Raw genomic sequence first — 144,179 nt, 5'->3', positions numbered from 1 at the left:
ACCTCATATTTAATACATTGTTGCTAAGGAGTCACAATCTTTGAGTAGAGGTGTACATAACGGATAGTTATCCAATCAGTGTAAATGCCAAGCTAAATGCCCCTCTCTGTAAGGGTGCCAAGATTATTGCTTAAACCATATGGACAAATGTATTATTGTTACCTTTCTGATCTGCTTATTCAGATGGTCCGTGTGCACGTATCTTAATGAACTTGACTCTCATTAAAAACATTACATTTTCTCACTACTTCATTTTAACAGCTACAACAAAAGCTTAAGTCTCAGCCAGACGTATAATAAGAAAAATTCCCTAGCAAAGTACTTAAGGTCCCCATTCTTCAGTTAATTTCTTACCTAAAAAAAAAACCGAGCAGCTCCGGTATTCACTTTGTTTCTCAAGCAGTGGTTGGGATATTCTTTCATTTCTCAATTCCAAAAAAACTTAAGGAAGATAGAAACATTATTCACTTATATCAGCTACATAAAAACCACCAAATTAGACTTTGGCAGAAAAAGCATGACAACATTTTCCTACATTTAATGCATCTAGCATCACACTCTTTCATATGGACCATCTCTGTTCAGCCTGGGAAGTATTTGCATCAGTATATGGACCAACAATCCATACTCTCCAAGACATAACCGTACTCTTCAAGGCATTTTAAAGCACATAACATCTTCACTGTCATTAAATGCTTGAGTGCTGATGACATTAAATACCTCAATCGATACGAGCACTGCTAGTAAAATAAACTTTATAAGGTTAAACAATCTTGCAGCGTAAGCCATCAAACAGAGCATTATATGAGAATAACAAGGAAAAGGTTGTATTATGGAGAGTAGAATGTGATTTAGAATTAACAGGACAGCAGTCACACAAGTTTTCTCCTCTTTGAAGAAGGTGAACAAAAAATTCAAGTTCCAAAGTCCAGGGTCACATCCCTCTTCCATAAGGACTGTTATGACCTTTTATATATGCTCAGGAGACTGGACCACTGTGCAAACTGACCATTTATTTGACTCAGTAGTCATTTAATGTATAGTCCTAAGCAGGGTGCCTGATAACTCCACAACATATGTTTTTGTGTTTATGCTACATGTGAAGAGTATCACAATGGCTACATGGAGCTTTGACAGGAGATCTCCTACCCCAGAGCTGTGGGCCATGTATCAGCTGAATCCCTTTCAGCTATAGTTGTTTCGCATTTGTTTTCAGTGTGGACTTCATTGGTTCATTGATGCAAACTAAAATAAAAGTTTTAAACTAATGATTTGATTAAAATAGAATTAGGACATACATAATCACGTTGAGGATATTTGAAGAGACACTGGATTAGAACAGAACACTTCCTCTGAAGAAATCACCAGGCAGGTGATGAAACGCGTCAAAGGATTAGGAGACCTCACTGAGCCATTGGAATACACTACTCCTTGACCCTGTTATTGTCCAGTAATCCATGGAAGTTGCTATCTTTTAGCCGTCCAATTGTTATCAGCCTGTTATGCCGCAAGTGTTTTAGCCACGATTGATATCATCTATCTGAACCAGCATTTCTAGCTACGGCTTCACCGCGAGCTCCACAGAGTTTTTACATGGTATAAGGCTTATGCGCTTACAGACTTAAGCACGGGACTGAGCTGCGGACCAGGTCTGTATAGCGCTAACTGCTCATGCAGTAAGTGACATTTATCTACCTCATAGAGTGCTTCTATTATCTATACAGACGGCATTTATATACTTTCGGGAGAACATGTAAAACAATGAAGTGGTGTTTGTTGTAATCACGTTATCAACCACCTTTATATCAAAAGTGTGGCCACACTTCTTCACTTTTCAGCTTCGCTCCACTTCGTGTTTTTTACCGGGTCATTGGAAATTGATATTTTTATATTGTGGGACTTTCAGTCGGTCACCCAACATTGAGTGACCTATCAGATTATTCACGATTTGTATTCTACATTTATATAGATCTATCTGATTTCCACATGTTTAGTCCTGTATCCACTGGCCAGTGATGATTTTATATTGGATGGTATGTTTTTATCAATAAAGGTTATATTTCCACTTCACAGATCTAGTAGTGCATTAATTGTGTACACCAGTATATTGCGCTGTTGTGTGTTCAGTTATTATTTCTTTGTTTGAGATCTCATTGATCTCTACAGCTGCAGATACTTTTTTACACTCAGTCTCCGTTCTATATCATCTCTCCTGGCGCCAGGTTAAGGCTTTATTTCTGCCTTGGTCGGAACGGATGTTTTGAAGATGGGTTGCAATAAATGCATATGAAACCACAATTAAAACAAACGTGCCAATACCTACAGATCCAGTGACTATGGTCACCAACCCTTCATTGACATGTGTGTCTGTACATGCCAACTTCAGAAGAGGTTTAATATCACACAAAAAAATGAGTGATTTTGTTTGCGCTGCAGAAAGGCAACCTAGAAGTGAGAATTGTGTGTAACAATGAGTATAAGAAACCAACAAGCCAGGAACAAAATGCCAATTGACTATATATTGTTCTTGCCATGAGAACATGGTATCGTAATGGGTTACAAATAGCAACATATCTGTCATAAGACATTGAGGTAAGAAGCATGGCCTCAGTGCTACCCAAGAAATGAAAGAAATGGAGTTGGACGATGCAGCCTTGGAAAGATATTGTTTTGTCCTCCATAAGTAAACCAGACAACATTTTTGGAACTGTTGTGGTTGAATAGAAAAAGTCCAGGAAGGAAAGATTGCCCAAGAAAAAGTACATGGGAGTATGGAGACCATGGTCAGTAACCACCACCGTCACAATGCTTAAGCTGCCAGCAATGGTAAAGAGGTAGAACAGAAGAAATGTGATGAAGAGAAACGTCTGTAGATGAGGGAGGTTGGTGAGTCCTAGAAGAATGAGTTCTTTTACAGATGTTTCATTTAACTTCTCCATTTCAGTCTGCAGAGAACAATATATGTAAATTAATAAGAATGTATCATTAAGCTTAATCAGATGTAGTCCGTATTATGTAGGCCATTACTTTTATTATTTATTTTGTTTCTTTCTGTCTGTGCTTGCTGTTAGACTGTAAAGTGATGTTTCTCATATTTCATCTGTCTTCCTTGTTACCACTCACCATGTTCCTCTTCCCTACTGCCAACACACACTCTGTTTATCACTAACCTACTGCCTCTTTCTAGACTAGCCTCCACATCAGTCAAGGTTCTGGGAAGAGACACCTGGATACACGCATCTCATTGCAAAAAGACCAAAATAACGATTAAACCTCCGGCAGAAAAATGAGATGTTATATCTTTTTGCGTGTTGCAATAATATACATAAGTCCTACAGCTGAACAGGAAAATGGGTCAATGCAGTTGTACTCAGAGAGATATGAAACACTCAAAAGAGTGGAGATATGTTGGTTATACATGTGTCCCCCCATAGTAGAAGTGAGAAATCAATGCATGAAAGATTGTTGCAGAAATTTATCCATGGTCCCAACATTAACACTCGAGACCGCCCATAGAGTTAAAAGACAAATGCTAAATGAGAGTGTTGAACACCTGCCCCCTATTCCCAAATGCATCTGCGAATATTGTAGAGCGCCTCCAGAGGAAATATGCATCAGGTGGTGTAACTCTCCAAAATGGCATCCAGAGAACTTATTTTTATACATGCACAAGTCAATCAGTAGAATGACAAATCAGTCAGATTGCTGGGTATGCTCTCATTCCCCTGTTTCAGCAAATACAATGGCTTGGATGTTTCTCCCCATGAAATGGGAATAATGGGTCACGTATGATTTCAATGACACTTACAGCCCAGAAGATGCAAACAGATATGTTTTCCAAGCCCCTCCTAGAATAAAAGTTAAAAGTTACTCAATCGGAATACATCCTTTTGTATTACCATTAGATCCCCCCAATACGGTGAAAGCATGGGAGATATAATTCCTATAAAAATATATTTGGGAGGAGCACAGTGTAAAGAAGCTATGATCAGGGTAGGTAAATGGTCACCCCCTGGAAGATACCATAACCACAGTTCCACAAATCCAATGTACAGAGTGCGCTGGAATAATAGAACATTGATATTGGTAGGGCTCTGGGTAGAAGGAGAATTGCCCTACTGGATGAATATGACAGGAAGCAACAAAACAATACTGTATGTAAACACCACCATAGCAAGACAGGGAATACAGAACATTAAAAGGATATGGTTGGCAGCACCCCCTTTGTTGCCAGATGGGCTTTATTTCCTATGCGGTAGCTATGCCTACAAATGGCTGCCCTATGGTGGATATGGTAATTGTACAGTGGGACGAGTAGTGCCAGCAGCATATATAATGTCATATCAGGAATTATTACAGAAATTTAAACCCACTAAAAGTGGCCCTCACACACACCACTCTATTCAAAAAAGGGAAATCAAGATAGTAAGAAAGAAACATGTCCCATTATTGGAAAAATCAAAAGGCCATAAAGTGGCAATTGGTCTTGGCAATATAATAACTTTTGGGACCTGGGGATCTACGTCCAACTATAATATGATAATAAAGTTAGCAAACTTGTTGGACAATATCACTGAGATCTATGATGAAACTTTCAGATATGTGGGTAAAGAACTACAAGCTTTAAAAACGCAGCTTGCGCAACACCAATTGGTCTTAGACTATCTGACAGCACAGTCAGGAGGGTATTGTCTTACATTAGAGACAGAGTTTGGAACACACTGTTGTAATTTCATTCCCAATATCACTGATGAAAATCCCGAAGACACCATATCATACTATATAGACCAGATTGAAAAGTTGAAGGAAGAATTTAGAAAAACTAATTATGACCCTGATGTTGTAAATGATACATGGTGGGAAAAAGCATTTGGGTGGATGAATCCAGCTAATTGGTTCTCTGGTCCGAGTGGTTGGATTGCTGCGATTCTCACTTTCCTGGCAAAAGTAATGAGTATTCTACTGATCTGTTATTTACTTTGTAAACTAGGAGTCTGCTGTGTAGCTAGCTATATGAAAGCAAGCAGAAAAAGGATGTTACAAAGATGGGCGCAGACAAGAAGGAGGACAATGGATAACATTTACGAGAGATGGGGACTAACTAGAGATGGAAGGAGAATACCTGAGGAAAACATTTATGAGACATATGAAGAGGCCCCACTTGATGAAAGAGTCATAGAAGGTCGTGATTAGGTTACAGCGGCGGGGTGTCGAATGGCCATTAGCCTTTGCTCTGACGGTAGGACAAGTCTTTCTTTGTGATATATATTCATCAACAAACTGCTTTAACCTCTTCTCTTATTACCTGTTAGGCAGGAAAGTTTAGCCCTAATTAATATTATTAAGAATAGGGACTGTGGTGTCTAGGTTCATATGAATAATGGAAAAGTTATCTTATTATTTAGGGCCCTTAAGCTATAATCATAAACTAAGCTAATCAGACATAAGTTTTAAGGTATTAACAAATGTAATGCTATGTATGCTTTTAACATATCTAAAGTTTTCTGTCAGATCAAATAAAGATGGTTTGTGTTCTTTAAGTCAAATTCAGATATTTTGTGTGTTAATTTCCTGTCCGGATAAAACAGACGCGGCAAACATCTACTCCAGCGAAATGTCTGCAAAAAACGGGAAGTGCGCTAACCTCAAAAAATTCCAGATTAAAGAAATAATAAGAATCAAAGGATATTGAGAAATATCAGAAATCACCATGCTGACGGCAACAGTATTTTATGCCTATTTTGCCATACTGTAGAAAATTCCATTTTAACCACTACCGTTTTCTACGTATCTGTTATACTTACAATATGTTAAAATAATACACTGATGTAATTAATTAATTAATTATTTTACACTGACGCGATTATGTTTATAAAAATGAGCTATTTTGAATGAGTAAAGTTAGTTCAATTTGGACACCAGACAAGGTTGTGTCATATACATCACACTGCTGATACAGCATTATACATATTAACTTTGGCTTGTCAATTGCAGGTTAAATATACCTCTGTATAGCAATACAGGAGTTTTTGCCCTAACAAGAATTAGGACAAACAACTCTACTTTGCAAAACAAGACATAGGGAGCTTATTTATCTATATCCGCTAGCTTCGGCGCATTTAAATGAATTCATATGGAAATATGCCACAGCCATTTTTATGCTTGTATTTTTATTTCAAATGTAGACCTTCTAAGAACAATTTCCTAAGAGCTCTCTTCACATCCTTGTTCCGCAGGGCGTAAATCATGGGATTTAGAGCAGGGGTAATCACTGTAAACAGGACTGCAATGATTCTGTCCTGCTCCAGGGAATCTTTAGTAGCTGGTCTTAGGTACGTGCAGAATGCAGTTCCATAATATAAAAGGACGACAGTAAAGTGAGAAGTGCAAGTGGAGAAGGCTTTATTTCTGCCTTGGTCGGAACGGATGTTTTGAAGATGGGTTGCAATAAATGCATATGAAACCACAATTAAAACAAACGTGCCAATACCTACAGATCCAGTGACTATGGTCACCAACCCTTCATTGACATGTGTGTCTGTACATGCCAACTTCAGAAGAGGTTTAATATCACACAAAAAATGAGTGATTTTGTTTGCTCTGCAGAAAGGCAGCCTAGAAGTGAGAATTGTGTGTAACAATGAGTATAAGAAGCCAACAAGCCAGGAACAAAATGCCAATTGACTATATATTGTTCTTGCCATGAGAACATGGTATCGTAATGGGTTACAAATGGCAACATATCTGTCATAAGACATTGAGGTAAGAAGCATGGCCTCAGTGCTACCCAAGAAATGAAAGACATGGAGTTGGACGATGCAGCCATGGAAAGATATTGTATTGTCCTCCATAAGTAAACCAGACAACATCTTTGGAACTGTTGTGGTTGAATAGAAAAAGTCCAGGAAGGAAAGATTGCCCAAGAAAAAGTACATGGGAGTATGGAGACCATGGTCAGTAACCACCACCGTCACAATGCTCAAGTTGCCAGCAATGGTAAAGAGGTAGAACAGAAGAAATGTGATGAAGAGAAACGTCTGTAGCTGAGGGAGGTTGGTGAGTCCTAGAAGTATGAATTCTTTTACAGATGTTTCATTTAACTTCTCCATTTCTGTCTGCAAAGAACAATATATGTGAATTAAAAAGAATGTTCATTAAGCTTAATCAGATGTCCATGTTATTTATAAGCCATAGCTTTTTTTAATATTTTTTGCTTCTTTCTTTGCTTGCTACTCGCCATTATATTGTAAATTGACATTTCTCATATTTCATCTGTCTTCCTTGTTACCACTCACCATGTTCCTCTTCCCTACTGTCCCCACACACCCTGCGGCCGACCCACCAACTGCCACCTTCTAGACTAACCTCCTCTTTTATTCCCTTCGCCACTTACCATCCATCCTTCTCTTTCTAATTTGCCTCCTCTTTTACTCCTTCTCATTTCCCCCTAACCCTAACCCCTTCCTCTTTTTGTCCACCACCTTTCTTTTCTCCTACCATGCTTCCCTGCTCACGTCCCTTACCCATACTCTCCCCCTACCCTATTTCGCGTCCTAGACCAAGCACACTCTTGCGCACCTGTAACCCTGTCAATCTTATTCACATTTCCCTACTTCCTACTCTCCCTTTCTCCTGTGCCTTCTGGAACAACAGATCTATCTGCAATAAACTGCCCTCAACCCACAACCTGTTCTTATCCAACTCTATTAACCTCCTTGCCATTACTGAAACCTGACTTTCCACTTCAAATACGTCTTTCCCTGCTGCTATCTCCTATGTGAGTCTCTCTTTTACCCACTCTGCCAGACCTAGTGGCTGTCCAGGAGGTGGGGTGTGAAGGAGTTCTCTGTATGGCGCTGTGGAATTAGTGGCGCTATATAAATAAATGGTGATGATGATGATGCTGATTCACATTACATTCCATCCTTTACGATCAGCCAATAACAACAAGAAAATTACCAAATCACAAAACAAGCCAGACTAAAAGACGTGTCAAAGGTCCTGAGCAGACAGCAGGACAAGCAGATATCCAGCAAAATCAGGAAGCACCAAGGATACACCATAGAAATGTGCATGATCGTTTGCACAAACAAAGTGTACAGGCAAATTAATCTAAACAGTTGGATTTATTAAGAAAGCCAATTACCCTGATTTGCTAAATGAGCAACACAGTTAAGGGCAATGACAGACTCAGAGCAAGCACTCAGCAGAGAACTTGGAGAACCAGTGGCAGAACTGTAAAATGAGGACAGAAAAACAATGACTGAAACCCAGGGAGAGACAAATAGCAACAGGTGGCCAAAATGCTGGTATGTAACAATTCCAAAGATTCCATCTCTTGCATAAAAAGCATGCCCACATTCTGAAGTCTAAAGCGCTGCTGTAAAATCAATTTTTTACCTACATTTGTTGGGTTGTGGGTACAGCTAGAAACAGTAAAAATGACACTACAAAGTTCAGCCTACCTCCACTTTAGCAGCACCCCTTCTGTATTTTCAACTTTTATATCTTTCTCCATAAATTTTGCTCGGTATAGCCAAAGTTATGTCTTCATCCTCACTGGTTATTTATATAGCGCCACTAATTCCGCAGCACTGTACAGAGAACTCACTCACATCAGTCCCTGCCCCATTGGGGCTTACAATCTAAATTCCATACCATTCACACCCACACACAGACAGACTAGAGTCAATTTGTTAGCAGCCAATTAACCTACCAGTATGTTTTTGAAGTGTGGGAGGAAACCAGAGCACCCGGAGGAAACCCACGCAAACAAGAGGAGAACATACAAACTCCACACAGATCACCGGGAATTGAACTCACGACCCCAGTGCTGTGGGACAGAATTGCTAACCACTTAGCCACCGTGCTGCCCATATATTTTTGTCTTCTCTAATCAAACTAGACAACATCTTTGAAACTGTTGTGGTCGCATGAAAATAGTCTAGGAAGGAAAGATTGCCCCCAAAAAAGTACATGGGAGTATGAAGACCCTAATCAGTAACAACCACCGACACAATGCTTCCATTGCCAACAACGGTAAAGAGATAGAACAGAAGAAATGGGATGAAGAGAAAAGTCTGTAGATGAGGGAGGTTGGTGATACCGAGAAGTATGAATTCTTTTACAGATGTTTTATTTAACTCTTCCATTTCAGTCTGCAGACAACAATATATGTAAATTAATAAAAATGTTTCGTTAAGCTTAATAAGATGTACTTCCTGTTATTTAAATAACAAAGTGTTGCTATCATAAACATGTACATAGTTAAGGGTCTTCAATACGATCTCTATGCTGATGACACACAAATCTATTTTTCCTCCCCGACCTCTCTCCTACCTTCTCAATACAAATATCTAGCTGTCTCTCTGCTGTAACTACCTGGATGTACAACACTTCCTCAAGCTCAATATCTCCAAATCCATACTCTTCGTCTTTCCTCCTGCCAATGTTGCTATCCCTCCCAATATCTCCCTTTTTGTTGACAACATAATTCTTTCCTGTCACCCAAGCCCGCTGCCTTGGAGTCATGCTTGACTTTGCCCTCAGCTTTACCCCTAATATCCAATCCCTCACCAGGTAGTACTGGAAAAAGTAAAAACGTCACTACAAAGTCCAGCCTACCTCCACTTTAAGAAACCGCTTCTGTATTTTCAATTCTTATACTTTTCTCCATAAATATTGCTCGGTATAGCCTAAGTTATGTCTTAAATTAATCGTGAGCGGTGTTTATTACGGGTATCACAATGCTATATATGACTGTTTTTACATTCATGGAATAAAATCCTGTATAAAGTGGACCTGGATTGGAAGTAGAAGCTAAAAAGGGGAAAAATGTATTTGGGTCATCCGCAAGCCAAGGAACTCTGTTGTAAATGTACCCTCTCCACCCCATGAGTTTAAATGAAATATCTCATTGGTTTTGCATGTGGGTCTAAAATAAGCCTTTTTATTGTCATCAATGCTCCAAGTCCACCCATTTCCTCCAATCAGAATATGTTACATTTTACACTCCCGTAGAGGCTGCAATTTTGAATAAAAAGTACATAACCGCGTGTTCTCTCAAAATGTAATTTGCGCCACAAATTGCAAATAATTCCTATAATGGTTCGTGGTGGTTACCTCTGTACCTGGAACAGTCAGAGGATGAAGAACATCACTGAGCATAAAGTAACACAATAAGAGAATGTGTGACTTGGAAGAACACTAACAGTTGCATTCAGAAACAAACAACAACTTTGTAGCTGTTTATATACATGCGTGCATTTTCCGTCCGTACTAAGAAAAAAAATGCAAATTGCTTCCACTTTGCCTTCCTGGATGAATCAGGCCCATACTGAGAAATACACACAGATCAAGATTACAGATCAAGTTGTGATGCTATTACCAATCAGGCCTAGCTTTACATCCTTTCCATGCTAGACAAATGTCACTTCATACATCCCGTAGCAACAGTAGGTCCCAACCCCCACTGCATCCCATCTTCATGATATTAAGAAAATGCATCGCAATAATTCAGCTCTCATTGGACAAACAGTTACATTTTACAATATGTAAATAAAGACATATTAATATACAACATAAAAAAATAAAAAAAGTATTATTTGAGAAGTGAGAAAATTGTACCCCCATCCTCCTACACCTCTGCAACCCTGTCTGGTCTTTCAACAAATCCAGGCCATTGTACAATTGTCCTAACAGACTATAAAAATAATAACAGGTGTTATTGAGGTGAGAGACACATACCATTATACAGTGCACAGGATATGCAAATGAACAAGCACACAATAAAATAATATTAGTGATATTGTCAGTGACAAATCACAACATGCTAAAAACAAACAACAAAGCATAGAACAGTTAGAAAGTAACGTAAAAAGATTGACAATATGCACAGGTCCGTCAGGTTTAATCTTTCATAATTTTAATAGCAACTAATTGTTTTTAAGTGAATATTGGCCGATACGTGTTTGCTACTTCAATGATATTGAGTTAATTCATAAGAACTTGTTTGTGTTTAAATGTATCCGTATTAGCTTACCAACAATAATATTTTTCTATAACTGTTTATTATATTTGACAAAGTAAATATCTGTATTATTTTGCTTTATGTGGCATAATTGATTCTAAGGTGACAAAAAAAAATGTTATTTCATTTCTATGAAAAGTCAGTTATAATGTTGTTAATTATTTCCACAGAGAACAACAACTGCAGGAAACAACACATTAGCAAGAGAACAGTAATAGTTGTTCTGCTACCAAATACAAATTACACTGGGAACATACTACTACATAGTTATTAGACACAAATTAACAAATTAGTAAAAAAAAATACATACAATTTATATTTCATGATGTAGATATTTATTTTTTTATTTGCATTCTCAAAAACGGTACATTATTCAAAGACCTACCCAAAGTATTCATGAAAACACAGTACGTCTCACAATTTTATTATTTGTTTATCCAGACGGCTAGTATAACAACAGTGAACATATGGAAGTTTTTGCTATTTTGGGATATTTTATTTCCTAATGCCACTTTTCCCACTTATACCCTGACAAATTCTGAAATTATTTGCAAATATGATTTTGTTTACATCAGTAATATAATGTTTATACTGTAATTAGTTTTACTCGACGGCAGCAAAAAGAGTTTGATTCTTCCAAGTAATATTAAAATATATGAAGATTTTGGCCTGAGTCATTAAGGAAAGTAAGGCAAAAAAAGGAGTAAATGTTCTCTGGGACAAATGTTACAATGTAAGGGATGCAAATTAGTTTATTATTTTGCAGATAAGTTAAATACTGGCTGTTTTTACATCTAAAAGACAAATACTTGCTAGCTTTATTTTTACACTGAAATATAAAGTTGATCTAGGACATGCCCTACCTCAACTATAAATCTGTCCCCGCATTTTAAATTTACCCTCCCCTCAATGCACAGTGCAACATGGTTTTGCCCAAAGTTACTCCTTTTTTATGCTTTGCTCTCCTTAATGACTCAGGCCCAAAGTCTCATTTAGAATTAGAAGATGACATTTTTTACTGAGGCAGATCCACGCTGTGCTAGGGGGCGCTCTCCACAATTTGTGGAGAGATTTAGAGTCGGGGGAGAAAAGTATTCGAGCTCAACTTTAAATCACAGTGTAAAAATACAGCTGCCCAGTTGTTTTGATACAAAAGCAGACAGTACTTCCACTGCAAAAAAAAGCAATTGTACACCTTCTATCACTACATGGTTTGTTCAAGTGGAAGCTTGTATCCTCTAGCTGGATTTAACCCTGTCTCTAAATGAGGCCACATGGTGCATTTGGACTATTTTCTTTGTTTCTAACCACATATGAAGAACGTTTAATATACATCAGATAAAAAAAGATATCATATCTTAAAAGGGTACGGCTCAAGAAAATGTCCAGGGGCCTGATTCATTAAGGATCTTAAATGAAGAGGATTCTTATTTCAGTCTCCTGGACAAAACCATGTTACAATGCAAGGGGTGCAAACTAGTTTTCTGTTTTGCACATAAGTTAAATACTGACTGTTTTCTCATGTAGCACACAAATATCAACTTTAAATTTCAGTGTACAAATAAGCTATCAAGTATTTGTGTGCTACATGAAAAAACAGTCAGTATTTCACTTATGTGCAAAACAGAACACTCATTTGCACCCCTTGCATTGTAACATGGTTTTGTCCAGGAGACTGAAATAAGAATCCTCTTAATTTAAGATCCTTAATGAATCAGGGCCCAGATTACTAGTTCAGTTTGGGGATAAAAAAAATTGACAGATTATTACATGGTGAAGGAAAATTAATTGATAAGATAATAGAAGATAGCATCAGATATTAATAAATAAGGAAAGGTTTATGTCAGTGAAAAGGGAAAAATACTCACCAAGGGGTATGTTCAAAGAAGATGTTGAGAGAAATCTGCAATGTATGAAGTGACTTTTTTGGCCTCCACAAGCACAAAAGAATATTTTCTCTGCAACTCCCAATTTATTGTAAATTATTGAAACACACAGAGGAATAAATACCTTGAAGGACCGGCAATTCCATGTGCTATATGTGTGAGAATTCTCCAGACACTCTAAAATTGTGAAGAGATAATTCTAAGATTAACACACTCTCGCTGAGGCTCAATTAGGTTTTCTAATAGCATGTGTCTGGGTAATCGGCTTTGTTACTGACTCTAACAGCAAGCAAAACCTGAAAATTCTTCTAAAAACAAAAAAATGTCAGGCAGCCTTATATTTACATAAACACATTTTCTAGAAAAATCAGTGGATTAGGCAAAGAATTGCTATTAGGTCATGAATCCATTATAATTATAGCTAGATTTAAGTTTAGACCGTACCACTAATTCAATATGGCATGTGCACTTATTTATTTACTAGCTGAAGTATGTGGCATACACCCATGAGGTGGCTACCCAGCATCACTTTTCTTTTTATATTAAATATTATCCAAATCTATCCTGGGGAAGGCCCAGAACAGGCTTCACGGGTCAAACATCTGGCCATCGTACACCAACAGGAGCTGACTGTGGCCTCAACTCCCTAGTTTGTCTTCTGGAATCCAATGTTACTAGTCTGTGAACTTGTCATCCAAATCCATCCAGTGGAAGGCTCAGAACAGATTCCATGGGTTAAAGTTCTACCCAGTGTACACCAACGGGAGGTCCGATCGTGACTCTAACCCCCCTAAAACCTGGCCAGGATCCAACTGGACCACTTTGCTGTGGTGTCATCCTAATCGGTGTAGGGGGTTTTAAAGATATTCACCAAGAAACAGAAAAGCAAACAAACTTGTTCTTTTATATATATATATATATATATATATATATATATATATATATATATATATATATATATATATATAAATATAGACTAGCTGAAGTACGAGGCATTGCCCGGATTTAAATTTTCAAGTTATTACATTATAAATGAGTCGGAAGTTACTGTAAACATTTGAAAATAATTAGCATTTTAGCAGTTTTTCCTACACACGCATGAGGTGGCTGCCCAATGTCGTTTTTCTTTTTATATTAAATGTCATCCAAATCCATCCAGTGGAAGGCCCAGAACAGGCTCCCTGGGTCAAAGTTCTGGCCAGCATACATAAATGGGAGGTGCACCTGGGACATCATCCTCCTAGTATGTCTTTGGGGGTTCAATGTTACCAGTCTGTGAAGTCTTCATACAAATCCATCTAGTGGAAAGATCATAACAGACTCTCCAGGTCAAAGATCTGCCCAGTGTTGACCAACGGGAGGTGTGACCGGAACCCTAACCCCATAAAACCTGGCTTGGATCCATCTGGAGCACATAACAATGGTTTCATCCCAATGGTTTATGTTCTTTATTTGCCAATACTATTCACAATGCCCTTCATTCCCCTTCCCCTATCCTCCGTTCCTCCTTCTCTCCCTCTCTCCCCCGTGTTTCTCTGTCTGTCTACCCCACCCCTTAGATTGTACGCTCCTTTGAGCGGGGTCACCTCTCCTCCTGTCTTCACCACTGTTAACTCTGCTCTCCAGCTACCTTGCCCTCCTCCTCGAGGGCCCTCTTCCCCCCGTCCCCTCTCGCTCTCTCCTCTCCCCTCTGGCGGTCTCCCTGTCATCCGTGCCCTCCCTCTTGGGCTCGGTTGTATGCGGACCTTCCCCTCTCCCCTCCCCTGTGCTTGAGCTCACGGAGTTACTGTGCTTATTGTTTACTGTACTGTGGTGCTGTCTCTCCTCGTATTGTAATTTTGTTTGTCCCTGTACGGCGCTACGGACACCTAGTGGCGTCCTATACATAAAAATTAATAATAATAATAATAATAATAATAATAATAACATACATAGATAAATATATTTATGCTTTTAAAATCTAGCTTCTGGATATATATATGTATATATATGTAAGGCTTAATTACTGCTACTCTCTGGACCGTGCCACTGTTAGACACACATAGTATAAGGCTTTGTGCAAATATAAGGAACAGTGGACCCTACATAGACTACTGGATTCTATACAGATAAGCCTTGTTTGCTCTATATCTGGTACGCATTTATACACTGGAGTGGGAATGGTGTGCACCTCTTGCTTGTTGAAAAGATAACATACTATCTCTGGTTCTTTTCGCTTTTTTCTGGGTTTTGCATCACAACGATACAAGTTCTGATGACCTTGAATATCTGGGAATGAAGCTCTTATATGCTGGAAGTTTCTGACATTCCAGTGCGCATATATAGTGTACTTGAGGACTTATAAACATATTTCTAAAATACTACACTATTGCGCGCCCTTTCCCTCTGTTTGTATTTTAGATTTTTTCCACCAACATGTGCCACTTTTGTATCATTGTTTTTTGAGATATATATATATATATATATATATATATATATATATATATATATATATATATATAGATATATATTAAGAAACTTTGTGTAAATTTGAGAGATATTTTTTAATGTCATTCCATATAAGTATGTGAGTAACAATTTGCTAAGCTCTAAGATGATATTATAGGGCTCGGTTCTGAGCTTTTCAACATTTTCTGAAAACATTTGTAAAACATCTGACTAGAGATCCCTCGATACTTTAACACAACGGTTCCCAAAGTGTGCGCCGTGGCTCCCTGGGGTGCCTCGGCGCTGTCACAGGGGTGCCGCGATCGCCCTCGGGGTAAAAGAACTTACTAATCCAGCGCCAGATCCTCCTCTTCACTGTTCTCACTGACTGTCGGGTGTGACATCATCACGTCCGACAGTGTCAGTGAGGAGCAGCAGCAGAGAGGACATCAGGAAAAAAAGACAGCAGAACATGAGGAAGAAGGTAAGTAAAGGAACGGAGAGTGAAGGGGGCACAGAGAGAGAGAGATGCTAAAGGAGGGGAGAGGGTCACAGTGTGAGATGGCAACGAGGGGGACACAGTGTGAGATGGCAACGAGGGGGACACAGTGTGTGAGATGGCAAAGAGGGGGACACAGAGTGTGTGATGGCAAAGAGGGGGACACACAGTGTGAGATGGCGAAGGGTATACAGAGTGATATGGTGAAGGGGTGCAGTAATATGATGAAGGGGCACAATGTGATGGTGAAGGGGTCTAAATACATCTTACGTCATTTTGACCCTACTATTTAAAAAACGGGACTACCCGGTAATTATTTTGGCTTAGGGGTGCCTTTGAAAAATTATGGTGACTCTAAGGGCGCCTTGAACTGAGAAAGTTTGGGAACCACTGCTTTAAAAATATATATATTTTCATATATTTTAACGTTGCATTCCTTTCTTATTTGATTCAACATTAATCAGTTGCTGTGTCTGTGAACACTCCAGAATTGAAGTACATATTTACTATGTGATTGGCTTGATATTTGTTTAAATAGAACATGGGTTCCACCCCCTTACTTCATATCCTTCTGATGAAAGTGCACATAGCACTGAAACCGGTCAAGGTTCATATGTCTGTTTATTCATGTGGATAGAAATATTATTTTGGATTGGAGAGGATCACCTGCAAGTAAGCTAATCAGTGCTAATACTCCCGATGTCATCCGGTCACGTATAATAAAGGCTCAAAACAGGCTCCCTGGGTCAAAGTTCTGCCCAGCATATACCAATGGAAGGTCCAAATAAGTTCTAACTCACCCTAAAACCTAGCCCGCATTTAACTGGTCCACCTCGGTCTGGTTTCTGCCAATTGGTGTAGGTCTGAATGCATAATGTAGGGGCAGCACGGTGGCTACGTGGTTAGCACTTCTGCCTTACAGCACTGGGGTCATGAGTTCAATTGCCCATAGATTGTAAGCTTGCAAGCAGGGCCTTCTCACCTCTTTGTCTGTTTTACCCAGTTTGTTTATTAGTTTATTATGTTTGTCCCCAATTCTAAAGCGCTACGGAATATGTTGGCGCTATATAAATAAATGATGATGATGATGATGATGATGATGATGATGAATTGCCGACCATGGCCTTATCTGTGAGGAGATTGTATGTTCTCCCCATGTTTGCGTGGGTTTCCGCCGGGTGCTCTGGTTTCCTCCCACACTCCAAAAACATACTGGTAGGTTAATTGGCTGCTAACAAAATTGACCCTAGTCTGTGTGTGTGTCTGTCTGTCTGTCTCTCTGTCTGTGTGTGTCTGTCTGTCTGTCTCTCTCTGTCTGTGTGTGTATGTTAGGTAATTTAGACTGTAAGCCCCAATGGGGCAGGGACTTATGTGAGTGAGTTCTCTGTACAGCTCTGCGGAATTAATGGCGCTAAATAAATAAATAAATGGTAATTATAATAATAATAATAACTGGACCATCAAACAAATCAATTCCATCTATTGAAAAGCCCAGAACAGACTCCCCGGGTCAAAGTTTGGCCCAGCGCACACCAACGAGAGGTCCATCCGGGACCTCAACTCCCTGGTATGTCTTCTGTGATCCAATGTTACAACGCTGTGAAGCTTTTGTCCAAATCCATCCAGTGGAAGGCTCAGAAGAGGCTCCCTGCGTCAAAGTTCCACCCAGCGTACAGCAACGGGAGGTCTGACAGGGACCCAAACCCCCCTGAAACCTGGCCAGGATTCAACTGGACCACCTTGTTTTGGTTTCATCTCAATCAGTGCAGGGGTGTCCGAATGCATAACTGGAAAGACAAACCAAATCCATCTAGTTGAAGGCCCAGAACAGGCTCCCATGTCAAAGTTCTGCTCAACGTACACCGACAGGAGGTCTGTCCGGAACCTCACCCCTCTTGTAAGTCTTCTGGGATCCAATGCTACCAGTCTGGGAAGTTTTTCGGCCAAATCAATACAGTGGAAGGCACAGAACAGGCTCTCAAGTCAATGTTCTGCCAAGCGTACACCAACGGGAGGACCACAAGGGACCCTAACCCCCCTAAAACCTGGACAGGATCTAACTGGACCATCTTGTATTGGTTTCATCAAAATCGGTGCATGGGTGTACGAATGCATAACCGGACAGACAAACAACCCAAAGCCATCCAGTGGAGGGCTAGAACAGTCTTCTGGGTCAAAGTTCTGCTCAGTGTACAGCAGCAAAAGGTGTGTCTGGGACCTCAACCCTCTAGCATATCTTCTGGGATCCAATGTTACCAGTCTGTGACGTTTTCGTCCAAATCCATCCAGTGGAAGGCTCAGAGCAGGCTCCCCCGGGTCAAATTTCTGCCCATCGTACACCAATGGGAGGTCCGACTGGGAACTGAAACCCCTAAAACCTGGCCAGGGCCCAACTGAACCACATAGCGTTGATTTCATCCTAATCACTGCAGGGATGTCTGAATTAATAAAGGGACAAACAAACAACCAAATCCAACCAGTGGAAGGTCCAGAAAATTCTCCCCGAGTCAAAGTTCTGGCCATCATACACCAAAAGGAGGTCCAATCGGGACCCTAGCTCCCCTAAAACCTGGCCAGGATCCAACTGAAGAACCTCATGTTGGTTTCATCCCAATCGGTACAGTGGTGTCCGAATGCATAAACGACAGACAGACAAACAAAATCCAACCAGTGGAAGGCCCAGAACAGGCTCGCTGGGACAAAGTTCTTGCCAGTGTACAGCAATGGGTGGTTTGACTAGGACATCAACCCTCTAGAGTGGCTTCTGGGATCCAATGTCAGCAGTCTGTGAAGTTTTTGTCCAAATCCATTCATTGGAAGGCGCATAACAGTCTCCAGCATAAACCAACGGGAGATTTAACCGGGGCCCTAACTCCCCTTAAACCTGGCCAATATCCAACTGGACCACCACACATTGGTTTCATCCCAAACGGTACAGAGGTGTCCAAATGCATAAACGGACAGACAGACAAGCCAAGTCCATCCAGTGAAAGGCCCAGAAAAGGCTCCCTGGGACAAAGTTCTTGCCAGCGTACACCAACAGGAGGTCTGACTTGGACCTCAACCCTGTAGTATGTCTCATGGGATCCAATGTTACCAGTCTGTGAAATTTTTGTCCAAATCCATTAAATGCCAAGCTCAGAACAGGCTCCCCGGGTCAAAGTTCTGCCCAGCGTACACCAATGGGAAGTCCAACTGTAACCCACCTAAAACCTGGCCTGGATCCAGCTGGACCACCTTGCGTTGGTTTCATCGCAATCTGTGAGGGGTGTCGAAGATAATCGCCAATAAACAAACAAACAATCAAACTTCTTTTATATATATATATATATATATATATATATATATAAAGAGAGAGAGAGAGAGAGAGAGAGAGAGAGAGAGAGATTTATTTACGTAATTAATGTTTACCTTCAACACCATTTATCTTACTAATTGGCTACTTTACTCTAAAAATTTAATTTACCTTTTCCATTCTACAAGTGCTTATCCTATTCACAATTTCAAGTGTTATACCCCTACTCATTACCATGCTGCTTTAGATATTATCTCAGTATTTATCAGAAAAGATTCCCTTACAAAGTAACCATTCTGTAAAATACTTCTTAAGGAGCGTACAATTATTCCACTCTCAGGCTAAAGTAGAATCATTTTCAGTTTAAGAATTTATCAAGTGTGGATCACGCTTGTGAAAGATTTCCTAGATTATATGTGATGACTGCAGTATGTTGGTAGCATCACACAGAATGCCTAAGAAATAGATTTACAGGTTCACATTTTCATGTGGTGAAACCGCATGAGACAAGATTGGTATCCTGAGCGCTCCTAGTCCAAAGCACAATTATAAAACCAATTTCATTGACATACAAATTAAAATACTGATCAGTTCATTTAATAGATCTATAAAGGCGATAAAATATTTAAAATAAAGTAAGTAGAGAATATAGAAATTAAAATAATGTAGATTAAAAACTTGACCCACAGTGGCAGCCTATGATTTTTGTGTGTAACTTCACCCAAAATAATCTGTACTTCATATCAATTTGCACAGCTATCAATAAAGCAAACATACTTTGTGCCGTACAGTTATTTATCATTGAGTTGGGTTTAACACATGTTTATCTTCTTGCCAACTAGGGAGTATGTGCCTGGTGATTAGATGCATATATTTGGTAATGGGGGCATAGTATGGAGTAGGAGTATAAATATATAGGGCATTAATTGTTCAGTATGCCAACATAGCCACAGATGTCCCATCTTTGCACCAGAGGTTCCTCTTATGTTAATGATTCATCAAAACAATTGACAAGATCCTAGAAGTCAGATGGTTACCCTTACCCCAGTAGTATGTGAAATTTATTAGAGCTTTATAACTGGAGATTTAGTAACCCTGTAACTGGGTGCAATATCAAACTCTTACAATGCTTTTAATTCACAAAGCCATGTATTAGTCTAATTAGGTTAGCAAAGTTGTTGTTATGCAATCAACTAGTTAACATAATTGCATTCTATTGCTTTCCTGCTTAATAATAAGCCTCATCAATAACAGTTCCTAAAATACAATCAGTCCCAATGGCATGAAAACTCCTATATAGTGTGCTATGGCAGTTATACCAAGGATCTTAATATGAAAGATCGTGTCTCAATACTGATGTATGTCAGAGAAATATGCATGCTTAATGGTTGATCCCCTCTCCCAGATACAGCCACTGTATTCCCTGTGCTTCTAATCGTGCAATGTGCCAGACACAAGACGTCTCTAAACGTCTCTAGCCGGCTCCCACAGCTTCCGGGTCTGTGACGTCACAAAGGGCATACACCCTTTGGTGTGCGTCCTTTGTGATGATTAGTAAGTGGATCCATCTCTAAATAGCCATCATTTTCCCATTTAGCATTCTTTTTCGATGGATGAAGCATGTTGTTTTTATTACAGTATGTCCATCAAATAAGACACTCATAAGATTATCCAACATATTGTGTAGTATAACTAAAAGTCCCATAGTCATAAAAATACCATGAAATTGTTGTAGTCTTTAGGGCCATGGGGAGTTAGAGTATTAATAAGGAAATGTTCCTTCAATTCCCTTTTGTAGGAGCTCCTGATGGAGATCTCCTCCCCTCAAACCCATCTTAATCTGTTCCATGGCAATAGCCTATAGAGATTTCAGATTACAATCATGGCATTTCATAAAATGCCTTGCAGCAGTTCTTATTTGTCTTAACTTATCTCTATCCTTTTTGCTCTCTTTATGTTGAGCACATGTTCCAAAATCCTTTGTTTCAATGGTCTACTAGTCATACCAACATAGTATAAATGACAGGGACAGGTTATACAATAGATGACGTTCGGAGAATTACAATTTATGAAGTATTTCATTTTCCAGAGACTAACGTTTAATCATCAGGGATTACAGTAACAGACATTATTTGACATTTTTTGTTTAGCCCTTTTTCTGCAGCTGACTTTTCTGCTTTGTCAGCTTTGTTACTACCTTTGGAGACCCCATCTGTGCTTGACATTTCATGATGCCTATTGCTTTTGGAAGCATTAATGCATTCAACAGTTCTTCTACCACCTTAGCATGTGCAATGTGTGTGCTATTTGACGTGAGGAAGCTTCTAATTTTCCATAACAACCCAAAATTATGGGGTCCACCAAATGCATTGTCCCTGCTAGATAGATGTTGTGGATCAGGATAAAAAAAAGTCTAATTGCAGACAGGACACACAAAGATTAGTACACACACCCTAGCTGAGAAGAGGGGGTGTTACATATATATTTAGCTTCCATTACCTCATTGGCAGTGAGTAGTGCATATCCTGACCATAGAAAACCTTGCTCAGATGTGTTGCAACTCCCATGAACATACAGAGTAGGATCAGGGTTATCCGATCCGGCTGTCAACAGGATCTGGCCTTGGAGAAAATCTTTGTTCAACAATTTGTAAACAATCATGATATATACTCCCCACCATTGCCCACTCAAAGTGGAAAACTCTAATCATATTTAGACTGTAAGCTCCTATGGGGCAGGGACTGATGTGAATGAGTTCTCTGTACAGCGCTGCGGAATCAGTGGCGCTATATAAATAAATGGTGATGATGATGATGATCTCCAGGGATAGACAGGAGTGTAGCAGGATAAGGGCTGTACATCTTTACAAAATGATGTTTGAAGGAACCAACAAACTAATTTTCCACTTTATCAGCCTAGCAGTAGAAATGTTTTGTGTCTGTTAGAAATTAGCAAAGCTTTTACCACATGTGAAACTGAAACATACAAAAACAATTGTTGTCCAAGAACAATTTATGCAGATTTTTCAATTAGCAGTTTAGATGCTGTTACAGCTCTGAGACATGGTGGTAGAGCCCCAGCAACAAGACCTAGGGGGCACTGTAGTATGCTACAGGCCTTTCCTAAATGCTCATGTGTAAAAAGTGAAAATGATCAGGAGTTCTGTGAAGATACCGGGTTTTCTGTCCAAATGCTGCACACTTCACGCTGGCTGGCCACCCACGGGTGCCTCACTATGCAAGGGAAGTCTACCCAGTAACTTCTAGGATTCGTATAGTCACTCAGGCAAATGCAGTTAGAAAGTACAACAATACATTTATTGTAACAAAACCAATCACTAGATTATTATGTACACACAGTAAATAAATGTCAGGCAGGTTTACCACATCATCTGTCCCTTACACCACTACCTTAAGGAGCTACAGTCACCTGGATGTCCTGACTTGACGACCAATGGATCTCCCTTAGCTACATATGTAGACTCTAGTAGAGAACAACTACTCAAAACCAGATCTACCAACTTCTATGAATGAAATCCCAAAATGAACAATGGCACCCTCCTCGAGTGGCTCCTTATATCTAGGGTCTAATTTCCACAGACTTTTCCCCTCCCTGGGCAAACCCCTGGGTATATTCTTCTCAACCATTGGTCAGTGCTGGACTAGGGGGGGGGGGGGGTTGGAAAGGGGAGTGAAGATAAGCTGTCCTTCCACAGAACCTCCCCTGCTAGATGGCATGTCTGGAATAGTCTTCTGAGAACAATAGACACTAATTATTTTAGCCCGACCAGTATCTTTCAACTTGATCCCTACCCATAACCCCCTGGCTTCACTTTAAAGACAATGAATAACAACCTCACTGCCACGTCATCGATATACAATACACAATATACATATTTACACTGAGCTACAATGTCCCCTTAGCCACATGCACTTGTAGTCTGGTGACCTGGGGAACAAAAGCAAGGGCTAAAAAAAGTGCTTGCTATAATCCATATTTTGTGAGAAACGAGAAACAGGCTGGTTACGGTGTTATCGAACTAGTTTCATCACAGGTTCGATTCCTGACCATGGACTTATCTGTGTGTGGAGTTTGTATGTTCTCCCCGTATTTGCGTGGGTTTCCTCCGGGTGCTCCGGTTTCCTCCCACACTCCAAAAACATACTAGTAGGTTAATTGGCTGCTATCAAATTGACCCTAATCTCCCTCTGTCTCTGTATCCGTGTGTGTATGTTAGGGAATTTAGACACGGCTGGGACTGATGTGAGTGAGTTCTCTGTTCAGCGCTAGAAAATTAGTAGCTCTATATAAATAGCTGATGATGATGATACCCAGTGTAGGTGAACTACATAGTGCTTGTTTAGGTGCAGCAAAATATTCCTTTTCTTCTCTAGTGTATATGACTGGATGTGGGACTGTGCACTGTGAGATCATACAGTTGGGCTGCTATCTGTGAACATGGTGACAGACAGTAACCAATGTATGTAACTTTATTAAGCATTTAGTCTTTAGAGACCTTGTGACTATTGGGTGACTATTGTGTGTAAGGTATTTGAGCAGTTCTTGAGTATTTGTAAAAGTAGTTTGAAAATTAGGTGAACAAACAAGAAGGTTATCAACATACAGAATCAAGATTGAACCACCTTTGGGAGACAGAGTAGCTATCTTTTACATTTTGATTAAAAGGCTGAACTATTGATGAATCCAGTGATCCGAGTTTGGCTTAAACAAATTGCACACGCCTGTAAAGGAAAGCATGTAAGTCTTGACTCCATTTATTTATGGGAATAGGGAAGAATGCATAAATTAACAAAAGACGATTATGCATCATCAAGTGGTATTTGCAATATATAGCGGCTTGGAACTACAGTATACTGTGATTGGGATACAGAAGCAATATTTTTAAAAAAATGAAATTAAATACTGTTCAGCTATAATGTGTTGTTATTACCAGGGACACATTTTAATTACTCTTGAATTATTGAAGCATTCTCAAGAAAACTCAACCATATTTGCATTGTCAGATAAACAAAACAAAGTTTTTTCCAAGATTTCTCTTACAGTTTACGGAGAAAATTTGCAATAAGAGGGAACATTTAGCACACTGTGTAGCATTTTCTCTCATATACATATATCTGAGGCACATAATTTACTTGCTTACATCTACAATCCACAGACTATATGACTTTCATTCACCAAACTGTTTACTTAGAACACTTTTTCCCATTTTCTAAAATTTCAACATCAAAAGTAACTGTTATAGTGAAGGTCAATTTGTCAAAAGTCTGCTCATGCCAGTGCTCAAGGTACTTAACAACAATTAAACCATTGTTTCCTATACTTGTAACTAGTCTCTGATCCCCCTGAGATATCCAGAAGCAAAGATTGTCCTATCCCCATTTAAATGACAGATTCACAACACAACAAAATGCTAGTTACAAGATATATTTCTGTCTGGGTCCTGTACACAGCAGTAATGCAGGCAGGACAAGTTACCATTGACTTAGCAAGACTTTGCCACTGCGTCCGGTGATAGGGTCACAACATAAAACCAGGAAACACAAATAAACCTCAGAAGTTAGTACAATGACAAAAATCAAGAACCAATGAGCGCAATTATGACAATGACAAAGAAACCTTCACCTTGTTATTAAATCAACACACATATATAAGAAATGAGAGAGAAAAAAAATATATCAGATCATGTGACTCACCAAGCAGCATGGAACATCCATCAGAGCTCACCTCCAAGAGTCCAGGACAACACAAAGAAACAGTTTCCAATGGAAGCACACGGGCAAAAAGTTCTTACCTCAAGGTGGCCGCCAGTACTATAATTGGTATTAAGTTTCTCACTGAAAGCTCCTGCAGCCCCAGAAGATGGAGCCTGATGTCCGCATTCTCCACCAAAACTGTTGTAGCTGTTAAAATGAAGTAGTCAGAGGATCTGATATTTTTAAATAGAATCAAGTTTATTGAGTCATGTGAACACGGACCATCTGACTAAAACAGATCAGAATGGTAACAATAATACATTTGTCCATATGTTTTAAGCAATAATCTTGGCACCCTTACACAAAGGAGCATTTATCTTGGCATTTAAACTGTTTGGATAACTGTTAGGTACGTACACCTCTAGAATGTGCCTCCTTAACCACAATGTGTTAAAATATGAGGCCTTGTCGCAGAAGTTTGGAAACTTTAATTCTCTTATTATTATTTTTGCATCAAGCATGAAAATTATAAACATTTTTATTTGTTGCAAAACTTAGTTTCATTAAAGCTGTGGCAAAAAAATACAATTATAGCTGCTAGACTCCAGTTTGTAACTGAAATGTCAAACAAATCTACGTCAATCCACCCTCTGATACATCCGGTATCATCTAATTTGCCTGCCCTACTATGTCACTTCTTCCAAAATTCTCATTAAATGCTGGATATTCAGGCCTAGTTTTTCTTACCTGGATTTTAATCTTATTCCTTCCTTGCTTGCATAAGGCATTAAGTAGTATAGGAAGGTATATATAGGAAGATATAAATGGTTAATAGGAACACAAGACCTATTACTATATTATACAAAACATATATTTCATGAAGCATGAAAGTTATATAAAGATTTTCATTTCTTGGAAAACTTAATTTCATTAAAGCTGTAGCATATGAATACAATCATGGCTGCTAGACTCCATTTTGTAATCCAGACTAAATATTCAACAATTCTTCATCAATTTTTAAATAGAACTTTCATTTCTCATACTATGTAATGTAGCTGTAGGTGTACAGCTCACATTAAATACCTTCCTCAATGTTTTATAAAAAAAAAAAAACGAGTTGCACGAGCAGTATTGGTCAGGATCCCAACCCCTTTAAAAAACAGTAGTGCCTATAGGATTTCATATTATTACTGATGACCACTGTCACAAAGCCAAAATATAGAGAAAAGCAGCGCATTCCCACTTTTTCCTCCATATTTGCCATTGGACAGCTTTATTATTATTATTATTATTTTTTGCTGTTGTTTATAAAGCACCAACATATTAAATAGTGCTGTATATTGAGAGATGTAGACACAAATAAGTAAGATACACTAACATGAAACAGTAAAGATGGCCCTGTCCAAATGAGCTTAAAATCTAAGAGGTGCTGTTAACAATTGATACATTAGATACTGGATTAACAAATATAGCTGGTGGTGGGGAAAGTGAATGGCTATTGTAAGGCAGGAGCCTGATCAGCACCCTGAAGCGGTTGAGGGCGCTAATAATTATCAAGAGGTTAATGATGTTGAAAGTATGAGGTTGATGATTATGAGGAGGGGTTAATTAATGATGATGGGGATCATCATCATCATCATCAGCTATTTATATAGCACTACTAATTGTACAGCGCTGTACAGAAAACTCACTCACATCAGTCCCTGCCCCATAGGGGCTTAAAATCTAAATTCTCTAATACACACACACACACACACACACACACACACACACAGAGACTAGGATCAATTTGATAGCAGTCAATTAACCAACTAGTATGTTTTTGGAGTGTGGGAGGAAACCGGAGAACTCAGAGGAAACCCACGGATAACATACAAACTCCACACAGATAAGGCTATGGTCGGGAATCAAACTCATGACCCCACTGCTGTGAGGCAGAAGTGCCAGCTACTTAGCCACCGTGCTGAGGGAGTTAATGAATATAACGTGGTCAACTATAATGTTTACATTTAATTGGGGAGATTTATGTAGATGAAAAGTTGGGAATGATTGAGCTGAGAGATTTGATGATTATGTGGATCAGGGAATTAATTGGTGTTAAGTATGATGAGAGGTTGATTATGAATATTTGGTAGTTACTTATAATAAAGATAAGTGGAGAAATGACAAGAGTGGAAACAAATCTGTTGAAGACGGGGTAACTGTGGCCTCTTTATAAAAGAGAAAAACCCCTATCTCAGAAAACAGATTTCCTGGAGCTCTCCAGTGAAAGTTTCTACATGCAAAGCAGGGGGAATCTCAGGATGACAATAGCAGAAGATAATAAATGAAAAAAAATATTGCTTTATTATTTAAATAAATAGAACTTTTTGCAAAATGTGTATAATATATATATATATATATATATATATATATATATATATATATATATAAATATATATGCTATTTATTTTTTTATTATTTGTTCAATTTTATTTTTTACTTCCAACAAGTGGAGTGCAATTCTGGGTTTTTATTTCAATTGAACATGCTTGAAACATCTAGCCTGGTCACATATATGCAAATTTCTGGAGACTGGCTTGGCAAAATATTAAGTTAAGCCTTACTTTGGCTTTGAAAACTGCATTCACAGTGTGACAGTTTACATACTGCTTTCTAAACCGCACCTAAGTATTCAACTATTGGTAGATTTAGTCATATCCTTTAAACCTTCTGCTGTCAAGAACCTTAATTTAGTTTTCCTGAGAGATTCTTTATTTATGAGTTATTGTAGCAGATTCCAACAATCAGCTTCCTAAAATTCAATGGATGTTAGAAAAAAAAAATCTGTATTTTGTCATTCTCTAATGGATAATTGTTGGATATTGTATGGAATATATACTATATGGACAAACGTATTTGGCCACACTAGTTAATTATTGAATTGAGGTGTTTCAATAAGACCCTTTGCCAGAAGTGTATAAAATCAAGCACGTAGCCATGCAGTCTACATTTGAAAACATTTGTGATACAAAATCGGTCGTTCTGACTTCAAGCAGAATACTGTGGTACATTGCAATAATGAAATTTCATCTCTATTGGATAGTCCACGGTCAACTGTAAGTGATGTTATTAGAAAGTGGAAGCATTTAGGAACAACAGCAACTTAGCCACGAAGCGGAAGTCAACGTAAAATCACAGAGCAGGGTCAACGGCTGCTAAAGCGCATGGTGCGTAAAAGTCACCAACTCTCTGCTGATTCCATAGCTGAAGAGTTCTGAACTTCCACTGGCATTAATGTAAGCACAAAAACTGTGCGGCGGGAGCTTAATGGAATGGATTTCTATGGCCTAGCAGCTGCAAGCAAACCTCACATCACCAAGACAAATGCCAAGCGTTGGATGAAGTGGTGTAAAGCACACCGATACTGGACTGTGGAGCAGTGAAAATGTGTGATGAATCACGCTTCTCTGTTTGGCAGTCAGATGGGCAAGTCTGGGTTTGGTGGATGGCGGGAGAACGTTATCTGACTGACTGCATTATGCATTATGCATTATGTCAACTGTGAAGTTTGCTGGAGGACGGATAATGGTATGGGACTGTGTCAGGCACCGTCTCCCCACTGACACTTGGTGCAGGAGACGGACGCCTGCACCTTCTCAGCAACCACGTCCTGTTGCCTAGCAGCGGGACGCTATCTCTGCTCACCTGTCTGCAGCCAGCATGTCTTAGCGCCAAAATCTCCCTTACCCTATTAGGAGGAACCTTAGGGTATATTAAGCAGCCTCTGACAAATGTCTAGTGCCAGAGTATTTGGTCTTCAGCGTTGCTCCAGCATTTGTTCCTATGTTGCGGTTATTTGGATTCTGACCCCGGCTTGTTCCTAACTTCTCCTTTGGTTCCTGATTCTGGCTTAGAGTGATTTGGTATTGACCATTCTCCTGCTTCTGATTTGGCTAAATCCGTTCCTTTGGTTTTGACCCGGCTTGCTGACTACTCTTCCATCCTGCCTCCTGGTGGGCTGTCACGGCTGCCTCAATTGTTACCTCGCCAGCTGACTGATACTGAAGGCCACGACCTGCACGTCCCTTGCAGCGAAGTCAATACCTCCTTGCGGGGATTCCTGGTGAAAACCAGGGGCGTGTTAGACTCCGCGCCTCAGTACTCAGTAGCGCCAACTGCTGGCAGGTATCATCAATTCCACCTAGTGATTCTGACAGACTGTTTTTTCAGGGTTTGGGATAGGCCCCTTATCTCCAGTGAAGGACAATCTTAATGCTTCTGCATACCATGTCATTTTGGACAATGCTATTCTTACAACTATCTGGCAGAAGTTTGGGGAAGGCCCTTTTCTATTCCAACATGACTGCTCCCAAGTGCACAAAGCACGGACTACAAAGACATGGTTTGATGAGTTTAGTGTGAAAGAACTTGACTGGCCCGTACAAAGTCCTGACCTCAACCCAATTGAACACCTTTGGGGCATAAATTCCAACAGAAACACTCCAACATCTTGTGGAAAGCCTTCCAAGAATTGTGGAAGCTGTTATCGCTGCAAAAGGGAGACCAGCTCCTTATTAAAGTATATGTATTTGAATACAATGTCATTACAGTCCCTGTTTCTGTAATGGTCAAGCGTCCGAATACTTTTATCCATATAGTGTACATTGGCTCACTACTTTATAGCAGACTTATCTAAATCACTTTCTTACACATTCGGTGTGATATTACCAATATACTGCAATCATTGTATGCAATCATTGAAAAATTTTGCATACTTTATCCACAATTGATAAATCCTTAAATTCAAAAGTATTCTCCAGTAACCTGAGATTGGAACAATTATACATCCTTTTACAGAACGGTTACTTTATAAAGGAATCCTTACCTTCAGATCTGAAAATGATATACCGTCTAGTCAGAATCATAAAAGACTATAGTTAAGCTCACAACCAATTGAGGGCTACACAAAATTCTAAGGGTGATAATAATGTAACCAATCGTCATTTCCTTGACAAAACAGACATTTATTAATTTTTAAGCACTAGGTGCTTTACATGCACATTAAAATTAAACTTAATACAGGAAACTCATAGATCTGAACAATTAGATGAAAAACTCTTGTCTGGTGTAGTAAGTTTTGCCTCTGATAATGAGCAGCATCATTAGTTAAATGATAAGCAACCTCATAAATGTCAAGGGCCACATGGGCGACTCTTAGAAGTATCTCTCCACAATTGTAGAGTGTCTGGAGAATTCTCACACTTATAGCACATGGAATTGATGGTCCTTCAAGGTATTTATTCCTTTGTGTGTTTCAATAATTTACAATAAATTGGGAGTTGCAGAGAAAATATTCTTTTGTGCTTGTGGATGCCAAAACGAAATCACTTTATACATACAGTATAACAAGTAGATAGAAGATTTCTCTTGACCTCCTCTTGGTAAGTATTTTTTTCCCCTGTCACAGAACTAAACCCTTCCTTATTTCTTAATATCTGCTCCTATCTTATCATCATCATCATCATCATCACCATTTATTTATATGTCGCCACTAATTCCGCAGCACTGTACAGAGAACTCACTCACATCAGTCCCTGTCCCATTGGAGCTTACAGTCTAAATTCCCTAACATACACACACAGACAGAGAGAGACTAGGGTCAATTTTGATTATATTATCTAATCAAATATGTTTACTTCAATATGTAACAATATGTACATTTTTCCATCCCCAAACTGAACTAGTAATCTGTACTTTTTCTTGAGCTGTACCCTTTTAAGATATGATAACTTTTTTATCTGATGTATATTATAGGGGTATTTTTGAGACTTCAGGGTAAATTTAGTTAAAGGCTGCAACCTTCCACCCAAACAAACCATGTAGTGATGAAACGGGTGCAAATGCATTTTTTAATGCAAGGGAAATTCTGGTTGCTTTTGTATCAAATGTACAACTGCTGGGCTTTATTTTTACATTGTGATTTAAAGTTGAACCAGGATACTTTCTCCTCCCAACTCTAAATCCCTACACCTATTGTAAAATGTGCCCCGTAGTGCAGCAAGATTTTGCCAAAGTAAAAAATGACACCTTCCCACTCTAAATGAGACTTTGGATTTTCATATACTTTAATATTATTGGGAATGAATCTGTTTTTTATGCAGTTGAGTAAAACTAATGACACTATAAACATTATGCTGCTAATGCAAACAAAATCATATTTGCAAATAATTTCAGAGTTTGTAAACTTGTCCGACTAATACCCTGGCAAAGTGGCATTAAGAAATAAAATATCCCCAAATAGCAAACAATGCCATATGTTCACTGCTTTACTAGCTTTGTGGATAAACAAATAATAAAGTAATGAGAAGTACTATGCTTTCATTAATACTTTGGCTTTTGAATAATTTACTGCTTTTGAACTTGCAAATAAATGTGTCTATATTATGAAATATGAATTGTATGCAATTTTTTTCACTAATTTGTTAATTTGTGTCTAATAATTATGTAGCGGTAAATTCACAGTGGGATTTGTCTTTGGTAGTAAAACAAGTATTACTTTTCTCTTGTTTTGTTTTCCTGCTGCTGTTGTTCTCAGTGGAATTAATTAACAATATTCTAACAGCCTTGTCATAGCAATGAATGAACGCTTTTGTTGTCAACTTAGAATCAACGATGCCACAAAGAGCAAAATAATACAGACATTTATTTTGCCAAATATTTAAACACTTTGAACATTATTTATAGAAATAGTATTTTTGTTGGAAAGCTATTTCCACAGAAATAAAGATAAATTTAAACACAAACATGTTCTTTTGTATTAACTCAATGTCATTGAAGTAGCAAACACACATCGGCCAACATTCACTGAAAAACAATTAGTTGCTATTAGCATTTATGAAAGATTGAATTTGATGGACCTGTGTATATTCTCAATTGTATTAAATTACTATCTAACTGTTCTGTGATTTATTGTGTGTTTTTGCATCTTGTGATTTGTCACTGACAACATCACTAATATTAGTTTACTGTGTGCTTGTTCATTTGCATATCCTGTGCATTGTATAATGGTATGTGTTTCTTACCTCAATGACACCTGTTCTTATTTTTACAGTCTGTTTGGACAATTGTACAACGGCCTGAAATTGTTGAAAGACCAGACATGGTTGCAGATGTTTAGGGGGATGGGGGTACATTCTACTCACTTCTCAAATAATAGTTTTTATTTTTATTTTTTAATTTGAATACGAATACGTCTTTATTTACATATTGTAAAATGTAACTGTTGGCTCAATGAGAGCTGAATTATTGCTATGTATTTTCTTAGTATCATAGATGGGATGCAGCAGAGGTTGAGACCTAGTGTTGCTGAGACCATAGGGGAAGGATGGAGGAACACTTGTCTAGCATAGAAAAGATGTAAAGCTAGGCCTGATTGGTAATAGCATCACAACTTGATCTGTAATCTTGATCTGTGTGTAATTCTGAGCATGAGCCTGATTCATCAAGGAAGGCAAAGTGACAGCAATTTGTGTTTTTTTTTTCAAAGGACATAAATTGCATGCACGTATGCCCGTGCTCAAGTACAAGCAGATATGAAGAAATGTTCCAGCTGAGTACATGTATAAGTACGCTCTGTATATAAGGCACTTGCCGTAAGCAATCAGTCACAACACAACGCAGAGAAAAAAATATTGAATACATTAACACCTGCTAATAATGTAATTATTAATAAATTACATTAAATATATTTATCAGGATGTTATTAATGCCTAATGTATATAAAGTGCATGTTTACAGTTGCTCTTAATTGCAAACACATGTTCTTGCATTCATACACTTCAATCATCCCTATCAATCGGCGCTTACACATGCCCAATAGCTGGTGCAAATGATACCCCCTTCCTGTTCATTGCGTACGTGCGTATGCCGCTTCCTTTCCCCATTCCGCCCTTCAAATCGTAGGCTGTCGGAAGTGTCTTTTGAGTTCAAAGATGATTTGCATGCACTTGCGTTCACTGGAATATAGTCCCTTTCTGGGCAATTTTATGCAAAATACAGAAAACAACAGAACTTACGTTACTTAATGAATTGAAGCCCTATATGTTCAGTTTCAGCAATTAAACAACTGAAAAGCTGTTGTTTGTTTCTGAATGTAATTGTCAGTGTTCTTCCAAGTCATCCATTCTCTTATTGTACTACTGGATGCTGAGTGATGCTCTTCATCCTCTGATTGTTCCAGGTCCAGAGGTAACCACAATGTACTATTATAGGAATAGTTTACAAATTGCGGTGCAAATCAAATGTTGTGAGATCATGCGGTTATGGATTAGCCTCTACGAGAGTGCAAAATGGAGCATTTTCTGATTGGCGGAAATGGGTGGACTTGGAGCATTGATGACAAAACAAAGGCTCATGTTATACCCACATGCAAAAACAATGAGATATTTAGTTATGGGTTGTGATGGAGAAGGTACATTTACAGCGGAATTCTTTAGCTTGCGGGTGGCCCCAAATAAATTTTCCCCTTTTTTATCTTCTACTTTCAATCCAGGCGCACTTTATACATGATTTTTTTTCTATCAATGTAAGAAACATTAATTTATACAATAGTGATACCTTTAAAAAACACTGCTCTGATGTCCTCTCATGATTAATTTAGGATATAACTTAGGCTATACCTAGCAATATTTATGAAGAAAAGTATAAGAATTGAATATACAGAAGCTGTGCTCTTACAGTGGAGTTAGGCTGGACTCTGTAGTGACGTTTTTACTATTTCAAGTTCTACCCACAAGTCTGCAAATGTTGGTCCAAACTGATTTTATGGTGGCAGCTTCAAACTCCAGAATACATACCAGCAATTTGGCCACCTGTTGCTATTTTATTCTCCTTGGGTTCCAGTTTTTATTATTCATTTATTTATTTATTTCTAAGGCGCCGGTAGCACCGGACACAGAAGCAAGTAACAAATAGATGATATAATACACATAACTAGCACAGATGAGTGTGGGGAATGCTACGGGAACTCACACAGAGTGCAGCAAAATACCTTACAAGACGTATGAGGAAGTTAGACAGTAGACAGACATGGGACAATAGGTAGAGAGGTCCCTGCCCATGACAGCTTACATTCTATAGGGAGGGGTAGGACCGACTGGGATAAGATGGAGATGGCAGGCGAGGAAGAGATGTATAGAATGGTTAGGAGATGGAAGGATATGCAAGCTTGAAAAGGTGAGTATTGAGTGAGCTTTTGAAGGATTGAAGGTTGGAGAAGAGTCGAGTGAGGCGGGAAAGGGAGTTCCAAAGATTGGGGGCAGCACGGCAGAAATCTTGGAAGTGGGCATGGGAGGAGATAATGAGAAGAGAATTAAGGCGGAGGTCAGACATAGAGCAGAGTGTCCGGGTGGGTGTGTACCTCGAGACAAGGTAAAAGTTGCAAGAGCAAGAAGTGTTGGTAAGGGCTTTGTAAGTGAGGGTATGAAGCTTGAACTGAATTCTGAAATGGATAGGGAGCCAGTGAAGGGAGTAGCAGAAGAGGAGCAACAGGAGAGGAAGATGTACCTAGCCATAACATTCATGATGGGTTGAAGGACAGAAATGTGATAGACAGGAAGACCAGTGAGACGGAGGTTGCAGTAGCCGAGATGAGTAATGAGTAAAAGAACCAGGATTTTGGTTGCTTCCTGAGAGAGGAAGAAACAAATTTTCGTGATGTTACATTGGAGGAAGTGCCAAGATTTGGTGACGGATTGGATATAAGGGGTAAAGCTGAGAGCAAAGTCGAGCATGACTCCAAGGCAGCGGGCTTGGGTGACAGGAAAGAATTATGCTGTCAACCAAAAGGGAGATATTGGGAGGTATAGCAACATTGGCAGGAGGAAATATGATGAGCTTGGATTTGGAGATGTTGAGTTTGAGGAAGCGCTGTGCATTCAGGTACTTACAGCAGAGAGATAGCTAGATACTTTGGTTAAGAAGGGGAGGAAAGATAGATTTGTGTGTCATCGGCATAAAGCTGGCATTCAAGACCAAATGATTCACAAAGAGAGGTGGTGTAGAGAGAGAAGAGCAGAGGACCAAGAACAGAGTTTTGAGCGACTCCAATAGAAAAAGGAAGAGGGGGAGGAAGATTTGGAAGCAGAGATGCTAAAAGAGCGGCCTTAGAGGTAAATGGCAAACCAGGAGAGCGCTGTTGTGGTTTCTCTTTACGCAGGTTATTGATCTTACAGTTCAGCCACTAGTTCCCCAAGTTCTTTGCTGAGTACTTAGCTTCCTTCATAAATATATCTGTTTAATTAACTTGCCTGTACACTTTTATGTGTAAAAAATCATGCACATACGCATGGCGTATCCTAGATTCTTCCTGATTTTGCTTGATATCTGCTTGTCCTGATTTCAGCCTGTTCTCTACTTCACTGCTGTCTGCTCCTGACTGTTGATTTAAAAAGGCAAACTAACTAATTATGTTTAATATCTTGATGAAGATCTACTTTATTTAAATGTGCCTATTCAGTTGAATGCTTGTGCTAACTATTGAAAAACTCCATTAGTAGCCAAACAGGTTAGTTCTAGAATATAAAAAAAAACATTTTATTGTAGGACCCTAAACTATGTACAGTTTTAAGATAGTGTCACTCTGTTATATAATGTTATTTAAATAACAGCTAGTATATCTTATTAAGTTTAACAATACATTGTTATTAATGCATATATATTCTTCTCTGCAGACTGAAATGGAAGAGTTAAATGAAACATCTGTGAAAGAATTCATACTTCTCGGAATCACCAACCTCCCTCAGGTACAGACTTTTCTCTTCATCACATTTCTTCTGTTCTATCTCTTTTGTTTTGTCGGCAACTTAAGCATCGTGACGGTGGTTATTACTGACCATGGTCTCCATACTCCCATGTACTTTTTCTTGAGCAATCTTTCCTTCCTGGACTTTTTCTATGCAACCACAACAGTTCCAAAGATGTTGTCTGGTTTACTTATGGAGGACAAAACAATATCTTTTCAAGGCTGCATCATCCAACTCCATTTCTTTCATTTCCTGGGTAGCACTGAGGCCACGCTTCTTAGCTCAATGTCTTATGACAGATATGTTGCCATTTGTAACCCATTACGTTACCATGTTCTCATGTCAAGAACAATATGTATTGAATTGGCGTTCATTTCCTGGCTTGTTGGTTTCTTATACTCATTGTTACACACAATTCTCACTTCTAGGCTGCCTTTCTGCAGCGCAAACAAAATCACTCATTTTTATTGTGATATTAAACCTCTTCTGAAGTTGGCATGTACGGATACACATGTCAATGAAGGTTTAGTGAGCATAATCACTGGATCTGTAGCTCTTGGTACATTTGTTTTAATTGTGATTTCATATGCATTTATTGCAACCCATCTTCAAAACATCCGTTCCGACCAAGGCAGAAATAAAGCCATCTCCACTTGCACTTCTCACCTTATTGTCGTCCTTTTATATTATGGAACTGCATTCTGCACGTACCTAAGACCAGCTACTAAAGATTCGCTGGAGCAGGACAGAATCACTGCGGTCCTGTTTACAGTGATTACCCCTGCTCTAAATCCCCTGATTTACGCCCTGCGGAACAAGGAAGTGAAGAGAGCTCTTAGGAAATTGTTCTTAGAAGGTCAACATTTGAAACAAAAGTACTAGCATTAAAATTCATTTAAATGTGCCACAGCTAGTGGATATAGATAAATGAGCTCCCTATGTCTTGTTTTTTTGTAAATTAGAGTTGTTAGTCCTTTTTCTATTTTAATTAAATTATTAGTTTATTATTTTTATTACAGTTTGAATCAATAAACCAATGAAGTCCACGTTGAGACCAAATGGGGAACTACTGTAGCTGAAAGTATGCTGCTGCTACAGGGCCCACAGCTTGGGGGTAGGAGTAGTCCTAAGTCCCATATAACCATTAGAATACTCTTCAGGTGTAGCCTTAAAGACTAAACCATATGTTGTGGAGTTATCAGGCACCCTGCTTGGGGCTATACATTAAATGACTCCTGAGTCAAAAAAATGATCAGGATGCAGAGTGGTCTGGTCTCCTGAGTTATAGAATAGCTGTGAGGTTCTGAGGGCATACAGAAAGGATCATATAAGTCCCCATGGAAGAGGGATGTGACCCCGGACTGTGGAGCTTACATTTTTTGATCACCTTCTTCAAAGAGGAGAATACTTGTGTGGCTGCTGTCCTGTTAGTCCTGAATCACGTTCCACTCTCCATAATAATGGTAATATGGAAAGAGGTATTCAATGTCATCAGCACTAAAATTTAATGATAGTGAAGATGTTTTGTGCCATAATATGCCATGGAGAGTACTTTTTGGAGTATGGTTATGTTTTGTAGAGTATGGTTTGTTGCTCCATATATTGATGCAAATACTTCTTAGGCTGAACATAGATGGTCCATATGTAACGATGTGAGGGAGAATGAACTAAACGGGTGTGGTACAGCATATTGATGCTGACTACCCCGACAAGACTCACCCCGACGTGACTATTCCGAAGGAGCTGGTTCCCGATCCTGCCCGATGACGACTCCTCTTCACCCCGACATGACGATGAAGCAAGAAGGCGGCTGCAGCTGAAGACGTCATTGAGCATGCCGACGGCATTATCGCTGTTGTTAAGGGGGTGATGTAAGTATGCACCCATGTACAATGTATTTTAGAAAGGATTTGACATTGTACATGGGTGCATACTTACGTCACCCCCTTAACAACAGCGATAATGCCATCGGCATGCTCAATGACGTCATCACGATATGCTGACTACCACCGAACTAAACATGGGAAAATGTTGTCATGCTTTTTCTGCCAATGTCTAATTTGGTGGTTTCGAAGTCATTGATATAAATTAATAATGTTACTATCTTCCTTAAAGTTTTTTTCAATTGAGAAATGAATTGAAAAATGTGGAACTTAAATCCTTTGCTATGGAGTTTTTCTTATTATACCTCTGGCTGAGAATTCAGCTTTTCTCATACTATGTAATGTATCTGTAGCCATCCAGCCCACATTATTACCTTCTTCAATGTTTTATAAAAAATGAGTTGGTCAAGATCTCAAACCCTATAAAACAGGTGTGCAGCATGGTGTCTAAGTGGTTAGCACTTCTGCCCCACAATGCTGGGGTCATGAGTTCAATTCCCGACCATGGCCTTATCTGTGTGGAGTTTGTATGTTCCCCCCGTGTTTGCGTGGGTTTCTTCTGGGTGCTCCGGTTTCCTTCCACACTCCCAAAAAACATACTCGTAGGTTAATTGGCTATCAAAATTGACCCTAGTCTGTCTGTCTGTGTGTGTATGTTAGGGAATTTAGACTGTAAGCTCCAATGGGTCAGGGACTGATGTGAATGAGTTCTCTGTACAGCACTGCGGAATCAGTGGCGCTATATAAATGAGGAGGATGACTATAGGATTTCATATTTTTACCGATGACCACTGTGAGCAAAATGTATCATTTAATTCCATTAAATAATTTGAGTGCAGTTATTTATCTGCATATAATCACTATAGCACCTAGGTTCCCAAACTGTGCGCCGCGGCTCCCAGGGGTGCCGCGGCGCTGACACAGAGGTGCCGTGGACAGGAAGAAAAGGAAGGAAAAAGAAAAACAACTACTTACCAATCCGGCGGCGCCCGGGTCCCAGCATCCTCCTCCTTCCTTGTTTCTCACTGAATGCTGGGCGTGACGTCACTCCCGGCATTCAGTGAGAAACGAGGAAGGAGGAGGATGCTGGGTCCCGGGCGCCGCCGGATTGGTAAGTAGTTGTTTTTTTCTTCCTGTCCACGGCGGGGGCACAGCGAGGGGCAGATGCTGAGGGGACAGAGCAGGCAGAGCGGGGAGAGGCTGAGGGGACAGAGCGGGCAGAGGCTGAGGGCACAGCAAGGGGCAGAGTATGAGGGGGCAGAGCGGGCAGAGTGGGCAGAGCGGGCAGAGCGGGCAGAGGCTGAGGGGACAGAGCAGGCAGAGTGGGCAGAGGCTGAGGGGACAGAGCGGGCAGAGGCTGAGGGCATAGCAAGGGGCAGAGGCTGAGGGCACAGAGCGGGCAGAGGCTGAGGGGACAGAGCGGGCAGAGGCTGAGGGGACAGAGTGGGCAGAGGCTGAGGGCACAGCAAGGGGCAGAGGCTGAGGGGACAGAGCGGGCAGAGGCTGAGGGGACAGAGCGGGCAGAGGCTGGGGGGACAGAGCCGGCAGATGCTAAGGGGACAGAGCGGGCAGAGGCTGGGGGGACAGAGGCTGAGGGGACAGAGGCTGAGGGGACAGAGGCTGAGGGGGCAGAGCGGGCAGAGGCTGAGGGGGCACAGTGTGTGTGTGGATGTAGGGGCACTGAGTGTGTGGATGAGTGTGTGGATGCAGGTGACACTGAGTGTGTGGATGCAGGGGGCACGGTGTGTGTGTGGATGCAGGGGGCACGGTGTGTGTGGATGCAGAGGGCACTGAGTGTGTGGATGCAGGGGGCACTGAGTGTGTGGATGCAGGGGGCACGGTGTGTGTGTGGATGCAGAGGGCACTGAGTGTGTGGATGCAGAGGGCACTGAGTGTGTGGATGCAGGGGGCACTGAGTGTGTGGATGCAGGGGGCACTGAGTGTGTGGATGCAGGGGACACTGAGTGTGTGGATGCAGGGGACACTGAGTGTGTGGATGCAGAGGACACTGAGTGTGTGGATGCAGGGGGCACTGAGTGTGTGGATGCAGGGGGCACTGAGTGTGTGGATGCAGGGGGCATGGTGTGTGTGGATGCAGGGGGCACTGAGTGTGTGGATGCAGGGGGCACTGAGTGTGTGGATGCAGGGTGCAGAGTGTGTGGATGCAGGGGGCACTGAGTGTGTGGATGCAGGGGGCATGGTGTGTGTGGATGCAGGGGGCACTGAGTGTGTGGATGCAGGGGGCACGGTGTGTGTGGATGTAGGGGGCACGGTGTGTGTGGATGCGGGGGGCACTGAGTGTGTGGATGCAGGGGGCACTGAGTGTGTGGATGCAGGGGTCACTGAGTGTGTGGATGCAGGGGGCACTGAGTGTGTGGATGCAGGGGGCACATAAGTATTTCTGTTCTGACCTAAATATTTATTACGTCTTTTTGACTACTTATAAAACGGGACTGCTCAGCAATTATTTTGGAGGGGTGCCTTGAAATATTTTTGGAGACTCTAAGGGTGCCGCGAACTGCAAAAGTTTGGGAACCACTGCTATAGCAAATAACATGTTAACCAGATAATCGAGCACTGAGGAGTCCTAACAAGGATGAAACAGGTTGTTAGTAGATGGATATTCTGGGTCACCACAAATCTGTGTAATATTCTTAAAAGCCAGTTAATAAAGCATTGACACAAAAGGCTGTCATGTAATTAGTATTCCACAGAAATCTAAAACTGTTCTACTGACTATCATGGTATCACACTCTTCTAAAACTTTGTGAAGCTAAAATAGTTTTTTCAAATCTATTCCATAGCAATACAAGTAAAACAGTAAAAATGGTAATGCACAATAGTAACTGCACACATAATAAAATACAGAAGGGGTCAATTGTCACAAAGTATCAGATTGCACAGTAACATGTCTGACTTTCCCATATTCTGAAAATAGTGGTTCAAATGAATCACCAATCTGGTATTAAAACAAGGGGCTCCTTATATAAAGTCAAAATATAGAGAAAAGCAGCACATTCCCACTTTTTCCTCTATATCTGCCATCGAAAAGCTGCATTATTATTATTATTATAATTATTATCTTTTGTTTATAAAGCACCAACATATTACATAGCGCTGTATATTGAGAGATCTAGACACAAATAAATAAGATACACTAAAAACAGTAGGTAAAGATGGCCCTGCCCAAATGAACTTACAATCTTAGAGGTGCTGTGAGCAATTGATATATTAGATACCGGAATAACAAATGTAGCTGTTGGTGGGGAAAGTCAATGGATATTGTAAGGCAGAAGCATTCAGTATTATTATTATTATTATTATTATTATAATTTATTTGTTAGGCGCCACAAGGTTTTCGCAGCGCCGTACACTGTACAAACAGTAGACCATACAGCAGTGGCGGATCCAGTGGGAGGGGGGCGATCAGGGCAATCGCTCCCCCTAGCAGGGGCTTGCTGCCGGTGGCTGCACATTGTGCAGGTCCGTTCGGCAGTGATAATGTGCTGCCCGGCTGCTCCGATTGTGTTTTAAACACAATCAGAGCAGCGGGACAGCACATTATCACTGCCGAACGGACCTGCACATACTGTGCAGCCGCCGGCAGCCTTAGAAGTTAGAAAGGGGACGGGGCCTAAATCACTCCTCCCCTATATTGCCCGGGGTAGAAAAAAATTCTAGATCCGCCCCTGCCATACAGGGTGACATAGTACAGAACAATAAACACAAAGTACCAATACTTCAGAAACTCCGGGCAGACATACGGGTAAAGACGGAGCAGAAGAACAGGTATGGAGACAGGAGGGGAGAGGGGCCCTGCTCATACGAGCTCACATCCTAAGGGAGGGTGAACAAACAGGCACAAAAGGGAGCCATCGAAGTAAGGGAGAGAAAGGCGGGGCTAGGGGAGAGAGGGGAGAAGGAGAGGAGGAGTTTAGCAAAGGAGCACGAAGGTTAGGGGTTAAGTGAATGATTGGTAGGCTTTGAGGAACAGGTGAGTTTTAAGTGCCCGTTTGAAGGAACACAGACTGGGAGAGAGACGGATGGAGCGAGGGAGGGAGGTCGTTCCAGTGCAGGGGAGCTGCTCGGGAGAAGTCTTGGATTCTTGATTCAGTAAACAAGAGTAAAGCATCCATTGTTGACCTGTATTTCTGTGCAACAGAAAGTGGTACTTTTGAGGAAACAATGAATGTAGAGACATGAAAGATTGATATGCCACTGCAGAAATGGCAAGACAGCTGCTCAACCATGACTGTCCTTCACCATTTATCTCAACTGACTCTCCTACCTGCTTTGCACAGACATCATTCTGGGTGTGGCAGGAGGAGGAGTAGGGGTAAACCAGCCCACACCCTTCCCTCCTCCCTGCACAGAAATCCTCCATCACCTCTGAGCAAGGACGGATTAACACAAGGTCTAACTGGGCTAGAGCCCAGGGGCCTCGGGCAGCTGGGGGACTCTTGAAAGAGCTTTTTCTTTTCTTTAGAGCTTTGTCATTATTCATCGTCCCTGCCCCTGGCTCCGCCTGTCAGCTGGTCACGGAGAATGGCAGGCAGCTTACAGCAAATGTTATGCTGTTAGCTACCTGCTGTCACTGTAGTCCTTCCGCGGCATGCAGTAATCTCCTTACTGAAGAGATCTCGGGAGTTTGAGACTATGAGTCATAGTCTCACTCTCACGAGATCTCCTCAGTGGAGAAGATTACTGCGTGCCATGGAAGCACTACAGGGAGTGGAAGAACGCCTGCAGCCAGGACAGATCAGGAAGACGAGGTCAGGGGGTGGGTGACCTCATGGGGGGCTCACATGGGGGGGCCTCATCAGTACCCATAGCCCGGGGCCTCCATTCCCTTAATCCAGCCCTGGCTATAAGCCGGCGGATGTCAGCTCTGTTCTGTTTTAGAGCAGGGCTGCTTTATATGTAATACCTCAATATTATGTATGATTTACTCTGCTCTGAGATGGAGCAGTAGTGCTCTATGTATGTAAGTGGACATAGAGACCAAAGTCTGCAGTCTGCAAAGCTTTGTACTCAAGTGGCAATCAGATGTTTAAGTTTGTCCATTCTGAACCTCTTATCCGCACTCATTTAAATATCAGGGAATCTCAAATTAAACCTTAACTTTATGCTGCTGCATTGGTGTGCAGTTCCATATAAGACCATTAGGTGATTCAATCCCGTATGCTTCCTTCAAATCCACTTTCAAAGTAAATGCAGTCCAAAAAATAAATAAATAAACTTTTGCACTCTTCTCGGTTATATATGACCACCATTATGTACTAGTAAACAGATAGCAGTGTAATATGTAATATAAGAGACAATTGACAATAAAACCGTGCAATGACATATACACTGTCTAACTACTAATGAGAGCTACCTGGTGCTATACTCTCAGTCATCCCTGCTAGGTGTCCAATGACTGCCAAGTGTGTTTTATTAATATACAGGGTGGTCCATAAGTGTGGAAACACCTTTTTAAAAAATATTCTAAATTAGAGTTGCATCCAAGATTGACAACTTCAAGATAGCCACCATACTGCCTTAAAAAGTTTTCCACCACTCACAAAGGTGTTTCCACACTTATGGACCAACCTATATATACCGGGCTCCCTTACAAAAGAGAAACCAAAAAACTATATTATGGAGGAGATGTTCTATAATCTGTACAGTTTATACACTTATGTGTAGTGATAGAGCTCGCACCATTACCAGATGAGAGGATTCTGGGAAATGGAACTTCAGTAATTGTAATGCCACAGCGGAACGTAGTTACCGATTCATGGGTGGAGAAACTTGGACATAAAAGGTAAACAAAGACTCCCAAAGAGATGTAGCGATTGTTTACATGGCATATGTAATACATTTAAAGATGTTCCAATCGATCATAAGTTCATAAAAGACACCACCAAAAATAGACATGTCCTAAAAATACCTACACTGTGTGCTCGTGTTGGATAGTAGATAACAACATATTCAAAACTGTTCAACAGAATATTCACGTATTGTAACATTTCATCATCATCATCATCATCAGTTATTTACCCTATTTGCTGGCGTATAAGACTACTTTTTTGCACTGAAAAACATGCCTCCAAGTGGGGGGGTGGTCTTATACACCGGGTCCAGTATCGCGCGGTATCCAGTGCGGCCGCGGCAGGTCATCAGCGTGGCTGCGGCGAGCATCAGCAGCGATACAGGGGTGCCAGCCTTTTTGGCGTGACCGGCCCGTTCTGCTGACAGGGAGGGCAGACAGGGAGCAGGGACCAATCCAATCAGGCTTTGTATACAGCCAACAGCCAACCACAGTACTGCACCATTGTACAGTACAATACAGCATAGAAAATGTCCAGCAATCAAACCCCTATCAACCCTATCATGGCACCAGCAAAAAGAAAGAAATATGATGCAAGTTTTAAACTTAAAGTTGTAAACTTTGCCATGGAACATAATAATTGTGCTGCTGCAAGACAATATGGAGAAACAGAAAAGATGGTTCGGGACTAGAAATCAAATGAAAAAGCATTAAAGATTATGCCAAGGGGTAAGTGTGCACTTGCTCTCTCCCTCTATTTGTTATCTTCCTTCTATCATTGACTAGTGAATTACATTTAATAAACTTGCACTGTTTTATGTTTACTGTACATGTTTGATAACATACAGCCTTGTGACAGTTTTCCTGCATGTCATAGGCATTTGAATATAAATTAACATGTTGAAATCAAATCTGATGTTCCTTTACGTTTTATTTGGTGTGTGGAAGGTGTGCGGAAGAGGGGGTAGTCTTATACGGCGAGTATATAACAAACTCTATATTTTGAGTGGAAATGTTGGGGGTCGTCTTATACGCCGGCAAATACGGTATATAGTGCCAGTAATTCTGCAGCGCTGTACAGTGAACTCACTCACATCAGTCCCTGCCCCATTGGGGCTTACAGTCTAAATTCCCTAACATAGACACACACACACACACACACACACAGAGAGACACTAGGGTCAATTTTGAAAGCAACCAATTAACCTACCAGTATGTTTTTGGAGTGTGGGAGGAAACCGAAGCACCCAGAGGAAACCCACGCAAACACTGGGGAGAACATACAAACTCCATACAGATAAGGCCATGGTCGAGAATCAAACTCATGACCCCAGTGGTGTGAGGCAGAAGTGCTAACCACTGTGCCAATCCGGCTAGGGTGGGGGATGGTCTTGGACTACCAACTTTTACAAGTTGTAGTCCATATGCTAATATAAATTAGTAAAAATTATTTTTACATGTTTTAAATTCAAACTGCAAAACACTACTGTGTTCAAAATTTGCTGTTTGTGTTTGAGGTTCCCTGTTTGCAATGACATGTATAAGTTTAAGCTTGGATGTTTTTGAGCTTCAATACGTATGCAAAACTGTTTGACCTTGTTTGAGGTTCAAAGTCAAACAGGTTTGAACATGGTTGAACTGGCTAAAATATTCTTGAACCTGTTTGATTTTCTTAAAGTTAGCTTGATTGTTTTCAAGTCATCAAAAATTTAAGAAAGTCCAGCAAGTTTTTACATTTCTGTACCGATTCGAAGCACAAGTTTGAGAAACAATATGCAGCTGGTTCCGGTATCTTTAAATACAGGATTCGTCAGAAAGGTGAGAAAGTGTAACAATAAATGTAAAAATCATACAAATAATATTTATAATTTCACTTTTCTTTCAAGCCCTTTAGGTGCAATAAATTAACTGTTGTCAGTTATAAAAGACAATTACAAACTGGTGTAAGAATAACTAAAGCAAGATTTACATTGGCCTCAATAGTAGCTACAAAAAACATTGGGTCTGATGAGAGTAAAGCATAAACAAGGAGTAACTTTGCAGCTTGTTAAAACCATGTTGCTTTGGAGGGGAGGTAAATTTAAAATGTGGGGACAGATTTATAGTTGGCATAGGGCATGTCCTAGATCGACTTTAAATTTCAGTGTAAAAATAAAGCTGCCAAGTATTTGTGTGCTAGATGAAAATGCAGCCAGGATTTTCCTTATGCGCAAAATAATAAAATAATTTGCACCCCTTGCATTGGAACAAATTTACTCTTTTTGTTGCCTTGCTCTTCTTAATGGCTCAGGCCCATTGTATCCAATATATGAATAAGGGTGCATTTAGGAAATCATTTCCACAGTATGGTAACTTTTGATTTGCATTTTAATAAAACCTTATGTTAGGGTGCTATGAAAATCATGCATTTTAGAAAGATCAGTGTTACCCAGTTAAGGCAGCTTATTGATTGAGATAATGTTTTTCCACGGAAAGCACAAAGACCAAACTGGACACTTTCAAAAAGATTAGGAAATTGTTCTAATAAAATGTGGCTAAATGAGGCTAAATAATTAAAGGTGATAGAGGAAAATAAAAGCAATTAAAGGATTCATTCAGATCTCTATTTAAATACTACAAATACAAGAAAATGTGTACAGTATGTGCGTGGGCAGATGACTGGCTGACTGCTTGGAAGTAAAGTGTTGTTTTAAATGTAGCATATTTAGATTTGGGCTAATGTTTTTAGCCTCAGTGGTCAGTTGAGTAGCACTGCTTTTAAATTGATTTATTAATGATCCTGTAGAATATCGAAGGCTGGTTACGCAATACAATGTTTTCAGTCGATAAACGACTGATTGACCCAACGTCACAGTAGTGTGTACCCTGGAACGATGAACGATCATCATTCCGAATCACAGCCCATCGTTTGAGATGATTGGTCATAGTGTTTAAAAATTGTCTTTCAGTTATAAACAATGTCTGTCCAATTCTGCAGTGTGTATGCACTCTGCAGAAATGGAACGATAATCTAGCTATTTACGTGACATTTGACAGCTGGTGTCCGGGGTACGGATACTGTCCATAATTTGTGAGGTGTAGGTAGGGTTAATGCTGGCTTGTGTGCTGGCCCTGTGCTGTGTGGGTAGCACCACTTTTCAGAGGGGGGTCTAAGCTTGATTTTACTGCAGCACAATGGTTCAGGCCGTCAACAGAGAGAGAGGAGGGAACAGGGAGAGACATGTGCAGGGAAACCTCTCACTCAAATATTACCTGTCAGCCTTAAAGGACAATTCATGACAGGAAAGGTGCACTAAAGTTAAAACAAGTAATTACCCTGCCTGGATAACATGAATGCAGGAGCTTCCCTCCGCTGTACCTCTCCTCCTCTTCCCTCTCCCGTGTGCAGCCTGTTTTACAACCTGTCATTCAAGACAGGAATTGCTGTCACCATTCAGACGATTGTTATGACAGAGGAAGAGCAGACATCTGGAGGTAATAGTGTACAATGTATAAACATAATTCGGCAAGCTGATCTGGATTTTTTTTTTGTTCATGTCGTTGGAAAATCCCTCATCGCTTATTTTTGCTGTAGTGTGTACCTAGCTTAAGTAAGGTTATTTCATAGAACAATGGGTCAATAATTACTGTTTATGTAAAAAAAAATCTAAGGTAATGCATGGTAACAATTATGCTAGCTACACCTTAACTGGGGGATACATGGAGAAATCTGATATGGAAATCAGTTATTAATACGAACAGACAATAAGTTGCGTAGCAGCACTTAATGCCATGCAACTGCTACAAGAGTTAATAAAATTCTGGCATGCATAAAGCAAGGCATATATGCATTAAAAGGAAATGTAATTGTCATGGATCATCCCAGATGTGGACCCACTATGTCACTAGTGATTGGTGCTGGCTTTCCAAGAACACAAAGTCTAATGGAAGACCTGTACATCATTTGCAAGCCCCCAGGCACCTGCTTACAGAAAGAAGAATATTAGATTTCATTGAGGCCAGGGCAGGCAGCTCATGTGTCTGGTTATTTCATCCACACCAGTATATTCTTGGTTATTCCATCCACATCAGTATAATCCTGGTTATTCCATCCACACCAGTGTGTTCTTGGCTATTCCATCCACAACAGTGTATTCTTGGTTATTTCATCCACACCAGTGTATACCTGGTTATTCCATTCACACCATTGTGTTCTTGGCTATTCCATCCACAACAGTGTATTCCTGGTTATTCCATCCACAACAGTGTATACCTGGTTATTCCATCCACACCATTGTGTTCTTGGCTATTCCATCCACACCAGTGTAATCCTGGTTATTCCATCCACACCAGTGTGTTCTTGACTATTCCATCCACACCAGTGTATTCCTGGTTATTCCATCCACACCAGTGTATACCTGGTTATTCCATTCACGCCAGTGAGTTCCGGATTATTCACTAGGGATGTGCACCGGCCACTTTTGGTGTCTCGTGTTTTGTGTTTTGGATTCGGATTTGCTTGAGGTCTTGGGTTCGGATTTGTTTTCGCAAAACACCTGACGAAAGGTTTTGGTTCGGATTTAAGGTTTTGGATTTGGATTTATTTTTGCAAAAAAACATAAAAAGTGTTAAAATCAAGTTTTTTTGGTTTATTTTCACTCCTACGCTATTATTAACCTCAATAACATTCATTAACAATCATTTAGACTAATTCCCAGTCTATTCTGAACACCTCACACCTCACACAATTGTTTTTAGTCCAAAACGTTTCACCGAGGTAGCTTTCTGGACTGTATAGTGCAGTGGTCCCGGTACACAATTTGGTACCGGGGCCACAATATATCACCCTCAACTGGTCTGAATTCCACCAAAAAAGTATCTGGACTGCGTAGTGGAGTGGTCCCCACAATATAATAAAAAAAACCTCAACTGGTCTGAATTCCACCAAACAAGTATCTGGACTGCGTAGTGGAGTGGTCCCCACAATATAATAAAAAAACCCTCAACTGGTCTGAATTCCACCAAACAAGTATCTGGACTGCGTAGTGGAGTGGCCCCGGTACCCAATTTAATACCGGGGCCACAATATAATAAAAAAGACCTCAACTGGTCTGAATTCCACCAAAAAAGTATCTGGACTGCGTAGTGGAGTGGTCCCCACAATATAATAAAAAAAAACCTCAACTCGTCTGAATACCACCAGACAAGTATCTGGACTGCGTAGTGGAGTGGCCCCGGTACCCAATTTGATACCGGGGCCACAATATAATAAAAAAACCCTCAACTGGTCTGAATTCCACCAAAAAAGTATCTGGACTGCGTAGTGGAGTGGTCCCCACAATATAATAAAAAAAACCTCAACTGGTCTGAATTCCACCAAACAAGTATCTGGACTGCGTAGTGGAGTGGCCCCGGTACCCAATTTGATACTGGGGCCACAATATAATAAAAAAAACCTCAACTGGTCTGAATTCCACCAAAAAAGTATCTGGACTGCGTAGTGGAGTGGTCCCCTCAATATAATAAAAAACCCTCAACTGGTCTGAATTCCACCAAACAAGTATCTGGACTGCGTAGTGGAGTGGCCCCGGTACCCAATTTGATACCGGGGCCACAATATAATAAAAAAATACCTCAACTGGTCTGAATTCCACCAAACAAGTATCTGGACTGTGTAGTGGAGTGGCCCCGGTACCCAATTTGATACCGGGGCCATAATATAATAATAAAACCCTCAACTGGTCTGAATTCCAGGGAACAGATGGCGGACACCAGATGGACGTCTAAAACCAACATAGCAGTTAAGGGCGCAGTTCCTCTTTTTTGTGACTGCACAAACAATTAACGTAGTAATAGAAATGACAGTTTTTTTTTGTTTTAAATATAGAAAGAAAGATGGTAGTACTAGAAATGGCAGTTATTTAGTTTTTTTTAAAATAGAGAAAGAAAGAAGGTAGTACTAGAAATGACAGTTATTTAGTTTTTTTTTAAATAGAGAAAGAAAGAAGGTAGTAATAGAAATGGCAGTTATTCGAATCCCCAGGAGAGTATAAGTGGGGTGAGCCACAGAGAGATTATTTCCCTCAGTTTCTCTAACAGGTTGTCAGTGTTGTGCCTCTTCTTAAAACCTGTTATACATAACTACACACACTCGGCAAAGCTTTTACAAATTATCTGCGGCACAGGAGAGTACCACTGGACTGTACTTTAATAGTAGTACCTATTATTTTTGGGTACAGCAACAGTGAATGATCGTAGTTAGACTTTTAAATAGCAGTACAAGCTAGATTTTTTAAAATTTTGTAATATTTTTTTCCAATTATTTTTGGAATTTTTTTTTTTTTTTTTTTTTTAATTAATTTTTTATCATTTTTTTTATAAAAATATTTTTTTTTTTTTTGAACTTTTGGATAACTTGGAAATAACAATGCCCTTAGCAGAACAGACCACTGGACACAGGAAATACAGAGAGAAAGAAGGTAGCAATAGAAATGGCAGTTCCTCTTTTTTGGAACTGCACAAACAGTGATGAAAATGAAGGTGGAGCTGGTGGCACGTCACGGTCCTCTTCAGAGGACAATCTCCTGACCAGCAGGTCTTTGCACCGCTGTAGACTTGTGTCCGCCGGAAACAGAGACACAACATACGCTTTAAACCGAGGATCGAGAACGGTGGACAGAATGTATTCCTCTGACTTTAAAAGACTGACCACCCTTGGGTCCTGGCAAAGCGTAGAAAGGGCTTCATCCACAAAAGCTACATGCTTAGTGGAATCGCAATGGTGTACCAGCTCCTCCCTCACTTTCTCCAGCTGCTTCTGCAAAAGCCTGATCAGGGAATTCACCTGACTCAAGCTGGCAGTGTCGGAACGGACTTCTCTTGTGGCAAGTTCAAATGGCTGCAGAACCTTGCACAACACGGAAATCATTCTCCAGTGCGCTTGACTCAGGCGCATTCCCACTCCTTTTCCTATGTCGTAGGTGGCTGTGTAGGCTTGATTGGCCTTTTGATGCTCCTCCATCCTCTGCAGCATATAGAGGGTGGAGTTCTAGCACGTCACTACCTCTTGTTAATTTAGATTGCAAGGCTTGTAAATACTTTGAAGATAAAAAAAGCAGGCTGCACAGACTGTGGAGCTAGAAAGTGAAATTAAATGGACCACGTTACTTTGGTGGCTATCTATGCCACCCCCCCCGCCCTACACTTGTTGTTGAATATAAAAAAAAGCAGCCTGCATAGACTGTAGAACTAGAAATTCAAATATACAAAGAAATGGACAAAGGCAGTTTGGTATCTGTCTGCATCAGATCCCCTCTCCACTAGGAGTAAAATAGAAAACTATTCAGACGTTATATAATCTAGAATATAAATAGAAATTGAGAAAGGCAATTTGGTATCTGTCTGCATCATAATCATTAACATCCTCCTCAGCGCCAGCTACATCAATATCCTCCTCCCGGTGTACAACATTCACACCTTCATTAGCCAAATCTGTAACTGGACTGTGGGTGATCCTTCCAGCATATGCAGAGGGCGTGCTGCAAATGGTGGAAGGAGCCACCTCTTCCTGTACAGTGATGGGAAGGTCAGGCTTCGCAACCACCAACACCCTTGACTCGCCTTGGGGATTTGTGATAATTTCTCTTTAGAAGGCAGAGTTGTTTGCTGTGTTGTTGCTGACAGCATAACACTCTTAAATTTTTTGTAGAGGGGGGGAGGGCTTAGTTCCTTGGGTGAAGCTGAACCACTAGTCATGAACACGGGCCAGGGCCTAATCCGTTCCTTGCCACTGCGTGTCGTAAATGACATATTGGCAACTTTACATTTCTCCTCAGATGATTTAAAGTTTCTCTTTTTGCTACTTTTACTGAACTCGGGCTTTTTGGATTTTACATGCCCTGTACTAGGAGATTGGGCATCGGGCTTGCCAGATGACGTTGATGGCATTTCATCGTCTATGTCATGACTAGTGGCAGCAGCTTCAGCATTAGGAGGAAGTGGGTCTTGATCTTTCCCTACTTTATCCTCCAAATTTTTGTTCTGCATTATATGTAGCACAAGAGAGTGTACCCCGAAGCCACACATACTCGGCGAAGCCTTTAAAAATTATATGCGGCACAGGAGAGTACCACTGGACTTATACTGCTGAATCAGTGAACTTTGTAATATAGCAGTACCACTGGACTTATACTGCTGAATCAGTGAACTTTGTAATATAGCAGTACCACTGGACTTATACTGCTGAATCAGTGAACTTTGTAATATAGCAGTACCACTGGACTTATACTGCTGAATCAGTGAACTTTATAATATAGCAGTACCACTGAACTTATACTGCTGAATAAGTGTACTTTGTAATATTGCAGTACCAATGGACTTATACTGCAGGATTGTTTTTGGCTATTTTTTTTTTTATAATTACTTTTTTTTTCAATTTTTTTTTAACTTGGGAATAATGGGGAAATTACAATGCCCTTAGAAGGACAGAGCACAGGACAAAGCACCACTGAACTGAACAGGACAAAGCACAGGACCCAGCAGCACCACTGAACTCAGAAGGACAGAGCACAGGACACAGCACCACTGGACTGAGCAGAACACAGCACAGCACAGCACAGCACAGAACTGAACAGCACAGCACAGAACTGCACGAGATATAGCAGGACAGAGGACCACCTAACACAACCTCCCTCTACCCTGATCAATGCCCGAGTGAAGATGGCGGCGACTAGCAGGGAATTTATAGGATCCGAGTATCGCGAGATCCGACAGCGGGATTATGACTCAGAGCCTCGGTTTCAGTTTTTCAATTGGCGGGAATACCCGGATCTGTCTCGGATCCGGCTCAGATCGGCAACGTTCGGGTGGGCTCAGATTTCAGCTATCCGAGCCCGCTCATCTCTACTATTCACAATCTTGTATTCTACATCATTCATGTTTGATTCCTTCCACCTGCCAGTCACATCCAATACCTGTTCAGAAGGCCATGACCTATACTTGTGGGATCCCTGGGGAATACCTACACTTCTTTAGATTCCGCACTTCCACTGCAGTTAGTGTCAAACTGGTTAGTCTGTATGAATTCAGAAGGTTCCTGTGTGCTTCCCGACAAACCCGTAGTCAAACAAATCAGATTGATTCACAGTAATTCAGTAACAAATAAGAAGCTACAGACAACTAAGGTACAGAACTTGACAATAAAGAACAGAATCTGCACCAATAAAAAAGCATAGGCAAGAGAATGTGGATCATCTCAGACATGTGGACAGGTAAGTGAAATAAATTTAGTCATTTTATAAACCACTTAGCAGACTACAGCTTGAATATGGGCCCCTGTGTTTAAAATAAGATGAGGAGAACTTGACAGGGCTTAGAGATGGACTTATTAAGAAGGACTGGAGGGGTCCAATTATAATGAAAGATATATATTGTGACTGTGTGAGGGGAATACGTACCATATACTGGATAGATGGTGATGAACAGCAGCAATAAGTTGCTGGAATGCAGGGTTTTCGGTTTAACTGGCCTCAACCAGTTTTATTAGCATAATCAAAGTGAACAAAACATAAATAAAAACCTTGCCTGTCCAGCACTTACTTAAACATTTGTGGAGACCCTCTCTCCTGTGCAGGACCTTATGTCCCACACATAAATCAAACTCGTATTATTGCTCACCACAGCAGAGTCTGTCAGGATCCAACCTATCTCCTCCCCAGGTCTGAGAGACTGACTGAGGCAGAGCTGCAGCCTTTTATAGACATCACTCAGGTGCAGCTGCTAATTAGTCTGCAGTGAGGCTGCAGACCAGAAGACCCAGACAGGGCATTTTGCATGGAGCCCACCCTGCTCTCTCCATACAAAATATCAGGGACTCTTAGCAACCTTTCCTGAAGCTGAACACACTCTTTTGGATGCTGCTTCCAATGCAGAGCAATCTCCCTAAATTTAAAAGCATGGAAGTCAGACAGCCTGGGGCATGAATAACTGCCATTCAAACCAATGACTCTGTCACAATTTTTATATATATAAGGTTTGGAGGCAAGGTCTTGTTGTGCAAGTAAGGGTATTCCACAGAGTGTGTGCAGCCTGAAAAAAGTCCTGTAATTCAGAATGGAAGCAGGCTGACAGTTATGTATCCAGTCGTGTGACCCGTTTGTGACCAGCTGAAGGATATCTACGTACACAAAGCTCAAAAGTTTTGTTATCTGGTACGCATACATCTGCACAAGTGTGTCCTGGGTGTTTAATATATATCATATGGAAATACTGCGAGTTCAGCCACTGTGACTTTGTTTGAGAATAAGCTGTAACTTGTATTCTAAACCTACACATTGGATGTTATATTACAGTTTTTGTTTCCTGGTTTCTTCTCTACTGGTGTTTCCGGTCCTACTGTGGGTTCTTGTGTGATCCCAATATTATACCAATATACTACACTATTGTGCGCCTCCTCCTCCATTTTTCTTATATATATATATATATATATATATATATATATATATATATATTTTTTTTTATATACACACACACACACAACAATCCAACACAGCATTAAAACCCTTGACTAGTGAAGTTAATATAATTGATTATCTAGTTACAATGGCACCCGTCAAGGGGTGGGATATATTACTCAGCAAGTGAACAGTCAGTTTTTGAAGTTTTTTCCTGCTTCCAACAAATTAACTTATTGGAAGCAGGAAAAATGGGCAAGCATAAGGATCTGAGCGACTTTGACATGGGCCAAATTGTGATGGTGACTGGGTCAGAGTATCTCCAAAACGGCAGATCTTGTGGGGTGTTCCCAGTATGCAGTGATTAGTACCTACCAAAAGCGGTCCAAGATGGACAACCGATAAACCAGTGACAAGGTCATGGGCGCCCAAAGCTCACTGATGCACGTGGGGAGCAAAAGCTAACTCATCTGGTCTAATTCCACAGAAGAGCTACTGTAGCACAAATTGCTGAAAAAGGTAATTCTGGCTATGATAGAACGGTGTTAGAACTAGAGATGGGCGGGTCCGGTTCCCCGAGAACCGAACCCACCCGAACTTTGGGTTTCCGAGTACCGAGCTGAGGAGCTCGGTACTCTCCCGCCCGTTCCGAATCCAAATCGAGGCCAAACGTCATCGTGACGTCGTCGGATCTCGGGGCTCGGTTCTCGCGATACTTCAACATTATAAATACACGCCTCCACAGCAATCCATCGCCATTTGACAGAGGGAGAGAGCAGGGTGTAGTCACAGGCTGATTAGAGCAGGGACAGAGAATCCAATATTCTTCTTGCAATTGCTCTAACAAAAATCGCTAGAGAAGAGAGGAGGATAGAGGTTTATTATTTTTTGTTAATATTTGGCACTTCCCAGTGCTTTTGGGGTGTCCCCCATAATTGTACATAAATATTTCTGGCTGACAAAAGTCATATCTGTCAGCAGTATCTACTAACTAATTGTTAGCACTCCTCAGTGCTTTTGGGGTGTCCCCCATAATTGTGCATAAATATTTCTGGCTGTCAAAAGTCATATCTGTCAGCAGTATCTACCAACTAATTGTTAGCACTCCTCAGTGCCTTTGGGGTGTCCCCCATAATTGTGCATAAATATTTCTGGCTGTCAAAAGTCATATCTGTCAGCAGTATCTACCAAATAATTTTTAGCACTCCTCAGTGCTTTTGGGGTGTCCCCCATAATTGTGCATAAATATTTCTGGCTGTCAAAAGTCATATCTGTCAGCAGTATCTACCAAATAATTTTTAGCACTCCTCAGTGCTTTTGGGGTGTCCCCCATAATTGTGCATAAATATTTCTGGCTGTCAAAAGTCATATCTGTCAGCAGTATCTACCAAATAATTTTTAGCACTCCTCGGTGCTTTTGGGGTGTCCCCCATAATTGTGCATAAATATTTCTGGCTGTCAAAAGTCATATCTGTCAGCAGTATCTACCAAATAATTTTTAGCACTCCTCAGTGCTTTTGGGGTGTCCCCCATAATTGTGCATAAATATTTCTGGCTGTCAAAAGTCATATCTGTCAGCAGTATCTACCAAATAATTTTTAGCACTCCCCAGTGCTTTGCGCTCAGAATGGATTCAAAGCAGTCTACATATGATCAGAATGATTCATTTCTTCATTTGGGGCAAATACATACAAATTTCTTGGTGATCCAACTCTTGAGCACACAACGTAAAACTGTCCATGAGAAAAACAAGGTGATTCCAAGTTGACTCCAGCTACATGTAAAGATTGTCCTTGGGCCTTATTGATAGACATGGCAAAAGCTAAACGAACTGGAAATTGTAGACGCTTAAATTGAAATGGCATATCAGATGGAATGAGAGGTATGCGTTGAATGAAAGCATTGTCACCTTTTGCACAGCCTGTCAAAATAGTTGCTTCAATGACATGAGAATGGAGCTTTTGGACTACTAATCTTGTACCGTTACAAAGTCTTGGAGGATTTAAATTTCGGAGAAGCATAATGGGTGATCCAATCTTCAGTACCAGGTTATGCGGTGGCATTCCGGGAGGTTCTAAAGAGTTTAAAAATTCAGTAGGATAGTGCACAGCCTCCTTTTCTTCAACAACGGTATCTATTGATTTGTATAATATGGCTTCTCCAGGCAACTCTTCTTGAATCTTTAAGTTGATGTTGTTTACACAATTATTTTTTGGTGCAAGAATCGCACGTTTGCAAAGCCACTTATGCTCTGTAAAATGTTGTTGAATATTTGGAAATACTTTTGCCTTGAGTTCTTCAACAGACACAACTGTGTTACAAAGTGTTTCTCTGAGTTTGAAGAGACCAGTTACTGGATGAAGCGGCATTAAACCATTCCCAATATTTAACAAATGATCAGCAAACTGACCGTCCATTGTGTTGCCATGCAGAGAAACTCTCATATTTGTGGTTAGTCGCAAAGTGCGAACATGCCTCCAAAGATATGATGATTTAAGGCATGCATTAATTTCATCCGCCATTGTTCCTTTTGGAATGACCGGCAATGTTTGTCGAAAATCTCCAGCCAATACAACAGTGACTCCACCCATTAGTAAATCATTGCCTCTTAAAAATTGAAGTGTTTGGTTGAGGGCCTGTAAAGCATTTTTGTGTGACATGGTGCATTCATCCCATACAATGACCTGACATTCCTGCAGAATCTGAGCTTTTTCTGTTCGTTTAGTGATATTGCAGACGGGAGTTTCACTTCGGGCCAGATTAAGCGGTAACTTGAAAGCTGAATGTGCTGTTCTTCCACCAGGGAGCAAAGTTGCAGCAATTCCAGAAGAGGCCACAGCAATAGCTATCTTGGAATGTACTCGAATTTTAGCAAGTAACAACTTGATGAGAAACGTCTTACCTGTTCCTCCGGGTGCATCCAGAAAAAATATATTTCCCCTTTTTTTTGGAACTTCTTCCAAGATGGTAGTGTAAGCAGCTCCTTGATCATCCGTCAGAAGCGGTTCATTCTGTGATATGTAACTTCTCAGTTCTTCAGTGTTGTATGATGTCTCTCTAATCATCTCTGTAGTGATTGTATTAGATATTCTGTTGGGAGGAGAAAGGCCGATGTCCTGGATTGTTTTGCCTATCATTTCTAAAACCTTGTCTTCAATAAGGATGAGAGTTTGATTGAATATTGCAGGGGTAAATTCAACATTGGCACCAGAATTCATCATTTGAGCTTGGAGACGTATGTCTTCAGAAAGACTCTCTTTGTGTGTATTCCATAGTTTCATGGGATCTGCAACTCCACAATTAACGATGATGATTGCAAATAGAATCCTCAGGTTTTTTGGTGATTTAGTCTCAGCAGCCTCCAACATAGTTATATCCCAATGTGCATCATCTTCCAACAAACCTCTCCTTAGGCAGTCCTCACGAAAAGTGTGACAAACTTCCCCATCAACAGTCCTAAGGTCTTCGAAGGAAGTAGGACCTGTAACGGTGAAAAGCAAATTTCGGAGATAGAAGCATTCAAAATTTGTGGGATGTACCGTGCAAACACGGCCAAGGGCTTCTGTTGCTCTGATACCAGGTTGACTATCTATATTGACCCCCTGTTTTCTGCGTATAAAAACCTTTTGAGATGCATTCCACGTGTAATATTTGGGCAGCTCACAGTACAGCAGGGTTCTTGCAAAGTCATTATTTTGACACAGTTCGAAGAAAGAAGTCAATGTTGTTTTTGGTGGAAGCAGAATCCTCTGTTGTACATTTTCTTCAGTGAAATAAACACGCTGGCCATTTTCCAGGTGTACATTGAGGTGAAGAACTGAAGGGAACCTATCATGAATTGGAAAACTAAAAATTCTCTAAACTGCTTCATTGCTACTAATGTAGCTGCCCATTTGGTAGTTTTCTATCTCGTTGATAACAGATCCGTCTTGTTGAAAAGAAAAAACTTCTTGATCGCTGCCCTTATTGACATATTTGCAGATGTATTTGATGGACTTCACGGAGCTGCAGTATTCAACATTAATGTGGGCCTGAAATAACCTTGACAGTAAAGGACAGTAAGGGACAACCCACTTGTTATCGATTTCAACTTCTCTGTAGGAATTTCCAATTTTTACTTTGATCTTCGTAACTCTTCCACCATCTTCAGGACTTCTCCTTCTGTATAGTGGATAGCCATCCATTCCAGTCAGAGTTTCCTTAATAAGATTCCTTGGGTAATTCTTTGTACACTTGCTTTCTTTCATGCATGGAGAAATAGGATTTATAGTTCCGCAAGGTCCATGTATCATATTTTTTACGATGACTTCAAATAGGACGGGATCTTCTTGAGGATTTGGAATTTCAGCTGATATAATCGTATCAACGTCACTCGATACAATCTTGTTTTTGAGCCACACCAAAACATGTGCATGAGGCAAACCTCTCTTCTGCCACTCAATAGTGTACATTCAACATCGGACTTGACCGAAGATATTTAATTTTGTAATGAAGTTCAGGAACTGTATGAGCTTCTGGCGAAACACTCTTGCGGTCAAATCATGCCGATCAAATTGTTTCTGGCCTTCCATCAATTCTGCTTGAATTTCATGCCAACTGGGATTGCAAGTAAAAGTTATAAAGAGGTCAGGTCTCCCATAATTCCTAACATACGTCATAGCATCTTGTGTATATTCGTGCATGTGACGTGGACTTCCAGTGAAAGTTGAGGGCAAAATAACCAATTGACCTACTTCTGTAGAGTAAGCATCGTTGTTCATAGCATCTCGGAGATGGATGTACTTATCTGCACGGAGCTTCTTCTGGTTGAGTTTGACATACAAAAGTCGTTCACTTTCTATTTTGGCGAACATGTCTACAACAAATTGAAGGAAAAGTCGGCGGCATCGTACAATAAGGTTGAAATCATTTTCTCGCACCATCAACCTAGAAGAATAAAAATTCCTAGCAGATACTTTTTTAGCTGAAGGTGCTCCTGTTGTTGGATCAACTTGCTTGATTTCAAAATGGTATCCATCTTCTCCCTGCCAAAAAATAAGCAGATATTGCAAGGCATCATATGATCTATGTGTTTCACATACACGTTGAAGGCGATTGTCTTTTTTCTGCAAAAGAATGTCCCTCTGATTAAATTCATTCCCTGCAATAACAACTGCCACCTCATTTATAACTGGGGCATTGAAACGTCGCTCGTGCTCTCCAGCGGGTGTCCTGTCAGCTCGAATAACTAACCTGTAATCTTCTGTCGGCATATGATCCAGTGCAATTTTGAAGCTTTGTACATAATTGTTATATGTATCAAAAAATGACTGTAACTGTAAGATAATATCCACACGTGTTCCCGGAATAGTGGTGCAACGATGTTGTGCCTCTTCCCGTTCATCTCCCATAAAATATATTTGAAGGTATATATATTTGGTGCTCTTCATTTTCAAGGGGTAACATGGCTCCAATTCTATGATAAACTTGCCCTTGAACTTTAAATGTCGGCATAAATCCCCGTTCAGCAACAATGCTCGTTGAGCCAAATTAAGTCATTTGAAAAGCAGAGTTGTACTGTCTGATGTTCTGAAGAAAATGTTTTGATGCATCCGTTTCATTGGCCATAAGTGACTTTAGTGGTTCTGGAGGTGTTTGAAGTACAGGCAACCTTACTTTTCCATTACAGCAACACATTCCTTTACTTTCGCCACTCCACTTCAGAGCACCACAATGAGGGCAGGCATGTTCCATCCTTCCAATGACAAAGCTTTCTGAAATAGCCGCTGCACTTACTGGATTGTAAACAAAAGCTGCACCTTGTAATTCTAAACTGGTAGATCTCATAGCAACTTGTCTTGTTCTTTCAGCTTCTAGCCTTGCATTTCTTTCTTGCTCAGATTCTTCATCTCTGGCAACAGCATGAGATGTACGATTACGTTCTCGCCTTGCATTTCTCTCATGCTCAGATTCTGTAGCACTGGCAACAGCATGAGCTGTGCGATCAGCTTCCAGCCTAGCAGATCTTTCTTCTGGAGATTCCTTATCTCTGGCAACAGCATGAGATGTACGATTACGTTCCCGCCTTGTATTTCTCGCTTGCTCAGATTCTGCAGCACTGGCAACAGCATGAGCTGTGCGATCCGCTTTCAGCCTAGCAAATCGTTCTTCCGGAGATTCCTTAGCTCTGGCAACAGCATGAGCTGTGCGATCACGTTCAAGTCTTCTAAATCTTTGTTCTTGAGATTCCACTGTCCGAGAAGATTGTTTATTTGCCACTAACATTTTATTCCTTGTGGAATTGTTTTTATTTCCACCATATCTAGCTCTTTTCTTTCGTGGCATTTTATTATTTCAAGTTCATGCGTACCCGGAAAGAACAATAAAATATTAAGGAAGATAATATGTGCACAACTGCTAACACATTTGTAAAAGAAAAGAAAAATACATAGGAAGACAGAAGGACAGCAGTCTCCAGGCCTCAGCTAGAGCCACTGTTGCCATGGTGACGTGGCATCAACTTCCTGTATGCCATGAGGTTAGATAGTTATATGTGTAATGTGCAGTGATGAGCAGCAGGGGCCTCAGCTTTTGTTGGGGCTGCTGTTCTCATGGTGACGCTGTCACAGCCGCTTCCTCTTATTTTTCCGCCGTGGCCCGAATTACCCGAGATCCTCCGAGGTGTTGAAAACTGTGGATTTGTATAGAAAGATAGAAGGACAGCAGTATATAGGCCTTACCTTGTTTTTGGGGCCACCGTTGCCTGGGATTTTAAGAATGAACCTGTAGAGATTTAAGTAATATGCCCCCACAATATTTGTTGTCAGATTAAAAGTCATATGTGTACCAAGTTTGGTGTAATTTGTTCCAGACATTCCAGAGTTATGGTTGTTTTCGATGATTTTTAGGTGTTACCCCCCTCCCACCCCCACCCTTAGGAGTGCTAGGGGTGTCTTGCCCCCACAATATTTGTTGTCAGACTGTAAGTCATATGTGTACCAGGTTTGGTGTAAATTGTTCCAGACATTCCAGAGTTATGGTCATTTTCGATGATTTTTAGGTGTTACCCCCCTCGCCACCCCCACCCCGTAATGAATTTCAATTTTAAATTTTTTTAGTTGCCTCCATCATATTTTAATACACTCGTATGCAAAATTTCATGATCTTCGCTTGAAAAATGTGGATTTGTAAAGAAAGACAGACAGAAGGACAGAAGGACAGAAGGACAAATTTTCTCTTTTATATATTAGATTGTAACCGATTCCAACAATCAGCTTTATGAAGTTCAATGGATTGTAAACAAAGACAATCTGTATTTTGTCATTCACTAAAGAATAATTGTTGAATATTCTATGCCAGAAATATATAAAATCAAGCACGTAGCCATGTAGTCTCCATTTGCAAACATTTCTGATACAAAATGGGTCGTTCTGAAGAGCTCAGTGACTGCAAGTGTGGTACTGTGATAGGATGCCACCTTTGCACCTTTGCATAAAGACGGTTCGTGAAATTTCATCCCTGCTGGATATTCCACCGTCAATTGTAAGTGATATTATTAGAGAGTGGATGCGTTTAAGAACAACAGCAACTCAGCAGAACATCATGTAAAATCCCAGAGCGGTGTCAAGGACTGCTAAGGTGTATGGTGCGCAAAAGTCGCCAATGCTCTGCTGATTACATAGCTAAAGAGTAGCCATGTAGTCTCCATTTGCAAACATTTCTGATACAAAATGGGTCCTTCTGAAGAGCTCAATGACTTCAAGCATGGTACTGTGATAGGATGCCACCTTTGCAATAAGGCGGTTTGTAAAATTTCATTCCTACTGGATAGTCTACGGTCAACTATAAGTGATATTATTAGAAAGTGGAAGCATTTAGTAACAACAACAACAACTCAGCCATGAAGCGGAAGACCAGGTAAAATCACAGAGCAGGGTCAACAGCTGCTAAGGCGCATGTTGCGTAAAAGTCAACAACGCTCTGCTGATTCCATAGCTGAAGAGTTCTGAACTTCCACTGGCATTAATGTAATCACAAAAACTGCGCGCTGAGAGCTTAATGGAATGGAATTCCATGGCCGAGCAGCTGCATGCAAGCCTCTCATCACCAAGACCAATGCCAAGCATTGGATGAAGTAGTGTAAAGCACACCGACACTGTACTGTGGAGCAGTGGAAATGTGTGATGAATCACGCTTCTCTGTTTGGCAGTCAGGTGGGCAAGTCTGGGTTTGGCAGATGTCGAGAGAACGTTACCTGCCTGAGAGCATTTTGCCAACTGTGAAGTTTGGTGGAGGAGGGATAATAGTATGGGGCTGTTTTTTCAGGGTTTGGGCTAGGCCCCTTATCTCCAGTGAAGAGCAATCTTAATGCTTCAGCATACCAAGTCATTTTAGACAATACTATGCTTCCAACTTTCTGGCAACAGTTTGGGGAAGGCCCTTTTCTGTTCCAACATGACTGTGCCCGAGTGCACAAAGCAAGGCCTACAAAGACATGGTTTGATGAGTTTGGTGTGAAAGAACTTGACTGGCCCACACAGAGCCCTGATCTCAACCCCATCAAAAACCTTTGGTATGAACTGGAACAGAGATTGCGAGCCAGGCCTTCTCGTCCAACATCAGTGCCTGACCTCATAAATGTTCTGCAAAATGAATGGGCACAAATTCCCACAGAAACACTCCAACATTTTGTGGAAAGCCTTCCAAGAACTGTGGAAGCTGTTATCGCTGCAAAAGTTACAGTCCCTGATGGTGTAATGGTCAAGCGTCTGAATACTTTTATCCATATAGGGCATATTGGCTAATTACTTTATAGGAGACTTAACTAAATCACTTTCTAACACATTCGGTGTGATACTACCAATATACTGCTAGTGTAGTAAGCTTTGCCTCTGATAATGAGCAGCATCGTTAGTTAATAAGCAACCTGATAAACTTCAGCGGCCACATGAGCGACTCTTAGAAGTAACTCTCCACAATTGTAGAGTGTCTGGAGAATTCTCACACATATAGCAAGTAGAATTAATGATCCTTCAAGGTATTTATTCCTTTGTGTGTTTCAATAATTTACAATAAATTGGGAGTTGCAGAGAAAATATTCTTTTGTGCTTGTGGATGCCAAAACAAAATCACTTTATACATAAAGTATAACCAGTAGATAGAAGATTTCTCTTGACCTCCTCTTGGTGAGTAATGTTTCCCCTGTCACTGAACTAAACCCTTCCTTATTTCTTATTATCTGCTGCTATGTTCTACTATCTAATCAAATATGTTTAATTTAATATGTAACAATCTGTAAATTTTTCCATCCCCAAACTGAACTTGTAGGGCCTGAGTCATTAAGGGGAGCAAAGCATAAAAAAGGAGTAACATTTGCACTTGGGCAAAACCATGTTGCATTGGAGGGGGAGGTAAATTTAAAATGTTGGGACAGATTTATACTTGGGGTAGGACATGTCCTAGATCAACTTTAAATTTCAGTGTAATAATAAAGCTAACAAGTATTTGTGTGCTAGATGAAAAAACAGCCAGTATTTAACTTATGTGAAAAATAATAAACTAATTTGCACCCCTTAAGTTGTAACATGGTTTGTCCCAGAGAACATTTACTCCTTTTTTGCCTTAATGACTCAGGCCCGTAATCTGTACTTTTTCTTGAGCTTATTTTTACACTGTGATTTAAAGTTGAACCAGAATATGTTCCCCTCCCAACTCTTAATCTCTCCACCTATTGTAAAATGTGCCCCATAGTGCAGCAAGATTTTGCCAAGGTAAAAAATGACACCTTCTCACTTTAAATGAGACTTTGGATTTTCATATATTTTAGTATTATTGGGAATGAATCTAACTGTTTTTGCTGCCGTTGAGTAAAAGTAATGACACTATAAACATTATCCTGCTAATGCAAACAAAATCATATTTGCATAATAATTTCAGAGTTTGTCAGGGTATTAGTCGGACAAGTTTACAAAGTTTCATTAGGAAATAAAATATCCCCAAATAGCAAACAATGCCATATGTTCACTGTTATACTAGCTTTGTGGATAAACAAATAATAAAGTAATGGGAAGTACTATGCTTTCATTAATACTATGGTTTTTGAATAATTTCCTGCTTTTGAACTTGCAAATAAAAAAAATGTGTCTACATTATGAAATATAATTGTTATGCAATTTTTTTTCACTAATTTGTTAATTTGTGTCTAATAATTATGTAGCAGTAAATTCACGGTGGAATTTGTCTTTGGTAGAAAACCAACTATTACTTTTCTCTTGTTAATTTGTTTTTTTTCCCTGCTGCTGTTGTTCTCAGTGGAATTAAATAACAATATTCTAACAGCCTTATTATAGCAATGAATTTACGCTTTTGTTGTCAACTTAGAATCAACGATGCCACAGAGAGCAAAATAATACAGACATTTACATTGCCAAATATTGTGAACACTTTGAACATTATTTATAGAAAGAGTATTATTGTTGGAAAGTTAATTCCACAGAAATAAAGATAAATTTAAACACAAACATGTTCTTTTGTATTAACTCAATGTCATTGAAGTAGCAAACACACATCGGCCAACATTCACTGAAAAACAATTAGTTGCTATTAGAATTTATGAAAGATTGAAGGGCCTGTTTATATTCTCAATGTTATTACATTACTATCTAACTGTTCTGTGATTTATTGTGTGTTTTTGCATCTTGTGATTTGTCACTGACAACATCACTAATATTAGTTTACTGTGTGCTTGTTTATTTGCGTATCCTGTGCACTGTATAATGGTATGTGTTTCTTAGCTCAATAACACCTGTTATTATTTTTACAGTCTGTTGGGACAATTGTACAAGGGCCTAGAGTTGTTGAAAGACCAGACAGGATTGCAGATGTGTAGGAGGATGGGGCTACCTTCTATTTTTTGAATTTGAATACTAATATGTTTTTATTTACATATTGTAAAATGTAACTGTTGGCTCAATGAGGGCTGAATTATTGCTATGCATTTTCTTATTATCATAGATGGGATGCAGCGGAGGTTGAGACCTAGTGTTGCTAAGACCATAGGGGAAGGATGGAGGGACACTTGTCTAGCGTAAAAAAGATGTAAAGCTAGGCCTGATTGGTAATAGCATCACAACTTGATCTGTAGTCTTGATCTGTGTGTACTTCTCAGTATGAGCCTGTGTCATCAAGGAAGGCAAAGTGAACGCAATTTGCGTTTTTTTTTTAAACGGACATAAATTGTATGCACGGAAAAAGAGGGGGGAGGAAGGTTGCACTTGACAAATAACAATGTAGTATGAGCTGCAATCGGGACGGGGGTAACCAATCCCCTATAATAATGTAGAACGGATAGTCCAGATGCGCTCAAATACTGATGTAAGTTGTGGGGTGTACTGCAGCCCAAAGGCAGGTGGAATATATCTGGTAATGCAGGTAAGAGGTAGAGTGGAGGTGGATAAAATCTAAATGATCTGGTGGGTATAAGATGCTAGTAAATGGACGTGTGGGAGTTGCTGAAAACCAAAATTTGTGAAGAGCGGTGGAAGAACGTATGAAAGATTTTGACACAATATGTAGTTCTGTAGAGTTTCTTAGCTTGCGGGTGGCCCCAAATAAATTTTCCCCTTTTTTAGCTTCTACTTTCAATCCAGGCGTACTTTATACATGATTTTTTTTTCTATCAATGGAAAAAAAGCATTCATTTATACAATAGTGATACCTTTAAAAAACATTGCTCTGATGTCCTCTCATGATCAATTTAAGACCTAACTTAGGCTATACCGAGCAATATTTATGGAGAAAAGTATAAGAATTGAATATACAGAAGCTGTGCTCTTAAAGTAGAGTTAGGTTGGACTTTGTAGTGACGTTTTTACTTTTTCAAGTTCTACCCACAAGTCTGCAAATGTTGATCCAAATTGATTTTATGGTGGCAGCTTTAAACTCCAGAATATGGGCATGCTTCTTATGTAAGAGATGGAAACTTTTGGCCACCTGTTGCTATTTCATTCTCCTTGGGTTCCAGTTTGTACTAGTCATTTATTTAATTATTTCTAAGGCGCACACAGACTCCGTTGACCGTATACAGAAGCAAGTAACAAAGAGATGAGATAGTACACATAAGTTGCACAGATGAGTGTGAGGAATGCTATGGGAACTCACACAGAGTGCAGCAAAAAACATTACAAGATGTACGAGGGAGTTAGACCCTAGTAGGACCGACTGGGAAAAGATGGAGATGACAGGCGAGGAAGAGGAAGAGATGTATAGAATAGTTAGGAGGTGGAAGGATATGCAAGCTTGAAAAGGTGAGTATTGAGTGAGCGTTTGAAAGATTGAAGGCTGGAGGCAGTGTCGGACTGGGACATAAAGGGCCCACCGGGGGAATGCGGTGATAGGGGCCCATTACATTGGGGTGTGGCCAACTGCAAGAGGGGGTGTGGCCAGTCATTAAAGGGGTGTGGTCTGTCCACAGAGGACAACGTATAGCACCAAGTGTAGTCTATAAAGAAAAAGCGGACCTTGCAAATAAGGTCAATTTCACATGTATCATGTAAAGAAAATAGAGATGAAATGTGTATCAATCAATAAATAACCTTTATTTATACTGATAAACAAATGTATGATTAAATACAAAACTATACATTAGAAATAGAAAATTAAACAGCAGCTTTTAAATGAAAGCATATAAATTAACCATCAATGGTTGTAACATACAGGTATGGACATTTTTTAATTTAGTTTAACAGCCTCCCCATTAACAGTATAATTTTATGTTTACAAGTAGTGCTTTTATATTGTCCAAAACTAACCCCCCTACCCTATCCTCTTTTTCAGTTCAAGGCACCCTTAGGTCCTCCATAATTTTTTCAAGGCACCATTAAGCCAAAATAATTACCAAGTAGTCCCCCGCCTTGCTTAATACTGGCCACGAGGCACCCCTGTGAGATTGCCGAGGCACCCCAGGGAGCCACGGCACATGCCTTGGGAACCACTGAGCTATATATATATATATATATATATATATATATAAATAAATAAATTTCTACATCTATACAAATACACAATACCAGATGTTTGCTTGGATACTTGTGAGAAACAACAATATGGAGTGACTGCTCTCCACACCTCAATTATTCTGTCAGCAATACAACAAAACAACCTGTCCTTGGTGACATGTTATTATTAGATTAGTTCTTAAAGAATCACTTGTTAACATATACTCATATATATATGATAGTGTTTTATCCATTTTCCCCTACTGGAATAACTGGCATTCTCTAAAACAAGTATGTCATCAATATGTAGGTGAGCACTGCACACACACTGAATAATATTCAGGTGCCAGTATTTTCATGATATATCCTCTACTTCCACTTCCATAAAGTAGGACAAATAATTATGAAAAAGAGAAATAGGGATCAGGCACAAAAAGGGAGATGGAAAAAGGATAACAAGCGGGTAACAAGTGCCTGTGCTAAATGGTATCACAAGATGTAAATAAATAGTAATAGCAGCATGAATATGAGGTATGCATGTAAACAGGACAAATAATTGGAAGATGAGAGAAATAGAAATACTTACACAGCCTCTAACAGTAGAGCCTCCTTCTTACAACAACAGCAGCAGGAAGTTGATGAACTAGGAAGCAGAGTCATGATCACATGATCACGAGTCATTCCCATGCAGTTCACCTCGATCTCATCTCACAGCTGCTGCCCGTCACTGAGAGGCTCACAGCAGCAGCTGGGAGGCTGGGGGAGCAGACAGCAGCGGTGGACAGCTATTATAGTAGTTAGTCTGAGCTCTCTGTTTTTATGAAAATCGATCAGGACCATCTTTACTTTGCTCCGCCCCCCCAAGGAAGTGGGTGGGGCTATCAGGTGTCAGGGCCTACCGGTGGATAGTCCTGCTGACCTGCAGGCCAGTCCGAGGCTGGCTGGAGGAGAGTTGAGTGAGGCGGGAAAGGGAGTCTCAAAGATTGGGGGCAGCACAGAAGAAATCTTGGAAGTGGGCATGTAAGGAGGTAATGAAAAGTGAATTGAGGTAGAGCAGAGTGGCTGGGTGGGTATGTACCTCGACACAAGGTAAGAAATGTCAGAGACTGGAAGACCAGTGAGACGGAGGTTGCAGTAGCCGAGATGAGTAATGAGTGAAAGAACCAGGATTTTGGTTGCTTAATGAGAAAGGAAGGAACAAATTTTCATGATGTTACACGGGAGAAAAGTGGCAGTATTTGGTGAGGGATTGGATATAAGGGGTAAAGCTGAGGGCAAAGTCAAGTCCCACTATACTGAAGCTCTCTCTTGACCAGTGTCATGACTCCAAGGCGGCGGGCTTGGTTGACAGGAAAGAATTATGTTGTCAACCAAAAGGGAGATATTGGGAAATATAGCTACATTGGCAGGAAGAAAGATGATGAGCTCGGATTTGGAGATGTTGAATTTGAGGAAGCGCTGTGCATCCAGGTAGCTACAGCAGAGAGACAGCTAGATACTTGTGTTAGGAAGGTTGGAGAGAGATCAGGGGAGGAAAGATAGATTTGTGTTGAGAGAGAAGGACAGAGTCTCGAGGAACACCAATAGAAAAAGGAATAGGGGGAGGAAGATTTGGAAGCAGAGATGCTAAAAGAGCAGCCTTAGAGGTATGTGGCAAACCAGGAGAGCGCTGTTGTGGTTTCTCTTTACGCAGGTTATTGATCTTACAGTTCAGTCACTAGTTCCCCAAGTTCTCTGCTGAGTACTTGCTCTCAGCCTATCATTGCCCTCACCTATGTTGCTCCTTAGCAAATCAGGGCAATTAGCTTCCTTCATAACTATATCTGTTTTATTAACTTGCCTGTGCACTTTTCTGTGTAAAAAAATCATGCACATACGTATGGCGTATCCTAGATTCTTCCTGATTTTGCTTGATATCTGCTTGTCCTGATCTCAGACTGTTCTCTACTTCACTGCTGTCTGCTCCTGACTGTTGATTTAAAAAGGCAAACTAACTAATTATGTTTAAATATCTTGATGAAGAGCTACTTTATTTAAATGTGCCTATTCAGTTGAATGCTTGTGCTAACTATTGAAACTACATTACTAGCAAAACAGGTTAGTTCTAGAATATAAAAAAAATATTTTATTGTAGGACCCTAAACTATGTACATTTTTAAGATAGTGTCACTCTGTTATTTAAATAACAGGTAGTATATCTTATTAAGCTTAATGATACATTTTTATTAATTCATATATATTCTTCTCTGCAGACTGAATGGAAGAGTTAAATGAAACATCTGTGAAAGAATTCATACTTCTCGGAATCACCAACCTCCCTCATCTACAGACTTTTCTCTTCATCACATTTCTTCTGTTCTATCTCTTTTGTTTTGTTGGCAACTTAAGCATTGTGACGGTGGTTGTTGCTGATAATGGTCTCCATACTCCCATGTACTTTTTCTTGGGCAATCTTTCATTTCTGGACTTTGTCTATGCAACCACAACAGTTCCAAAGATGTTGTCTGGTTTACTTATGGAGGACAAAACAATATCTTTTCAAGGCTGCATCATCCAACTCCATGTCTTTCATTTCTTGGGTAGCACTGAGGCCACGCTTCTTAGCTCAATGTCTTATGACAGATATGTTGCCATTTGTAACCCATTACGATACCATGTTCTCATGTCAAGAACAATATGTATTGAATTGGCGTTCATTTCCTGGCTTGTTGGTTTCTTATACTCATTGTTACACACAATTCTCACTTCTAGGTTGCCTTTCTGCAGCGCAAACAAAATCACTCATTTTTATTGTGATATTAAACCTCTTCTGAAGTTGGCATGTACGGATACACATGTCAATGAGGGTTTAGTGAGCATAATCACTGGATCTGTAGGTATTGGTACATTTGTTCTAATTATGATTTCATATGCATTTATTGCAACCCATCTTCAAAACATCCGTTCCGACCAAGGCAGAAATAAAGCCTTCTCCACTTGCACTTCTCACCTTATTGTCGTCCTTTTATATTATGGAACTGCATTCTGCATGTACCTAAGACCAGCTACTAAAGATTCGCTGGAGCAGGACAGAATCACTGCAGTCCTGGTTACAGTGATTACCCCTGCTCTAAATCCCCTGATTTATGCCCTGCGGAACAAGGAAGTGAAGAGAGCTCTTAGGAAATTACTCTTGAAGGTCAACATTTGAAACAAAAATACAAGCATTAAAATTCATTTAACTGTGCCACAGCTAGTGGATTTAGATAAATAAGCTTCCTATGTCTTGTTTTGTAAATTAGTTGTTGGTCCTATTTCTATTTTATTAAAATTATTAGTTTATAGCTTTTATTTTAGCTTGAATCAATAAACCATTGAAGTCTATGTTGAGACCAAATGTGGAACGACTGTAGCTGAAAGGTATGCAGCTGTTACAAGGCCCACAGCTCTGGGGTAGGAGTACTCCTGTTAAAGTCCCATATAGCTATTGTGATACTCTTCACGTGTAGCATAAAGACTAAACCATATGTTGTGTAGTTATCAGGCACCCTGCTTGGGACTATACATTAAATGGCTCAGGAGTCATTTAATGGTCAGGATGCACAGTGGTCCAGGCTCCTGAGTTATAGAAGAATAGCTGTGAGGTTCTGAGGGCTTACAGAAAGGATCATATAAGTACCCATGGAAGAGGGATGTGACCCCGGACTGTGGAACTTAAATTTTTTAATCACCTTCTTCAAAGAGTAGAATACTTGTCTGTCTGCTGTCCTGTTAGTCCTGAATCACGTTCCACTCTTCATAATACAACCTTTTCCTTGTTATTCTTAGTTAATGTTCTGTTTGATGGCTTACCCTGCAAGATTGATTAACCTTATAAACTTTATTTTGCAAGCAGTGGCAATATGGAAAGAGGTATTTAATGTCATCAGCACTAAAGTTCAATGATAGTGAAGATGTTATGTGCCAAATATGCCTTGGCGTGTACATTTTAGAGTATGATTATGTCTTGGAGAGGATGGTTTGTTGCTCCATATACTGATGCAAATACTTCGTAGGCTGAACATAGATGGTCCATATGTTACGGTGTGAGGGAGAATGAACTAAACGGATGTGGTACGGCATATCGATGCCGAGAAGAACGACAAGACTCACCCCGACTTCACTATTCCGAAGGAGCTGGTTCCCAAACCTACCCGATGACGACTCCTCTTCACCCCGACAGCAGCCAATGACGATGAAGGAAGGAGGCGGCTGCAGCTGATGATGTCATTGAGCATGCCGACGGCATTATCGCTGTTGTTAAGGAGGTGACGTAAGTATGCACCCATGTACGATGTATTTTAGAAAGGATTATACATTGTACATAGGTGCATACTTACCTCACCCCCTTAACAACAGCGATAATGCCCTAACAAATTCCCTAACATAACAACACACACACAGAGATGTTTTTGGAGTGTTTGAGGAAACCAGAGCACCTGGAGGAAACCCACGCAAACTCCACACAGATAAAGCCATGGTCGGGAATCGAACTCATGACCCCAGTGCTGTGAGGCAAAAGTGCTAAATACTTAGGCACCGTGCTGCCCTGGTCACATACCTTAAAAAGTTTTCCATCTCTCACAGATTATATGTGTAGACAATGAGTTAATATCTCCTTGCTCATTTCTTTCTTAAAAACACTTATGGACCACCCTGTATATACCGTGCTCCCTTACAAAAGAGAAACTAAAAAACTATATTATTGAGGAGATGTTCTGTAATCTGTACAGTGTATACACTTATGTGTAGTGATATAGCTCACATCACTACCAGCTGAGAGGATTCTGGGAAATGGAACCTCCATAATTGAAATGCCACAGGGGAATGTAGTCACCGATTCATCGTTGGAGAAAGTTGGGCATAAAAGGTAAACAAAGACTCCCAAATAGATGTAGTGATTGTTTACATGGCATATGTAATACATTTAAAGATGTTCCAATCGATCATAAGGTCATAAAAGGCACCACCAAAAATAGACATGTCCTAAAAATACCTACACTGCGTGCTCGTGTTGGATAGTAGATAACAACATATTCAAAACTGTTCAACAGAATATTAACGTATTGTAACATTTGGGTGCCAACCCAGGCTAGGGTGGGGATGGTCTTGTACTACCAACTTTTACTAGTTGTAGTCCATATTTTCAGCAGTTACAGGGCCCACAGCCTAAATGAAATAAATAAAATCCCAATAAACATAGCAACAAAAGCCATGAAGATTGTTTTGCCAAATACTGGAAAACAATCCGCTGCATCTGCGCAATATCTCCCGCATTCGGCCCTTTCTCTCTCAAGATGCCACCAAAACAATCATCCACGCACTCATCATCTCCCGCCTAGACTACTGCAACCTCCTCCTTACTGGCCTCCCCCTCTCCCATCTTGTCCCCCTCTGCTCTGTATTCAATGCGGCTGCAAGACTCATCTACCTTTCACGACACTCCTCCTATGCCTCCCCTCTCTGCCATGCCTTACACTAGCTCCCCTTCACCTACAGAATCCTTTTCAAACTCCTTACCACAACTTACAAAGCTCTCTCCCAGTCTACTGCCCCCTATATCTCTATCCTCCTCACCATTTACACTCCTGCCTGTCCCCTGCGCTCGGCCAATGACCGTCGCCTCTCCTCCACTCTGATCACCTCTTCCCACTCCAGAATCCAAGACTTCTCCTGTGCCACCTCCCTTCACTTGAATGACCTCCCTTGCTCCATCCGTCTCTCACTCAATCTGCTCCTTCAAACGGGCACTTAAAACTCACTGTTCCTCAACGCCTACCAACCATCCACTTAACCCCTCATCATCTCCACTCCTTCTCCCCTCTCTCCTCTCTCCTCCTGGCCCCTCTTTTCTCTCCCCTTTGCTTCACTGGCTCCCCTTTGTGCCTGATTTTGTTTATCCTCCCGTAGGATGTAAGCTCGTATGAGCAGGGCCCTCTTCCCTCCTGTCTCCATACCTGTTCTTACGCTCTGTCTTTACTGCATTTGCTTGCCTGGAGTTTCTGAAGTACTGGTACTTTGTGTTTATTGTTCTGTAATGTTTCACTCTGTATAGTCTACTGTTTGTACTGTGTACGGCACTGCGGAAATCTTGTGGGGCCTAACAAATAAATGTTAATAATAATAAATAAAACAGTTAAACCTACAAAACTTTGAGAGCATCAGAGTCTAGTAGGATGCCTGTATTGATTGCTGGTTGGATGACCATGAATATTGTTTGAATTTATGTTCAAGTTTCACAATTTGCATTCGATATTCACAGTTTGCAATCACTGCAGTTCACATCTGCGGTTCACCATTTGGTATTCCAGGTTTACCCATTCGTTTGAAGGCTCACTGTTTGCATTTACTCTTCGTGTTAAAATTAGTGTTCTTGAATTTTTTTTTAAAGTTCTATTCAAACACTAATATAAATTAGTAAAAAGTATTTTAACATTTTTTTAAATTCAAACTGCAAAACACTACTGTGTTCAAAATTTGCTGTTTGTGTTTGAGGTTCACTGTTTGACATGTTTAAGCTTGGATGCTTTTGAGTTTCAATACTTATGCAAACCTGTTTGACCTTGTTTAAGGTTCAAACAGGTTTGAACATAATTGAACTGGCTAAAATTTTCATGAACCTTGAACTGGCTGACTGCTTGGAAGGAAAGTGTTGTTTTAAATGTAGCATATTCAGATATGGGCATTACAAGCCGCGGCGGTGCCCAGCCGCCGCGACTCACTCACCTGCGTCCCGGCCGTTGCTATGGCGACCGGGACATCACTTCCGTCTATGACCCGGCCGTTGCCGGGGCAACGGTTGGACGCTTCAGCGCTGCGTCCCGGCAATGAGAGGCCGGGCACATGCGCTCACCGGAGTTACTAGCCTGCGGGCTAATTAATATAGATGCAGGGGGCTGTGTACTATCAGAGCCAGGCTCTGATTGGCTGTGGTCAGTATTTAAGGCAATGAGGTCTGCTACCTCATTGCCGGTTATAGCTTCTGCTCCGCAGTCTGCTGACCTGCTTTGTTCCTGTTCCTGTCTATTAAACTTCTACTGATCTCTCGTGTATGACCCTTGGCTTGGATTTGGACTTTGCTTGTGTATCCCGTGACCCTGACCTCTGGCCTGTTTACCGTTTCTCCTGTTTGCTTGTGACCCTTGACCCCGGCTTGTTAACTGGAACTGCAACCTGCTGCCGGCCCTTGACCTCTGCGTGGACCTCACTCCGCTGGCCTGGGTTCTCCCCAGCCGGTACACACCTCACGGCCCTCTGTCAGTCTGCAGCCCAGTCTGTCCCCACCACCAGGGGCTCCAGTGAACACCTGATTGGCAAAGTAGACTCCGGGTTGTGTTGTGCCGGCTGGAGGGGTTCCTAACAATGGGCTAATGTTTTTAGCCTCAGTGGTCAGTTGAGTACCACTGCTTTTAAATTGATTTATTAATGATCTTGTAGAATATCTAAGGCTGGTTACGCAATACAATGTTTTCAGTCGATAAACGACTGATTGAGCCAATATCACAGTAGTGTGTACCCTGGAACGATGAACAATCATTGTTCCGAATCGCAGCTCATAGTTTGAGATGATTGGTCGTAGTGTTTAAAAATTGTCTTTCAGTTATAAACAATGTGTGCCAATTCTGCAGTGTGTATGCACTCTGTAGAAATGGAATGATAATCTAGCTATTTACGTGACATTTGACAGCTGGTGTCCGGGGTCCGGATGTTGTCCATAATTTGTGAAGTGCAGGTAGGGTTAATGCTGCTTGTGTGCTGGCCCCGTGCTGTGTGGGTAGCACCACTTTTCAGAGGGGGGGGTCTAAGCTTGATTTTACTGCAGCACAATGGTTCAGGTCATCAACAGATAGAGAGGAGGGAGTGGGGAGAGACATGTGTAAGGAAACCTCTCACTCAAATATTGCCTTAATTCATATAATAATAATTCATAACAGGAAAGGTGCACTAAAGTTAAAACAAGTAATTACCCTGCCTGGATAACGTGAATGCGGGAGCTTCCCTCCCCTGTACCTCTCCTCCTCCTCCCTCTCCCGTGTGCAACCTGTTTTACAACCTGTCATTCAAGACAGGAATTGCTGTCACCATTCAGACGATTGTTATGACAGAGGAAGAGCAGACATCTAGAGGTAATAGTGTACAGTTTATAAACATAATTCGGCAAGCTGATCTGGATTTTTTTTTGTTCATGTCGTTGGAAAATACCTCATCGCTTATTTTTGCTGTAGTGTGTACCTAGCTTAAATATGGTTATTTCATAGAACAATGGGTAAATAATTACTGTTTATGTAAAAAAATTTAAGGTAATGCATGGTAACAATTATGCTAGCTACACCTTAACTGGGGGATACATGGAGAAATCTGATATGGAAATCAGTTATTAATACGAACAGACAATAAGTTGCGTAGCAGCACTTAATGCCATGCAACTGCTACAAGAGTTAATACAATTCTGGCATGCATAAAGCAAGGCATTTATGCATTAAAAGGAAATGTAATTGTCATGGAACATCCCAGATGTGGACCCACTAAGCCACTAGTGATTGGTGCTGGCTTTCCAAGAACACAAAGTCTAATGGAAGACCTGTACATCATTTGCAAGCCCCCAGGTGTCTTCTTACAGAAAGAAGAATAGTAGATTTTATTGAGGTCAGGGCAGGCAGCTCATGTGTCTGGTTATTTCGTCCACACCAGTGTTTTCCTTATTATCAATCCATACCAGTGTAATCCTGGTTATTCCATTGTGTTCTTGGCTATTCCATCCACAACAGTGTATTCCTGGTTATTCCATTCACAACAGTGTATACCTGGTTATTCCATCCACACCATTGTGTTCTTGGCTATTCCATCCACACCAGTGTAATCCTGGTTATTCCATCCACACCAGTGTGTTCTTGGCTATTCCATCCACAACAGTGTATACCTGGTTATTCCATCCACACCATTGGGTTTTTGGCTATTCCATCCATACCAGTGTAATCCTGGTTATTCCATCCACACCATTGTGTTCTTGGCTATTCCATCCACACCAGTGTAATCCTGGTTATTCCATCCACACCAGTGTGTTCTTGGCTATTCCATCCACAACAGTGTATTCCTGGTTATTCCATCCACAACAGTGTATACCTGGTTATTCCATCCACACCAGTGTGTTCTTGGCTATTCCATCCACAACAGTGTATTCCTGGTTATTCCATCCACAACAGTGTATACCTGGTTATTCCATCCACACCATTGGGTTTTTGGCTATTCCATCCATACCAGTGTAATCCTGGTTATTCCATCCACACCAGTGTATACCTGGTTATTCCATTCATACCAGTGAGTTCCAGACTATTCACTATCTTGTATTCTACATTATTCATGTGTGATTCCTTCCACCTGCCAGTCACATCCAATACCTGTTCAGAAGGCCATGACCTATACTTGTGGGATCCCTGGGGAATACCTACACTTCTTTAGATTTCGCACTTCCACTGCAGTTAGTGTCAAACTGGTTAGTCTGTATGAATTCAGAAGTTTCCTGTGTGATTCCCGACAAACACATAGTCAAACAAATCAGATTGATTCACAGTAATTCAGTAACAATTAAGAGGCTTCAGACAACTAAGGTACAGAACTTGACAATAAAGAACAGAATCTGCTGATCAGGCACTGATAAAAAAAAGCATAGGCAAGAGAATGTGGATCATCTCAGACATGTGGACAGGTAAGTGAAATTAATTTAGTCATTTTATAAACCACTTAGCAGACAACAGCTTGAATATGGGCCCCTGTGTTTAAAATAAGATGAGGAGAACTTGACAGGGCTTAGAGATGGACTTATTAAGAAGGACTGGAGGGGTTCAATTATAATGAAGGATATATATTGTGACTGTGTGAGGGGAATACGTACCATCTCCTGGGATAGATGGTGATGAACAGCAGCAATAAGTTACTGAAATTCAGGGTTTTCGGTTTGACTGGCCTCAACCAGTTTTATTAGCATATTCAAAGTGAACAAAACATAAGGCTTAAGGCTTACCTGCACACAGCTTTTAAAGGCAAGTCTTTCCCTAGCACTAGCAGCCATGGGAGACCTGGGACTCACCTGACACAAGTTGGAATTAATTAATGTAAAAAGCTGTGTGCAGGTAAGCCTTAAGCCCAGATAAAATAGCATAGCATTTGATCATGTTAGGAATGACAAGAATGGGAAGATTTTGGCGTGAGTTGGTCAGCTTAAACATATATTGCAATATGTGGAACTAACATTCCCTGTTTTTAATATAGAACAGTACTTGATATAGCATTGATTATGTGTTTGGATAGTGCAGAGTATCCTTGTTTTCCTTTATATATATATATATATATATATATATATATATATATATATGTGTGTGTGTGGTGTATATAATATATATACACACACACACACACACACACACACAACAATCCAACACAGCATTAAAACCCCTGACTAGTGAAGTGAATACAATTGATTAGCTAGTTACAATGGCACCCATCAAGGGGTGGGATATATTACTCAGCAACTGTAACACACTTACCTGTCCCCTTTTCAGTGCCGCGGTCTCCGCTACTTCCGGGTCTTGGCAGCGCTGTCACATGACCCTGCAGGGCAGGGAATTCAAAACTGCACTACTAAAACCCTGCTCTGACGCTTGGGCAGCATCAAAGCATTTTCGTTCTTGACTTAGCGATTTTCTGTGATTTCCAGTGTACCAGACCAGGCTTGCTGACCTTTCAGATTCTGCTTTCCATTGTACCAGACCCAGGCTTGTTGACCACGTTATATCTCTGCTACAGTATACCAGACCCAGGCTTGCTGACCATGTTATCTCTCTGCTCTAGTGTACCAGACCCAGGCTTGCTGACCACGTTTATATCTTTGCTCCAGTGTACCAGACCCAGGCTTGTTGTACCACGTATTTATCTGTATCCAGTGTACCAGACCTCGGCTATCCTGACCACGGAGTGGTTCATATTTAACTTCCAGTTCCAGTGTGATTGCGAGCTATCTCCCGCATCCTTACCTCTAGAGGCAGACCAGTGGAACGCGACCTGCGTTTCTCCGCAGCGAAGCCCATCCCTCCTTGCGGCGGTTCTTGGTGAACACCAGGGGGTTCGTTAGACTACACACCACCGGCCAGCAAGCGCTGATCTAGAGTAAGGCAAGAACTCTATATTTTATTACCTATATTACTGCACGGTACACGACTGTTACAGCAAGTGAACAGTCAGTTCTTGAAGTTTTTTCCTGCTTTCAACAAATTAACTTGTTGGAAGCAGGAAAAATGGGCAAGCATAAGGATCTGAGCGCCTTTGGCATGTGCCAAATTGTTTTGGTGACTGGGTCAGAGTATCTCCAAAACGGCAGATCTTGTGGGGTGTTCCCAGTATGCAGTGGTTAGTACCTACCAAAAGTGGTCCAAGGATGGGCAACCGATAAACCGGCGACAAGGTCATGGGCGCCCAAAGCTCACTGATACACGGGAGAAAAAGCTAGTTCATCTGGTCCAATCCCACAGAAGAGCTACTGTAGCACAAATTGCTGAAAAAGGTAATGCTGGCTATGATAGAAAGGTGTTAGAACACTCAGTGCATTGAAGCTTGCTGAGTATGGTAGATGTGAAGCCGCATACCGGTCAGAGTGCCCATGTTGACCCCTGTCCACCACAAAAAGCGCCTAAAATAGGCACGTGGGCGCCAGAACTGCACCATGCAGCAATGGATAAAGGTGGCCTGGTCTGATTTAAGACATTTTATTTTACATTATGTGTACGGCTGGGTGCATGTGCGTTGCTTACCTGGGGAAGAGATGGCACAAGGATGCAATGGGAAGAATGCAAGCCGGCGGATGCAGTTTGATGCTCTGGACAATGTTTTGCTCGGAAACCTTGGATCCTGGCATTCATGTGGATGTTTCTTTGACACGTACCACCTACCTAAACATTGTTGCAGACCAAGTACAGGGCAACGGTATTCCCTGATGGCAGTGTCCTCTTTCAGCATCATAATGCACCCTGCCACATTGCAAATATCACTAAGGAATCCTTGACAAAGTCATTTACGGATGAAATACTTTGGATACACACCACATCAGGGGTGTTTTGGCTCTTCTAGGCTACCGTACACCAGGAAGTTCTTTGCGGCCCACATGCATTCCAAGAGGCGGGCGCATCGCGCTGCTGCAGAAAGAAACATCTCTTCCAGGGGACTTCACTATCAGGCTCATTGAACCAGAAGGACCCCAGAAGATAGTCCAGAACTATGAGACAGGAAGAGATTAGGGTAAGAACAAAAATGTACTTCTACGGGTGTTGACAGCCATTCAACTTCCTCAAAAAAAAGCATAAACTGGCTTTTACTTGTATGTGATTTTAATCAATGTGACATACACATTTAGTTTTTTATTTTAGCAATTATCATATTCACTCACTTAGTGTCCTATGCTCTTGTACCTATATCTATATTTTATGTATGTGTAAAAGTACACAATTATTACCTGCAGCAGGGATCACTTTAGGAAGAGCAGATATTATTAACTTTCTATCACTCAGGAATGGTCTGTGGAACATGACAAAGAGATCAAGGTGTTGACTTGGCCTCCAATTTCCGCAGATATCAATCTTTTGGAGTCTACTTGAAAAACAAGAGGTCCCACCTTGCAACTTACTGGACTTAAAGGATCTACTGCTAATATCTTGATGGCCAATACCACAGGACACCTTCAGAGGTCTTGATGAGTCCATGCCTCGATGGGTCAGAGCTGTTTTGGCAGCACAAGGGGAACATGCACAATATTAGGCAGGTAGGCAGGTAGTTTTAATGTTGTGACTGATCAGTATATATATATATATATATATATATATATATATATATATATATACACACCCCCAGAACTTAAGCTCGTGAAGTAGTAGTTGTTGATTATCAATTGCCTGAAGGAGTGGAGTAGGAGGTAGTGAGCATCCAAATGGTGTAATGTTGCAATCAGGCAAATCATCCGGCTTACTAGAGTGATTGCCATGTTTCTTAACATTACCCCCCTCCACTCCCCCTTAAGGAGGGGTCGAAGGACCCCAATAACGAGGTTTTCGGTGCGTTTCCTTATGGAAATCATCCACCAATTTCTTAGCATGAAGGTGTCTGGCTGGGACCCATGATCTTTTTTTGGGCCATATCCTTTCCAGTGGACTAAATAATGGAACTCTATCGGGACCTTCTTCATATCCAAGATTATTGCAAACTCAGCTTGTCCATCTACTAATACTGGAGGGGATTGGGAATATATGAGGATGTCGTCCAGGTAGACCACCACGTGCCTTCAAAATTTTTTTCAGAGAATCATTTATCAGTTCTTGAAATACTGCAGGGGCATTAATTAGCCTGCAGGGCATGACTAGATATTTGTAGTGCCCAGTACTGAGCGCTGTTGTCCACTCATCACCCTGGCAAGTTTGTATGAGGTTATATGCTCCTCTAAGATCTCTCTAGGTGAAGGACAATGCTCCCTTTAATTGGTTTAATAGTTCAGGGATGAGGGGGAGTGGATACTTGTTCTTAATGATTATCTGATCAGTGGCGGATCCCTAGCAGACACTTGCTGCCAACGGCTGCACAGTATGTGCAGGTCCGTCCAGCCGTGACAGGCATGGACAGTGTGCTGCCCGGCTGCTCTGACTGTGTATAAAACACACACTGTTTCTGCCTGTCACGCTGCTGGACGGACCTGCACATAGTGTTCAGCCGTCGGCAGCCTAAGATGTTAGAAAGGGGCGGGGCCTAAATCGCCCCCCCTAAATCGCCCCAGGTACAGCATTTTTCTAGATCCGCCCCTGTATCTGATTCACACCACCATATGGCCTATGGGGTAGAAGTGAGTCTGCTGCTACGTTACAGAATACATCGCAAATTCAAGATATGCAGCAGGAACAGAACCAAGTAAGGATGAAGTGAGTCTCACAAGAAGTGAGAGACAGGATAGTGAACAGGATTCACCCCAGTGAATGATCTGTCCATGTGGCCAACTAATCTGTAGATTATGTTGAAAGAGCCAAGCAAATCCCAAAATTCCAGGATATCTAGGAGACCTATCAATATAGAGGGAGATAGCCTCAGAATGCAGATATCCTATCGGTAAAGAAAGAGGGGTGGTTTTCAGTCTTATGGATCCTACAGAGAGTATGGTAGCATCCAAACCTGAAATGACTGGGGTTTCCAGAGATATAGTGGATACCTTAAGCCTCTGCGCAAATCCCTGGTCAATGAAATCTCCTGCTGCTTCGCTGTCCACCAGAGCAGTGGTAGGAAAATGAACCGGGTCAAATGATATTTCCACAGCAATCTATAGGGAGGTAGGATCCAGAGAGTTGCTTTGGCCTAGGAAAAGCTCATCATCTTTGCCTAGGCCCTGAAGGTTTCCTGGCTTCTTTGGTCATTCTCATACTGAATTTCCCTCACTGCCACAATAAAGACATAACCCTTGAGGTCATCTCCTGATTCTTTGTTCTGCGGAGATGTGGCAGGTACCCACTCACATAGGTTCAGGATTATTATTATTATTAATTTTTATTTATAATGCGCCACAAGGTGTCCGTAGCGCTGTACAGGGACAAAAGAATTACAATACAATGGGAGACAGCACAGTACAGTAAACAGCAAGCACAGTAACTCAGTAAGCTCAATGCACAGTTAGAGAGGGCGGGGAAGGGGGAGGGAGGATCCGCAAATGACGGGGCCCAAGAAGGAGGGCACGGAAGACAGGGAGACCCCCAGAGGGGGGAGGAGAGAGCAAGAGGGGACGGGGGGTGGAGGACCCTCGAGGAGGAGGGCTAAGTAGCTGGAGAGCAGAGTTAGAAGTGGTGGAAACAGGAGGAGAGATGGCCCTGCTCAGAGGAGCGTACAATCTAAGGGGAGGGGTGGACAGACAGAGAGATGCAGGGGAGAGAGGGAGAGTAGGGAGACGGAGGCAAAAGATAAGGTAGGAAGTTAAGTGGGAGGCTGAAAGGCTTTAAGAAAAAGGTGGGTTTTTAGGGCCCGTTTAAAACTGGACAGATTAGGGGAAGTTCTGATGGAGCGAGGGAGCTTGTTCCAGTGGAGGGGGGCAGCGCAGGCAAAGTCTTGGATATGCGCATGGGAGGAGGTTATAAGGGGGGAACAGAGGCGACGGTTAGAGGCAGAACGGAGAGGGCAGGATGGAGCATGAATAGAGAGGAGGGTGGAGATGTAGGGTGTAGTGGAGTTGGCGAGGGCCTTGTAGGTGAGTGTGAGGTGCTTAAAGAGAATTCTGAAGGGGAATGGGAGCCAGTGAAGGGCTAGGTAGAAGGGGGAGACAGAAGAGGAGCGGCGAGAGAGGAAAATAAGCCTAGCGGCAGCATTATGGACCGATCGAAGGGGAGCAAGATGTGAGTGGGGGAGGCCAGTGAGGAGGAGGTTGCAGTAGTACAGGCGGGAGATGATCAGAGAGTGGATAAGGCATTTGGTGGCATCTTGGGAGAGGAAGGGCCGGATGCGAGCGATGTTACGCAGCTGGAAGCGGCAGGATTCAGCAAGAGAGAGGATGTGGGGGCCAAAGGAGAGAGAGGAGTCGAGGATGATACCAAGGCAGTGAAGTTGGGGGACAGGGGAGATAGAGGTGTTGTTGACAGTGATGGAGAGGTCAGAAGGGGATGAGGTATGAGAGGGAGGAAAAACTATGAGCTCAGTTTTGGCGAGGTTAAGTTTGAGGAATCGAGAGGACATCCAGGAGGAGATGGCAGAGAGGCAGGCGGACACCCTAGAGAGGAGGGAGGGAGAGAGATCAGGAGAGGAGAGGTATAGTTGAGTGTCGTCAGCGTAAAGGTGGTAGCTGAAGCCGAAGGAGCTGATGAGTTCACCCAGGGAGGAGGTGTATAGAGAGAAGAGTAAGGGTCCCAGAACACAGCCCTGAGGGTCCCAGACTGGAAGGGTGGATAGGGGGGGATTGTTTAGCGAGTGAGAGGGCAGAGCTGTAGGATGAAAGGATGAATTTAAAGTGGAGGAAGTCAGCCAGGGAGTGGGATTTTCTCCAGTGACGTTCGGCGGTACGTGAGCATTTTTGGAGGAACGGGTAAATTTGGAGTGCCAGGGTTGGGGTTTGGAGCAGCGGGGGTGGACGGAGTGGGCAGAGGCGACCGTGTCCAGAGCAGAGGTGAGGGTGTGATTGTAGAGGGAGACCGCCTGGTTGGGGCAGTCCTGGGAGGAAAGGGGAGAAAGGGGGGTATCGAGAGAGGAGGACAGAGAGGCAGGGTCAAGAGCGTTGAGGTTGCGTATGGACAGAGTAGGTTTGGGCAGGGGGAGGGGAGCAGGAGAAGAGGAGAGAGAGAAGGAGAGGAGATGGTGATAATAGGATGGTCCCTATTAGAGGGTGGAGAAAGAGTATGAGTGACAACAGAAGATCTTTTGCCTGGCGGCATTCCTTGTATCTTCTGTCTATTCAAATACACAAACTCATAAGAGATTCCAGGGTATCCGGAAATGGAAACTGAACTAAAGCTTTCTTAATGTGGTTGGACAGTCCGACTCTGAATTTGCTATGGAGCGCTGGTTCGTTCCAACCAGTCAATGGACCACCTACGGAACTTTATGCAGTGTTCCTCTGCTGATTTACGCACTTGTCTAAGGACATGAAGACTGGATTCTGAAGTATCTACCCTATCAGGGTCATCATACAGGAGCCCCAGGGTGCTGAAAAAAACATCAAACAATAATAATGAAGCACTGTTAGCACGAAGCCCGAAAGCCCAGGTCTGTGGGTCTTTCTGTAATAGGGAATCACAATACTCACACGCTGTTCTTCTGAAATTTCAAAGTGATTTGCAGTCGCCAGAAAATCTGTCATGTAAATTAAACTTTGGCTCCTTCGCTGAAGAAGAGGCGACTTGTACAGTATCAGCTGCATTATTGTCACTCACCGGACTGTGAGTGCCATTTCTCCTGTGTTCAGGAACCGTGGCCGTCCGCCATCCTGAGGGTCTGCGCATGTGCAGCCCTTATGAAACCTTCAGTACCTGTTGCTTTTAATTAATTGGATGATCAGGCAACACTCCCTATTTAAACAACCTGTGATCATTACCTAGTTGCCTGATCTTGGAGTCTCATTCCCCATGAGCCTCTGAAGGTGTTCCTGTGTTTCCTCATGTATTCAGCTCCAGCTGATTCCTGTCTACTACGATTGTGGTTTCCAGACCACTTCAACTCTCCTGTGTTCATCGTGTCTGCACTCAGCTGATTCCTATCTGCTACTGCTGCCGGATTCCAGACCACCTCAACTCTCTTGTGTTCAGCGTGTCTGCTCTCCGCTGCCTCCGTTACTACTGCGGGGTTCCAGACCGTCTCAACTCTCCTGTGTTCATCGTGTCAGCTCTCCACTGATTCCTATCTGCTACTGCTGCCGGATTCCAGACCGCCTCTACTCTCCTGTGTTCAGCGTGTCTCCCCTCCGCTGCCTTCGCTACTACTGCCGGATTCCAGACCGCCTCTACTCTCCTGTGTTCAGCGTGTCTCCCCTCCGCTGCCTCCGCTACTACTGCCGGATACCAGACAGCCTCAACTCTCCCGTGTTCATCATGTTTCCAGTTTTACTTACTACTGCTTCCTGAGTATTGCTCCTTTGATTACCGGTTCCCTTTCGTGCGCTGCACCAACCTGATTACCGCTTCCATCCTCCAGTGGTCTCTCCTCCTGCCGGCGTTCAGCCGTTCAGGTATCCCTGCACTTCTCCTTGACAGCCTGCTCTCTTGAACCGCGGTATGCATACTTTCCATTGACTTTGCTATTGTGTTGCATATCCGTCTGGACTGTGTTGTGTTCATCTCCGGAGTCTTCCATCTACTGAAGCTATTGTTACTATTGACTTTGTTTCCTATTACCTGGATCTCTATAGTGACTTTGTATACTTCAAGCAGCGCTTGTCAGTTATTATTGCATTTTGGTTATCATTGTGGGATCAAGTTCCGTGTGCCGCCCGTGTATCCTCTGTATTCCATTCATCTCCTCGTGGCCCTCCTCACATATATATAGCAGTGGTACAACTTGCTGAACGCAGACCACTGACTCCTGTTTCCCATTGGCACCAGTTTCAAGTATCCTCTCACATAAGCAGTGCTACAACTTGCTGTACGCAGACCACTGACTTCCCCATTACCTACTTGCACCTGGAACCCATTCCTTCACTTTAGACAGTGGTACAACTTGCTATACGCAGACCACTGACTTTCACTACCTCCTCTCTACTCCTGGACATTCCTCCTCACTATAGCAGTGGTACAACTTGCTGTACACAAAACTATTTTCACTAACTTCCTCCTTTGGTCTCTCAATGGACCTCATCTCCCACCCACTGTGATGGGCACTCCCTTGACCTTGTCTTCTCCCGCTACTGCTCCATCTCTATTTTCTCCATTTTAGCCTTCCCACTCTCCGACCACAATCTCCCTTTCTTCAGCCTCACCCTACCTCATGCCCTTCCTCCTGCAACCAAATACACACCTACACAACAAAACCTATGTACTCTTAACCCAATCGACTTCTAATTTTCACTAAAACTACTATGTTTTCCAATGACTGCATTGACCTGTCCTGGTCAGGCTGCCTCTTTCTATAACAAAACACTTCAGCCCTAGACAATGAAGTTTCAGTTACTACATATAGTCTCTGACAATCCAAACCCCAGCCATGGCACAACAAACAGACCCATTACCTGCACAAGTGCACCCACACTGCAGATCGCCACTGGAGGAAATCTTGTTTCTTTCCCGATTTCCTCCATTATAAATTCATCCTTTCCTCTTACAGCACTGTCCTTTCAATTGCCACCTTCAACTCACTTATCTGCCCATCTGCACCTCCTCCTCCTTCACTGCCGATGATTTTGCCACCTATTTCAAAGACAAAATTGACCTCATTTGACAAGATATTTCCTCATGCCAAATTCCACTCACTCCACTCACTCTACCCAACTTTACCTACACTCCCCAATCCACCCTTAATTCATTCTTCATCTTCAGTAACTGAAGACGAAGTCTCTGCACTCATTTTATCATCTCACCTTGCAATGTGTCCACTCGACCCTATTCTCTCCCAACTTCTCCGCTCCCTCTCTTCCGCTGCATGCCCAACTCAAACTCAAAACTTCAACCTGTCTCTCTCCACTGGCACATTTTCATCTTCCTTTAAACATGCCTTCATCTCACCTATTCTAAAGAAACCATCTTTCAATCCAGCCTCTCTCTCGAACTATCGCCCTATTTCTCTCCTCCCTTTTGCCTCCAAACTACTTGAGCGATTAGTGTACAAACGTCTGTCTAACTTTCTCTCCTCTCATTCCATTCTCAACTCTCAGAAATTAGTCTTCCACCAAACATTACACTGAAAATCCCCTCACAAAAGGGATCAATGATCTATCCCAGTTCTGTCAACTTCACCTTAATAACATCTACCATCTTGACTATTGTAATCTTCTGCTATCTGGCATTACCAACACACATATAGCCACACTTCAATCCATCCTAAATCATGCTGTTCTTCCTCTCTCACCACTCCACATCTACTGTACCACAACACTGACTCCCTGTGTCCTCCTGATTCCAATTCAAATTACTCACTGTTACCTACAAAGCCCTAAACAATACTAGCCATGCATACATCTCAAATCTCATATCAAAACACTCTCCCTCCTGCCCATCTTTGACTTGTGCCTTGTCTCTGGTAACCACCTCCCACGCCAAGATACAAGACTTCTCCAATGCACCCAATTATGGAATTCCCTACCACGCCCAATCAGGGGCTTTCCAGCAGCCTTCAAATCTGTAGCTGCTCTCTGAAAACCCATTTTTTGTTCAGTGCTTATCTTATCCCCAACGATACTGTTCACAGTAATGCACCATCACAACTATCCCAATCTCCACTCTCAACCACACTTGATCCTTTTGTTAATATTATTTTTCAAAAACAACTGTTGCATGGGATAATTGCCAGTTTTGTAATAAGTTCATGAACGAGAAATGAATCTTGCATGTGTGCTGTGGTTGAAGTGGAAGTTTAAAAATGGTGGAATGTAAAAGTTACATTATAAATGTAATTTGATAGTTTTACAATGAAAGCAGTAGAAGTGGTGGAATGGCAAACCACCGTATACCAGCCCAGTTCCATCACTGTATATGTTATTATCGGTGTGTATAATCTAAATTATTACATTTTTTTCATGAAAGAGACATCTAATTGTGTGCTTATGTTTTCTGCACTCGCACTTGGAAAGTTCTACAGACAAATATATCTGGTACTCTTATTTATGTCTGACAGAAATGATTAATACTAGTGAGATAAACAAATCTTTACAATAGAATAACTATGGTGCTCCCAAAATGTAAAAAATGTGACCAAATAATAATATAGTAAAAATATTTGATTCAAAATTCATAATTGCACAATCTTCTCTTCTCCTATATCCCAAATATGAAAAATTACCCTAAAGTTCCCTTTCTAGCTTGAAAATGTGCTTATGACAAAAAAAAAATCAGTGTGTAGGGTGATCAGCGCTTCAAAGCAAAACAATAGGAGAAGAAAAAGATAGCATAGTGTGGTACTGTATGTATACAAAAAATAAAATACGTGTTAGTGAGTTGCACTCTCATTTTCTTTCTTTTAAGGTGTAGCCTGAGTTCTCCTGCCTCCAACATGCTGCAGCACCTCAGTGGATATACATTATACCTTTATTTTATCTATATCATACTTTAAAAAAAATAAAAAATAGCATGTATAGTTTACCATGCTAGGATGTCCAATTTGGGCATGTCACTGACATATTGGGGCAGATCATCTGCTTGGAAGGCAGACAATGCAACAACCTCAACCTACATATTGTATTTCGCCAGCCAGGAGGAGTGGAGGATCCTTTAGGGAAACAATGTACATGCCTTTAGGAAGTCATCTGTGCAGGGACCTAACCACAGTTACCAGGGGTATGAACAGCATCTAAGTTGCTGACTATAGGTAGCTGAAGTGAAGTGTCATTCATTTATAGGCTTTTCTTTATGGGGTAAATTACCTCCTAGTGTCCTCTGAGTGTCACTTTTTCTGCTTGTGTTAACTGTTAACGAATAATTGTCCCTTGAAAACAATAGTTGGAGTGACCTCTCCTGGCTGAGTGGTGCAACTACAATGAAAATAAGATGTTTAGATTTATGCATGTTTTTTAAATTGAATGCATTGCTATTGTCTTATCTATGGGGATTGCAGACAGAACAGACAACTCATTGCACAAGATACGGACAAAACATATTTTTTTATTTCTTTTAATGTCCATTTATTCAGTAATGCTAAATTTGGCACACTGGAAAACAAAAAGGAAAATAGAAACAGTTAGTAAAGGATAATAATCAGCGATTACTTATTTAAATATGAATCAATTCTTTCACTTGCTCCCAGATTGGTGGCTGGTGTGTTATACAGAACAAATCTCCTCACATTTTTCAGATAATTAAATAATGTTTGACTACAGAGACATATGTCTCTTAGTTTAGTATCGTACAGATTTGTTTTGGTGATGTTGGTCACAAAATCCATGGACGCTTTTACTGGGTCCATGAAATATAAATAGCGTGCAACATTTTCCACCTGTGTATACAGAGAGGGGGAGATGTGAGTTCTAGAAAATAGTCTGCTGACTTATTTAGTTGAGAATTACTTGCAACAATGCTACGAGACGGAGCTTTGTAAAATGAGAGATACAATGCAAGGCATATATAACTTGAAGAAAGGACATGTCATAACATTCTGTTATCATCATCATCATCATTTATTTATATAGCGCCAACATATTCCGTAGTGCTTTTCAATTGGGGACAAACATAATAAACTAATAAACAAACTGGGTAAAACAGACAAAGAGGTGAGAAGGTATCCCCTCTTACATAGATTAATTAGTTAAACCTATTCATTATCTCATGTCCTCTGACTTTGAAGACATCAGGGCTACTAATTGTGGGCACCAATATTGACAACATAAATGACAAAAGAATGTTTAAGCTTGAAAGACTGAAGAGTGAAAATGAGAAAGAAACAGAAAATAATGAAAATTTATGTACGCCTACTATCTCAAGCAGGTCCAATTGGAAATGTAAATAACATGCACAAATACATAAAATAAGCCATTACCTCTTGTTTATTGTTCCATACCACTAAAGTCTGGGACAAATAGTCCCTGAAGCCCCTGAGCAAGGTGTCCTCAAGGAATGCTGGGCATACATTCCAGCTTTCTGCATCCTCTGGTGACCATCACAGTCCATATCGGCCTGCTGAAAAAAAAATACTATAGGAAGGGGGGGGGGGGGGCATACAGTGGATTAGGCACATTATCTGGTACAGTCACTTTTCACACTTACTATTTCTAACATGAATATCTCTGGCCATTAATAAGGAACACTATCATAACTCATCTGTTTCTAGTTAATGTTATTATGTTATACAGCATATATGTAATCTTATATATATCAATGATAGGAATGTACTTCTCACACCTATAAACTTGGATCTCTTTCCACCCATTCTGTTTGGCATTATTATCCATAAACCTTCCATCACCCCTGCCGTTATTCCATCTGCTACAGAGTATTGTCTCCTAAATAGTAGAAATAGCTATAAACAGTGTATCTGCTTACATGGACAATGTACTTACATAGACGACTCTTAGACAGTGATTCCTCCTCATCACCTTCCACTGCCTGTTCTTCTGTTGCTATATCATTCGATTCCAGAGATCTTCTTCCTTTGTCACTGGCGACTGCAGCTACTTGCAAAGTCACTACGTCTGTATGGAAAATGGTGGATGAAGACCTGAATACACATAAAGAAGGTTTAAAGAATAAAATAATTAAGTATAATAAACCCATAATTGCACCTATAAAAAAATTAATGTATAAATCATGCTTACCTTGCCGTTAGGACGGGCATATTTTTCACTATGTAGCCCTTTGCCTCCAAGTAGACTACAAAACTGTCAGTGCCCTGTAGTCTATCCTGTTCTTCATGATCTAGAATCTTTCTTTCTTAAGGAAGGAAATCGTTCTACAACGGGCTTTATCAGAAATGTCTATAATTTCTTCAGTTGAATCAGCTCTTTTGCATGTCCTCCGGAGATGTGTGAAGGGCTCTGTATATGTTTTGTGGCAAAACTCACAGACAAGAGGTATTCTTTTTGCACTGTGAAAGGAAATGAATGTTAGTAAAGATATGACCATGCTCTACAATACATAGCAACACAACTGCTTAAGCTGGGTACACACTGAAGACTTTTTCCAACCAACATGCTATCTCAAACGATTGTACCTACGACTGAAGGTCCGATCAGTCTGGCGGCTCATGCATACACACTGACACGATTTACCTTCATATCTGTGCTCATCTGGTCCTCTAGTCTTCAGAAAATAACAACGCAATATTCATTCATTCATTATTGTCATATTGTCACACTAATTAAAACCACTTTGTTGTAGCTATCCACATGTCCTAACAAATTTCCTTAGCTTATGTGACTCTGAAACAAAGTATTCTGTCTCAGAACGAACAAATGAATTATTCCTTCTACAGCACTCTCTACATTTATTCACCGGGACATTCATTGCTAGCATCGGCTGAAAAGAGCCCGACTCTGTAAACTCTATGAGGATCGTTAGCATGAGTGCATACACACTACATGATCGGTCCTGATTGGTCGCAAAATATTAAACAGTACGACCAACCAAATGAAACGATGATCGGTACATTGGGACGACTTTAGATCATCGTGTCACTATACAAACTCACACGAGAGAATTTTTTTCTACAATCGTAAATGATTATTTTACACTAGAAGTATTTAGTAATTTCTCCCAAAAGGAATTTTCTGTTATCTGCAGACAGTGTTTTTACTGTCTGGGGCTGTTCAATATATTAATCCTTTGACCAACAGATACACCTCTGTCAACTCTTACGTTTCAAAAGAGACTATTAATACACAGAAGTATGTAGTAATGTTCTTTTTTGTAAAATGTATATTTTTGTCAATTTATTTATAAACACTGTTCCAGTAAATGTAATTTGTTTGAATTCATATCAATGTCTGGTTGTCGTCATTCTTAGAACCCAATTGAATGCATTTGCGTTTTAAATATTTATATATATTTCTCTGTCCACTCTCCCAGCTTTGAAGTAGTGGACTCTCTAAGCTTCAGATAGGTATCTGTAAATATATGCAGTTAGATTGCTAACATGGCTTGTATTATCTCACACCCATCAAAGTACAGGGGGGATGTGTTTGCATTTAAGACCTGCTTTTGTAGGGAATACACATAGGAATATATTTACTAAACTGAGGGTTTGATAAAGTGGAGACCTTGCAGTGATAAGTAAATATATACAGTTCCTATATACACCCATACTTGCCAACTCTCCCGGAATATCCGGGAGACTCCCGAAATCTGGGTCAGTCTCCCGGGCTCCCGGGAGAGAGGGCAATTCTCCCGATTCCCGGGCAGCGGTGGTAAGTGAATGGAGGAGGCGGGGCTTAACGGCATCACGGCCCCGCCCCCTTGTTTTATTGGACGAAACAGGTTGCGACAGCTTTTGGGGCAGGGCTAATGGTGTGATTATTCGAGCCCCGCCCCCACACACCCACCTGACCCCCGGACCTCCCGGAACTTAACCTGCCAATGTTGGCAACTATGTATACACCTCCTGTCCCCTCCTGCACAGTGCATAAAGGTCATATGGACAGAATATTAATAAGGAGGTCACATGTAACCTGGTGACATGTTTGCTCCTATATCTGTACATATAAGTTTGCCTGTGAAAAGCTGAGTGTTCTTGCAATATGGGTGGAATATCTTAGCTTCTCACAGATATCTGTACATTTCAAAGATTTTTTTTATAAATATATATATATATATATATATATAATATATATAGTGTGTATATATATATATATATATATATATATATATATATATATATATATATATCAGTATCACTAATTCCGTTGTTCCTTAAAATGTAGTATGTATTCTTATTTACCATGTTTGACACTCATCTTTCAAGTTGGCTAAAAGCACATTGCAAGTTTGTGCCCTTGCCCTGGTGTGGAGCAGAAATAAGGGGGAAGCATTTTTGCCTTGGTAACCGTGTTTAAGCCATAGTAATTAGAAGTGGAGATGTGTGAGGGGTACAGATAAGCAGGCTAGCTATGAGTAGTCTCTCATTTGATATGTAAGTTTCAGGGGCGCACGCAGGATTGTCAGGATGGGGTTTCCGCCCCCCCTGACCCAAAAAAAAAAACACGAGAGAGAGCTGCTGTGCATGCGCCCGCGCTCCGTTTCGGCAGCGCTGTCCTATACAGCAGCTGCGGCGCTGTCAAAGATGTGTCCGCGGCGGTTCTGTATAAATACAGCACCGCCGCGGACGCTTCTTTGATAGCGCCGCGGCTGCTGTATAGGACAGTGCCGCTATGGTGGCCACTTAGTTAGCGCAGGGGGGGTTTCTGGAGACTCAGAAACCCCCCCTGCATGCGCCACTGAGTTTGTTAGTACTGATTGACTGTCTTGGTTTAAAATATGGAGATGTATATAGAACTATATATATTTACTTATCACTGCAACAGTTTAAGATATATCTTTAATGGAAAACTGTTGATATTAATAAATAATAAACTATTAATAATTAATGATAAAGGAGCAACTCTTTATCAACATATTTAAACATATTTACACCTCACACATCTCCACCTCTAACTACTAAGGCTTAAACACGGTTACCAAGGCAAAATTAAGGGCGCACACTTGTAATGCGCTTTCATATGGACAGAGTATTAATGGGGAGGTCACATGTAACCTGGAGGCTTTTTAATTTCCATATCTCTCTCTCCTATTAGAGGCACATCATCATATAATTATATACTGCCACTAATTCCGCAGCGCTGTACAGATAAATCAGTCTCACTTGGCATCTGACCAATGAACACTCTCCCAGGGTGATGACACTCTTAGTGACTATATACAAGGCTCTCTCCATCTGAGCTTCTCACAGATAACTGTACATATATGGTTGCCTGTGAAAAGCTGAGTGTTTTAGAAAAATGGATGGAATATCTTATTTATATCTTAGCTTTTCACAGATATCTGAACATTTCCGACAGCTTCACAGGGCGCTTTGGAAGCTCACTGTCTGGGGGGATGTGTTTGCAGGTAACAATCTAGGCCTGCACTTGTTTGAATACACATAGGGGAATATTTACTAAACTGCTGGATTGAAAAAGGGGAGATGTTGCCTATAGCAACCAATCAGATTATAGTTAAGATTTTCAGCAGTGTCACGATAGCTGCAGGGAGATGCAGAACTACTGCTCAGTTATCAGGTGGGAAGACCAGTAAGGAGGGAATTGCAATAGTCCATGCGGGAGATGATGAGTGCATGAACGAAGGTTCTTGCAGTATTTATATCATATTAAATATTTGTCCAGCTAGAATGCAAATAAATGAACTTTCAAATGACCATTCAGTATGACCATAAGTCTGGCTAGTTAATCAGTCATTTGCTGTGGAATTTATTGACAATTAAGTTGTAAACTTGTTAGATGTGAGATGTAGTATAGTAAATTTCCTGTCTGTGGGGAGCTTTAAATTAGATGGATCATAAAGGTGTCACAGTCCCTTCCCCCTTCCATTCACATCAGTCAGTCTCTCCCTGCATATCAGTGACCCTTGTAGATTGACATTTGAGCAGTTACAGAAGTGCAAATACAATAGTTTGATGAAAGGTCCATTAAATGAGAATTTTAAAGTGCAGTAAGTGATCACATGAATTTGGCTTAATGCACAACCATTTTTGTAACTGCTATGAATATCCATTTTATCTATTTTTAGCTGCATTGTATTGCTAAATATTTATTGTAATGTGAATACCAAAAAGCCATTATTAAGGCAGCAAGAAACTGATATGAGCTGCAACAATAAGCAAGTATCAGATGAGTAACAGTATATCAGGGCAAACGCGGGATTTTTAAGGGGAGAATTGTACATCGTTGAATTCGGAACAAATATAAAATAAAGTGTCACAAAAAGCCTCCAACATAAACTTTTTAAGCATTGGTACCACACATCAAAACTAGCATTGATAACGCGCACATTAAAACTAGCAATGACACCGCACATTATATCTAACATTCATAACGCACATTTGAAAAAATAAAAGCAAAAAAAAACCATTGCTACCAGTTTTGACTATACTGCATACATATATGCATTATATATAATACAGCAAAAATGTTATAGGATGCTCTATTTAACAATTATTATTGAAGTAATTTTCAAAGCCTGCCTCTTTTATTTCAGTGCTTTCCTTCCAAATCCTAAACATAAATAAACAGAGGTGATTATGCAAAACGAATTAGAAAATTCACAATTTGCAAGTCAAAATGTCATCCATTCTAGTGTTAATGAGTTAGATGTGTTTCAGGAATTTCTTGTTTGGGTAGACTGTCTTCAAAGCAGGAAACTGTGCAAAAGGTGTCACAATTTGTAAAGAACTCCACACATTTAGCTCTGTCTGATTGGTTCATCTCTGATTGGTTCATTTTGCAACTCAGCACTATAAAGTGCTCCACATTCCACAAATAAACTCCACTCTGTATTGACATTCTGCTAAGATCTCTTTCCATTTTGCTAAACTACATCCCTGCTATTCATATCATAATGGAGAACACTCTCAAAAAGTAAGTGTTGTTTATCTGTTTCTGTTTCAACTCAACTATTTTGTATAGTACTCTATGTTTGCTATTATCTCCTGTTCTGCTGCACAAACATGTTCACTTTAATGTGTGTGTTGTTTTATATTTTATATATATATATATATATATATATATATATATATTACACCTAAGTGTATATACAATATAAAAACAAAAAGCACATGTAATTGTTTCCATGCCAGGGGGATGTGTTTGCATTTAAGACCTGCTTTTGTTGGGAAAACACATAGGGGTATATTTACTAAACTGTGGGTTTGAAAAAGTGGAGATGTTGCCTATAGCAACTAGATTCTAGTTATCATTTATTTAGTATATTTTATTATTATCAACAGTTGTCCAATAAATATATATTTCTATTGAATATCAATGTAGTTTTTAAAATATCATCATCATCATTTATATAGCACCACTAATTACGCAGCGCTGTACAGAGAATTCATTCACATCAGTTCCTGCTCCATTGGAGCTTACAGTCTAAATTCCCTAATATAGACACACACACAGACAGAGAGGGAGAGACTAGTGTCAATTTTGATAGCAGCCAATTAACCTACCAGTATGTTTTTTGAAGTGTGGGAGGAAACTGGAGCACCTGGAGGAAACCCATGCAAACACAGGGAGAACATACAAACTCCACACAGATAAGGCCATGGTCGGGAATTGAACTCATGACCCCAGTGCTGGGAGGCAGAAGTGCTAACCACTAAGCCACCGTGCTGCCCATAATAAAATATAATTTTATTTTATTTACAGAGATCTGTAAATATAAGGTTGTCTTTGAAAACCTTAAGTATTTTGCTTCTTTTTGGCAGGTCTCACAGAACTCCACTTGTCTGCAAGTTCTGTGAAAAACTAGACACAAATTTAGCTGTCCATCTGCAACGAGTGTGTCAGAAGAAGGCAGATCCTTCACAGATTCCTATTTTGGTTGAGGAAGCTCGTTCCAACATGAGGAAAATGTTGGAGAAGCTGAGCATAGTGAGCTATGCTGACGCCAGATTCAGAACCTTCAGTCCGGTGCAAATGGATGAGCTGGTGGTCTTCTTTGAGCAGTCTGGAGTTTACGTCAAAGGAAAACCCTCACCAACCCCAGCACGGTATGTAAAGATTGCATTGGTTATCTCTAATGACAAACTATGTTTCAATAGCTTTACATAACTTCCAATTTCCAGTAAAGCAACAATTTAATAATTAATAATAGTATTGCTATTATTTATAATATAACTGGTGATAGTATATCTTGCACCTGTCAATTCTTCCCTCCCCCACCCATTTTTATAAGCAATTTAAAGAATTATCACTGCACTGTATTATACATGTTCATTTCTTATTTGTTACATTCTTCATTAATAAACCAAAATAATGTGTCCTTAGGCCTCTGGAAACACACAGCAAAAATACGGAAAGACGTCCTTCATCAGTTGATGTTGATGCAGATGGGGAAGATGAAGATCAAGTTGATAATAAATGTCAAGAAATGTAAGTAAAGGGGAGCATAGATTGTTTCCATGTTCTAGCTTTTCCCATACTAGTCATTGTTTCTCCCTCTCCACTCACTCAAACCCTCAATTTCTCACTATCATTTGGCTTCATTTTTACCAATATTTGTACTCAATGATAATATAACTGGGTTTTATTGTTTGTCTTTTTAATTCTAGTGATAACGCACCAAACTGGAATGTTCCACCAAGGAAAAAGGTGGCTGAAGCTGGTTTGTATGAGAAACACAGCAAGGAACACCCCATCCTTGAAGACTTCCAATTGCACTTGTCAAAAACCTTGGAGGTACCAAATTGCCAGCAGGAGGTATGAATTTGAGTAGTAATAAACAATTAAATTATCTTGTATTTCCTATCATCATCATCAGCTATTTATATGTTGCATAGACTGAAATGTTCAGTGATGGGTCCTTTATATGGAGCAGACTCGCGCTCCATACCTTCTTATAAACACTGCTATTTTACTCTTAATATCCTGTACAGTGTATACAACATTAGTTTCCTATATGGAACCAATAGTATTGGTTGCTTTTATTAGAATGTATTTTATATCCGATTTATTTTATTTCAGCGTGGTATTTAATCTTATTCTTCTCTCTTTTTAATGTTAGGTGGACAACGTTGCAAGGTATTTACTCTACAAGGACATAATAAAAGTAGATGAGATACAGGTAAGCCCACCGGCCGGTAAGGGCCTGCTGGGCTCGCAGGGCGTCGCAACCCCCAGTATGGATCAGCCACAGGACCTGGTGATGTGTTCAGAGTTTGACTCTGTGGGAGCAGCCCTTTCCCATGTTCCCAGGTTTAATGGAACGAACCTGATGTTATCAGACTGGGAGGAGCGTCTGAGAGGGGCAGCACGGCTATACGGCGTGCGAGAGGACATGCTGGCGGATATGGCGGCCATCTCGCTGGAGGGTGACGCCTGGCATACTGTGCTCCTCTGCCCCCCGGAGCAGCGGAAGACGTTACCGGACATCTTGAAGATTCTAGGTGACATATATGGGGATCCGTCCTCCGCTATGACGCTGCGCAGACGGTTCTTTACGCGGTTCCAACAGGAAGACGAGACTATCCTTCAGTTTGCTATCGCCCTTCAGGAAGTGCTAGTGAAACTTCGGAAGAAGGATGAAGAGGGATTGGGGCATCCCGACCAGCTCCTGCGGGACCAGTTTATCACAGGACTCCGGAATGTCCAACTCCAGAAGGATCTGTGGGATCGCGTGCGGATTGTTAAGGAAATGTCCTTTCATCAGGCACAGACAGACGCGATCGCTTTGGACATGGATGAGAGCTTCGGCTCCACTGCTGTCACGTCCCAGCGGGTCCATGCCCCAACACAAGCACCTGTACAGGCCGTGTCTTTCAAAGGGTGCATCAGAGATCTGACCGACATGATTCGGCAGATGAGAGAAGAGATGGGGCAACTGAATAAAGAGATTGGAGAACTTAAGAATGCCCGAGGAGAGGAGAGTGCCAGAAGTGGAAGCAGGGATGGGCCGCGGCGGCGGCCTCTGGACGGACCTCGATGTTGGCAGTGCGGACGCCTGGGACACTTGGCCAGGAGTTGTCCCGAAGTGGAGCCCCGATCGGCTTTAAACTAGAAACCCTTGCGGTACAGGCCCCTACTGAAGGGGTAGCTGACAAAGAAAAGCGTATTTGTCAATTTGGTAGAATTGGTGGGAATAAGCATTATTAAGCACTGTGCAGGAGGAGACAGGAGATGTATATAGGAACTGTATATATTTACTTATCACTGCAACAGTTTCAGAATATATCTGTATTGGATAACTGTTGATAATAATGAATAATAAACTATTACTCATTAATGATAAAGGAGCAAATCTTTATAAACATATTTTAAAAAAACAATTTGCAAAAAAAAAAAACAACATTTTTTTTTTAAACCAAGACAGTCAATCAGTACTGAGAAAGTAACATATCAAATGAAAGACTACTCATAGCTAGACTGCCTATCTATACCCCTCACACATCTCCACCTCTAACTACTAAGGCTTAAACACGGTTACCAAGGCAAAATTAAGGGCACAGACTTGTAATGTGCTTTCATATGGACAGAATATTAATAATATTAATCACATGTGACCTGGAGGCTTTTTAATTTCCATATCTCTCTCTCCTGTTAGAGGTACATCATCATATATTTATATACCACCACTAATTCCACAGCGCTGTACAGATAAATCAGTCTCATTTGGTATCTGACCATGAACCCTCTCTCAGGGTGATGACACTCTTAGTGACTATATACAGGGCTCTCTCCATCTGAGCTTCTCACAGATAACTCTACATATAAGGTTGCCTGTGAAAAGCTGAGTGTTTTAGCAAAATGGATGGAATATCTTATATATCTTAGCTTTTAACAGAAATCTGAACATTTGTCCTTTCCGACAGCTTGGCAGGGCGCTATGGAAGCTCGCTGCCCGGGCGATGCACGTCCCAACCGGACACCCAGGATGTTCCCACGTAGGCCTTTCGACCGGGGCTACCAACCCTCCAAAGGGCGCATCACTGGGTCGAACGGCCACCGGGCGGCGTCCAATATGAATTGTTTTAAATAATTAATCTGTGTAAGAGTGGATGACAGGATGTTATGACATGTCCTTTCTTCATTTTACAAAGCTCAGTCTCGTAGCATTGCTACAAGTATTTCTCAACTAAATACGTCAGCAGACTATTTTATAAAACTCATATCTCCCCCATTTGCATTCTAAATATTTATATTTCTCTCCTTCAAAGTAGGGGACTTTCTCAGCTGCTCACAGGTATCTGTAAATATATGCAGTTAGATTGCTAACATTACTTGTATTATCTTGCACTCATTTGAGCAGTTACAGAAGTGCAAATCAAATAGTTTGATGAAAGCTCAATTAAAAGAGAATTTTAAAGTGCAGTAAGTGATCACATGAATTTGGCCTCATGCACAACCATTTTTGTAACTGCTATGAATATCCATTTTATCTATATTTAGCTGCATTGTATTGCTAAATATTTATTGGAATGTGAATACCAAAAAGCCATTATTAAGGCAGCAAGAAACTGATATGAGCTGCCACAATAAGCAAATATCAGGTGAGTAACAGTATATCAGGGCAAACGCGGGAATTTTTAAGGGGAGGTTTCCAAATAGTTGAATTCGGAACAAATATTAAATAAAGTGTCACAATAAGCCTCCAACATAAACATTTTTAAGCATTGGTACCACACATCAAAACTAGCATTGACAGCGCGCACATTAAAACTAGCAATGACACTGCACATTATATCTAACATTCATAACGATCATCATCATCTATTTATATAGCGCTACTAATTCCACAGCGCTGTACAGAGAACGCACTCACATCAGTCCCTGCCCCATAGGAGCTTACAATCTAAATTCCCTAACACACACACACACACAGAGACTAGGGTCAATTTGATAGTAGCCAATTAACCCACTAGTATGTTTTTGGAATGTGGGCGGAAACCGGAGCACCCGAGGGAAACCCACGCAAACACGGGGATAACATACAAACTCAATACAGATAAGGTCATGGTCGGGAATCGAACTAATAACCCCAGTGCTGTGAGGCAGAAATGCTAGCCACTAAGCCACCGTGCTGCCCATTAAAAAAATTAAAGCAAAAAAACCATTGCTATCAGTTTTGACTATGCTGCATACATTTATTCATTATATATAATACAGCAAAGATGTTATAGGATCCTCTATTTTAGCCATCATTATTGAAGTAATTTTTAAAGGGCATGGTTGGGAATTGAAGTCATGACCTTAGTGGTGTAATGCAGAAGTGCTAGCCACTAAGCTACCATGGTGCTGGATTATGGTGTGCATAGTATTTTTTGTACAGCTGAGTACATAATATAACATACAAGCCGTAGATGAAGAAAAACAAGGTTTCAAGCCAAAGTAAAAATAGTTACATTTACCTCAAAGGAGCCTGTCCCCTCCAAATCAGCCCACCACCCTCCGAGTCGTAGGCCATTCTGGTGGTAGTCATATTAATGACTACCACCATAACGATATCGGAAACATCTTAAAAAAAAAGCGAATGAAACAAACTACAAAAGTAAAATAGTGACTTACAATAAACATGACAGTGGAGATCCTCGGCATGCTTACGCTGCACACCGATTTGTCTGAATGTCGGCACTTTGAAATGACCTCACTCTCCATAGCCACACACATATCTCTGTATTTAAAGTGGCAATGCCTAACCCCAACGTGTAAACAAACTCTTTGCACCTCCCACATTTGCCGTTACGTAATACCGTCTTATCTTTAAATAAGAAGCCGATCTTAAGATGGGGATCTTAAAATGGACTGACCGCTTAAGATCCGTTGCATCTTATATTCCATTGCTTAAAACCCTTAACATAGGCGTGTCTTTGAACATCCGTTCCTTGTTGAACTGAGAATTTCTTTTCTTCCCGTTTGTTCTTAAAATACTCATCGCAACTTACGCACAAGATAAGATCAGTAATGAATCAGACTCATTGTTACTGTCAACATATTAACCATGGATGTTTTAACATTTACCCTGTCGACATTTTAATGTCAACAGGTTAAGTGCCGGCACGTCCACCGCCAGAAAAATGACTACCACCAATATGTAGTATACCGATCTGCCTGAACATGAAAATCACTGACAAGTGAAGTGAATAACATTGATTATCTGGTTACAATGTCACCTGTCAGCGGGTGGGCTATATTAGACAGCAAGTGAACAGTCAGTTCTTGAAATTGATGTGTTGGAAGCAGGAAAAAAGGGCAAACGTAAGGATCTGGGTGACTCTGACAAGGGCCAAATTGTGATGGCTAGATGACTGAGTCAGAGCATCTCCAAAATGACAGGTCTTGTGGGTTGTTCCTGGTATCCAGTGGTTTATACCAACCAAAAGTTGTCCAAGGAAGAACAACCATTGAACAACAGGGTCATGGGCATCCAACACTAGCCTTCTGGTCCAATCCCACAGAAGAGCTACTGTAGTACACATTGCTGAAAAAAGTTAATGCTGGCTATGAGAGAAAGGTTAAAACAGAGGACAGCCTGAGTTTTTCTCTCCCATAGTGCTCCCCACACACACACATAGCACAACAGGTAAAACTGATTCAGATACACCCTCACACACACAATACAAGCTGGCATGTACACATCCTTAGACACAACAGCTGACCCACACACTCATCACACACACACACACACACACAATAATTTATATATTTATAAAATATAAATAAATGGTAATAATAATAATAATAATAATAATAATAATAATAATAGGCAATGGATGTAATTTAATGTATTGATATGCATTCTATACCATCTATGCTAATAGAGTAAACTAATTTCACTCTTTTAAATTATATATAAAAGTGTTACAAATTAGAAATTAGAATAATAATTACAAAAAAAAAACACATTTTAAATGGAGCTACTTCTTGCGTGCAGTTTTTGTGATGAAATAAGCATAAGCTTATGATATAAATATTGGTTATGTGTATTGAGAGCAGAATTATATTCCTTGGGTTACACCTAAACTACCTCTGTGAGGTGTTTGCTCGGCATAAGTTAGAAATAAGTTATTAAATGGTCATTAGCATATTTGCCAGAATTAGGAACGTAAGGCCTGATTCATTACTGATCTTATCTGCCATTTTTTGCCGATCTTATGAAAATCTTTTCTGCGCATGCCCAGAATAGGGAGATAAGAAGGAAAATCTGTTGCATAAGTTAAGAATTTCTTAAGTTAAGATGAAAATCCTTCTTAACTGCACTTAAGAAATTCTCCAAACACTTAAGAAAAAAAGGTTGGGAATGGGAGGGGAATGGGCGGAGATCGTACTGACTTAGGAAGAGTAGGCGTTATTTGTATTGACTTAAGAAGAGTAGGCGTTTACCTCCGGATCTGTCGGATAGTTAAGAAGAAATGCTCAGAGTTTTATCTTAACTTCTTACTTAATCTTAAGGAAACTCAAGGTCATGTTTAAGATCAAAGCAGCTATAGCAGCAGCGCTGAATAACAACACTAAACTGTTCAAAAAGCATAATTCGTTTAAAACACTTCATTTTTTTATTTTATATTAATTTCAAACATTAAACAAGTACTCTTTTTTTAAAACAACCATGGTGGATGCACAGTTGTGTAATGAATTGCAATGTAAATTGGTTGATGTGTAATATCTAATAGTTAGTCTATACCTTTTTGATTTTTTTAAAAAACAGCTAATAATACGCTAATAATAATATGAAAGACATAATAGGTTAATTTGTTAAAACTGAACAGATAAATTGTGCAAACTTAAACCAAGCGTACTCTTGTATAAGAGACACACAGGAAATCAGCAAAAACATGCAAAGTATATATAAACCCCACAGACATAAGGCCGTGTGTGAGGATGAAAACTCAGGTCCCCACTGTTGAAAGGTGGATTGTCTAACCACTAAGCCAACATGCAAATGGAAACAATATGTGAATGATATAGACTAGAATGAAAAGCTGAACATGAACTTCTCTCATAACAAGCTTTTTTTCTTTTATAATTTTTATTAATGACAATAATTAAACAATTAAATATTATAGCCTTAAATCCTTGGTACATACAAAGTTTACATATTTGGCTATGGGAATTCATTCATGTATTATAATAATAATAATAATAATAATAATAATAATAATAATTATAAAACTTAATATTGTTTGTAATTTTTTTCCTTCTTTTTTTTGGCAATCAGGTTTTTTTGCTTTTTTCTGTGGATATTTTCTATTTGTTTGGACTTAAATTATTTGGAACAGCAGCTTGTCTGTGTTGTACCTCCACACAAATTTCAACATGTAATATAGGCATATTCCACAAAATGGATCAGGAATCTAACTCATGACCTCACTGATGAAAAGTGGATTGTCTAACCACTAGGCCAACATGCAGAGTGAGCATTACCTACATTATATAGACTTTGAATGTCATTGTTTGAAAATGTTCTTAGGTAAACAATCAATGTGAGTACATTAACCATCAACTTAGCTTATAGTGCTCCAAAAAACATACAACTCAACACAGGTACTACTACCAACATGAAGACTTAAGGTTAAACAATAAAGAACTGCACACATATTCTCTTGTTCTCCGACATGAAAAATGTGTCATGTGTAATTATTAATTGCAAATAACCGTGGATGCGAATTTAACGGCTAATAATTCGCAAACATAAATATCCATGCACGATACAATGCAAATGAAAAAAAAACATATGCCAGTGTACTCTTCTATAAGTTACACATTGGAGTAAGCCCACAGAAACATGGGGATATACAAACTCCACACAGATAAGGCCATGAATGGGAATTAAACTCATGACCCCAGCGCTGTGAGGCAGAAGTGCTAACCACTAAGCCACCATGCTGCCCACCCTCCATAGTTCTCCTTCAACCAGGATCCTATTTCTAGCCCCCTTCACCTGCACACTATTGACATACCCACCTCTACCACATTATAAAACTACACCAAGTAGCACTGCAGTCTCATTCCTGAGAAAGTTCATTGTCGGAAATCCTGCATTTAGATGCAGGACTTAATATCTATCTCTCACTTCATAGTGTGGGAAGCATAGCTGATGCAAGTTCACTGAGATGCAATCAGGTGATTGCTGACATCACAGAGGCCAGGAGTTGTACTTCCAAACAGTATTTAAATGTGCTCAGTCTGCCGTTCCCTGCAGAAGGATCAGTTTTCCTGTTCTGAGCGCCAGAGTGTGTCATCCTGATTACTACGTGATTCCTTATTATTGACCCAGCTTGTTCACGTTTTCGTGAGACTTGGATCCTGACTATATTGCATTGACAGATTAGTTTTCACTTTTGGCTTTTCCTGACAATTCATCTGCTTGCTGATTTTGTTTTGTTTTACCTGAGGTTAGCAGGATGCTAACCTCAGCTAGTCTGACCATTCTTCCATCTGAGCTATAAACTTGTAGTGCTCGGCCCACCACACTAAGGGGCATATTCGATTAGCTTTCCGGTTCGCGGTAACGCGCGTTACCGCGAATCCTGCGCACTATTGCCGTTAATACGGTACCGCATTAACGCGGATTTTCGTACGCAACCCTATGGGCTGCGAATGAAAATCCACGTTATTGCGGTACCGTGTATTGACTACGCGGCCCGTTCCGGCGCGATCCCGTGGACCGGAAAGCTAATTGAATATGCCCCTAAGGGTCAATTCGGTGGACCGCGACCTGGTTACTACACGCAGAGAAATCCATCCTTCCTTGCAGCAGGCTCGAGTGAAGACTAGTAGTAATTAGACTCCGCACCACTGCTCACTATCTGATGTTGTGTTCACAAAACCTGTCCTTATATGCACCATATCCTAGCTGAAACATGTTGGATTTGAAAAAAACACAACTGAGTACCCCTGCCCACACCAGCTTGCTCAACTCTGCACCACTACTATCTCACCACATTAAAGAAACAGTAACCAGTGAAACACATCCTGTGTTCCACTGGTGGCTCCAAAGCATCAAACAAAGGGCTCCCGACAAGTCAGACAATTAGTCACAAAAAAGAAAGCATTTTAAACCAACTGTTTTTATAAGAACATTATCACCAAACCATTTGCCACTTATGTTCACCTCATACACATAAGACCACCAGCACTTTAAAGACTCCTCCATCCAATTGACCACTGCTGTGCTGAGCACTGCAACATCTACATTTAACATTAAAAGTTTAACCAGAAACACTGCCATATACACTATGGACCTGACTCATTAAGGAAAGCAAGGCAAAAAAGTGAGTATTTTTTCTCCTGGACAAGCGGTGCAAATTTAAAGTTGATCTAGGACATGCCTTAACCCAATTATAAATCTGTCCTCACGTTTTAAATTTACATCCTCCTCCAATGCAACATGGTTTTGCCAAGATTCATAGTTACTCATTTTTTTTTCCTTTCCTTAATGAATCAGGCCCTATATGGACAAAGGTATTTGACCACACCTGTTATTGAATTGAGGTGTTTCAATCAGACCCATTGCCAGAGATGTATAAACTCAAGCACCTAGCTATACAGTCTTCATTTGCAAACATTTGTGATACAAAATGGGTCGTTCTGAAGAGCTCAGTGACTTCAAATGTGCTACTGTGATAGGATGCCACCTTTGCAATAAGACGGTTGGTGAAATTCCATCCCTGCTGGATATTCCAGTGATATTATTAGAAAGTGGATGTGTTTAAGAACAACAGCAACTCAGCAGAATATCACGTAATATCACAGAGTGGGGTCAATGACTGCTAAGGCGCATGGTGTACAAAAGTCACCAACGCTCTGCTGATTCTATAGCTGAAGAGTTCCAAACTTCCACTGCCACTGCCACTGGACTGTGGAGCAGTGGAACATGTTGTGTGGAGTCATTAATCATGCTTCTCTGTTTGGCAGTCAGATGGGTAAGACTGGGATTGGCAGATGCCGGGAGAACGGTACCAGCCTGACTGCATTATGCCAACTGTGAAGTTTGGTGGAGGAGGGATAATGGTATGGGGCTGTTTTACATGGTTTGGGCTAGACCCCTTATCTCCAGTGAAGGATAATCTTAATGTTTCAGCATACCAAGTCATTTTGGGCATTGCTATGGTTCCAACTTTGTGCCAACAGTTTGGGAAAGGGTCTTTTCTATTCAACCATGACTGTGCTGCAGTGCACAAAGCAAGGACTACAAAGACATGGCTTGAGTTTGGTGTGGAAGAACTTGACTGGCCCGCACAGGGCCTTGACCTCAACCCCATTGAACACCTTTGGGATGAAAGTGGAATGGAGATTGCATGCTAGGCCTTTTTCATCCAACATTAGTGTCAGACCTCATAAATGCTCTAATAAACGAATGGGCACAAAGGTATAGATTTCTTTTTCCTACACAAGGGTGGATAATTGGCTTTGTAGGTCATAAGAATTAGTTATGTTGACACACAGGCATTTGATAGAGTCTAGTCTCCACTGAGATCCAAAACAAAGCTTGAGGAGTTTTTTTTGATCTAGTAGGTAGGAGGTTAGATTTCTGATTTGTGTTTATTAATCTTGTAACCAGGTGCAAGGTCAAACTTAAACAATTACTTATAAAAGGAAGTGAATGGTTTGGTAAGGGTAAATAGGACATCATCAGCAAAGAGGACAATGTTATACTGGGATTTGCTAATGGCGATACCTCATATCCTGCTTTGATCTTATTCTACTAGCTAGAGGTTTGATGGCTTAATCAAAAACTAAGGGTGAAAGAGCAAACACTTACCTAGTCCCATTGCTAGGAAAAACTCATTGGTGAGAACTGTTGTGGGTGGATTGTAGTATAATGGGCTGATTGTCTGTTGAAATATAGTAATTTGTCTTTAAAGCCATATTGTATGGTTGATAAGTGGCCACAAGACTCGTTTGAAGACTTTCTTTTCATCCAGGCAAAGCACCAGAGTGTATTTTGCTTTTGTTGATTTACTGGATTATATCAATTGCTCATCTAGAATTATTATGTGCCCACTAATTTAGAGATTACATTAAGATGAGAAACAAGAGATTCAGCCTCAGGATAAGATTTTAGCAAAGATCAATATTTAGTAGGAAAAATTAGAGTAATTAGATTGGTCCAAAGGGTCATTCCCCAATTTCAGAAAAGACATGTTAAGGTCAATGACATCATCAACTGCAGCCACCTTCTTACTTCATCGTCATTGGCTGAAGTCGGTGTGAAGAGCAGTCATCATTGGTGAAGGCCTAGAAGCACCCAATCGGAATCCTGATGTCGGGGTAAGACTTGTCGGGTTAGTCAGCATCGATATGCTGACTACCACCGGCATGGACTACATGCTACTTTAACAACTTTTACAATGGTGGGTGTGTTTACAAAATGATGTCATCACAGAGGTTTACAATGGTTTACAATGAATCAGCATTCACTTCACAGATCTACTTTCTTAGAATAGATCTTTACACAAGATATAGTTCCTAGCCTTTAACCAGTTCCTTACCAGCAATTCCTCAAACAATGTTTATAATAACGATAATATATAATAATATTTCAAATCAGGTTGCACACAATAAATTATATTATTATTATAAATACAACTACTGGTCCAATCTTTTGATAATATTTTCCAAATTTAACCTTAACAACATCCTCTCTGAAAAAACTGAAAAATCTCTCTGCTAGCACTTTTATGAGGAAAGTAATAAATTAGACAACACATTAGCAAACTGTTAAAGTTGTATTTTACAACGCTGACTGTTTGGGAGCAGAATATCATGGCTTTGGGTCGGTGGAGGTCAAAGTGTTTTAGATGGTATGCTAGGCCATCTTTTGCGCTCTAGGATTAACGATGCATTGTGGTAAGGCTGCACATGACATGAGTTGCTTGTCTTATTAAAAGGAGCCGCGGAGGAATTTTCCATCACTTTTCCTCGGGGGTCTGATTGGCTGGTGGCACCCTGGTGTTTCCAGTTTTACCTCCGCATGGGCCACCCTGCATTGCGCGTAACTGTAGTAGTGTTTTTTTCCTTAATTACTATGTATTATGTCTTGACATTTGTTTTATGTACATTTTACTCCATGTTGCATGTTCACGGCAGGATGGGAAGAATATTTGGCTGGTCGGCCATTCATTTGTTTTTTGGGCTGGTAAACGTGGCCCTGCTCATGATTTGAACAAATTTTACCCGGGCTAATTCGGTTAGATGGTTAGGTTTTAAGGGTTTGCATTGGGCGCCGCTATTGAAGATTTTGAGGGATAGTGAGATAAAGTTTGGGCGCCCTTCTGTGCTTACTATTTACCTCGGGGGCATGATTTGGGAAAGTGGAAGGATTTAGAACTCATTGATAGCAGATGTTGGAGCAATTAAATTACATTGACCAGCAGTTCACCTCATTTGGTCCGACATCATCCCTAGAATTAATTGGAGGGGAGCGGATAGACCAGCTCTTATTGAAAAGGCAGTAAGGAAAATATTCATGGAAGTAGCAGGGGTGTTTATTAGCTATCCGTCAATCAAAGCTTGTTTCACACAGTTTTATAGATCAGATGGGGTGCACTTGTCAGAGTTTGGTATGGCTTATTTTGTCGAGCACATTTCTAGTTAACCTGGCTATCCCCTGAGGACACTACCTCTCCAGCTGCTCTATCTTTCGGGGGCTTGTCCTTCTCCCACACACCCAGACCTGGGGAACGGCAAGGTGGTGGCGTCGGCATACTTCTATCCTCCTGCTGTCCTTTTCGGGTTCTTCCCCCTGAACCCTCCCTCTCTTTTTCCTCTTTTGAGGTACACTCTATCTGCCTATTCCACCCAGTCCACCTTCGTGTTGCTGTTATCTACCGTCCTCCTGGTCCTGTCTCCCAATTTCTTGATCACTTTACCACCTATTCCACCCAGTCCACCTTCGTGTTGCTGTTATCTACCGTCCTCCTGGTCCTTTCTCCCAATTTCTTGATCACTTTGCCACCTGGCTCCCTCACTTTCTCTCCTCTGACATTCCCTCCCTGATCTTGGAGGATTTTAATATCCCTATAGACAATCCCTCAGACCCTGCTGCCTCCAAACTTCTCTCCCACTTCTCCTCCCTTGGTCTCTCTCAATTGACCTCCTCTCCCTCCCACCGCAGTGGCCACTCCCTAGATCTGTTTTTTTCACACCTCGGTACTGTCTCTGACCTCATTAATTCACCTTTTCCTCTCTCGGACCACCATCTCCTCTCTTTTAGCATCTCTCCACCCCTCTCATCGTCCCCGGCCCACAAGGTTACTCTCACCAGGCGTAATCTTGACACAGTTGATCCTACCAGTTTCTCCTCCTCCCTGGGCTTGCTTCTCTCCCCCATCACCACTCTTTCTTGCCCCGATAAGGCTGTCTCTTTCTACAATCGCACTCTTACCACTGCACTTGACTCTGTCTCCCCAGCTGTCACCGTCAAGCTTCGTCGGTCCCCGCCACAACCGTGGAACACTAAGCTTACCCGTTATCTTCAAAAATGCTCACGCAGTGCAGAACGGCTTTGGAGAAAGTCACGCACTAATGCTGACTTCCTCCACTTCAAGTTCATGCTTGCCTCTTATAGTTCGGCCCTTTCCCTCTCTATACAATCTTTCTTCAAAGCTCTCATTTCTTCCCAATCCTCCAACCACCATCGACTTTTTGCCATCTTCAACTCCCTCCTCTCTCCCCCCTCCCCCACACCACGCTCTCTGCTGTCAACTTTGCTACCCACTTCACCTCCAAGATTGAGTCTATACGTCATGACATCTCTGAGCAGTCCCTTCTTACCACACCCTCTCCCCCTTCCATGCCCATTCTGTCCTCCTTCTCACCCTCCTCTTCTGCTGCTATCTCCTTTCTCCCCTCCCCTTCAGCTAGCTCACCCTCCTTCTCTTCCTTCACTCCGGTATCTGCAGATGAATTCCATACCCTTCTCTCTTCCTCTCCCCCCTCCACTTGCACAAAGGACCCAATCCCCTCCCACCTCCTCCGCTCCTTCTCTCCCGAAGCCTGCTCCCACCTGACACACCTCCTCAACCTCTCCCTCTCCTCTGGAATCTTCCCCTCCCCTTTTAAACATGCTCTTGTCTCCCCATACTCAAGAAACCGTCCCTTGATCCCGCCTCTCTGTCTAATTACCGCCCTATTTCGCTTCTTCCTTTTGCCTCCAAACTCCTTTAACTGGTTGTCTACAACCGTCTCACCTCCTTTCTTTCCTCTCACTCACTACTTGACCCGTTCCAATCTGGTTTTCGCCCCCTCCACTCCACTGAAACTGCCCTCACTATGGTCACTAATGAGCTTCTCCTCGCTAAATCCAATAGACACTACTCCCTTCTTATCCTTCTTGACCTCTCTGCTGCCTTCGGTACCGTTGACCACGCACTCCTTTTGCAAACTCTCAAATCTTTAGGCCTATGTAACACTGTCCACTCCTGGTTTTCCTCTTACCTCACCAACCGCTCCTTCTCAGTCTCTACTCATGATTGTACATCACCCCCTCTTCCCCTACCCGTTGGCGTTCCTCAAGGCTCCGTTCTTGGCCCCCTGCTTTTCTCCCTCTACACCTCCTCCCTTGGTGTCCTCATCCACTCCTTTGGCCTCCAGCACCACCTCTATGCTGATGATACCCAAATCTATCTTTCATCCCCTGACCTCTCCCCTTCCCTTCTGTCTCGTGTCTCCTACTGTCTCTCGGCCATCTCATCTTGGATGTCCCAACGCTTCCTTAAACTCAATATTTCCAAGACCGAGCTTATAGTCTTGCCCCTTGCCAGGACTCTCCCACCTCCCCCCTCTCTATTTCTGTTAACTACACTACCCTCGTTTCTGTCCCCCAAGTCTGATGCCTTGGGGTCATCCTTGATTCCTCCCTCTCATTTAAGCCTCACATTCTGTCCCTCTCAAAATCCTGTTACTTCCACCTTCGGAATATATCTAAGATATGTCCCTTTCTCACCACGGAAGCCACGAAAACCCTTGTTCACTCGCTTATTATCTCTTGCCTTGACTACTGTAACCTTCTTCTCTCTGGCCTACCTGATTCTCCCCTTGACCCTCTTAAGTCTATCCTCAATGCTGCTGCCCACCTCATTTTTCTCTCCCGCCGCTCTATCTCTGCGGTCTCCCTCCAACAGTCACTACATTGGCTCCCCATACCCTACAGAATTAAATTTAAACTCCTCACCCTCACCTTAAAAGCTCTTAGTCAATCTTCCCCTCCCTACATCTCCAATCTCATCTCTACCTACACTCCTACCCGCCCCCTCCGCTCTGCCTCTGACCGCCGTCTCACTACTTCACTGATCACCTCCTCTCACTCTCATCTTCAGGACTTTGCCCGTGCTGCTCCCCTGCTGTGGAACGATCTTCCACATTCCATCAGGTTAGCATCTACTCTCAAAGGCTTCAAGCGTGCCCTTAAGACTCATTTCTTTATTCAAGTCTATCAATCCTCCTAACTTTCTTGTCCTGGCTCTCTCCCCTAGTTAGTACCACCCTTTATGTGTCTCCCCCTTCCCTTTAGGTTGTTAGCTCTCATGAGCAGGGCCCTCTTTCCTTGTGTGCTCCTTCTACTGTTCCTTCACCCTCTGTACCTCTTGGCCTGCTTCGATAGCCCTGTTTTCCCTGTTTTATTAATCTTTGGCCTTCTTCTTGCTGATTTCTACCATCCTTTTCACTATCTGTCAAATATAATCTGATTTGCTTTACCCTGTCACCTGTGTTTGTATATATTTGTGTATCATGTTGTGTCTTGGTTCTGTTTTTTATATATGTAATGTACAGCGATGCGGACCCTTTGTGGTGCCTTCTAAGTCAAAGATAATAATAATAATAATAATAGTTCTCTTGTTTGGCTATGAGAGGTCAGTTGGTGGAGGGCTTAACTTCCTAGCTTCAGGAACCAAGCTGTGGCGGTTAATAGCCCAATCAGCGGCCAATTTCGTTACATTCAAGGAGTGGTAGGCAATTAGTCAGAATAACCCTTCAGGGTTATGGGGCTCTGCTTAGGCGGGCGGGCCTCAGCTAATGTGCTAAATGGGGAAGATTGCCATTTAACGCCTAGACTTGTCCAAATAAGTTTGGACAGAGATTACAATTTACAGGTGTGGCCTGGGGGCTGATTGGTCTGCTTATATTTGCCAGCTCTTTTCAGCATATTTATCTTTCAATAAATTTCTGACCTTTCATTTCGCCAAAACAAGTCTCTGTGTCTTTATTTTATGTTGGTCAGTTAACTCTTGTAGAGGTAACCATGGTAAAAGTTGTCAACCAATAAGCGGTTTATAACTTTGCTATAAAATTATTATTTCTTGCTACAAGTAACGTGTACACTTATCTTTTCACCCTACTTTGTACTCTTTACATACCCCACTAACATGTACATTATAAGATCTGTGCACTTTATTTGCTATATTTATATGTTTCCATTATATTAAAGTTGCAAGGTCTTTTTTTAGGCGTGCAGACTTATTATTGTATTTTTTAATGTAAATCTGTATCATTATATTGGCCAGTTAGGAAAATGACCGGAAAATAAATTGTTTTATGAATATTTATCTCTACATAATAGGAAAGGAGGTAAAATAAATGATCAGTTCAGTTCTACTTTCTTGTGCTAATCTCTTATTTAAAATCACTGCTTTCAGCATCCACTGCTGCGCTCTTTCCCATTATTTTGATATTTGTGATTCCATAAGAGCAGCAGAACTTTATTTAGTGAGGGCGCTCTACACCAATTACTTATCAGTTTTACTGGTTAATTCGGTGTTGCGTTCTCAGATTCAAGCTGATAATGACTTTTTAGGAAGATATTGCATTAGTGTGTACACACCCACAATCATGTTTTATCGTACAAAAGCACATTGTATCGTTTGGTTTAATAACCTTCCTAAAGTCATTTAAGTAAATTTCTGCAGTGTGTACCCAGCTTTTCTGTTAGATATTTAGGGTTTGATTTATAGCAAGCTATTTATTCAGTTGTCTGCAATACTACAGTAATTAGTAATAAGCACTAAGCTGATTTTACAGTGTAGAGGAAAATATGAAGCCAACAAGGACCTTATTAGGACTATTTTAAGTAATTACCAAAATTAATGGATAATGAGAACTATTTAAAAGATCAGTGGAAACAATTGTCCCCTGAGTAAGATGTTTTATTTGCACACATTATAACACAGGGGTATATAAGGTTAAGTAACATTACTTGGCTCTAACACTGCCAAGGCTGAATCCACAGCAGAATCTTCCTTTTGATAACTCATTTTCCAATCCTCTCTTCTGATATAAACAACAGAATCTGCACCTCAAATGCATATTAACTTCTAGTTTATTCTAGAATATTTTGTTCAACTACATTTTTCCATTTGAAATAAATGACAAATTAAAAAACAACAGCTCATAACTCATTTGATTATGTATGTAATACTATAACATGTTTTATCCTGAAAAATAATCTGCTTTTCTTTAAAGGTAATTTCCCTTAAATGCTACAGATATTAAGAAACTATGGATTAATAATAAATCTGGATTTAGGTCTCAATATTTGCAAATATGTAAGACGGTCTTATAGTTACATGTGCCTAAGATGATACAGTTTGCAAGTTTATATTTTCCGCACCCAGAGTCATTTGAAATATATTCTGGGAATATACATAAGAATGTATGACAACTATTGTGTACTTTAGACGTGTTTTAGTGATGCGTCTTTGATATATTTTTCCACAAGCTTTTCATACGGTTGTTCTGTTAACACATGAGAAATAGGGTGAGCTGCTTTTTAGAACACAGTGGTGCGAACAAGCCTAAAAGAACCCATTTATACTGTTGTAATGCACTTTTCAGACTTTAGTCAGCAGATGAAAATCAAATTACCAGCACATAGATGTGAACAAGCCATCAACGAGGTATGTACTTATATCTACTTGAAGCTGTGTACACATTTGTTTGCAATTAAATTAAAGTGTATGAAACTAATAGAGCAATTACACATTGTATAACTAATCTCTAACCTCCCTCTGCGATACTGTACATAATATATCAATATCTATTTACTTATTGCAAAAAACAATACTTTTATATTTCAAATATAATAATAAGCAAACTTGTATTTTCAGAGCTAGACACATTAATACAACTGTATTTAAAAAACTTACATTATCATCATCAACAACAACATCATTTATTTATATAGTGCCACCAAATTCCGTAGCGCTTTACAATTTGGAACAAACAGCAATAAAACAATATTGGGTAATACATACGGATAGAGGTAAGAGGGCCCTGCTCCCAAGCTTACAATCTATAGAGTACTATGGAGTAGTAAGCCTGACAAACCTTACTTAACTATGAAATACTTATTTTGGATTGCTAAAAATACATTTAACCAGTAAGAGTGACCATTATATCAAGTAAAGTAAAATACAACATTACCTGAAGTAATGCTATGTAATAGTCTAGGTTTTATGTACCACATATATTACAAAACTGAGTGTTTGAACAAGATGGACATACATCACTTTTTCCAATTTGCCACTAGACTCATTAAATATGTAAAGATGTTTAGGGGCTGTCAGGATAAAGCATAGATCTGATATGCTGAAATAGAATATTGGATGTCAGGACCCAAATAAATCTTTGCATGAATACCTAAATTAACCTGATGGTCAATTCGGATAAAGGTGTGACCAAATGAGGTCAAGAACATGTAATTGAGTTAGGTAAACCCTTTGTGCAGAGACCAGCTTTAGATATGCAGATCACAGACATCCATTGTATTTGATCATGTATTTCCCTAGCTAATTTACTTCCCTTCAATAGGTAGTATAAACACAAACTAACCCCTAGGTGTAAATTAGAGAGCTTGCAGTTATTTACAAGGGATAATTCATAACTGCAGGGTAAATGGGTTGTATCAAATGAATCCATTGATAAGCTAGTGTAACAGTTAAAGACGCAGCGTCTGATGTAATGGTGTTTGGAGGTTTTTACATCCCAGTGTGAGGAGATAAGTCTGCCACTTTTAGCAGCTTCCAGGACATAGCACTGTTTGCTTGTGACACTTGAATAGACTTGTAGGTACCGCTCAGCATGTAGCCTGGCTCAATGAGGCCAGGGGATAACATAGCCTATATGTAATACTGTATAGACAGAAAGAATTCAGTTTTAAAATATGCCACTTAAAATCAATAAAAGCAGAGATCAACCACCTATTCCTCAATAGCATGATGAAGGGCAGCTCATATGGTAAATTAAGAATTCTGCCCCACAGAGAAATGAAGAAAAGGAGTGGAAGCTCTGCGAATGCCCTGTACTTAGGCATGTTTGATATGAAAAGATGAACAAAGTCATAGGGAATTTGTTATTGATAAAATTGGATCGATGTAACGCTGTCCAGGATAAATATATCACATTGTAGAATTGGTTAATAAATCAGGCAACAGGTAAATTTGGATTGAAAAGGTGTCCCAGGACACAACCCCGATTAGCATTAACCCTGCCCCTGTGAATGCCGCACCCATTTGAGGTTGCTTAAAAATCTGTGTTCTGAGGGAACAAATTGTCAGACTTTTGGGGATCAATCTAATTTGAAGGACTGTCCATCATTTCTGCCTGCCCCAGGCATACAGATTATTATATGTAAGTAATGCTCTGTACGTTATCTCTTTTATTTTAAACTGTTTTGCTTGTTATGTCAAATTTATTATTTGTTTATTCATTATTTTTCTTTATATCTGTATGCCCTGTACCTTTTGTATATTAAATCTAAAATTTAATAAGTTGCGTCCTTGATACTCTAAAGAATCCATAGCCTGTGTAGAAGAGAGATTGCTTATCCAGGTTACCCTGTGTGTGACTGGTTGATACATTTGATTAACAAGCTGTGTGTGCTTGTATGTACATTTGTGTAACAGTCTGGAGGTGTGAAGAGTTAACCCTGTGGGTGCTGGTGTGAGTCTTGCTAGTTTGTGGAACTAGGAGCCTGTGTGCCAGCGTGGGACAGTATATTGGGGTCCTATTGCCCATAACCAATAGGTGGTGGCTGTACCTGAAGTGTCTGGGGGTGTGAGCGCTGTGTTTGGGGGCGATTCCGTAGGTCTAAGAACCTGTGTGATAGGTGAGAGAGACTGCGGGCTGAAATCGTGTGTGACCTCATACAGCAAACACCCCAACGTCACGGCAGCTGGGAGCGCGTTCGTGACAGGGGCATATTCAATTAGTTTTCCGGTTCGCGGTAACGCGCGTTACCGCAAATCCTGCGCACTATTGCCGTTAATACGGTACCGCATTAACGCGGATTTTCGTACGCAACCCTATGGGCTGCGAACGAAAATCCACGTTATTGCGGTAACGTGGATTAAGTTTTGCGGCTGTTCCGGCGCGATCCCGCGGACCGGAAAGCTAATTGAATATGCCCCTTAGAGTTATCCTTATTAACAGATCCCAAGATAGTTCCAATTAATATATGTAATAATTATCTTACTAATCTCATATATTCTGTGATTGTTGTCATTGCACTACTTTACTCATAGTTTAATAAAAAATTTATTTGGTAGTTATAATTACCAATTAGCTTTATTGTATATTTGTCAATTGTACATCATAAAACGTTGTAACTTACAATCATCTAGTCATATTGCTTTCCAATAATTTGTCTTGTACAAAACTAATTAAAGACCATATCAGATGTTTGCTATGGAATATATCATGTGTGATATGTGCTTCATTTTATGATATAATCAGATTAAATTATCTACACCACTTATCCTATAATTTTATATAAAAGTGCCACTAGTAAAGTTTTATGTTTTCAACAAGCAAAAAAATGACTTCTGGAAAAAAGGTATAGCACAAAACGTTTCCATTTAGTTAAATAACAAAGATACATAAGTGATGAATACTTAATTCTTCACATATTAATTTTGCAACCTAATCTTTTTTCTCATAGGTACCTTTTTCTCACCAAAATGGTGGAAACAAACAAAACTGTGGTGAAAGAATTTATTTTATTAGCTTTTGCTGACTTACACCAATTTCAGAATTTACTTTTCTTATTTTTCTGCTGACCTACATTACATGTGTCATGGGGAACGTTACTATAATTGTTCTTGTCAGAATAGAACCTTCTCTTCATACTACAATGTATTTTTTTATTAGTGTATTCTCAATTTTAGAAATTATGTTTGTGTCTGTCACTGTCCCCAGACTTTTATCCAATCTAATTGCAGCTAATAATATTATATCTTTCAATGGATGTTTTGCCCAAATGTACGTCTTCGTCTCCTTAGGTGTTACAGAATGTTATCTTCTCCTAGTAATGGTCTTTGACCGACACCTGGCTATTAACAATCTTTTACACTATCCAGCTATAATGACACATGCTTTATGTATTGAGTTGGCTGTTTTACCATGGATCATGGGATTTGCTCTTAGTTTAATCCCCACCATCATCACAGCAGGTTTGGAATTCTGTGGTCCTAATATGATCGACCACTTCTTCTGTGACTTTGCTCCTCTGCAGAGCTTGGCATGTTCAGATCCCTTCATTAGCATTATATGTACAAGCACAGGTGCAAAATTCAATGTTGTTTTGCCTTTAATTATAATCATAGGATTCTACATTCATATCATAATGATTGTTTCAAAGATTAAGACTGAAGAGGGAAAACAGAAAGCCTTTTCTACATGTACATCTCATCTCATTGTAACCAGCCTATTTTATGTAACAGCCATCATTGTGTACGTCAAACCTAAAGGAAGTCATTATGACAAGTATCTTGCTTTTATGTACACGGCATTCACACCTATGATTAACCCTTTTATTTATACCTTTAGAAACAGGGATGTCAAGAAGGTTTTCAGGAATTCAGTAAACCATCTTATAAAACAAGGGTCACTTTAAAACGATGTTCATATTAAAAAAAGCTTTATACTTTTCTTTATGGACAGTTTGATTTTTCTATAGACTAATTTGTCACATAAAATTATTGTCGTTATCGTTTTTGTCATTTTTAGTCAGTTGACATTTGCATAATAATTAACTGTGAAAGAAGGGCGCTCTGGGGTAAGCAGCAATAAATCTGTCTGCTTGATAAAACCCAAGAAAAATGAGGGTTGTCCTCCCTTTTTAAAATATACAGTAATGGAAAATGGGTTCTGGCACTGCTCAGAAATCTTGCCTGTATATAATGTAAACTTAGTGCTTTGAGCAGTACAATTAGCTGCCAATTCAACATAAAAAATGCCATTATATGTAAACAACTAGAAAATATCAAATATTTAAATGTAAATAATCAATAAGTACAGAATATTTTTTAAAACAAACAGAGATTCCTATAATCCTTGATGTCCTTGTATTGGCCGTTGTTCCATATATGATGTTTCTCCAATGTTTTCCATGAATCCAAAGGAAGGAAAGGTTCTTAGTATTTCTTGCTGGTATGGTAACACCATTCACCACTGATGTCATACGGCAGTGCCATCTTCTTCAATCTAAAAATGCTTCTCCTTTACATCATCATATAGTCGTGACTCAGTTCAACATAGTTTTAATGTGTTTGAGGATGGAAGGGTATTTAGCTAGGTATAGGCTTTCCACCTTCTTGGCAAGCATAATCCATAGGTAACATTTATTTTATAGTGTAAGGTTGTGGTAAAGAGCTGAGACACCAGTAAGGAACCTCTCCTGGAAGCCAAAGGTGAGAGCTGTCATCCATAAGGGGCACCCAATGCAGTCCAAGTCCTTCTTATCATCCAAGGAGAGGAAAGAAGATGGCAACCCACACTCATTTACAGGTCAATAATCTAACTGTTGGACTGTGACTAATCCCAATTTATCTGGGTGGATGAAAAACATTAAGACAATGTTGAGGACTTTAATAAAAAACGATGTACATGTTTAACAGGGAAAAGGGGCAGTAGTTGCTTCTTTAGGGATGACCCAGATCTTGGCCCTCATTCTGCAGGGATCAAACATTCTACCCTCCAGGATTGATTTAAAAAGGGTGGTTTTGGTGGATCACTTATACATAACTTATTGTCTAAATATATTTACTTTATTAGCTCAGTGCACTATTTTATATCATTGCAAATGTGCTGCTTTTGATACTGTGTTATATTTGTGTATTAGAAATGTACTGAATTCTGATGCAATAGCCATTTGTTAGTCGAAGTCTGTTTTGCTGATAGCAGGAAATGCTAAGTAAGTCTTTTCATGTGAAGTGGCCAACACCTACTTTGGCCTGAAGGCCCAGCAGGGGGTCGTCACCTGTGTGCATGCCTTGTTAGAGAGACAGGAAGCCTTCTAACAATATAGACAGCACATTTGAAGAAATCAGGTTGCTGTGAATATTAAAATGTTTTAGATGCAAGATTAGATTATATTGTGATGTTAAATAATCAAATGTGATTTTTCAGGCTTTGCGGAACCATCTAGGATCAGGGGGCGGTGCTATCCCCTGCTAACAGTTGTGTCAGAATCTGTATTAAAAGGAGCTATGTTTGACCATGTATTAATATTGTTGCATCTGACCTTCTGATCACTAGTACCATACACTAGTGTGAACTGTCCTTATTAGGACACTTGAGCTAATAAACATCATTTGCTTCAAGAGTCTGATTGATGACCACTTCCCTTTAGACATGAAGATTAGACCCAAATTTAATCTGTTATCCGGCTATTCTGAGGTTTGGACCCAGCGGCTAGTACCAATGCCCTGTCTGCTACACAGCACCTCTGGCCAATGTAATAGGCCAGGGTGAAACCATCCACAGCTTCCCTTATCTACAGGAAAGGCTCAGGGGTACCAACCCAGGTGCTCACTGAGGGCGTACACTTGCAGTGACAGTTACCCAGAAGGTGCATTTGGGAGGAAGAAAGTGGACAGAGGAGAGGTAAGCCCAGCCAGTCGCCAGCAGCACAACAGACAGGGTGGCATAGGCTGTCCATCCTGTCACAGGTGTTAAGATTGGGAGCCAGTAATATAAAACCTGAAGACTGTCCAGAAGGGACCAATACTACCTTCATAGAACTAATGGTGTCTATCATTTCTACATCTTAAATCTTGAAGTTGAGTAGCTCTGCAGTCTTCGAAAAAGAGTTTTTTTAAATCTCAAGAGTCCAAGTAGTCCTCTACTGCTAGATCTAGGTCAGGGTGTGAAGGATGGGGATTGCCCATATTGTGCAAAATTACAGTACAAGGACTGGAGTTCCTTTATGCTATTAGGTATGGGTTGTAAATGCTCTGGCCAGTAAAGCTCTTATTTAAGAAATGTCAGGAAGCAAAACCTCCTTATTACTTTTATTTTATAAAAGTGCCGATGGACCCAAATAAGGAACCTGCAGCATTTTTAGCCAAGGCCGCATTCAGGTGGCTCTACACAAAAAAGTGATCTTTGAGGTGACTGACGCTAAATGAGGCGTGATTAAATTTGGGATTCCAGTCTACTAAAACTTATTTTTTTCCCTAATTATACTAATGAGCTTAACTCTGATTGTGGCATTAAAGGCTTCCTAGAAAATTGAGAGGGCAAGAATAGGTGAATAATTCATTCAATGAAGGTCTCCATCAGCTCAAGAAAGTTAAAAACCCAAAACACGAATAGTGGCCAGTGCAGACCCCTAGTTTTGTCCAGGAGAAAACTTACTCAATTTTTTGTAGGGGTGTGCACCGACCACTTTTCGGTTTTGGGTTCTGATTGGTTTTGCCAAAACAACCCACTAAAGGTTTTGGTTCTGATTTTGGGTTCTGATTTTTTTTTAAAAAAGCATAAAAAGTGCTAAAATCCATGTTTTTTGTTTTATTCCCCTCCTACACTATTATTAACCTCAATAACATTCATTTCCACTAATTTCCAGTCTATTCTAAACACCTCACACCTCACAATATTGTTTTTAGGCCAAAAAGTTGCACCGAGGTAGCTGGATGTCTAAGCTAAGCGACACAAGTGGGCAGCACAAACACGTGGCCCATCTAGGAGTGGCACTGCTGTGGCAGACAGCATGGCAGTTTGAAAAACTAGGCCCCAAAGAGCACATAATGGCAAAAGAGGTGCAAGATGAAATTGTCCATGGGCCCTCCCACCCACCCTTATATTGTTGAAATAGGACATGCATACTTTAACAAACCAATAATTTCAGCGACAGGGCCTACCAAACTACTGTGGCTGAAATGATTGGTTTGTTTGGGCCCCCACACAAAAAAAGCTATTCATCTCTCCCTGTACAAAATAAACTGGCTCTACTGAGGCAAGATGTCGTCCTCATCCTCATCCTCTGATTCCTCGCCCCCTTCAGTGTGTACTTCCTCATCCTCACACATTATCAATTCGTCCCCGCTGTACTCCACAATCACAGGTCCCTCTGTAGTCTCTGGAGGCCAGTGCTGGTCTTGATTGAAGAATTGATAATTCATTTTTATGAACATCATCTTCTCAACGTTTTGCGGAAGCAGCCTCCTTCGCCGCTCACTGACCAGGTTCCCCGCTGCACTAAAAACTCTTTCAAAGTACACAGTGGAGGGGGGACAACTCAGGTAAAATTGAGCCAGTTTGTACAGGGGCTTCCAAACTGCCTTTTTTTCCTGCCAGTAAGAATAAGGACTATCTGACATGTCTACTTGGATGGTGTCAGCAAAGTAATCCTCCACCATTTTTTCAATGGTGACAGCATCCAATGCAGCGACAGTAGACATGTCTGCAATGGTGTGCAGGTCCTTCAGTCTGGACCAGATGTTCTCAGCATCCCCACCAGCGGGTCGTTTATGAAATCTCAGCTGTTTCCTCGCAGCCACAGGTGTGGAAGAAAATGAAGGAGGAGCTGTTGGCATGTCACGGTCCTCTTCAGAGGACAATCTCCTGACCAGCAGGTCTTTGCACCGCTGTAGACTTGTGTCCGCCAGAAACAGAGACACAACATACACTTTAAACCGAGGATCAAGCACGGTGGCAAGAATGTATTCCTATGACTTTAAAAGACTGACCACCCTCGTATCCTGGCAAAGCGTACGAAGGGCTTCATCCACAAGAGCTACATGCTTTGTGGAATCACAATGCTTTAACAGCTCCTCCCTCACTTTCTCCAGCTGCTTCTGCAACAGCCTGATCAGGGGAATCACCTGACTCAAGCTGGCAGTGTCGGAACTGTCTTCTCGTGTGGCAAGTTCAAACGGCTGGAGAACCTTGCACAACACGGAAATCAGTCTCCACTGTGCTTGACTCAGGCGCATCTCCACTCCTTTGTCTATGTCGTAGGTGGCTGTGTAGGCTTGAATGGCCTTTTGCTGCTCCTCCCTCCTCTGCAGCATATAGAGGGTGGAGTTCCAGCGCGTCACAACCTCTTGTTTGAGGTGATGGCAGGGCAGGTTCAGGCTTTTTTGATGTTGCTCGAGTCTGCGGTAGGCAGTGGCAGAATGCCAAAAGTGTCCAGCAATTTTGCGGGCCACCACAAGCATATCCTGCACACCCCTGTCACTCTTCAGGTAATGCTGCACCACCAAATTTATTGTGTGGGCAAAACATGGCACGTGCTGGAAATTGCCCAAATGTAATGCTCGCACAATGTTACTGGCGTTGTCCGACACCACAAATCCCTAGGAGAGTGTAAGTGGGGTAAGCCACTGTGAGATTATTTCCCTCAGTTTCTCTAAGAGGCTGTCAGCGTTGTGCCTTTTTCTTTTTTTTTTTAAACAAAATTTTTTATTGTTTATTTAAACAGGTTTACACGTATAAAACATCAGCAATGAGTTGTATAAATGGAGAAGAACATAAATACATGTGGATAAAATGAAAACATTTGTAGGCGTACGATAAATAAAGTGATGTAAAATTGAAATGTAGATTTGGTGTATATAATTCAAAGAGAAAAAGTTTGTAGGTGAGGGGAGACATACAGGGGGTTAAGGGGGAAGAAAAGGAAGGTATCTGATGAGGGAGAGAGAAAAATAAAGATGAGTAAGTTTGACTAGAGCAAGAGATTGGTATATTTAGTCAGTCATCTCCAATCAGGAAGAAGTAATTAGATAGTAAGTTAAACTATGAGAATGTCAGACGGTAGAAAGGGGCGGTTCTGCTTCATAAAAGGATGTCCAGGGGTTCCACACAGCTTTGAATTGAATTGGAGTATCGTTGAGGGTGGCGGTTATACTTTCCAATCGATATGTTGACCATATAAAATTTATGGTCGCAGTAAGTGAGGGTGGGATCGAGCTCTTCCAGTGTGAAGCAATCAGGCAGTTAGCTGCATTAAGACTATGTCTAATTAGTTTTTGAGTTGGGCGGGATATATTAGGGAGAGGTCTAGGGAGTAATGAAAAGAGCGGTGTGTCAGGAATTTGAGAGTGAGTAATGGAGGATATCAACTTATGGACTTGTTGCCAGTATGAGACTATCTTGGGGCATGACTACCAAACGTGGAGCAGGGAGCCTCTACAACCACACTCCCTCCAACATCTGTCCGAAGAGGCTGGGAATATAGAATGAAGACGCGATGGGACCAAGTACCATCTACTATATATTTTGAATGAATTTTCTTTGATTCGAACAGAGATAGAGGTTTTAGTCAGATTAGTTCTAATCTTGGTCCACTCTTTAGGATCTATAATCTCTCCTGTGTCTTTTTCCCACGCGAGTTCATGTGGTTCTTTAGATGGAAGGCCATAATTGTTTAATAGTTGATATAATGAGGATATGAGGCCTCTAGTGGAGTTTGGGTGCTTGCAGAATGATTCTAGGGGAGAGCACTGATCTGTGAGGGTTGGTTTAGGTAGGGAGTTGTAGAAGTGTCTAATTTGTAGGTACTGATAAAAAATTGAATTACGAAAATTTTATCTTTTTTTTAGCTCCGCAAATGTAGGGAAGATATTCATGCGAGCAATGTCCCATGGAAATAGAAGATGGTGGCGAGTCCAGTAATGGAAGGCTTTATGATTTATCCCTGGGGGGAAATCAGGAGAGTTCCATAATGGGACGAGCAGCGGATGTTGGGAACGAAGTTCATATATACGTGTCACTCGGTCCCAGATAGCTAATGAGAATTTAGCTGTGGGGGTATAGTTTAAGAGTTTGGTTCTGTGCTGAGGCTTGGTCCAAAGCAATGAGGAGGGTGAGTATAGGTTAAGTAAATCAGCTTCTACATGTGTCCAGACACGCCGACCTGGGGGAGAGTGCCAAAGGACGCATTGCACTAAATGAGTGGCTTGATAGTATTTTATTAAATTCGGTACACCCAGGCCTCCTATACTTTGGTGTTTGAATGAAAGCCGAAGTCGGATTTTTGATTTACGACCGGCCCATATGAATTTTGACAAGGATTGCTGTAAGTTTTTAAGTACATGCATGGGGACATGTATGGGGAGGGTCTGCCATAAATAGAGGAGGCGGGGTAATATATTCATTTTTATAGTGGCTATACGACCAAACCAGGAGACCGTAAGTTTAGACCACTGTGTAAGGTCAGCTTTTATTGTGTTAATGAGCTTTGGGAAATTAGCAGCATAAAGTTGGGAGTAAGATTTAGTTAGGTATACACCTAGATATTTGAGTTGCTTAGATTGCCACCTAAATTTGAAGTTAGTTTTAAGTGTCTGAGTTTCCGCGGGCGCAATATTTAAACTCAAAATCTCGGATTTGTCAGCGTTAATCTTATAGTTGGAAAGGGAGCTGTATGTGTCAATTTCTTTAATAAGATTTGGGAGTGTGATATGAGGGTTAGTCAGTGATAAGATGACATCATCAGCGAACAAAGCAATTTTATGGTCCCTAGTGGAGGTTGGTATACCCGTAATATCAGGGTTGTTTCGTATGCGCGCTGCAAGGGGTTCCATAATGAGGGCAAATATAAGGGGGGAAAGAGAGGCATCCCTGTCTGGTGCCATTGTGTATAGTAAAAGGAGTAGAGGTGAAGCCATTGGCTAATACTGAGGCTGTTGGATTATGGTATAATGCTGAGATACCACGACAGAAGTCTCCTTGAATTCCCATAGAAACTAATGTTTGTTGCATGAAATGTTAAGCGACCCTATCAAAGGCCTTTTCGGCGTCTAAGGCGACCACTAGACCCGGGAGAGCATCTGTATTAGCTATATGAATCAAATCAATCAGCCTTCTAGTGTTGTCCGAAGGTTGCCTACCCAGGACGAAACCCACCTGGTCTGGGTGTACTTTTGAGGGTAGTACTGGGCTCAGTCTATTGGCGAGAACCTTAGCAAAGATTTTTAAATCGACATTTAAGAGTCAGATGGGGCGGTAGCTCCCTGCTTCTGTTGGATCCCTCCCAAGTTTGGGAATGACTACAATCCCTGCTCCAGTAGTCGCCCCGTCGAATTTGCCCCCCGATAATATGAAGTTAAACAAACCAGATAGCATGGGTGGCAAGGGCTTGATGAATTTCTTATAATAGAATGAAGTAAATCCATCTGGTCCGGGAGCTGATTGACGTTACAGAGATTTAATAACATCAATGATTTCTTCTGTCGTGATCTCAGCGTTGAGGGAGGCTAGCTGTGCAGGGGTTATTTTAGGGAGATGGCACGATTCGAGGTATTTTTTTATGCTGGATTTTAGAAGGAGGGGGTCTGTGATGTCTGGGGTGATATTATATAGGGATTCGTAATATTCTCGAAATCTATGTGCTATATGTTTTGGGTTATATAGTAATGAGCCTGTAGAAGATTTTATAGAAGAGATTGTATTCTTCGTTCGCTTAGCTTTTAATTTGCGCGCTAAGATAGAATCTGCCTTATCACCCTTCTCATAATATTTTTGTTTTAGCCATAGGAGGGTTTTGGCTGCTTTTTTTGAAAGAATTTGATTTAATTTAATTTTAAATAAATACGTCTTTTAGGGTGCTGCTGATGGAGAAGTGTGGTATTGTGAATGTCTAATTCTAAGGATTTTATACGATCCTTTTCCTCTTTTTTTTGTTTTGATGACATACTAATAATAGTACCACGTATTGTGGCCTTATGTGCCTCCCATAAAATTGCTTGAGATATATCTAGAGAAGAATTAAGGGAAACATATTCTGTAAATGCTTGTGTAATTTCTAAGATGTGGTCTTGTTTAAGCAGAAGGGTTTCATTGAGTCTCCATTTTGGGCGAGTGTCATTTTGTTGAGGTAAACAAAGTGTCAATTCTACCGCGTCGTGGTCAAACCAGGAAACAGGGAGTGCTTGGACCTCATCTATTTTCTGTGTAGTCAGATGGTCAACAAAAAAGTAGTCAATTCTTGTATACAAGTCATGAGGAGGTGAATAGTGTGTATATGATCTAGAAGAGGGATATGTCAGACGCCAAGCGTCATACAGATTATGCAAATGAAGTTGTGATTTCAATCTTGTCGAATCTTTGGATTGTGTGGAATGAATTTGCTTGGGTCGAGAACGGTCTAGTGAATTGTCAAGGACGGTGTTAAAGTCTCCCCCAACAATGGTAATCGTACTCATAGATGAGGAGAGTTGCTGAAAGAAACTGGAATAAAAGGTTCCCTGCCGCACGTTCGGGGCATAGACTGAGGCTATTGTTATAGTAGTTTGATTGAGCAAGCCTTTTAGAATGAGAAATCTACCATGTGGATCTGAGATCGTGGATTCTATGGTTAGGGGTACTCTATGATGTATTAAAATGGCAGTGCCACAGCGCTTCGCACTGGAAGAGGAATAGAAAGCGTGTGGGTAGAGTTTAGATGCAAGGGAAGGGTGTGGGTCTTTAAAATGGGTCTCTTGAAGAAGGACTATATCTGAATTTTGTCTCTTAATAAATTGGTGAGCTATTGTCCTTTTTGTGGGGAAATTAAGCCCGTTGACATTCAATGTGAGAAGTTTAAACTTCACGGTGGTTTAAAAGATATAGATCGCTGAGAAAATAATTGGAGATGAGTGACTTGTGGCACCAGATACCACTGGACAAATAAGTTAAGGGGCATACATAGAGGAGTGAAAGAAAAAGGGATTAAGGTTCTAAACTCAACTTGAGTTTTAGGAACCGGGGTGGAAAGAGGCGGAGAAGAGAAAAACTCAGTCTCTGTGTTTGGGGGGTGTATGAGGCAAATTTTGAGTAGCTGAAAATACATAAACATTACAATTCTATTATTTTTGATCATAGAAGATCAATTGCCTAAGAGGGTAGTGGTATCGGGAAGGAGGACTAAAGTGTGTTAAGCAGTGAGTGTGTGTCTGATGTATTAGACTTACTGCTATAGTGTTGCCACTTTTAGAGATAAAAGAAAATGTTGTAAGAAAGACAAAAAAAAAGGCAAAGAAACCTGCAGGGGGAACATTCATTTCGTAAATAGTTAAATATATAGCAGAAAATTAATATTGTCAAGGGGGAAGGAGGGCGAGAAGGAGCGTCGGGTTTCATGAAAACTCCATGACTTATAGACCGTATCAAAATAAGGTCTAAAATTTAAACTCTCCCAGGAGTACAGCGAGATTAAGAATAACATAGTTTAAGAAAGCGCTCCTCCCCGTCCCCCTGTCAAGCAGGTGAATTATAACATTAAGTAACAACAATTAAATCAATAATGTTGTAAGATATAGTAAGCAAGTATGTCTAATTAAAAACAGGTAACATGAAATATAACATTGGTATTTGTATTGGTGTAAGCAGTAAAAAAGAACTGACAAGGTTAAAGGTAATGGTCTCCAGAAGGGATCCAGTGATCAATATTTGTAAACATGTGATGAAAGAATAAGTGATTGAACAATGGATTTAGCAATCCAGGGGAGGGACCAACAATGAAATAGGTATTTAGAACCTGTGAGAGGTTATTGTGAGAGTAGCAGAACAATATATAAAGTCATAGTGAGACAAAGTACATAAGTGGAACCTGAACCTGGTGGGAGTGCTGTAGATGAGATCTGGAGACCATTACCCGGAGACTTCTACACCCGTTGCCAGACTGGTGTCGGGGCAGGGGATCTCTGTGTGGTTGGTGAAGGTGTTGCCATCGATTCAGCATCTTGAAGAATACCGAAGCGCTTGAGCAGGTCGATGCCTTGGTCGGGGGTTTTTACGGAGTGGGTGCGACCATCGTTCGAGACTATCAGCTGGAAGGGGAAACCCCATTTATATCTAATGGAATGGTTGTGTAGAGCTTTCGTAACACTGATCAAGTCCCTTCTTTTCTTGAGAGTAGAGGGGGCCAGATCTTGGTACAGTTGAAGGCTAGACCCCACAAAGGAGATTGATTGTACATTTCTTACGGACGTCATTATCTTTTCTTTGGTTTTGAAGTAATGAAACCTGATAATTACATCCCGGGGAGGTTGATCTGATGCAGGTTTAGCCCGGAGGGCCCTGTGGGCTCTATCCAGGTGAAGCATATCTGAAGACAGTTCGGGAATCAGTTGTAAGAAAAGCCCATTGAGGTAGTCGGGGAGGGCGTCTGTAGTAACAGATTCAGGAACATTTTTAATACGGATGTTGTTCCATCGATTGCGATTTTCCAGATCCTCAAGGTGATCTTTGTAGGTGTTAAATTCAGCCCTGAGGTCGACGATTTCTTTGTCAGTAGTTTGTTGATGTAGCGTAACTGTATCCAGTTGTTGTTCAATCTGATCTGTGCGAGTGCCCAGTTCAGCAATTTCTGAACGAATCTCAGCAACTATAGAACGCATTTCAGATTGGATGGTTTTTGTGACAATATTTATTATCTCTTGTGGAGACGGGTAAATCTGCCACAGATGCGTCATCAGAGTCTGAATCCGGGTCCGTTTGGTGAGTATTTGGTTTAGGACGACCGTAGGCTTTCTCCAGCGCTTTCATAATGGTGTTTTTTGGAGTATTAATTGCTTTTTTTTGTTTGTGAGACATGTTTGAGGGTGTAGTAAAGCGTATGACAAATAACCACCAAGGGAAATCCCAGTACAAATATACAGAGGTAAAAAGGTCAGCTGTTGGTACAGGATGCAATTCAGAATATTTGCTGTATTTGTAGCAGGATCATTGCTTAGCATGTGGTGAATTCTCGGTCATGTGAATACCTCCTCCCCCACCACTAGTTTTATTAGTAGAATACCATTTTTTGGATAAAGGGTGAGCTCAGAATGGAATTAGTGAAGGATTAATGATTTGTTTCAGAGCAATACAAAAAACCGACACTAGATGGCATGCTTTGTTAATTATTGCTTGATCCAGTGAATCACTTTAATAGAGTTTAGTGGATACTAAACGGCACTGACCAGATTACTGGTATACGGAGATTTATGAGCAGAGGCAGAAAGAAGTGAATTGGTTAATCTCCCTGGATCTCGGGAACAGAAGATTGCAGCCGTGCAGTGTGGAGAGTCTGAGACAGAGGCGCTGGGACCAGATAAGAATGAGTGAAAAGCAGAGTGTTTTTTCTTACCAGCGTCGGGACTCCTCCCTCTCCTGTCTCTGAAGGATTCCCTGCAGACACTGCTGGGCACAGCTCACCGGAAAAGAAGGAGACAATGGCGCCTGAGGACTTCCGGTTTCGCTGCTCTAAGCCCCCTCAAGTCACGGAGAGAGCAACGGAGGGACTCAAATAGGTGGATCAGTCCCTGGTTGATCTAGGAGGTAAGTGAGACACTCACTACAGGAACCTCTGAACGTGGGAGACAGCGCGCCTTAATCGTGGCATTTCTTACTTTTTCCAGGCAGTTGGGAAGGTCTGCTGTGAAGGGAGGGTAGGAGATAAATAGCCCACTACTTGTTTGCTTGAAAAAAAAACCACGGGGGTCCTTAGTAACCGCGGGTAGTCTCCTGCAAGTAGCCCACAGCATTTAACGCTGATGCTTGTTACAGTCAGCGGGACACTGAGCAAGAGAGCAGTCTCTACCAAGGAAAGTATAGTGCTTTTCTGTGTGATAGTATCGATCTTGGCTTGTAAATAGATGGTATAAATTAGCTTTTTTAGCTTTTTTAGACGGAGCTCAGGATATGTGCAGCTAACTCAAATGGCTGCCAGGCCACGCCCCAGCGTTGTGCCTTTTATTTAAACCAGTGATACACAACGTTGCCTGCCTTGGAACGAGCAGGCGTTTTGGAGATGCTGCTACTGATGCTGCTGTTGCTGTTGCTGCGGAAGGCGATGCGTCTTCCCAGTGGGCTGTCACAGTCATATAGTCCTTAGTTTGCCCTGAACCACTTGTCCACATGTCCGTGGTTAAGTGGACAGTGGGTACAACCGCATTTTTCAGAGCACTGAAGACACTTTTTCGTACTTCTCTGTACATCCCGGGTATCGCCTGCCTAGTGAAGTGGAATCTCAACGGGATTTGGTACCGGGGACACAATACCTCCATCAACCGTCTAAATCACATTCCACTGATGGCGGACACCGGATGCACGTCTAACACCAACATAGCTGTTACGGCCGCAGTTATCCGCTTTGCCATAGGATGACTACTGTCGTACTTCGTGCTCATGGCAAACGACTGTTGTACGGTCAACTGTTTAGTGAAAGACGTAGCGTTCTTATGACTTCCCCTCTGGGAAGATGACCGACTACCAGCAGCAACAGCAGCTGCGGCAGTAGTAGGCGTAGCACTGCAGGATCCTCCGGAAGAATCCCAGATTGAAGAGGACTCAGTCATGCCGGTGACATGGCCTGCAGGACTATCTACAATCGAGATCGAGGAGGAAATTGACGAGGAGGGTGTTGCTGGTGTGGATACAACAGGACCAAGGGATTTAGGTGTCCCTGGACTGCTGACGGTCCCAGCCACAGGTCCTGAACTAAACACTGAATTATGAAGGTTCTTCAGGTGACGTATAAGGGAGGATGTCCCTAGGTGGCCAAGATCCTTACCCCTGCTTATTTGAGCTTTACATAAGGTACATATGGCCATACATTTGTTGTCCGGATTGGGATAGAAATAATTCCAGACCGAAGAGGTGGATTTTTTGGTCTTCTGCCCAGGCATGACGATGAGCTTTTTCATCCCATGGACAACAACTGTTTCCCCCCCTGGTGCCTCATTTAAGATAACCACATCAGCATCCTCCTCGTCAAGATCCTCCTCAGCGCCAGCTACATCAATATCCTCCTCCCAGTGTACAACATTCACACCTTCATTAGCCAAATCTGTAACTGGACTGTGGGTGATCCTTCCAGCATATGCAGAGAGCGTGCTGCAAATGGTGGAAGGAGCCACCTCTTCCCGTACAGTGATGGGAAGGTCAGGCTTCGCAAACACCAACACCCTTGGACTCGCCTTGGGGATTTGTGATGACATGACATCTCTTTAGAAGGCAGAGTTGTTTGCTGTGTTGTTGATGACAGCTTAACTCTCTTAAATTTTTTAGAGAGGGGGGGAGGAGGAGGGCTTAGATCCTTGGGTGAAGCTGAACCATTAGTCATGAACACGGGCCAGGGCCTAAGCCGTTCCTTGCCACTCCGTGTCTTAAATGGCATATTCTCAAGTTTACGTTTCTCCTCAGATGATTTTAATTTCCTTTTTTTGCTAATTTTAGTGAACTTTGGCTTTCTGGATCTTACATGCCCTCTACTAGGAGATTGAGCAACGGCCTTGGCAGACGACGTTGATGGCATTTCCTCGTCTATGTCATGACTAGTGGCAGCAGCTTCAGCATTAGGAGGAAGTGGTTCTTGATCTTTCCCTACTTTATCCTCTAAATTTTTGTACTCCATTATATGCAGCACAAGAGAGCGTACCCCTAAATCACACACACCCGGCAAAGGCTTTAAAAATTATATGCGGCACAGGAGAGTACCACTGGACTGGAGTTATACAGCAGTACAAATTCCTTTATACTGCAGGAACAGTGAACGTAGTTAAATATTGCAGTACTAATATTTCTGGACTGCAGGAAAAGTGAACGTAGTTTAATATTGCAGTAATAATATTTCTGGACTGCAGGAACAGTGAACGTAGTTAAATATTGCAGTACTAATATTTCTGGACTGCAGGAACAGTGAACGTAGTTAGATATTGCAGAAGAAATTTTTTTATACTTTTTTTACAAATTTTTTATAATTTTTGTTATTATTTTTGTATAATTTTTGTATAATTTTTGTATAATTTTTTTATTATTTTTTTATAATTTTTTTATAACAATGGACTTAGCAGGACAGAGCACAGGACACAGCACCACTGGACTCAGCAGGACAGAGCACTGGACAAAGCACCACTGGACTCAGCAGGACAGAGCACTGGACAAAGCACCACTGGACTCAGCAGGACAGAGCACAGGACAAAGCACCACTGGACTCAGCAGGACAGAGCACAGGTCAAAGCACCACTGGACTCAGCAGGACAGAGGAGAAGGACACTGCACCACTAAAAACCCAACCTCACGCTACCCTGATCAATGCCCGACTATAGATGGCGGCTGGAAGCGGGGAATTTATAGAATCCGAGTATCGCGAGATCCGACGGTGGGATTTGGAGTCAGAGCCTTGTTTTCATTGTTTCTCTCCGCCGGAAATACCCGAACAGTGCTCGGATCGCCCTTGGATCCGCACTGTTCAGGTGGGCTCGGATTGCGATAATCCAAACCCGCTCATCGTTAATTTTTTGCCTTGCTTATCTTAATGAATCAGGCTCAGTGTGTTTTTATATTTGCTTTTTGTCTGCATTTTTTCACTGTGCTTATTGAACCTTTGCAATAAACTGTTTCTATAAAAACTGTATGACTATTGAATTACGTCAACTTCATTAAGACAAACATTTTTTCAGAATTTAGCACTCAAACATCACCCAGTGCGTAACTAGTAACTACTTGCAAAGTGTTTTGGGCAAAGTTGGCATATAATATATTAAACTAATTTCAACCACATAGACTGCACTATTAATTTGAGTGAAAAGAAGACTTTTTAGGAGAGACGATTACAATAAAATAAACTGTATTTAAATTTGAAGCCACACATACTATGGTATTTATTTGAATGAAAGAGAGGCAATTACAAGACTGACAATTAGAATAACAAATAATTAAATAGTTGGAACCACAAATATTACAACATTTCTTTGAATGAAAACGGGGTATTTATAAGACAATTATCTGGCACAAACAACATAAAGTTTATTGAAAGAAATGTAAGTTTATTACAAGAAATTGAATCACAGCTTTTGCAGTATTCAAATGAAAAAGAGGCATTTATAAAACAGACCATATCAGGGGCAAATGCAGGATTTGTAGAGGGGGGTTTCCACACCAAGCCACCAGTGGGCGTAACCAGCATGCATGGGGGCGTGGCTATAATATTAGACAGTGCTTGGCTGCTCTTCAACTTTTTCGTATCCCTATAATATACATGGACAATGCTGCGTGCACTACTGTTCGGTGCACACAGCTCTCCCTTTTCAAGCAGAACCGTGGGAAGCGGGGGCAGGGTCCAGCCCCCTCAATTATACAGTGCCCCATGCTTGAGGGGGGGTTTCCAAGCACTAGCAACCCCCCCCCCCCCCCCCCCCCTCGGTTTGCCTATGCATATTCAAAATTAGGTGCAATCATTTAAACTATGCCTACTGTGCAGGGCCGGACTGGGACTAAAAATCAGTCCTGGCATTTACAGTACACAGGCCCACCTCAGTTTCATCAGGAAAGAAACTATGTGCCACCGCACAGCGGCGCTGCCAAAAAGGGCATTGTGTTGTGGGTGTGGCCAACATGGGGCATTGATACATACATTATAATAAATCATTATATTTATCACACCCTCCCAGCCACTTCACGCCATCCCCCCAGGCACATTATGACACCCCCAGCACACTGTACTTATCAATGCTTACAATTAACCTGCTAGTGTGAGTGTGGGAGGAAACCCACACAAACACAGGGAGAATATACAAACCATGGGGTCATGGTCGGGAATCAAACTCATGATCCCAGAGCTGTGAGGCAGAAGTGCTAACCACTAAGCCACCATGCTGCCAACATCAGATATAGAGACCTGTGTTCAGAAAACATCAGAAACCGTAAAGTAAAAAATATATTCCATTGGCTAGTCTTAAAAAAACCAAAACTCCCTAAAAACCCTCACCCCTGCCATATATTGGGGAAAATGTGCATAAAAACGCCTAAAGAACACAAGGGGGTGGATTTAGTAAAACTTCTAAAAAGGAAAAGTGAATTCCAGGTATAATTTATCTAGTACACACTAGAACATACTAGAACATGATAGCTAAAATCTGATTGGTTGCTATTGGTAACACCTTCACTCTTCCTCTTTAGACATTTTAATCTAACCTGTTGTGTGTTTGTATATGTTCTCTCTGCGTTCACTTTTTTTATTTTTAGTATAACAGGCGTCTGTGGGAAAAAAATAAAATAAAACTTCTTGATTTACCTCATTTAAGCTAAATACATTTGATAAACGCTTCCAAACGTCATCTCATTGCATTTAATGAGAGAAATGTAGCTTTTCAGTTGCATCAGATATGGAGCAAGTAGCGTTTAGTGCATTTTTTTCCTTTCTTAAAACGCATGTAAACGCCAGAACTGTAACATCTGTGTGTGTATGTAGCCTAATATATTTCAGATTCTGTTGTTGGAGTGTGCGCAGCTCTCGGGTAGATTTGCTGCCCCTAGGTCAGGGGGCCGTACTGGAATGTGGGGGGAGGGGGGGGGGGTGGGAGAGACCCTTTAAATTTCCACTACCCTATTGACTATAAACACTTTGGATAATGGAGCCTAGTTCCTCTATAATTTCAGGCTAGTGCACTTACACACCAAAATATTGTGCAATATGTGGGGAGTCTACCTATCTATCCTCAAGCCAGAGTATATGATGCTATCTAACACATACGTTTTAATTCAAATATGTTTTATACTAAAGATTTTGAAAACTGCCAAATTAAATTGTCACAGATTCAAGAAGGAAATGACACCCCAAAAAGACCTGACATAATGACATTAATATGACGAGGCTGTGTGGTATCTTCTCTCTGTGTCCTGCTATCTGCAGGATACAGTATGGGTCTTATACTTGCACTGTCCCTATACTATAAGGATATTCAGTACAAAGTATTATATTGTGCAGTTTTACTTCTCTGCTAACTCACTGGGTTCACTGGTGGTCAGGTATCCCGAATTGCGGACTTCACAAAAATGAGTCTTTGTTCCCTTAGAATTCATTTATTTATTTCACGGCAGAAATTTGTGATTTTTAAACTTAACAGAACAGTGTTCTATAAAGACTCTCGTTAATTTTGTTATGATACTAAGATTAGTATATAGGTTATTAAGGGAACTATAGCCATATTCTAAAAGGGTATCATGTGCAATATTCTTAATTTTAATTAAATGCACAGTACTATATGTTTTGGGTTTGCTGGATGTCATTTTTAGCATTTAATTTATAATTTAGCATGTGGGGGGGACAACTTGTTCTATATTTGGGACAGAATTTTCAGCATCTCTTATTTTGCCTCATGTATGAACAAGCATCATGCTGCGTTTTTAGTTTGCTTTCTGTCATAATATTTTGTCATATTCTGTATGTACAGGTGGCTGCACTGTACCACTTTTTTTTGTTTTTTTGGGCTTAAACTTTTAATATATCCTTATGCTAACATTTAACACCAATAACACAAAAAACATTATTATATATTTACAAATATTCAACACAGACACACCATAGCGATATAGACACAGACACTTACCTTGTTACCTCCTTCCTGCACGCTGTTCGGCGGACGGACAGTCAGTGACTGCCGCTTATGCAAGTAATCACATGGGACGGCACCTGTCACATGGTGCCGTCCCATGTGATTACTCACATATGCGGAAGTCACTAACTGTCCGTCCGCCGAGCAGCGCGCACAGTGTTGCTGCTCGGCGGACATGCGGACCGGCCCATCTGGCCATCGGCCCTTCTGGCATTTGCCAGATTTGCCAGATGGCCAGTCCGGCCCTGCTACTGTGACATAAAGATGTTTGGAAGTCAGGGTAAAGTGAAGGACAAATCAAAAACATTTTATTATTTCCTGCCACAAATAGATTACTGTCTATACTGTTTAAAGATGTACAATTTGGATGCATCAATAAAGAGTTTATATAAGCCTTTTATTACTGCCTATTGCTTTGGGGAGAACAAAATCTAATACATTTTCTCCTTGCTCATGCATTCATTAAACCATAGACGGTGTACAATTCCATCTAGTTGGAAGATCATATTGCAGATGATATTGAAAATATTTGTGACTTTTATGTTTGGAAGAGTTTTTCTGTGCGCCCATTTTCCTTTACATTGATAATATATATTCTGAGCCTGATTCATCTTCGAACGCAATGCGAATCGCAACTTGCAATCAGAAAAAACACACAACTTGCACACAGGTACGCCCGTATTCAAATGCAAGCTGATCTCAAGAAACATTTCCATTTGACTATGGGTATAAGTATGCTCTGAATATACGGTACTTGCCATATGCAGACACAACAAACTGCATAATATACACATGTATATGTGCAATATAAAGCCCTAAAAGAAATGCATGGTAAAAAAAATTATATTAAATAAATTGCCCACTATTAATACTATTATAATTAATAAAAAAAACCATGCTAAAATAAAAGATTTCTTTATTTTTTGTTTTAACATGAAATACATTTCTCAGCATGTTCTTAATGCGCACTGTACATAAAATACATTTTTATAGAGTTTCGGACTTGTATACACATGTTCTGGTATGCCTACGTGTCAGTCATCACTATCAGTCGGCACTTACACCTGCCCTGTAGCTGATGCAAGTGATAACACCAAGATTCCAAAAGCTGGAATTGGATGAATGTGCAAGTCTGTTCATTAGCGTAAGGTCCGTTTCTGAGCATGAGCAGAGCAATTTCACACAAGATACAGCACGCAACGGGACTTATGTCCAAAGATGAATCAGGCCCTCTCTTGGTAAGTGTACAATGACTATTGGACTAAGTATATGACTAAGTGATATTTAATAGTTGTGGTGACTGAAAAGTAGCAGCGGTGAGTGAGCCATTGTAAGATGTTTTAAAGATCGATTGTGGTATTTATCCAAGCACATATTTTGTTATCTGCATGCAATTTCTGATCCAAACACAGTACAAGTATATGCATGTGGAAAGACTTTGGGCCTGAGTCATTAAGTAAAGTAAGGCAATAAAAGGAGTAAATGTTCTGTGGGACAAACCATGTTACAATGCAAGGGGTGCAAATTAGTTTATTATTTTGCACATAAGTTAAATACTGGCTATTTTTTCATGTAACACACAAATACTTGATAGCTTTATTTTTACATTGAAATTTAAAGTTAATCTAGGACATGCCCTGTCCCCAACTATAAATCTGTCCCCACATTTTAAATTTACCTCCCCTCCAATGCAACATGGTTTTGCCCAGGTGCCAAGTTACTCCTTTTTTATGCTTTGCTCTCCTTAATGACTCAGGCCCTTTAAGCGTATTTACAGTGCTGGCAGATGATGGTTAAAGATGATGATGGTTACAAGGATAATTGTAGTAGTGGTGATGATGATCATGAGCATTTAGATTGACAATTTTTGTGCACTCAAGAATCCCTCACTTAGTAGTGACAGCCATATATACATGCCAGCATGGTGGCTTAGTGGTTAGCACTTCTGCCTGACAGCAGTGGGGTCATGAGTTCGAGTCCCAACTATGGCCTTAGCTCTGTGGGGTTTGTATGTTCTCCACGTGTTTGCATGGGTTTCCTCCGGGTGCTCCATAAACATACTAGTAGGTTAATTGACTGCTATTAAACTGATCTTAGTCTCTATCTCTCTCTCTGTGTGTGTATGTTAGGGAATTTAGACTGTAAGCTCCAATGGGGCAGGGACTGATGTGAGTGAGTTCTCTGTACAGCTCTGCGGAATTAGTGGTGCTATATAGATGATGATGATATATCACTACTTGTCATAGTTTCCTGACCACAGCATTGTATATTTAAAGTATATTATAAGAATTTGAAACCTATTCACTTATAGTTTTTATGGCAAACTATTTTCTTTTTTTCAAAAATCAGTTGGATTGGCAAATATATTTTATAATTGAGAAAGAGGCGTTTGAAAAAATGGAGAGACAATGCAAAATATATATAGCTTTGTCTTTTCCTGGTCCATCATGATTATCAATGTCCTGTTCACTATAAGCACATGTACAGTTTTAAGATAAATGTGTTTGTGAATGTCGCATTTTGGTGAACTTTATTGCTGATTGCATAAGTGAAAAGTTATACTGTCAATTTGTAGCCAAGAAAAAAATATTTTTAAGACTTGGAAACTATGCAATTAACATTCTATTCTTGCATTAATTTTAAGATGTCTTTCAATGCTGTTTATGCCAGAAATAATGAATTTATGAATTTCTAATACACATATATACAACCATATATGGACTTGTTACTCCCGTGAAAGGATTGGCATTGGTAACTCTTCAGAGAGCAACTTTCTCATTGTTATGTTTATATCAGCGTGCTTTGCTAGTTGATAAGTTGTTTATTAAATAGAAGAACTTCTGATCAATCAAAATGTAAATCTCCTCCTGAGTGATATATTTTTAACAGGGAAATACCAAACTCTTTACATACTTGGAACTATATAGTCCTTATTGATAGTGACAAAACGTTAGAACAGTGGCTGCATCTATCTTTGTCAATTTTTGGATGTGCCATGTCATTAAACTGTTGAGTATTACACACTCACTATACCCTATGCAAACCATTTTGTTCCTGCTGCAACACAATCATGTTAACATGCTTAATACTGTAGTGCATTCTCAAACTTTCTTTGGCTAAGCAAATGCCCAGCCTTTCACTATCAACTGTAAGATTATTTAAATCCATAGCATAAAATATCATTCTGAGAGCAGACTAAGAGGTAAATTTATCAAGCTGCGGGTTTGAACAAGTGGAGGTGGCAACCAATCAGATTCTAGTTATCATTTACTTAGTACATTCTACAAAATGACAGCTAGAATCTGATTGGTTGCTATAGGCAACACCTCCACATTTTCAAACCCGCAGCTTGATAAATTTACCCCTAAGACATAAATGATTCTACTGTGCATGCTCAGTTCTAAAAAGCGATTTTTGTTCTTATGAGTTTGACTTTCTTCCCACTCTTCATGACCCCAAATGTTGCTATTGTTTCATTATTACTATTTATTAGAACATACATCTAAGGACAGAAATTATTGTCTTCCGATTTTGATTCATTCAATATTTTATTTTTAGCAAATGATACATTTATACACCAACAGTCACAAAAGAAGGTGTAAAAGAAACGAAACGATTTGGATAGATTTCAGAATATATAAAGACACAAAGAAACAAGGATAAATAAAATATTTAATATCTTTATTGTCCGTGTTTTGGCAATACAAAAATAAATATAATTAATGAGACTTTTTAAGTACACAAACATGTATGCAGTAAAACAAATCAGAGGATTATTCGGCAAATTGGCAATAAAGTAAGATAATGACCTAATAGAAATAAACCACTAATTTTGAATCACTGTGGTGCTAGAGGTTGGTTTAGTATGTTTTTGTTTATTTAGGAAACTTAATTCTGTTATATGTAGGCTGCGTGCTAATATGACTGCTGACGGACATGGAGTCATGGTACAGTATCAGTCAGCGAACAAAGAGTTAAATACATTCACTAGCGTCAATGTGATTCTTTATAATGGCAACAAATGTTCCTGAATATATGTTGTCCTTTTCTTTGAATGCAGAAAAGCAAACCAAACACATTTCCCAATAATGGGGTGCTGCCAAACGTATTTTGGAAAACAAGTGTATATTAGCATTATAATTGTTAAGATTACATTATGTACATCTACAACTAAGGCAAATTCTTAGTCCACCATAGTAATTCTACACGTAATTTGCAATATACACTTTAGTAAATATTCCCTTGTGGGGTGTTACATTTGAGACTACATGTGAAGATGTCTAATTAATTTTCGGAGAGCATTCTTTACCTCTCTATTCCTGAAAGTGTAAATAAAGGGATTTAGCAGTGGGGTAATGACAGTGTAGGTGAGAGCAAGAAACTTGTTATAGTGACTACCTTTGGGTCTGACATACACACTGATAGCTGTGCCGTAGAACAAGCAGGCTACAATGAGATGGGACGAGCAAGTAGAAAAAGCTTTCTTCTTACCCTCATTGCTTTTAATCTTTAGCACGGTACGTATGATATGAAAGTAGAATATCACTATAGTAATAAAAGGCAAAACAGTTGCAATAACTGCCACCAAACTTGTGGTCACATTACTGGCAAAAGGGTCAGAACATGCCAAATTCTGCAGTGGTGCCAGGTCGCAGAAGAAGTGATTGATCTCATTTGGGCCACAAAAATCCAAAAGTACAGTGAAAATAGTAGGAAGAAAAGAAGTAAAAAAGCCAACCAACCATGGAATCACGGCCAATTCAAAACAAAATTTGCTATTCATAATAACAGAATAATGCAATGGATTGTTTATAGCTAAATATCGATCAAAGACCATTAAGGCAAGTAGGAAGCATTCCGTTTCCCCCAACGCATTGAAGGTGTACATCTGTGTAAAGCAATCAGACATTGATATAGTCCTCTTAGTCTGAATGAGGATATGTAAGAGTGTTGGAATAGTTACCGAGACAAACATTACCTCTAAAACAGAAAATATACCAATGAAAAAGTACATTGGACGACGAAGACAAGGCTCAGTTCTAACTAAAATAATGATAGTAATGTTTCCAATGATACATATAATGTATGCCAAAAGAACAGCACAAAAGAGTAAGTTCTGGAACTTGTGAATGTTAGAAAAGCCCAAAAGAATAAATTTGTTAATTGTAGTACTGTTCGCAACTTGCATTTTCAATAAAAATTTAACCTAAAACAAAATAAATAATAATTAAAATATCCTGTATAATGTAAATGTTAATCGAGTTTACATCGCTATTCATTTTAAAATGTCATTTAACATACAGAATCAACTCTCAAACAATAATTAAGCAGGTAAATGAAGCCTAGTAACTTGAAACATGCCACGGGACATGTAAGACAAATGTAATAAAGTTAATACTCTTTGTAGGTCATTTACTAATTAGACTCCCAAAAGCAAATAAAATATCTTTTACCGCAACAGAAAATACTGTTAAGAAACTATAAGGAATGGAGTTCCGTACTTTGACACACAAGTTGAGTTTAGACATCCTCTGAGGTGGCAGTAATATGTTTTTGCCCATTACTTTCAATATTTAAGTAATTTAATACTGGAAATTAATCTTTTGTATACATACAAACCAAAGTGATTAATAAAATACGCTTTACAAATTTTGACAGATGTAATAAAGACATGAAAAAGACATTAATGAGGCTTCGACTATTAGTATTTGATATTTGTTGGACCACACATCCGCAGATAGTATCACAAAGAATTTACCTGGATGTTGATCTTAAAAATGTAGTAACACCTGTATGTTTGGTCCGTAGCCAAACATGAGCATTTGATAATAATATGTACAACGTTACATGTTCTCTGGTTCCTAAACTACTTTTTTCAGGTTTAGTTGTTCTGTACTACTTGTAAACAGTAAGGTAAAATAAAGTAATTTCCTGTTAAATAACAAACAAAAACAGGTAGAGAAGTAGCCCAATTTTCAAAGAAAAAAAACCTTTTAATGATTGAAGTTTTAATTAATATCCACTAATTTAAATAAAAGCCACCGTCTATAAAAATGGGTTATGACTCTAAAAACAGACCGGCGGGTTTGAAAAGTGGAGATGTTGCCTATAGCAACCAATCAGATTCTAGCTGTCAATTTGTAGAATGTACTAAATAAATGATAGCTAGAATCTGATTGGTTTTTCAACCTCGCCGGAAAACTCTCAGCTTGATACATTTACCCCCTGATGTAAAATTACTTTTAAAAATTACCATTTGCATCTGCTTTCACAAACCTTTCTGACTGTCCTCTGTCCTTCTTCAAATTACATTATAGAGGTTAAGTAGTTTAAGTTTTTGGAGGCCTGTCTCAAAGTGCCCAAGCTCCCGTTACCACAGTGTATTGAAACGTGGATAAGGCCCCCCTATATCATAACATAGTCCTGCCATTTGTTTTATTTTGAGCATCAGTCCATGAGTGGTCACCCTTCACTCAACATGCCACTCAGGAAGGTATAGCAAGCCTTCTCGTCATGTGAAAAAACTCTCGAATGTCAGAATGCTCAAAACCTCTAAAAAGACATCACCACAATTTCTGTTCATCTACTTCAACTCGTATCCCCACTTTCTCCAATCCTAAGGATTTGTGCAGACATATGATTGACAATATACAAGAATTACAAGTGAAAAAAGATTGTAAAATTAAAAGCCTTTCACCCTTGCATCAGACCTTCTCCAAAATGTACAAATCTGGCATCTCTATAATAGGGAGAACTAGCCGGAATACAATTCTGCAGTTGTAAGATTAGAGAAAAGTCATTTTTGGAAGGGTTATGGACTATATAAAGTCAGACAATTAAATACTCATTTATTTATTTATTTAATTGTGCTACTAAACAAAATTCCTATATTTCTAAAAAAAATATGCAAAATTTGCTTAGATGGGCTAAAAAATGTAATTGTAATGAAACTGAAGCATCTCCAAAATCTAAAATTCCCTCTGCTCTGGGAGGGTTGTTAGTAGTTAAGCAAAAATATGTACCATTTATTTTACTTACTTTGTACTTGTTTCACGTTGCCTGAACTGCATATACAATTAAAAAAAAAAATCAAACTGGAAAGCATTGGAAGTGTTTTTTAATATATAATTTGAATGCTAATCACTGTTAAAGCAGAATGCAAACATGAGTGGAATACACTTGTATGTCCCTTTTTATAGTCTATTCAAATGTAGAATTCTGGCAAGTGGGAATACCAAATCTTTTGATAATTCAATCTGTTTGCATTATATAATGAGATTTTGTTAAAATCCAAGCAGTAATAAGATCTTAAATAGGCTTTTTATTTTTACACTGTTCTTGATAATATTATGATGACTTCTCCATGGATTCAATATTTCCCCTTAGATTTGGAACACCATTTTGATCTATCTATCTGTCATGAGCCGCGGCTCCACTGCTGGCTGCTGCGGCTCGCTTCCCTCTGCTCGGACGTCCCGGGTCGACACCATTATGACCGTGGACGTCACTTCCGCCCTCTTTGTCCCGGGTACCTAGGCAACAACCGGGATACTTGTCTCTCCCTGCCGCCGCGTCCGGCCAACTGTCTAACAGCCGGGCGTGCACTCGCAGGTCTGTACAGCTCAGCCTCCTTGGCTGATTGGAGGGTGTTCCACTAATCACCTGGGCTGATTAGTCTGCTGGACTCTCTGCATTTTCATTGGGCCACTTCACTATTTAAGGCAGTGAGAGCTTAGCCTCACTGCCGGTTATAGCTTCCTGTCTCTGTTGCTGACCTGCTCCTTTCTTCTGCTCATGAGCTATTTTTGATTCATTCTTTGTGTATGACCCCTAGCTTGCTTACTGGACTTTGTTGAATTGCCTGTTACCCTGACCTCTGCCTGTTTTCCAGATACGTTGCTTTCTCCCTGCCCTGACCCTTGCCTGGACTTCACTCTGCTGCCTGCTGTTGCCCCTCTGACCTCGGCCTGTTTCTGGACACCGCTACAATCTACCATCAGGCCCTCACCTGCGCTGCAGTAATATTATAAACTTGTACTACTCTGAGTTAAAGATTGGGGGCATCTGAGTACCTGTGAGCGAGTACAGCTCTACGGGAAAGGCGGCTGGTATAGGTGAAGACCTCTCCTGCCTGTTCTACAAGTTTATGATATTTTCTGCCAGCCCTAACATTATAACTGGCCATAAATACTTCTGAAGCCTGTGATGGATCCTAGTCCGGCACAAGTCCTAGCAGGGCAAATCCAGACCATTTCGCAAGTGGTTCAGGGCCTCTCGCTCAGATTGTCTGCCCAAGAAGAAACCACCAAGGCCTCACAAGCAACCCTGGCACTGGCAATTGAGCCCAAATTGAACCTTCCGGATCGGTTCTCCGGGGATAGTACTCAGTTCTGGAATTTCAAAGAAAGTTGTAAACTATACTTCCGTGTCAGACCCCGTTCCTTGACGGGGTGTGAGACGGAAGGTTGGTATAATCATCTCCCTGCTCCAGGGCGATCCACAATCCTGGGCATTCAGTCTTACCCCAGCTAGTCCAGTTTTGCAGTCCGTGGTTGCTTTTTTCAATGCTCTCAGTCTCCTTTATGACGACCTGGACCGGGTGGCTTCGGCTGAATCACATCTAAGGGCGCTAAGACAAGGGCAGTGTACTGCCGAAGAGTACTGTGCTGAATTCAGGTGTTGGTCTGTTGATAGCCAGTGGAACGATCTCGCACTACAGACTCAATTCCGCCTGGGCCATCTGGAGCAGATAAAGGACTCCTTGGTCCAGTATCCCTCCTCTCCTACCCTGGAGACACTTATGCAGATGGCTATTAAAATTGACCACAGATTTAAAGAGCGGAAAGTGGAGAAAGACTCCTCCTTATCGCCATGCCCTTCTCCAGTGTTCTACCTGGTACCCCAGGACTCATCTGAACCCATGCAGCTGGGAGCCTATCACCTATCTCCAGCAGAAAGATCTTGGAAATGCTCTTTGGGGCTCTGTCTGAACTGTGGGAATAAGGGTCAC

The 144,179-nt window shown here is 40.7% G+C and overlaps 5 protein-coding genes and 1 pseudogene across 5 annotated transcripts; 4 read left to right on the top strand and 2 right to left on the bottom strand.

Annotated features, from left to right (window-relative positions):
• Positions 1 to 2,203: 2,203 nt before the first annotated feature.
• On the bottom strand, positions 2,204 to 2,939 carry LOC142108344 (olfactory receptor 12D1-like; annotated as a pseudogene).
• Positions 2,940 to 6,170: 3,231 nt separating this feature from the next.
• On the bottom strand, positions 6,171 to 7,109 carry LOC142108343 (olfactory receptor 12D1-like). The gene has a single exon (XM_075191972.1). It carries the CDS (start codon positions 7,107 to 7,109, stop codon positions 6,171 to 6,173), a length of 939 nt encoding a protein of 312 aa, XP_075048073.1.
• A 27,068-nt stretch (positions 7,110 to 34,177) lies between these two features.
• On the top strand, positions 34,178 to 36,516 carry LOC142108342 (olfactory receptor 12D2-like). Its single transcript, XM_075191971.1, has 3 exons — positions 34,178 to 34,261; positions 35,563 to 36,193; positions 36,266 to 36,516. Exons 1-3 carry the CDS (start codon positions 34,178 to 34,180, stop codon positions 36,514 to 36,516), a joined length of 966 nt encoding a protein of 321 aa, XP_075048072.1.
• A 10,249-nt stretch (positions 36,517 to 46,765) lies between these two features.
• On the top strand, positions 46,766 to 97,770 carry LOC142108340 (uncharacterized). The gene is made up of 5 exons (XM_075191970.1): positions 46,766 to 46,803; positions 95,357 to 95,641; positions 95,919 to 96,023; positions 96,203 to 96,350; positions 96,655 to 97,770. The coding sequence occupies exons 2-5, from the start codon at positions 95,493 to 95,495 to the stop codon at positions 97,645 to 97,647; spliced, it is 1,395 nt and encodes a 464-aa protein (XP_075048071.1). The 5' UTR covers positions 46,766 to 46,803; positions 95,357 to 95,492; the 3' UTR covers positions 97,648 to 97,770.
• Positions 68,991 to 69,923, top strand: LOC142108466 (olfactory receptor 12D1-like). The gene has a single exon (XM_075192147.1). It carries the CDS (start codon positions 68,991 to 68,993, stop codon positions 69,921 to 69,923), a length of 933 nt encoding a protein of 310 aa, XP_075048248.1.
• A 7,689-nt stretch (positions 97,771 to 105,459) lies between the features above and the next one.
• Positions 105,460 to 117,474, top strand: LOC142108339 (olfactory receptor 6N1-like). The gene is made up of 2 exons (XM_075191969.1): positions 105,460 to 105,508; positions 116,612 to 117,474. Exons 1-2 carry the CDS (start codon positions 105,460 to 105,462, stop codon positions 117,472 to 117,474), a joined length of 912 nt encoding a protein of 303 aa, XP_075048070.1.
• The last annotated feature ends 26,705 nt before the right edge of the window (positions 117,475 to 144,179 follow it).

Source organism: Mixophyes fleayi, chromosome 12 (assembly GCF_038048845.1).
Source record: "Mixophyes fleayi isolate aMixFle1 chromosome 12, aMixFle1.hap1, whole genome shotgun sequence".
NCBI lineage: Eukaryota > Metazoa > Chordata > Amphibia > Anura > Limnodynastidae > Mixophyes > Mixophyes fleayi.
This window is presented reverse-complemented; position numbering and strand designations above follow the sequence as displayed.

Coding starts and splice junctions, on each gene's coding strand:
- LOC142108343 (XM_075191972.1), bottom strand. CDS start 7,109: ATGGAGAAGTTAAATGAAACATCTGTAAAAGAATTCATACTTCTAGGA.
- LOC142108339 (XM_075191969.1), top strand. CDS start 105,460: ATGTTGTGTGGAGTCATTAATCATGCTTCTCTGTTTGGCAGTCAGATG. Junction 105,509..116,611: donor TCTGTTTGGCAGTCAGATGG/GTAAGACTGGGA, acceptor CACCAATTTCAG/AATTTACTTTTCTTATTTTT.
- LOC142108342 (XM_075191971.1), top strand. CDS start 34,178: ATGGGAGGAGATAATGAGAAGAGAATTAAGGCGGAGGTCAGACATAGA. Junction 34,262..35,562: donor GGTGTGTACCTCGAGACAAG/GTAAAAGTTGCA, acceptor TCTTCTCTGCAG/ACTGAAATGGAAGAGTTAAA. Junction 36,194..36,265: donor CACTGGATCTGTAGCTCTTG/GTACATTTGTTT, acceptor GTTCCGACCAAG/GCAGAAATAAAGCCATCTCC.
- LOC142108466 (XM_075192147.1), top strand. CDS start 68,991: ATGGAAGAGTTAAATGAAACATCTGTGAAAGAATTCATACTTCTCGGA.
- LOC142108340 (XM_075191970.1), top strand. CDS start 95,493: ATGAGGAAAATGTTGGAGAAGCTGAGCATAGTGAGCTATGCTGACGCC. Junction 95,642..95,918: donor CCCTCACCAACCCCAGCACG/GTATGTAAAGAT, acceptor ATGTGTCCTTAG/GCCTCTGGAAACACACAGCA. Junction 96,024..96,202: donor GATAATAAATGTCAAGAAAT/GTAAGTAAAGGG, acceptor TTTTAATTCTAG/TGATAACGCACCAAACTGGA.